Raw genomic sequence first — 121896 nt, 5'->3', positions numbered from 1 at the left:
CACCCGCCTGTACCCAGTCATCACAGTCCTGACTCACACCCGTAGTGCCTCTCCTTTCCCACTGCCTTCTCCCTATGGTCAGTACTTCATTACCTTCCAATATGTAAAGTTAATTGCCCGCTAAACTCAGCTTCTCAGGCCTTATCTTTGCTGCCCCAGTCCATGCACCTCTCCCAGCCTCCTCTGCCCAAGGACCATCCTGCTCATGTCACTTCCATACCCAAAGACCTGTGGTGACTCACTGCCTGCAGGCTTGGGCACAAACTCCTTTGCCTGCCATTTAAGGTACTTAAAAGTAGGGTTCCAAACCTTCTACTCTGTGCTCATTTCTTACCCCCTCCCCTTAATGTCCCTGAGGTTTCAACCCAGCCATCTGTCTTTTAATGGGCCCAGTGTGTTTTTACACATTTTACATTTTGAAGTGCCTCTGTTCACGGTCCCTAGAGTTTCCTGGCTTATTCCCCCATAGCCATGTAACTTCTCTGGCCTTTTCACCACAGCCACTGCCCATGGCCCCGGCCATTGTGTCGCTTACATTTCTTCTAGTGACCTTCTTCTTCTTCCCCTCATCCTTACTGGAGCGGGAACCTCCGACGCAAAGCTGGATAAAATTAAGTATCAAGCAGACATGAGTGGGATCCCTGCTCTGTTGCTTACTGACCTCAAGCAAGTTACTTAAACTGTTTCTTCTACAGTATAAGAAGTAGTAACACCTTATATGGTCCTTAAAGAATTAACAGAGAAAAATTAATAAAGTCCTTAGGATAATGTCATTATTCATATTACCATCTCATAACCACTGATGCTGAACTGGTCCCCTTGGCTCCTTCCCACCAGCTACAAGGACTCGGGAGACATCTCATCCCTCCTCCATCAAGCTCTGGGAACCTGAGTGGGGTGGAGTGGAGGCCTGGCCCTCAGGTACTCAGGGAGCTATACTGCATGTCTAGGGTGAGGGGAGAGCTGCTGCCTCTGCTCTCTTTGTTCAAACTCGTGGCTCAGCAGAAGACGTGGGCGTCCCCAGGGGGAGACACTGACAGCTTCAGTTCTCACACGGGCTTTGCAGGTGACATTTGGGAGGGTGGAGGCCTGCCAGGGGAGGTGCAGGCCGTCCCCATCATGCCCCAGCTGATGGGCCTCTCTGGTGGATGTGGGCCCCACCTTAAACCAGCCCAGGACAAAGCTCTGTATAGCTCTAGGTGCTAAATGTAGCCTCCAGCTTACTCTGCAGAATAAGGTCATGTAAGGAGATGAGGTCTAGAGTCTATGGACCTGGTTCCATTGTGTCATTAAGTCACTAAATTACTTCTAGTATTTCCTTGCTCCTCTCCAGGGTTGTCTGCTCATCTACAAAGCGACAAGTTGGACCCAGCGATCTCTAAGGGCCTGTGGCTCCTTGTTACGGACTACAACCAAGATTGAGTCAGTTCTGAAGCCTCTGTAGAGGTAGGTTTAGGTTCTTTGCTCCTCTGGGCCTAAATTTTGTCTCTAACAGTTTCCATCTACATCTATCCCTTCTGCAGGGCTTTTGAGAACAGAGTCAAAATGAGCAAATGTAGTAGAAAAGTTCTTTATTGAAAAGGGAAGGGTGGCTCTTTTGCTGGGGCCTCCTGGGCCCAGGGTGCTGCCTGCTCAGCTCTTAACAATGGCATCTGAAGGCAAGAGTCTGTCCAAACCTTACCTTTAATAACCTTAAAAGGGAAGTGCCGTGATGTAGTGGTAAATCACAGAATCGATTCTGAAAAATGGCACTTCCAGGCCTTTGCCTTTAAGAACTTCTTAAAGGCAAAGTGGACAAGTGCAGCAGGTAAGAGCCAGCACGTTTTGGGAAAAGTCTCAAAGAAGCGTCTCCAGTGTTTTTACCTTTAAGGATGTCTTAAAGATGAGGCGTGTTCGCGCAGAGAACTGTAAAGAGGTCTACCAAGCACCTTTCCAGTTCTCACTTTCAGGGTCTCTTTACAGGAGAGGTGGTCAAGCGCGACTTAATAAAAGTCAAAGTAGCTCACGGAACTATATCCCCTCCTGCCCGCCAGAAGCCGCCTTGCCCGCCGACCGCAGCGCGCCCGCCCGCAGGTCTGCGTCCTCGCCTTCTAGGCGCTCTTGGGCGGGGAGGTAGCCAGGGCACGCGTGGTGGCAGGGCTGGGGGCGACGCCCACCAGGGGCTGGGGGCAGGGGGCCCGCCCCCCGCGGCCACACCCGCGCGCCCTCAGACTTTTTGGTTTACTAGACGGTCTTCACAAAGGAAGCCGGACGGGGGCGGGGCGGGGTGAAGGGGTGAGCTGAGGGCGCGGTGACCATGGCGACCGCGGTGGCCATGACGACCGCGGCTCAGAGCACGGAGAGGTCGTGACACGACCTGGAGCGCTGCTTGAAGAACTTGGCGTTGCGCGGCACCAGGTTGGCAAGGAAGCGCTTGGCCTTCTTGGTGAGGCTCTCGCGGCGCGCGGGCGGCGCGGGGCCGTCGGGGCTGCCCCACTCGGGCCGCGGGCCCCCGGCACGGCTCCGGCCCCGCCGCAGCCGGATCTGGCGCACCGCGCCCTCGAAGAGCTCCCGCGTGTTGTGGTGCAGCGCCGCCGACGTCTCGATGTGCTTGCAGCTCAGTGTCCCTGCCAGGTGGCGGCCCTCTGCAGGAAGGGACAGGTTGAGGAGCCCGCGGGCTACACTGGGCCCGGGGTGGGGCCAGGCAAGGGTGGGCCTGGGGAGATGCCCGCTGTGCAGTACAAAGGGGTCCTGGCAGGTGAATCTCTTGCAACTGAGAACAGGCAGGGATCAGGTGGAGGGTCTTGGTGGTGCCGAGGGAAGGAGATAAAGGGGCCTTGGCGAAGAGGTGAGGAGTGAAGAGAAGGGGTTCTCCGGCGCTAGACATGGGTATTGGGAGTCTGCCCTTAGCCTGTCCTGGAAGGGTAGAAGGGCCTTGTGGAAAAGAGGTCACTTGGAATCTCCCCTGAGATTGCAAGTGTTAATTAGGTCCAGGATACTCACCCTCCAGTGAGACCTCCCTCGAGCGGGCTAGGTCACTCTTGTTTCCAACAAGGATGACAGGGAGGTCGTGGTGGGGCCTCTCAGCCCGGAGCCGAAGTAGGGTCTCTGGAACTTTGGAGAAGCTTCGTCGGTCGGTGACTGAGAAGACGATGAGAAAGGCATCCCCGGTCTGAAGGCAGTGGTCCCGCAGCCAGCCTCCTGCGTCTCCCTGCATGTGGGCAGAGAGTGGTGGGATGTCAGGGCTGGAGGCATGGGAGAACCTGTTCCCCACCTACATCTCAAGGATGAGGAATCTGGATGTGAGGGAGAAGCCACCTCCTTAGGACAGCAGAACTAGTTAATGGCATGATCTCCATCCCTAGAGTGTGTTTTGGAGGAGAAAGTAGTTTGTAATGTGAGCCCCGCATGGGAGAATTGGGGAGATAGGGTCCTAGGCTAGGGTAGCCCATCCTACTTTCATATGCTTAAACTCTTAACTTAAAAATGAATGCTCTTCAGCTGTATGTAATCTGGCCTCTCATTTCTATGTGGTAACCATTTTTGTCCAAACATTCATAAATCCTCACTTATTTCCCTTCCCTGATATTCCAGAGCCCTGAGCTCTTGTCCTGTCAGGTAAGACTCTTCCAGGCTGAAACACGTATGGATGGGGTCAATTTCAGGGTGTGTAGCCTGGCTTGCAGCTTCAGGGTTTGTCAAATTCAGATCCTAACTTTCCTCAGGGTCAGAAGATCCTGGAAAGACAGCGGCTCTCAGTGCCATGGTATGCACAATTGATGTGGGCCTTTGCTCTCTGGATGACACATATGAAAGGTCATATGTCCAGTACATATTAAAACCAGGGCCTACAGAGCCACCCGCCTTCAGCCAGACTTTGCCCCTCCCCAGCTCTCCTAGGTTTCATTGCCTGCTTACAGCCCTGTCTTAGTTCTTACCTGTTCCCAGATGTCATAAACAATTAGAGTCACTTCCTCCTTATCCACCATGATGCGTCTTTCATAGGTATCCTCTGTTGGGAAATAAGGACAGGGAATAGAGCCCATCAGGAGGCTCCCCAACACTCATGAAACCTGGTAACCAGGGACGCCTCAGATCCCAGCACCAGGGACCCCCTCCAGGGAGGTTGCCACAGAAAGCATTGAAGTAACTTCTCTTAGGTTTTGGCCTCTGGGGGCTGCTCATGCCTCTTGCATCCCTGACTAGGGGTCCGCAGGTGCTTTTGACCCTTTCAGGGTTTCCCCTCCAAATACCTGGGTTCTCTGGCTCATGAGCACTATCTCCCTGGAGACCGCCGAAAGTGCCTGCTAGGGTGCTCTTGCCCACACCGCTCTCCCCTACCAGCATGACCTTGAAGATGCCATCTTGTTCGGTGGGGGCTGCCTCCCCCGAGCCCAAGGAGTCAGAGGAGCCAGAGGATGAGGCTTGAGGTGGCCAGTCAAGTTCATCTATAGCTTGGGCACGCCGCAGCTGGTGCTTGTAGGGAACAGGCATACTGCCTCTTCGTCTGGGTGCCCCTGGGGCCGGTGGTGGCCCACCCCGGTCCAACCCTGCCAACAGCTTCTCTGGCTTCTTCAGCAGTGTGGCATCTGTTTCTGAGGTGGGGGGTAGGCAAAGAGAAAGAAGCTATGAGTGAAGGTATGCCTGGCCATCTGCAGAGGGCTCAATCCTGGCTGCTCTGGCTTCAGAGGCCCAGCTGATGACCATGCCCCAGAAGGAGCTGAGAATCTTTGGTCTGACTTCTTACACTGAATTCCCTCAGAAGCCTGAACTGGTGGGGCTCTGAGGAGCTGAGCTGAAGGCTTAGCCAGTGTGGTTCCAGCCACAACCTGTTTAAAACATGCCCCATGCAGGGGAGGCACCTGTGCGCAGGCTCGCACACCCACTCACTCTTCACACTGACACACAGGCACACCCCCAGACTAGGCCTCTGGCCCTGAGGGCTGCCCCTGTTTCCACCAAGAGGCCCTGCCTTCCACTGCTTCTGCACTGGTTGTCCCCACACTGGGGAGGGGCACAGGGGATGAGAAGCTGAAGCTGCTGCCCAGGTTCTGGGGGGTGGGTACTGGTAGAGTCAAAAACTTTGTGGGGAGCCTATGCCCAGGGAAGGGCCTTTGCTCATTACGATGTGTGCATTGGGTCCCCCTCCACGGTGTGTGAGAATTGCCGCCTCTTCGCTTCTTCAAATGGCCCTCTAAGTGAGCACTCCTGGTGCATGGCTGTGTGTGAGAACCCTTCTGCATCTCTGACCTTCCCGTGAGTTCCAGAGAATCTTGTGTTCATGGTGAGGTAGAGGGAGGGAGGGAGAGAGCGAGAGAGCGGGAGCATGAGCAAGAGGGAGAGTGACAATGCATGGGTCAGGGTAACTGGAGGAAGAACGACAGACACAACAAAGGGGGATGGAGAGAGGCTGGAAATAGCCCAGGATCAATACTTGGCTGGCAGCCAGGGCCTCCTCGAGCCAGTGAAACCCTTACAACAGGTCCCCAGGGTAGCCCCCAGCCTGTGATCCCCAGGCTTGTGGGCTGCCCCTTTCCTTTCCCCCATCCCTCCTGCCCATCCCAGCCTCATGGGAATGAGGCTGACCTAGGGGCTAAGCACCAGTTTCCCCAGCGAAGCCCCGGAGTGATGGGGGGTGGGGGTGTTTAGGCAGCACTCCGCAGCCCCCAGCCCAGCCCAGCCTCAGTCCTGGTGTGAGCGGGAGGCTTCTCCACTTCCCTAGTTGCTGTTTGGGTTCAAGCTCCGTCGGCCGCCAGTTCTGACCTCCCCACCAGAGCTTCAGCTCCCACCCCCCGTGGTTTCTGCTGGAAACCTGCCCAGCTCAGCCCTCACCTGGTATGGGCGTCCCGGGGGGGGAGGCCTGGTGGCTGCCGGAGGGGCAGAGTGCTGTGGTTTCTGTGTCTGTGTCCATGTCCGTGTCGAGGTCCGTGTGCATCCGTGTGCGTGTGCAGCCCAGCCGCTTGCAGTCCCCGCTCCCTCACTCAGCAGCACTGTCAGCTTTTCCCTTAAATACCACCCCCATTCCCCCCCCCCCAACACCTGGGGAAGTTGTCCCGCCCCCTGATGAGGTCACACATGCTAATGAGCAGTGATGTCAGCGGGATTCCCTCCTTTCTGCCCCCCCCCCCCTTCCTTTGTGTGGCTTCCCTCTGGGAGCACACACACTGCGGAGTCTGGCTAAGACCTGAACAGACTGGAGTCAGAGGAGCAAAAGAGACAGGCGTTCAGAGGAGTGGGCTGAGGGGTCAGTGGGTAAGGGAGTGGAGGATGGCCAGAGGCAAGGACCCAGGGACTGGGAGTCCAGGAACCAGGACTGTGCGTCATTTGTGTACTCTCAGTCTCCCAGCCCAGCGTCCAGCTCAGAGTGGCTGCTCAGTGGCTAAATGGAGGGCCTGGAGGCAGAAACCAAAAGACACCGGTCACCCTGGCACCAAGCTTCCCCATCACCCTCTCCTTTCCCATACCACCCCTTCTGGGTTAAGACACACCAGAGTAGCCACTTCCCAGCTGGGCCCCTAGGCAGATGGGGGCTCTAAGGAAGGGGAGATGGCTGCCTTGTTTGGGCAGCTTCATTCTGTCACTACGTTTAGGTGGATGCGAACCATGTGGGCTCCCCTTCTCTCCCTCCCTGCCAGGCCCACCAACCTGGTGTTAGTACACAGGTTGAGCTTAGCCCTCTAGAAGTTCCCAGTCCCAAGTGCCAGCCCCCTCTCCACACTCTCCAGGGCACCACCAGGCCTCCTGGGCTACACGATGATGTCTGTGTCTTTGTGGGAAGCCAGCATGGCACCTCTCCTTTACTGCTCCTTTTCTGCCAGCTTCCTTTTCCCTGTCTGAGTGCCAGATCCTTTTTCGTGTGGAAAGCCCTTTCCCTTCAGATCAGCTCTTATCTTTCTTCCCGACGCTGCAAGCACCCAAACATACCTTCTGATTTTCTGGCTCCTCCTCACCCCATGTTTGCCAGGTGCTGTATGAAGCAGCTTCCTGCATTATCTCCTGTCATTCTCATGACCTGAAGGCTTAGAGTGGTAGGGGGGTAGCCTGTCCCCAAATCAATCATCAGCTGGAAAATGGGGACACCAGGATTCCCACCCTGGTTCTTCCAACGCCAAAGACTGTTTTTCATCTGACTTGCTGCCTTCTTTGTCTTAAATATTCCAACTGTCTTCTATTATTTGGAACAGTCTGTATTGTAATCTTCAGGGGACTCCTCCAACGGAAGAGACAAATAGTAATCATGGACTAATGTGCAGTAACACTTCACTGACCGGAGATGAACTACAGGGCAACGTTTGGGGTCTAGGGGGAGCAGAAGGGACCCCTGAGCAACTACAGTACTTACATACTTTACTCATTGGATAGACTCTCCAGGCTTCAATCACAGCTTCCCTTGTCCTTATTTACAATTTCAGTATGTGTCTATGTGTTCCTATACTCATTACAGGAAATTACAGAACATTAGAGTAGCAAGTGACCCCTGATCACCCAGTAGCAAGGGCAACAACACCACAAAACACTATAAAGGTGTCATAAGCATTTAAAAAGTCATCTAAGAGCATTTTGGCAAAAAGGCGAACAGCTTCCCTGACACTGTTAAGCTTCTGAAAACATTGTTATAGAGAAGCCATTGGTTTCTATGAATGATCCTCAGCCATCTGGAAAAATTTGTGTTCTATTGCAGATGTGCTGAAGACTGTTTAGAATGATTTCCTTCCAAAATGAGTTTTAAAAGTTTTATATTGTAAAGGGGTGAGCTTCATATATCTGGAAAACCCACTTAGGTGGTTGGATTAATTCCTATGATACCATGTAAGAGTGAGACGGGGGCTGCAGACCCCAGGAAGGATTATTGACCATGACCATTGACTGTGCTTTGGGTCACAGGAGCCAGCTGGGTTTCACCTTGAACCACTATCTCTCTTACCCCACTAGTAAGAAGTGGAGGAGGGAATAACCTGAGAAATGTTGGCTCTCCTCCACGGGAGAGTCTGTGGAATAGTGGGGCAAGGGTGAAATTTGGAACTGAACCAATCCAGGTTTAAATCTGCCTCTGTGTAGAGACTGGGCTAGTCTCCTAATTCCTCTGAAACTGCTTCCAAACCTGTGAATTGGGATTATGATGCCCATGGCACAGCCTTGTTTTGAGGGCTCACTACACATGAAAAAGGATCTGGCACTCAGCAGGTTGCCCAACTATCTGGTGCTCCCACAACCTCAGGCAGTGTGGCTAGGGGTCCCTCTCCCCTCCCAGCAGGGCCTGGAGCTTGGTTCAGTCCCAGATTCTTAAGGACTCAATGCTGGTATGTGCTGTTATCTCAGATTCCCAGCCTGATCTCCATCTCATGCTGAGACACCTCCCTCCTCTGCACTGAGAGCCTTGACAGGAGTCCCATGCCCCAATACTGGGCACTTTGGATAGTGTTGTCTCTGTCCTGATAGGATGTGACGTGGCTTTGTTTCTTTTTCCATAGGGCTTGGTGCAAATAAACTTGGGTGACTGCTCCCCAGTTCCCCACCCTCTCCTGGGTGGGACCTTCTGAGTTTCCCATGTTGCCTGTACAAGGCTAAGTCCCCTCTTCCCACCAACCTGGGGCTTCTCTGTGGCTGACAAAAGTAGCATTACCCTTTCCACCTTCTAGAGCATACACCCAGCACCTAGAGAAACTTCTTTCAGGCTCAGGACACACAGCCCTTCCCAGTGAACTCTACCCTCAGGTCTTCCCTCTGGCTTCCTGAAGCATTCCACTCTGAGGAGCATTCTTTTAACATGTCTTTGTCCACAAATTACAAATAACACCAGGAGGTCAAAGATCTGGAGCAGGACAAGCGATGAGGCTGTCAGCTGAAGGAGAGGAGCAAGGGAGAGGGTGCAGACCAGGAGATGGGGAGGTGTGGAAGGAAAATCAGCATTCCCTGCTTCCCTGGGCCTTTCACTAGGGGAACCCAGGGACTGTTAGCACTAGGGAAGGAAGACACAAAGGGAGAAGGGTATGCAAGGATGGGGATCTCTGAAGTCCCTTCCCCAATCTCTGGAGAGGGTCTGGAGTCAAAGGAATCTGGGTCTTTCCCAAGATCCCTCAATCCAGGACTATACCATATTCACTCTCTGCCACTTCCCTAGGCTCTTGCTCACTGAAAAGAGGAAACATGCGGTTGGTGCTGGGTGTGCGGATGTGGGCTCAGACACAGACAGGCTGTAATTAACAGGGCCCTTCCGCCAGAGGCTGGGGCTAGACCAGGCCGGCCAGGAAGGGTGAGGGCGAGCCTGAGGAGAGTCTGCTTCTGTTCGGGAATGCCACAGCTCCATGCCACCCCCATAGACACTTTCTGTATCCCTTGTCCCAGTTTTCATTTCAAACTCTGGGACGGCTTCTGTCACCTCACTTACCAGAGGCTGGGCTCCAACATTTCTCCAGGTTATTCCCTCCTCCATCACCCACTCTAGCTCTTCAGCTCTGGCCACTGCTTACACTCCTGCCTCTTTTCTTAGGAGGTCTGGGGTCCAGCCTGCAGCCCTAGCCCTCACATCTGCTTAGTTTTCTTATCCTGTGGATTCTCACTGTTCCTAGAATCCACAACTCTATTCCACCTATGGACCACATTCTTCAGAGTCTAGTTTGGGCCCTCTTCTAGGCAGACCTTTTTGGATTTGGTCAAAGTGATGCCAGCATCTTCACACCCCAGACGTTTATGATTTTTTTCTCACAACTTATTTTTGCCTGCTTTGAGGCATCCTGGCCAAGAGTTCCCCTATCTTGCACAGGACAGACTGTAACTGCTTGGTGGGGGTGGAGGGTAGAGGCCAGGAGTTAAGGCTCCTGCGTTCCCCTAGGGACATTCTGCTTCTATGATCTGTGCTCTGGGAGTACTCCATGAATGGGAACATTCCCGCTACAGCGCCCAGCTGGCTCACTAGACTTCTGGCCTGGTGGTGAGTAAAGAGGCTTGGTGCTGACCCCTGGTGTCAGTCACCGTAGGGCTGAGCCCCAGGTAATAGGTGGAGGTGGTGGAGAGGGTCAGTCCTTAGGGTTCCTAGAGTGGTGTAAAAACCAAGGGTATGTGGTTAGAAGAAGTAGGAAGAGGGCAGCGTTCCGAGGGCAGAGCAGAGACCTTCACAGGGAGGGGCAAGGCGAGGGGAGCGTAAGCTGAGATGGGTAGAGACAGGGCTCAGGTTATAGCTCATTTACAAAAATCTTAAATTTCTGGTTCTTTTATTTTCAACCTTGACTTGCTGGGCAATGACCTAGCTATGGGACAAAAGCAGTTTTTGTGCTCTTTTTATGAGCCAGGCCCTGCAGGAAGGATCACAGTCGGCAAAACCTCAGGCCCTGCCCAAATCCTTCCCTTGGGTGCTGGAGATCTCCAGCCAATTGACATTCTGGTGCTGAAAGGCCACTTTGGGGTAGGGGTTTGGTAAGGATGGAGTGTCCGGGCCTGTGACCCTTTAAGAAATTTACTTTTTAAAAACAGCCACCTGAGTGGTGGTGTGGGAAGACAGTGGTGGTAGAGAAACGGTGGTCTCTGGGCATGTGCGGAGGGAGCTCTGTGTGAGCCCTCTCCCTTCCTGAGGGATACCTAATTTTACAGCAGCTACACAGGGTCACAGGAGGCCTGCCAAGTCCCCTCAGACAGAGGGTCAGGGAGGGAAGTAGCGAAAGGGAAGCTGAGTTGCCCTCTAAAGGGTTGTCACTGCGACCAAAGCCCCCAAGGGAGCTAGGTCACCTCAGGCAAGCAGTGGCTCATCCTCTGCTTCGACTACCCAGACCCCTGGCTCAGCCAGTGGCACCAGAAGCACATCGTCCTCATCCTCTGGGGACAGGACTGTTGTGTGGGGTTCAGGTGGGGTCCGGGTTGGTCCTGGGGGCCGAAGGCTGGGCAGAAGGCGGCCTCGCAGGGCCTGCACCACTCCAGACAGCAGTGATGACTCTGGGGACATGGAGGGCGGTGGCCCTGGGGCCTCAGAGATGGTAGGGAGGGCTGGAGATGTGCTGGTAGATGGGAGGGGAGCCTTGACGGGCAGTGGGGGTGCCTGTTCCCCATCCTGCCCACCTTCCGCCCCGCCCTCATGGGCCGGACCTGCGTTGCCATCTAGGGACTCAAGGGGAGCAGCAGAGGGTGTGACCTGGGATCTGGTCTCTGGGTTCCGGGCTGGGGGGTTGGTTCGAGGAAGCAGGCCCCAGCGGCGTAGACGGCGCACCAGGCGGCGCATAGAGCGGCCCCTCTGGCGGCGGCGGGCACCTGAGGCACCCCCTGGAGTCATATCCTGGCGCAAGATCTGTAGCAGAGAACGCAGGTTGCCCAGCACTGAGTTCTGCAAGGAGAGGAGGCAGACATCAGAGTCAGGGAGGTGGGGAGGGCCAGGAGCCTCAAAGAAGAATGGTACAGGCGCAGGGCCACGGAGGCTGGGAAGCAGGAAGTACTGGGCTGGGAGGTCACTTACATCATTAGGGTTCTCCGTAGGGAAGTCCTCTACTGGTGGGATGGCACCCTGGGCAATGAGCTGCCCATAGGAGGGTGGGGCCTGCTGCTGTACAATCTCAGCCTCCATCCGGGACAGGGGCGCGAAGATGCTGGAAGGAATGAGGGCAGCTCAGTCACAGGTGGTGCTGGACAGAGCAGCCTGTCCTAGCCTGGACACGTCTTTTCCCTCCACACCCAGGCCAAGACCACTGAGCTATGTATGCCCTGGCTTTCCCAAGAGCCATGCGAGGTTCCCCTCCTTCTTGGAGACTGCCTTCAGGATCTAGACCTGTCCTTTCCTCAGAGGAGCACCCCCATCCCCAAGCTGGACAACTCCAGGAGCCAACCCAGAAGCAGGTCACCAGAGCCTGTCCCCAGTGTGGGCACCCTCAGGGTCTTCCTCTCAGCCCCCCGCCCCTGCAGCTGGCTGCACCCTCACTGACCTGTACTCCTGGGTGCGAATGGCATAGAGCTTGCAGGTGCAGCCCAGGGCAATGACCAGTAGCAAGCCACACACCAGGCTGCCAATGACCGCAGCTGTAATGACCTTGCGGGGCAGGGCATAGGAACAGTCCCACTCATCGCTGCCGTCGGCACAGTCTGGCTGCCCGTCGCACACCCATGTCTCATACACGCACTTCTCGTCCCGGCAGCGGAAGTTGCCAGGCTGGCAGTGCCGGCAGCGTCTCTCGTCTGCTCCATCAGCACAGAAAGTCTGGTAGTTGCAGCGGTCAGCGGGCAGGTAGCAGGCTGTGGTGCTGGTTGTGCCAGCAGGCCCACAGGGGAAGTGTCCAGGTGGGCAGCCGGGGCAGTTTTCCTCATCCGTGCCGTCAGCACAGTCCCATGAGCCATCGCAGCGCTGGGCCTCACTGTAGCAGCGCTCACCGAGGCCCTCACTAGCCCCCAGGCCAGTGCCTAAGCCGCAGGGCCGATCCCAAGGCAAGCAGTAGCCTCGCACATGGTAGGTGGCGTTGAAGCCCCGACCATGGCTCCAAGCAACTGTGTGGTAGGCCACGATGGCCTGGCCAGACAGCGTCTCCACGGTGACAGACTTGCCATTGCTGAAGTGGGTGAGGCTGCGCAGTAGCCGAGGGGTCTTGGGAGGCCCAGGGCCATCATACACATGTACTGCATCTCCATAGCCCAGGTCCAGGGCTGTGAAGCGCACTGCCAGGCGCCGGCCATCATGGGGGTCCAACAGCCAGAGGCAGGACTGGGGGTGGGAGCCTGAGGCCAGGTGTGAGTATCCAGGGGAAGAGAAGACCCCGTAAAAGTCTTCCAAGGTATGATTGCAGGGTGGGGTGGGGACAGGGGCTGGGGTCAGGTCAGGGAAAGGGTCTGAGCTGCAACCTGCCTCATCAGAGCCATCGCCACAGGCATCGATCCTGTCGCAGCGCTGGGCCAAGGGCACACAGCGGTGGTTCAGGCACTGGAACTCCTCCTCCAGGCACATCAGCCAATCTGCAGAGACATCATGGAGAAGACACCATGAAGCACCAGAGTTGGTAGGATCCTCCCCTCCTCCCTGGGGCTTCTATTATCTGTTCTTCTAGTCCCATGGACAGCGTACAGCATACCTTGGCTGTAGGAGAGCAGGAAGCCCTGGCCCACGGGTGCTCTGGCCCCAGCATAGCTGTAGGTGATGGTGACATTGCCCCCAGGCAGCTGCAGAGGGCTGGCTGGTGCCTCACACAGGGAGATCTGTGGCTGGAGAGGGGAGCGCAGGATTAAGCGCTCTGAGCCACAGGCCAGGCGCAGTTTTTGGAACCTAGATGGGTGGAAGAAGGCAGGATGTGAGATATTCGTGACCACCATTGGTTTCTTCCTCTCCCAGTGCCGTCAGGCCCCTTGTACCCCAAGAAGCACAAACCCCTGCTCATCCATAATCCAAACAGCCAAATGAACTCAGCCAAATTCCTTTGTAGTCAATGGCAATAGTCCTAACAGAGGCCCGTGGCAGCACGGCATTCTGATCCCTCAGGCTCTCCCCAGACTGCCCTCTCCCTTCACCTACTCCTTTCAGGATAAATTCATGGAGAGTGAACTCTGTGAAGCAAGTAGCCAGGTACTTAACATGGGTCCCAATCTTATGGCTCAAGGTCAGAGGAGACTGAGGAGAGACCTGTACCGTTTAAAACATCTCGGGAGGCTGAGGTAGGTTCTAAGCTAATTAGGAATAGCTTTTGAAGCCCAGGCAAGGATGTGCAATGGACTGAAGGACTCCTCAGGGCAGCCATATTGGAGCCCAAGGACTGTTTCTAGAGTGACTGCTGTCCTTCAGAGATGACTAGAATCCAAGCTAGATGTCTGCCCCAGCTCACCTCCAATTTACTGTGGCCCACAATAAGCCAGGTTTTTAGGGAAGACTAGGCCAAATCAAATCCTACTCTTTCCCCTGTTGACAGGAATGGAAATTCCATGAAGAAGTGATTCCTGAAGGCTTTCCCATGGTGGAGGGGGTTAGGGGAGGGAGGGTAATAGGGTCTTGTCCCGTTTCTCACCTGACTGTCACAGTCTGCTCCTTGCTGCCCAGGATGAGCCACGTGCAGTTGGCAGGTGAGCTGCGGCTGTCCCGCAGGGGCCTCTGTAAGGTACCCTGCACTTCCAAGAGCACTGCCGGGGGGTCCTCACAGGCTGGAGAGTGAGGAAGGTAGGGACACTGGTTGAGAGCCCATTACTGTCACAGCCCCTGCCCCCAGGCTTGAGGCTTCTAAGGGTCTGAGCTCTTCAAGAAGGAGCAGAGAAACTGCCCTTCTCCAACCACACATACACACACTTTAAAATCAGTCTTCAGCTGGCCCCCTTCCTTCCCACACTCATTATAGCTTCACCTTAAGTATCAACACCAGAAACAATCTGAGGTTGGCTTTGTGCCAGCCGCTGGACCAGGAGGAGCAGGAAATACTGTCTCTACTATCAGGGAGACTACATTGCAGCTAGGGAGACCAAGCATGGATATTTGGAAAAACAAAATAGTACCTAACTACCAGGTGAGAGCTCACACTGGATGTTTCCCCGTTTGTAAAATAAGGGTGGATGATCTCCACTCTAAAACCACCGTAGGTGCCAGAGGAATTTAGGGAAGAGAGAATCCTTCTCAAGGGTCTTCTCTCACTACCAAACCCTTGGGGCCCCAGGGGCATCCTTTACGCACCAGGATTTGGGAAAATGATCCGGTCTGGATAGGCCACAGCGCCTCCTAGAGGAAGAGCATGAAAGGACAGGAGAGTTAATCGCCCTTAGTTTTCTTCACCTGAGTAACTCAAGGAGGAAAGGAGCCATCTGGGATTTCCGGGTAGTTTATGGGAAAGGGGCAGTGGAGCAGGGAAGGATGCGGTGTGTGACCTCGAAGGAAGCCACAGCAGCACGGCCGATGGGGTAGGCACGCCGATCTAGGGAAGCCTGAAGGAGGATGAGGGCTGAGGGGAGTGGCTCGAAGCTTCCCGGAGGTTGGGGAGGGAGCTTCGGATGCGGCGGCAGGCGCTGGGGGGCACCGCCAGGCAGGGAAGGTGGGGGACGGCAAAAGAGAGCGCCCGGACTCTGACAGCCCCAGGGGCGGGGTGTCGGGTTAGTAGTCTTGTTTCGGTTTCTCACCTAGGAGGAGGAGGAGGAGGAGAGTGGTGGGCAGCATCCTGAGTCGTCCGGGGGTGCAGGAAGAGTCCCGGAGCTTCAGTCGTCTATCCAGTGGGAAGGCGGCGCCACTCCGAGCGTCCAGGCTCCCCACTGCCGCTTCCCCGAGGGGGCTGCATGGCCCGGGCTCCCCCACGGGTGCTCTGGATGCCAGGGCTGGGGGCGGGGAGGCGGCGGCCGTCCGGGAGCAGGGGCGGTGCCTCTCGCCAACTTCGGAGTTGTTTTCCCCCCCGCCGCCGCCGCCGCCGCGCTCTCTGCCGCGCTCTCTGCCGCGCTCTATCCCGAGGCCGGCTTCGAAGCCCCGGGAATCGGTTCGAGGCCCGGCGCTGGAGCGCGCCCTCGCCCAGAGCCCGTCCGCAGGCCGCGAGAGCCCCTGTCCAGGCCCGGCCGCCACCTGCCGGGGCTTGAAGCCACTTCCTCTTCGAGCCAAACTTTGCCGACGGTCAGCCCCCAGGGCCGGCCCGGGCGCGGCTCAACTTCTCCTGCGCGTCCAGCCGGCGGAACGCGGCGGGGGAGCGGGGGAGGGGGATAAGAGGCTCGGCCCAGCTCCCCGGCCCTCGCCCGGGCGGTACCCCGGCCAGCCCAGGGGTTGGAAGAGCCGGGCGGAGGGAGAGGGCGGGTGACGAGCCTGGCCCCACCCCTGCCAATCAGCGCTCTCGCCCCGCCCACTCTCTCTCCTTAACCCCTTTCCGGCCCTGCCGGGACCCGTCAGACCCGCCCTCGGCTAGGCTGTCCGCCTCCACTTTGAACTCGGCTTTGTTCGGTCTCTTCCGTGACACGTTTGTTAACAGGACTCGTTGGCCAGAGGACAACTGCTTTTTCCGTAACTGTCTTGTCTTTCCTTTGGACCCTTAAACTCTCAGTACTTTTCTTGTCCCAGTGTCTGAGATCAGGCAGCACTTTTTGTCGTGAGCCTCTATTATAGCAATTACCACACGGTGTTATAACTATTTGTTTACTCCTCTTTCCCGCCCCCGCCCCGCCCCTTCTCTAGAAACTGAAACTTCCTGTAGGTTGGGGCCTAGAATGTTTACCTTTGCACCCACGGGGTTTCTCTCCTAAGACACAGTAAGAACCCAATATATGGTAAATAAACGAATAAATGTGCCTTCGCCACTTGCTGGCTCTGTGACCTTGAGAAAATCACTTAACCTCTCTGCTTCTCATTTGTGAAGCCGAGTTAATAGTGCAACTCCCTTTTAAGGTTGTCATGAACATTTAGGGCGTTAATGCACGATGAGCATCTAGGAAGTGCTCTGTAGTTCAGAACAATTATGATTAGTCACAGAAGATATTTCTTATTTATGTGGGCTGTTATTCCTGTGGCAATATTAATAAACAACAACAATAGCAAATAATTTTTGAGCTTTTTTCACACTTCAGGCACAGATCTAAGCACTTTTCATGTATTTGCTCTTTTAATCCTCACAATCTTGGGAAGTAGAAACTATGATTACTCCCATTTTACAGATAAGGAAACTCAAGCACAGGTTAAGTATTTTGCCCGAGATCACGGATCTAGTAAATGATGAAACAAGGCCTTGAGCCTAGGCAATTTGGCTCTGGAGAGAGTGTACATTTGGATCCTTACTACTCTCTGCTCTCTACAAATGGTACAAAACAGTTTTCTGTCCATGACATTTGTTGTTGGCATCAGTTTTGATATTTTCAAAACTGGAACCACAGCAGGGTTGGCCATAAAAAGGCCCTTCTTCCACTTGGACCTTGGTCCCTTGGTCTCTCTGCTGTGCCCTCTGCTGTACTCCCTCTGTGTGCAGCCTTTGGGATTAATGAGGAGTGAAATAGAAGCCTGAGTGTGAAAAAAGGATGTTGAGCAAAGGTAAGGAAGGCAAAGAGGTCGGAAAAATTAAAAATATTTAAGTTCTAAAAGTGATCTTGGAGGTTTTAGTTAATTGCTGGCTTTGTTTTCTATGCTTGGCAGATGCCTTGAACTTCAAGGAGCATACTGCCTACTTGGAAAGAGAGGTCAGATATACAAATGAAAGAATCCAGACAGCCATGGGGAGTATCCATGTATATGTACACACACACACACACACACACACACACACACACACACACTGGAGTATTACTTGGCAATCAAAAAGAATGAAATCTTGCCATTTACAACTACGCGGATGGAATTAGAGGGTATTATGCTAAGTGAAATTAGAGAAAGACAAATATCATATGACTTCACTCATATGAGCACTTTAAGATACAAAACAGATGAATATAAGGGAAAGGAAGCAAAAATAATATAAAAACAGGGAGGGAGGCAAAACATAAGAGACTCTTAAATGTGGAGAACAAAAAGAGGGTTACTGGATTGGTAAGGGGCATTAGGGAATCTACTCCTGAAATCATTATTGCACTACATGCTAACTTGGATGTAAATTAAAAAAAAAATTAAAAAATGAGTTTATACTCCAATTAGTCCAGTGAATTTAAGTGTCCAGGTCCATATAAGTCACATCCTAGGGGCACCTGGGTGGCTCAGTCAGTTGAGCATCTGACTTTGGCTCAGGTCATGATCTCGTGGTTCATGAGCTCGAGCCTCGCATTGGGCTCTGTGCTGACAGCTCGGAGCCTGGAGCCTGCTTCCAATTCTGTCTCCCTCTCTCTCTCTATGCCCCTTCCCTGCTCATGCTCTGTCTCTCTCTCTCTCTCAAAAATAAATAAACATTAAAAAAATTTTATTTAAATCACATCCTAGAGCATTAAGTACATTTAGGAATGGGCCTATGATGTTCTTGGAAATCTTTGAGGAATTATGAAAGGTAGTGGAAGTAGTGCGGAACAGGCAGATGTTTGGTTTTCAAAATGGTAATATCCAACTTTTATAGAGTACTCACCTCTAGGAGGCACTGCTCTAAGCATTTCACATGTATTATCTCATTTAATCCTCACCACACCTCTAGGAAGTAGGTGTTATTTTTGTCCTCCTTTTATAATTGAGGAAACTGGGTCATAGGTAGGTTAGATAACTTGCTCAAGATGAAACTGCTAGCACATGCAGGAGCCAAATTGCTATGGTATGAATGTTTGTGTCCCCTGTCCCCTAAATTCATATGTTGATTTCATAACCCCCAAAGATGATAATATTAAAAGGTGGGACTTTGGGCGATGTTAAGCCCATGAGATGGCGCCCTCAATGGCACTAGTGCCTTATAAAAGAGGCTCCAGAGAGATCCCTCCCTGTCTACTATGAGAGGACACAGTAAGAAAATGTGGTGGTGAACAAAAAAGAGGGCCCTCACCAGAAGGTGAGCATGCTGGTACCTTGATCTTGGGCTTCTCAACTGCTAGAACTATGAGCAGTAAATCTGCCCAATTGATGGTATTTTCTTGTAGCAGATGGGCTAAGACAGTTGATACCAGAAGTTGGGGTGCTGCTAAAACAAATACCTAAAAATGTAGAAGTGGCTTTAGAACTGGGGCAGAGGCCGAGATGCATGCTAGAAAAAGCAACATTGTTGCGAATGGACTGTTAAGATGGTTCTTGGGAAGGCTCAGCAGGAGAGAGCTGTATAGATCTCAATCTCTTTAGATTACCTAAGTGGTAAGGAACAGAATGTGGATAGAAATATGGAGGGTAAAAGTCACCCTGACTAGGTCCCAGACAGAGATGAGGGACATGTTAATTGGAAACTGGAGGAAAAAAGAGATCCTTGATATAAAGTGACAAAGAGCTTGGCTGAATTGTGTTTGTATCCTAGTGGTTGGTGGAAAGTAAAACTTGAGAGTGATATTTGGGGCTCAAATTGGATATTTGGGGCTCAAATGTGGGGCTCAGGCTCACAGCCCCAAGATCAAGAGTCGCATGCTCTGCGGATTGAGCCAGCCAGGTGACCCAGCTGGCTGAAGAAATTTCTATGCAAAGTGTTGAGGAAGCAGCCTGGTTTCCCTTGAATACTTATAGTAAAATGCAATCAGAGAGAAATTATTTAAAGGTGGAATTGGTTTGTTTTGTTTTGTTTTTAATTTTAAACATTTATTTATTTTTGAGAGACAGAGAGACACAAAGCATGAGTGGGGGAGGGGCAGAGAGAGAGGGAGACAGACTCTGAAGCAGGCTCCAGGCTCTGAACTGTCAGCACAGAGCCTGATGCTGGGCTCAAACCCACGAATTGTGAGATCATGACCTAAGCTGAAGTCGGACACTTAATCAGCTGAGCCACCCAGGCACCCCTAAAGGTGGTATTGTTAATCAAAAAGGATGCAGAACCAAAAATTTGGAAAATTCTTATCACGATCTAATATTCTATATATCTTACTCATTTATCATGTTTATTGCCTGTTCCTCCCACAAGAATGTAAGTGCCATGGGCAGGGATCTATTTGTCTCCTGGTGTATCCCTAGTGCCAAAAATAATATCTGGCACAAAGTAGGTATTCAATAAATGTTTACTGAATGAATAAATCAATGATTGCCAGTCATAGGCATCACATAGTTGATGTCTTTTAATTCGCTCAACTACCCTTACAGTTTTTAGCCCCATTTTGCCTTATTTTTATTATTTTTATTTTTTAGCCACATTAAAAAAATTTTTAATGTTTTTATTTATTTTTGAGAGAGAGAGAGAGGGAGTGTGCACAAACAGAGTGGGGGCAGAGAGAGGGAAGCACCGAATCAGAAGCAGGGTCCAGGCTATGAGCTGTCAGCACACAGCTTGATGCGGGGCTCGAACCCTTGAACTGCGAGATTATGACCTGAACCGAAGTTGGCTTTTAACCCACTGAGCCACCCAGGTGCCCCATTTTTAGCCCCATTTTAAAGATGAGGAAATTGAAGCTCAAGAACATTACATAACTTGGGGCCACCCAACTAGTAAGTTGTGAAGACTGGATTCAAACTTGGATTGTGTAACTCCAGAGCCCTTGTTACTGCCTCTCTATGTGCTGGAAGCTGTTTTAAAAGACTAATACAATGGGGGTGGCTGGCTGGCTCAGTAGGTGGAGGACGCAGCTCTTGACCTCCAGGTTGTGAGTTCAAGCCCCACGTTGAGTGTAGACATTACCTTAAAATAAAATCTTAAAAAAAAAAAAATTGATATAATGAATCAATCTATAGGAGGGTGTTAGGAATGATGAGGAATCTTTAAGCCATGTCATATGATAAGCTGTTTAAGAAACTAGAAAGGCTTTTTGCCTAAAGAAAAGCTTAACTTGAGTGAGGGTTTGAATATATGAGAACTAGATCCAAATATGTGAAGAGCTATAGCATGGAACAAGAATTTGTTTGTTCTGAACAGTCGGAAGGGCAGAGGCAGGAATTAACAGAGCAAATAAAGTCAGTCTATTCCCTGCGTTTGAGGTACAGAAGCTGATGGTACAGGTAGGGTTGGTGCTGAGGGACAGATGTCCTGGGACTTCAGGGTTCCTTGGCAATGCTGTGACTCATGAATTTCAGGATGGCATAACTTCCCAGAAAACGAGGCCAAAGAAGCTTCTGGAAACAAATTATGTTCGATGCTAACATGAAGCCAAGACAGTGAAAACACAGAAAAGGCCTGGGCTGTGAAGAAAGAGGTCAGGAGGGCCCTTTAAGGACAAGTTTCAGCACTCAGTTTAGCAGCACATATGCTACAACTGGAACCATACAGAGAATATTACATGGCTCCTGTGTAAAGGTGACACACAGATTCATGCAGCATTCTGTATTTTTATTGTACACATAAAACTAATAGAACAATGTATGTTCATTAAACTTCAATTTTTTTTGATGCTCATTTTGTTTTTTAAAGTTCTTATTTTGAGAGTAAGAGAGAGAGTGTGAGCAAGCAGGGGAGGGGCAGAGAGAGGGAGAGAGAGAATCCAAAGCAGGCTCTGCACTGTCCACACAGGGCTCAAATTCATGAACTGAACCATGAGATCATGACCTGAGCCGAAGTCACATGCTTAACCGACTAAGCTACCCAGGCGCCCCTAAACTTCAATTTTTTTTTTCTTTTAAAGGAGAAGTTGCACTAAATGCCTGGGTTGGGCCACCTTCCCAGTGGGGTTAAAAAGAAATGACAGGTGAGGCGCCTGACTGGCTCAGTCAGAAGAACATGCCACTCTTGATCTTGGAGGTCATGAGATCGAACCCCATGTTGGGTAGAGATTACTTAAATGAATCATAAAAAAAAACTTTAAAAAGGGGCGCCTAGGTGGCTCAGTCGGTTAAGCGTCCAACTCTCTATTTAGGCTCAGGTCATGATCTCAAGGTTCATGAGTTTGAGCCCCAAGTCCACACTGACACTTCAGAGCCTGCTTGGGATTTGGGATTCTCTCTCTGCCCCTCCCCCATGCTCACTCTCTCAAAATAAATATATAAACTTTAAAAAAAAAACTAAAAAAAAAAAATGACTGGTGAAGGAATGCAGACAGCTGTTGAAAAACCTTGGCTTGACAGAAAAGGGGGATATGAAGGAAATCATTTAAGACTGCAGCAGTATCCAGGAGAGAGCTTTTCAAGATGTGGAAACTTCTGTGTCTGAAGGGAGTGGGGATTAAAGATCCTGCCATATGGTTATAGGAGCAAGTTTCCTTGTGCTTTGGAAAGAATGAGATGCTAGTTTGGAGACACATCTCAGAGGTTTGAGAGGAACCTCAATCATGTCCATTTTGGGGATGTCTGGTATATTACAAAATTAAATACTAAGATAAATGGTTTAAAAAAAAAGATAGATGGTTTTAGGAGTACCTGGGTAGCTCAGTCGGTTGAGCATCTGACTTCAGCTCAGATCATAATCTCGCGGGTGAATTTGAGCCCCACATCAGGCTCACTGCTGTCAACCTGTCAGCACAGAGCCTGCTTTGGATCCCCTGTCCCCCTCTCTCTGCCTCTCCCTCACTTGCACTCTCTTAAAAATAAATGTTAAAAAAAGACAGATGGTTTTGAAAATACTTAGTATATTTTATTTATTTATTAAGATTTTATTTTTTAAGTAATCTCTACACCCAACATGGGGCTTGAACTTACAACCCTCAGATCAAGAGTCCAGTCTCTAGTGACTGAGCTAGGCAGCTGCCCCAATATTTAATGTATTTTAAATATTTCTATTTAACTTTTTTTTTTTTTTTTTTTTTTTAGTTTATTTACTTTGAGAGAGAGTAAGAGACACAAAGCACAAACTGGGCACAGAGAGAGGAAAAGAGAGAGAATCCCAAGCAGGCCCAGTACTGCCAGCATGGAGCCTACCTGAGTCACATCAGACGCCTAACCGACTGAGCCACCCAGGTGCCCCAACAAATGAAAACTCTTAGCACAAACAAAGCAATAATACAGTGATAGTCACCAAATGCCTACAGGCATTCATATATTTATATTTTATTTTATTTAAGGCATTAAAAAATGTTATTTGGTTATTTAGAAAGAGAGAAAGCAAGAATCCCAAGCAGGCTCTGCTCTGTCAGCACAGAGCCCATCTGGGGGGGCAGGGGTGGGGGAGGCATCTCACCAACCCTGGGATCATGACCTCAGCAGAAATCAAGAGTCAGAAGCTTAACCCACTGAACCACCCACGTGTCCCCAAGTCATATTTTTTACGTTCAAAATTGAAGAGCCTTATAAATGTGAGACTGGGATTAAAGGCTCCTCCTGACCTTGGGATGAGATTAGGAGGATGGGTGCAGGTTAGAGGCACCCCAAGAGGCGTGTGGGCATGATTACCAAAGGGCCCAGAGAAGTGACACAGAAATGCCCACTCTTGGATAAAGGAGTCACGGAGGCCGGCTTGCCTTGGCCCAAAGGAGTTGGGTCAAAGCATTCTGAGGTCTCAGCCTGGGAGACAGGCATCGGTGTTTGAGGCATCCACGGAGGGCAGTGTGCCAACTCGGAGAAACTCCTAGAGGGCACCGAAGTGCCCCCTTACTTCCTCCTGCACCCTTTTCACTCCACTCCCTCTTCCTTCCCGGAGTTATTCGAGGGCTGCCCAGCCCCCCCCTCCCCACCCCCCCACAGGGACAGCTGAGGGAAACTCTGACTTCTTCCTCTCTGCAGCTGCAAGACTAAGGCCTGTCATCCTGTTGCACCCATAGTCCCACCCCTTTAAGTACAGGTGGCCTGGGTGGAAACATGGAAAGTGTAAAGGGGGAAGGAACGGGCTGGCAGTATCCTTGGTCCTTGTCGGGGGTGTGGGGCTGGGGGATGGTAGCTAGGCCCCCCGCGTGTCTCAGGCGTGGTTTGCAGTGCCAACACCCAGCACAAGGGGGCGCTATCGCCCCACAAACCCTACCTGGCAGGTCTCTGCAGTGGAGGGGGTGTGGCCAACCGGAGAATGGGATGGGTGTTTTTCTGGGCCCCTTGTCCAGCTTTCCTCCACTCAGAATTTATAAGCAGTTTTGTGCAGGCAAGTAGTAGTGGGCTCTGGAGCACAGGCCGGTAGAGACTTTGGGGCACAATTGGCATGGAGCTTAGAGAGCGGTAGGGAAGAGAGACTTTGTGTGGACCCTTCAGGTCAGGGTCCCGATGCAGGCTGGACTGAGGATACAGTCCCAGGAATTGGTATTTCCAGGGGCTCCTGGTGGCTCAGTCGGAAAAGCATGCAACTCTGGATCTTAGGGTCTTGAATTCAAGCCTCATGTTGGGTGTAGGGATTACTTAAGTAAATAAAATTAAAAGAAAAAAAAAAAAGAATCGTATTTCCAGAAGAGCTGGGTTAACCCAGCCCAATACTGATCACCCCCAGATTGAAGTCAGGCTGTGAGGGACTCATGAGGAAGCCGTAGAGACAAAGTAATTGTTTTGGAGTTATGAATCCATTACCTTGATGTATTTTTCTTTCTTTTTTTTTTTTTTTTTAACTTTCCAAAGAATGAGGAGAAATATATGGTAAAGTTCATAAAATGTAGTAAACTTAAACCTACAAAACAAACAAACAAACCAACAAACAAACCTACAGCTCAATGACTTTGTAAGTTGTGTAACATAATACTTGTATAGATGTGTCTAGAGTGCTTACAGATTCACAGCTAGAGCCATTTACTTGTGTATAGGCACAACTTTCGTTGGCAATTTAAGCCAACAAACTTTTATTAGGGGGTCCTGGGTGCCTAGCACCCTTCTACTCCTTTGTAAGGAAGTGAGGACCAAACATGTTTGCCAGGTGGCTGTGATGGGGTCGGTATTATTATGAATCATAGTCATTCCCTGACTGAACTATCCCATCAGTGTCTTGGAGGGCGACGGCAGGCTGTGTGATCTACTTGGAGTGGCCATATTTTTGGAATCCAAAGTGGGATGAACTGTCTGCCATGTCTGAATATACTAACTCACAGAACTTCGGGAAGATATTATTGGATCCAGGATATACGGTCAGGGCGGCCACGCTCCTAGCACAGAGCCAGACACTGAGTGGCCAAGGAGAGCATTTTTGGGAATTGGTTTTGCTCTCTGGCCTGGTGCTACATGTCTCTGGAAGCTGAGCAAAGGGTGACGTCTTTGACCACAGGCTGGATCAAAATGAGCTGGAGCTTGTCGCGTGTGTGTGAATCCGCTAGGCCTTTGGAGGCATCAGTCTTTTCCCCTCCTTTGTGGTCATCCTGGCCTTGCCCCACCCAGAGCCTATCCTGCCCTAAATCGGGGAAGTGGCCCTATCGGGAAGTGAAGTGTGTGAGCAGGATGTGACCCAATGGTGAGGCAGCTCCCAGACCTGGTCTGGTCCCTGAGTCAATGAGCTACTTCAGGCACTCAAAGGAAGTCCTTCCGCCAATTCACTGCAGTGTAGACACCTCTTCTGTACCCTCTACTGCCCCTCCCCATCCAGGTGTGGGTCTTTGGGGGGCAGGAAGCTGGCCTCCTCCTCCTCTAAGCCACAAAAGGCACATTGGAGAAATAAGGCACTCTGGGGGAAGGGGGGAGCTGCTTCGGCATAGAGGCAGTGAAGTTGCTCCCTTGGGATGTGGTGACAGCTCTACCCTCAGGTGCCCGATCCTGCTGTAGAGCCCCTGGGTCCACAACTGGTGAGGGACAGAGGAGGACAGAGGGGGCTGGGTCTGGCTGGGGAAGGCTGGCCTGGAAGGCACTCAGCCTTCGGCCGTGGGCCAGGGTGGAAAGTATGTGTGTGAGCTCATTTGGAAGGTGGCTTCTGGCCAGTCAGGCCTGCCTCCTTTCCAGGCCCCCATTGCCCAGCCCCCTTGAAGGCTGCCTCTGGGTCTCTCCGGTCTCCCAAAACTGTCTGAAGGAGTGAAGCAGAAACCCCCAGTTTAGGTGTACAGGAATTGGTCTCCTAAAGGAGGTGAATTCAGATTTGGGGGGTGGGTAAGAAAGGGGTACAGGGACTGCAGGACGATGGAGCAGCCTTGACTGGGGTTTCCCTGGGGACTCGGGGAATGGGAACTGTCCTCCCGGAGCCCTTGCCACGGCCGCTCACCACCACCATCCCTCCCCTAGCTGCTGCCATGCATCCCGCTCAGTCCCTCTGGCTTCTGAGTCCTTCCTGCTTCTTCCTTCCTTCCCTCAGAGTACCTGTTCCTGTCCCCCAAGAGGGAGGTGGTTACAGGCAAAGTGGATTCCTGAGGAAGAGCCCTATTCCCCATGCCAATGCTGCCATCCAGAAGAATAGGCACGCACACACATGCTGTCAGATCTCCAGAACGCACACTACCACACAGACACCCAGCCACATGGGGTCCACCCTGGAAGGGACACCCAGAGAATGGTCAGGATCTACCTGTACAGACAAAAAAAAAAAAAAAAGAATCAGAAAGACTTGGGTTTTAACTTTGGAGTAATGAGCTGTGATCTTGAGGAAGTCTTCTCCGGGCCTCAGTTTCCAAACCTATAAAATGGGGGCAACATTAGTGCCTGTGTCATTGGGTGTTACGAGGACCTCAGCAATATTGGTGTTTTACCACCTCCCTTTAGCTGGAAAGGGAAGTAGGAGTCCAGAGGGGAAAGAGGACGGGGAAGTCTGTCAGAAGGGGGAGAAGGGGCCCCAGGGGAGGGACAGTGAAGGTCCAGCAGAGCTGACCCAGGGTTGTGTGGGGGCATCACTCTGCTCAGTCCTCTCTCCCCTAGAAGGCCCAGCTCCTCTTCGGTCTTCCCCTTCTCATGTCAGTGACCCAGCGCCTGGCTGGCAGCCTTGGAGGTGTGGGCCCAGCTGGTGGTGGGGAGCCCTGGAGAAGGGAGTCTGTGGCTCCCCCCTCAAACGTGTGGGGTGCAGTGGTGGGCAGAGCGCTGTCTCTCCTCAGCGCTTGCCCCCGGTCCAGTCTCCTCTGAGGCCGCTTCCCTGGGTTCTGCCCAAACCTCCTCACAGATTCCCCTTGGCTCTCGCCTGGCTGCTCTAGCTCACATGTGCTGCTTTCGAATAAAGGAACTTGGAACCTTAGAAACTGGGTCAGGCCCAACGGACAAAGCGGGGTAGGGCCAGTGAAAGCAGTGTTGTCAGGTCTCTCAGGAGCCACAGGGCCCTCTGCTCTCCCTTCACCCTGCCTGACCCTGTGTGATCAGCAAGGCCCCTCCCGGGGTCTCTGGGTGGCCTCATGGGCTGGATCCCTCAGGCCCGGGGCACGTCAGAAGCACGGGACCTTGCCGGCCTCCACCCCACAATTCTCTCTGCTTATGAAGCCTCTTCCACCTCTTCCCCCTTTGTCTCTGGTCCTCTGTTCCCATCTCTCCCCCTTGGCTTCAGAGAGCATCTTGTGATTCCAGAATCAGGGCCAAACAATTTCCTCGTGATGGGGAAACCGCACTCCAGCCGTGGCAGCCCTAGGCTCCCCCTCCTCTTCCCTCTGGCAGTCCCCCCTCCCCAGGCTCCTCTACTGGCTCCAGCTGTGTTTTGCAGAACTCCCACTGGATAACATCTGTAATTGCCTCCAGATGCGGGCCACAAAAACACAAAGGGGCCATGAGCTCATCTTTGAGCTCCTTGCGACATGCACAGGCCCCCCACCCCCCAGAGAACCCCTGACTTTCTCGTGCCAGCTTCTCAGGGTCCCCATCCCCTCCTGTGAGGGTGGCAGGGTGGTGGTGTCCAAATCTGCTGAGACACACAGGCCGTGCCAAACAGCTGTTGGCAGGAGAGGTGTAGGAGGCCAGTCATAGGGTCAGGGTTCCTGGCTGGCAGAGAGGTGGGGTACCCCTTCTGCCAAAGCAATCACACCAACCAGCCCTGAAGAGCAGCTGGATGGAACCGCTGGTCTAGGTGGGGCCAGTGCTCTTGGAGGAAGGCTGTGGAGGGGGCCTGGGCTGGAGCCCGGGGAGGGCCGGGCTAAGGCAGGAAGGGAAGGGGAGGAAGAAAGAGGGCTGCTCCCCTTCAGCTGAGCTGACTCAGCAACTGAGCTATTCCTCCCTCCAGGCTGGTTTCGGAGGAAGGGAAGGGTGGGTGGACAGCCTGGGAACCCAGTCTGGGGCAGCAGTTTCGAAGAAACAAAGCCTTGTTATTCTTCCCTTCCAACCTGACCATCCTGCCTCTCCTGGGCAAGTGGGGTGAAACTCCTGTTTTGCCAGAGATAGGCTGCTCCTAGTAGGCCATGGGTTGCCTCTCTGTTCCTTCTGCTCCTGAGGCAGAGCCCCAGGCCTAGAAGAGGCTTAGATGCTGAGGGCTGGGGTAAAGGGCCGAGTGTCAAGGATCCTGGGAGTCCCCAGCAGCAAAAAGACAGGTCTGGGGAAATGGAGGGTCTGCGGCCGGATCACGTGACAGGGTAATGCAATTTAGGAAGATTTTCCGAGTGGCCTCAACTTGACCACTTCCTCTTGCCCTTTGCAGCTCTGGGCCTCTAAAGTAACCTCTTGGCTAGGTTGGGAGAGAGCAGCTGGGCTCTGTGGACCACTTCTCTGCCCCGGTGGAGTATGTCCTACTTCCCAGCTACAGCCCTGAGTCCATGTTGTCCACCAAGAATAAACATAGTCCTTTATGAAAAATATTAAAACCCCACATCACAGAAAACACCGGTTACGAGTGCCTTTTCCATTCATTTCTCTTTCTGAGAGAATGCAGCCACACAAAGAATGTGAAACACCATTTATTCTTTGTGGAAAGGTTGAACAAGGTCAAAAATGTCCTTAGAGGGCACTGACCCAGCCCCGCCCTGCAGGTTCCTGGGGTCGGATGCCTCTGCCCCCCCACCCCCACCCTTCCCATGCCCCTTGTTAACAAAAAGGAACGATTTGAAGGGAATTCATATATAATAATTATAATAAAAATATACATTAAACAAAACAAAAAACCCAAACAAGACAAATTTAGCCGAACTGCCAGCACCGTTCATCCCACGCTCCCCCCACCCCCCATAACCTCCCACCCCTGACGTCCCTCTCCTCTCACTGCCCCCACAGGGTCTCACTCTCCCAAGTCCCCGGTACCATGACCACCTGTGGTGGCCAAAGGAGACTTCAAATGGGTGGACTGGGTGGGGGAGAGGAGGCAGGACACCGGCAGGATGGGCTGAGGGGCAGGGGCATCAGGAAGTGAGGGGCTAACCTGACTGAGACTCACCCAGGCACCTGCCGTCTCACTGAGGCCAGCTGAGGCTGCTGGCTGAGCGTTGCCAGCCCCTGGTCAGTCACCTCCCTAACTAGGTGGCCGCCCTCATTAAGGTCCCAAGTCGCCAGTCCCTGGATATGTGTTGTCTCTGCTGCTTTCTCTGGGCTCCCCACCCTTCCCATACGTGTACTCTGGTTGGAGGAAGGGCACCAAAGTGGAGGAGGTGTGTGAGTAGATGTGCCTCTCTCAGCCTCTTCCTGAGAGCTCCAATAAAACATGCCCTTCCCTGGGTACCACAGTCCACCTTGCCGTGTCCCTGCTGGCCTGGCCTGCCCGGCCCCTGGCCATCCACTCCCACTGCACCTCCCTGTTAGCCTTTTGGTCCTGTCTTGTCCCCTCTGACTGCTCTGTTCCTTGGTCCCTACCCCAGCTGCCTGCATTTGAGCAAGATTCTTTCTCTGTGGCCTTCAGGTTGACCCCCAGGGCTCCAGACAGTCTCTGTCCTTGGCCCCACACCACCCCGGTAGCTGCACCCCCTGGTCTCAGCTCCTCTAACCTTGACATCCCTGGCTGAAGCTAACATTTGTGGAGGTAGGGCCGTCAAGGGTTTCTACAGCCCCTTAATGGCTCAGGCTCCTTCTGGGGAAGTTCTTGGGGCCAGGCGCAGCAGAGGCAGATCTTTGCAGAGAGGACTGACTCTGAGCTTTCCTCCCAAGGTCTTAGGGTAGCTGTGCAGCCCCCACCCACTCCTACTCTCTCAGGGTCTCCCCCCACAGCAAAATTATATTCCTTTTAGCCAGAAAGAGTGGTAGGAAGCTGCCAACGGGGTGCGCCTGGGGGCTCGTGGGGCTGGAATGCCCAGAGCCTGATGAGGTCAGAGTTCAGAGGTTGAAGGTACATCAGGGGATGGAAAAGGAGCAGATGACCCCATTTGACCTTTGCCAGCGAGGTCCGAGGGTTCTGCCTTCAAGTGCAGAGCCAAGACATTCAGATGGGGCTGGACACACACCAAGCAACAGAGGCCCCCCGGGGGGGGGGGGCAGGGGCTGGAAGGGGCGGCCCCTGATCAGCCCCCAGGGGACCCATCTAGGGAAGAAGCAATGCCAGGGTTGAGGTTGAGAGAGGCAGCCGTGGGACAGAAAAGAAGGGAAGTGGGGGGCAGGGTAGGGAGGGGGCTCGGGACAGGTGGGAGCAGCCCACCCACCACCACCTGCTGCCACTGGCCTTCAGGGGCAAAGTCCTCGTGGTAGGAGTGGGCGGGCGGCAGTGGGGGTCAGACCTTGTCCAGCAAGGAACGCTGGCAATAGAGCAGTCGTTTAGGGGTCCCATGGCGTCTGAAGAAGAAGACGGCGAGGCCCACGGCCAGCACCAGGAGCAGCAGCAGCACAGGCAGCACCACGGCGGCCGCGCTCACTGCCCCGCCACCCTCTTCGTCCACCTCGATGATGATCACCTCTGTCTCCTCCTCAGTTCCCTCATCTGGCCGGCCCCCCGATGAGGGGCAGCCCATCCAGTCCCGCAGGGCTGACTTGGGGTAGCCTGGCTCTACCTTCAGCTTCTGGTTGTTGAATTTCCAGTATTTGTTCCCCTTGTAGAAGTAAGTGAAGACTGCAGGGGTCAGCAAGAAGGTGGCAAGGAGAACAAGGGATGGGGGCAGCATCCAGAAGACCCACAGAGAGAAGAACAGAAGGAAAATCTGTGAGTGGAGTGACCCGGTTGAGCTAATCCCCAACCCTTTCCGAACATCGGGTTCCTCAGCTGTAAAAGGGGGTAATTCTAGTGGCAGGCTGGCAGCATGGTGGTGATTAGGTATCCGATGTGCACAAAGCACTTTGCTCAGAGCCTGGCACACAGCAAGGGTTCTGCTGTTCTCATCATCACTGCTTTCTACGTGATACTGTCCATCTTTCCTCCTGTTCTTCCTTAACCCCCTGTCCTCATACCCCCCCCCCCACAGAGACCCTCCCCCGCTTGCCGCTCACCTTCATCGCTGCCCATGAATGACCCTCTGGGAGACTCAGGGATTCCTTCCCAGACCTTGATGTTTTTGGGGTACTCGCTGTCCACTGCCCTGAGCTCTTCGTTGAAACGGTAGTACCTGGAGGAGAGGAGAGGAGGGGAAGCGGTTGGGCTCTGGGCATGTCCTTGGAGGGTAGCAGGGCCCAGGACTGAATTCACCAGCGAGCAAAGGGTGGCTAAGGACAGGGTGCAGGACAGGGGTTTTGAGTAATGAGGGCCTGTGGCTGAAAGTGGCGGAAGGTGGGGGTGGATGGGAGGTCCCAGGCTGCAAGGAGCCACCAGTAGCCTTTAATGATAGTGCCTGGCAGCTGGGGTGGAGGCACGGCGCTGGGGGCAGGAGGCGCCAAATGACCAGGTCTGAAATGGTGACCCGGTCACTTCCCACTCACTCAGCACCTAATGGAGGCTGTCTGTTGCTAGGCAATAGCAGAGGCTCAGCCAGCAACTTCTCCAGGGAAACATCCCAGGGGTAAAGTGGGTCCTCCTGTAGGACTGAGAGAATCTGGTGGTGGTATCTGAGGAGAGAGGCCTCGGGTCAAGAGGATGGGGTCTCACTTGTTTCCCCGGAAGAAGTAGGTCTTTCCATTGGGCATCCAGAAGAGAGCAGCATCAATTTTGTCAGTAGGCAGTCCTCGGCCCAGCTCCTTGATGTGCTTGGGGTAGCCAGGTTCCAGGGAAGCTTCGTCAAACACCCAGTGCTTGTCTCCTGGGGAGGAGAGAGAAGGGCACGATCAGGGTTCCACTTGGGCTCCTGCGGCTCTGGAGAAGTCGAGTGGAATCCACTCTTTCAGGGAGACTCTCCCCACACCCAGAGCACTAAGGTAGAATGCCTGGTTACCTTTGAAGAAGACAAACTTGCCATCCTTCCTCTCGTAGGCAGTGTTAATGGATGCGGGCAGGCCCCGCCAGAACTGGCCAATGGGCATGGGGTATCCATCCATCACCTGGTTATTCCTCACCCTCCAGAACCAGCGCTCCTGGAAGGCATCAAGGTGGGGACAGGGCGTTATGTCTTGTAGCTAGTCCTCTGGCTCAGTCCCCAAAGCTTCCCACTGCCTCAGCTCTAGTTCTTAGTCTTCCTGCTGCTGTTTCCACCCAGCCTGCTGGGCATAGAGCCCCCTTGCCTCCCAAACCAGCCCACTTCTTCCTCTCACCTTGAAGACAAACATCTCCCCTCGGAGCACGGCCACGGTGTCAAAGTTCCCGTCACAGATGTTGGGCCCATAGGTGGGGTTTTTGGGCTTGTCAGGGACAGAGGGCCTGGAGGTAGTCCTGGGTTGAGGGGGCATCTTGGTGGGAAACCCTGACTCACTTCCTGGTGTAGAGAACATGAAAGGCACTTTAGACTTTGTGACAGGGGAGAGGAAAGAACAGATATATGGGCAGACGATACCCTTGCAAAGATGTGGGTGGACCTTTAGAGGAGGCTGAAGCAATCAGCTGGGGCAGGACAGAAAAGGTGGGATCAAAAGTGAGACAGGAATAAAATATATAGAAGAAATAGGGGTGCCTGGGTGGCTCAGTCGGTTAAGCAGCTGACTTCGCTCAGGTCATGATCTCGTGGTTTGTGAGTTCGAGCCCCGTGTCGGGCTTTGTGCTGACAGCTTGGAGCCTGGAGCCTGCTTCAGATTCTGTGTCTCCCTCTCTCTCTGTCCCTCCCCCGCTCACGCTCTGTCTCTCTTTCTCAAAACTAAATAGACACTGAAAACAATTTAAAAAATATATAGAAAAAATAACGTAAAAACAAGTGGGAGTGTAGGGTGGGTGGAGGCAGGGCCTGGCGGGGACGGGAGGAGACTGTAGGACATGGGAAGGAGAAAGGGTGCACGGGCCAGAGAGACCAGGAGGGAGAAGGAGCACATGTAGGCATACATTACTCACCATACAGTTGCTGGATGCCTCGGCGGTCGTCATCGGGCAGCACGAAGTTCTCTGTGTCCATCCACTGGTAAAAGGGTGCCATGATGGCCGAGGGATCGTTGGAATGTTCCAGGCCCAGGGCGTGGCCCAGTTCGTGCACAGCCACCAGAAAGATGTCATTCCCTGAACGGATGGGGATGATTATGAGGGCAGCCTGGGCCCCTTCCCTCAGACTCTCTGCTTTCCCACCAGAGGCTTCATTTTCATACCCGAGGCTGGGCCTGTTATGTTTCCCACCCAAAAAGCCACCAAGCCAGTCAGCGATCTGTTCTGGTTGGAGGTGAGAGAGTGCTCTGGGGCCAGATACCAGTACCAGGAAGATGTGTATTAAGGGGAGCTGAGGTCCTATCTGGGCCCCAGTTTCTCCCAGGAGTTGGAGGTGCCATTTGCCTAGAAAAGTGGGAAGTCTTTGACTGGGAAGTCAATGATTGGGTGAGAGAAGGGACCAGATGTAAATAGCTCAAAATAAGATCCCTGCTTTCACTGGAAGTCAGACTAGGAGATGTTTGTAGCCCAGAGACTGTGGGGTTTGAGGTTTTGGGAGGAGGCGGGAGACCCCCCATGAAAACGATCACTGACTCTCCCCAGAATAAATGAGTCCCAGGGCTACCTCGCTCACCATTCAGATCCTCATTCCTGACAGTCCAGGGCTCGGCAGAGTCAAAGTGGGTGTCCCCTCCAATGTTGGGGCCTGGGAAATAGGCATGTGCCAGGAAGCCACCCTCGCCATCGAAAGGTGTGCTGTCACCATGGAAGCCCTCAGCGAAGAAGATCATGATGTCGGCCTGCTTCTCATGGCCCTCTCGGATATAGGCATAGGGTACCTCTCGAAAACGAAGTGGTGTGGCACTCTCCCACACGCGGAATGCCTTGCGAATGGCCTCGAATGTGGCATGCTCTCCCACCTTGGGGGTGTAATTCTGGATGCTGAGGTCCAGCCGCACGGGGAGAGGATGGGAGTGTGTTAGGATAACAACGGATAAAATTCTCCCTCCTTGCACTTTCCCAGGTTTGCGTGAACCGCCCAGCCACCTCTGCTGACCTGGCTCTTCCTGCTGCCTCACGATGCCTCAGCCCCAAGAACTGAGGGCTCAAGGGACCCATAGGCTTTGGTTTTCTGGCCCTGGGATGTACCCCCCGCCCCCCAGGCTGCACCTTTCTCCAGGATTAAAGCCCCTTTCCTCCCCACTCCCGAGGATGCTTCACGGGAACAGAGGTGAGTAGGACAGGAGTCCTCAGTCTGTAAGTACAGTTGACAGGAAGGGCAACCCTGATGGGAGAAAGGCAACTTGCCTGTTGGACTCACCAAAAAGTGATCTCATTATGCTGCCATTTGAGGCCCTGGATGGCATAGCGTTTCCTTCGAACATTGGCCTTGATCTCAGCTCCAAACTTATCGGGGACACCACAGCGGGGGCGCCTCATGGCCCTGGGGTGTGAGATTGCAGTCAGGATAGTGTATGAAAGAGAAAGGTCTTCAGAGTGGGGGAGTGCCTGGCCTCAGGGTCAGTGTGGGAAAGGGCCAAGGTTATGAGGTCAGGGTGGATAAGAGAGAGTCTAAAAAAAAAAAAAAAAAAGTGGGAGTGTAGGGTGGGCGGAGGCAGGGTCAGGTGGGGATGTGGGGGGAGACTGTAGGGCATGGGGGAGGAGAAGGGATGCACGGGCCAGAGACCAGGGGAGAGAAGGAGCACATGTAGGCATACGTAACTCAGAGTCAGCGTGCGGGGTTGAGGTAGGGGGCAGGAGTCAGGTAGCAACTTCTCTGTGCTCTGTGGGTGCTGGGCAGAATTCCTGCCGGGGCCTAGCACTTACTTCATGGTGTCTGCATCAGCCTTGCCCGTCACTCGCAGACCGTAGAACCTCTGCATGGCAGCGATAGCAGCTGAGAGGGACTGGGGTGAGCGCTGTGTGTGCGTTCGCAGATCCCCTGGGGGCAGGTAGCCATACTGCTGCAGCCAGGCCTGTAGGGAAAGAAACGTGGCTTAGAGCATCCCCACTTGGCCCAAGGGGAGACTCTACCCCCTCACGGTGTCTGGCATGCACCCTTGGCTTAGGAGGAAAGGGCAACGAGCTCCCAGCCTGGCTCTGGCAGTGGGGCTGGAGGAATTCCCAGGCTGGACCTGAACTCTGGCCCAGGCCCCAGTAGGACTTGCCTTCTTGGGGCTGTGGGCTCAAACAGGGTGCGGAGCCACAGCTCTGGACTTTGGCTGTGAACTCTCTTGAGAATGGGAACCCAGATGGCTCGTCTTCTCAGAGCTGAGATTCCTCCAGCACTTTCCTCCTCCGTGTCAGTGTTCTTGTAAATATAGCATGTCCTACCTGAGAATGGGTTGTGCCCTGATGGGTGGAGGTGGGGAGGCTGAGGGGGGGCTCTATTTTGGTCCTGGCATGAGACCCTCTTGGGACAGGGATGCCATGCTTCCAGGACCCTCACAGCTGAGATCTTTTTGGAAAGGTGAGCAGAAAAGGAGCTAGGGCTGAGGCTGGCTGCTGAGAGGGGGAAGCCGGGACGTTTGGAGGTGTCGGGGGTGTGATCCAGCCACTGAGCCAGGATCCTGCCACTGTTCCCATCCGAGCATCTGACCTAGGGCATGGGACCTAAAGGCCCTTATTTAAGGTTCTCAGTACGGGCAGTGGGAGATGGGGGAGGTGGTAGAGACTCGGTGACTGTATTTTACTTAAGGTATGTTGTGAATTGTTCATAATATAAAAGCTGGCATGCTGCCTTAAAATAAAGTTAGGTTTTTGATGTTTGACTGAAAGGTATGCAAACTACAAAGCCCTGCTGATGGGGGGAAAAAAAGTCAGCCTTTATTGTAAGAACAATGGAGTATTTTCCTAAAGCCTGAAAAGTAAAATGAGCCAAGGTGTATATGGAATATGAAAATGCTGGGATTCTCTAGGGGAGATACTACTCTGGTCCCTGTTCCAGCTTTGCCTTCTTAAGGAGTCCAGAGGGGGCCTGCACGTTGCCTGGGATGGAATCTGGGAGTGCAGAGGGGTGGAGGCTGCTGTTGGGCACCACATCCCTTATCCCAGGTTGTCAGGATGGATCTTCATGTGGCCCTTCACCTCTGGGCCCAGCCCGGGAAGTGGAGCAGTGCTCCTGCATTGGGGCTGGGGGTGATTCAGGAGCAGCTGACTGGAGACATGTGCCCGCAGGGGCAAGAATTGCAACAGGGTTCTGGGAAGTGATCCCCCAAGGCTGATGGGAGTTAGGGCCCAAGATGTAAACAACCCAGCCTTTCCCCAGCCAACAGGCCTGGCCTGAATAACCTTAGCACCACCCGGCTCTGAGAGCCCCTCCTCAGGGGTAGAGGAGGGAGCAAAGTTTAACCTCTGCTCTACCACAGGGGAGCAGAGCAGGGTGCTCCAGAACCCGGCTACTCTCCCCACAAGCTGTAGGCTTGCTTGCCCTGACCTGCACTGGCTGATGCCACAGCTAGTGCCCGTGGGAGGTTGCAATGGCCTGTGCCCAAGTATGCAGGAAACTCCCTTTGCCCTTGGCCTTACCTGTAGGGTACACACACCCCAGGCTTATGACCCCGGGTGGGGGAGCCACTACTTCAGCTTTGGAGAAGCATGGGAGTGGCCTACTCCTGGAGCTGGCAGTCAGGAGGACTGAAGTCAGGCCCCCTCAACCCTCAGGGAGCAAAGCTGAGGGGAATTCTGCTAGGGCAGAATGACAGAATATAGGGTGGCAGAGAGGTGGAGAGAATCCACATCTAGGAGCGGTGGGATCAATCCCTCTCCCCCGTGAGTCTTTCAAGAAAGTAGGCAGGTCTAAATATTCACACCCACAAAGTCCCCCCGGCCCCCCCACCATGCGCAAGAGAGAAAAATGGAGACTTAGGCAAGAAAGGGACTTCCCTGGAGTCAAAGAGAGCCACAAAGCCTGGAAAGGAAGTGCTCCCATCCCTCTCCTCCCAGGCCTAGGCTCTGAGCAAAGCAAGAACCACAGAGAAGACTAGGAGGTGAGGTTGGAACCACAGAAGAGAGGACTCTTGTGTCTGCGGCTGGGTGGGGGAAGGGCCAAGTGCCAGACAGGCCACGAGGAGGAGAGGGCTGTCCCGGAGCTGGTGCAGGACTCTGGAGGCCTGGTGGGAGGGACCCGGCTGGCTGAGGCCTGGCCACCCGAGCTCGCCCTCTAGATTGGCCTGGAGAGGGAGCAACAATGTTAGGTCAAAAAACTCAGTTGGCTGGCTTTGTCTTGAAAACTGAGTGGTCTGAGTATTCCCCTAGGGGAAAACTCAACAGAACCCCTCCCACCTCTGGCCTAGGAGTCCTGCAGAAGGTGGGTAGGTGGGTGGGTGGATGAGGGGAACTCTGGCTTTCCAGCAGGCCCTGGATCAGAGCCTCTGGGCCTGTTCCTCCCTCCGTGGCCCAGAAGCAAACGGTGGTTCTGGCACTGGGACTGCCCATGACCCACTTAAAACAGAGCCAGGGCTGCCGCCCCTCCCCTAGGGGGGCCTAGTGGGGCAGGGGAGGGAAGGCAGGGCAGGCAAAGTTGGCAGGGGACAGCCCCTAGATGTCCAGACTCCTTTTGTTAGGGGCTCTCCTTGCAGACCTCGGATGAAGACTCCAGGCCTGGAGAGAGGATGCCTCCTCCAGCAGGACCGTGTCAAGCTGGGCCCCACAGCAGATTCGCACTCTCCTTGGCCACCCCCTCCCCAGGGCCACGCTTTTCTTTTTAGCCTCGGATCCCTTCGGGACAGAGAGAGTGTGTTCTTTCTGGAGATGTTTCCTCCAGGGGTGGGTCCAGGGCCAGGACCAGGAGGGAGGAAGCCAAGTCCAGATCCCCTCCCCCTTCTGGGGCCCTTCCCGGCCCCTCCCGACCGCACCCAGGCCCTGCCGGGCTGAGTGGGTTGGGATGGCCCAAAATAAGAAGCTGATCAAATTCGTCTCCCACCTTCACCCCAAAATAAGAGAGAGAGAGAGAGAAAGAAAGAGGAAAAACCTCCCCAGACAACTCCCACGCGGCTTCCTCCCGGGCCGGTGGGCCAGCGTCTGGGAAAGATGTGGGGGGGGGGGGGTCGCCGGAGGCGGTGGAGACCCTGCGGGGTGCCCTGGGCCTGGCCCTCTCAACCTACTCCCGGGTGCGTAGCCCTCAGTCTCCCTGCAATTAACACAGAAAAGCAATTAACAAAAGCAACAAAAAGAGCCTAAAGGCGTCGCTGGAGGCGGGTGGTGTGAGTGGGGGTAGAGGCAGGAGGCGGCTGCTCGGCCGGCCGAGCCCCTGGCTCACAAGGAGAGCTTTGTGTGTACGGAAACGCGGCCAGGGCGCCAGCTCCGCGACCCTCGACGCCAGGGCTCCGGGCCGGGGACACAGAGGGGTCCGCTCGGGAAGGCGGGGTGGGTCGGGGGCCGGGGCCGCCAGGCCGTCCAGCCCCGACCCCACCTGGCGGCGCCTGCATCCACGGAGGGCCGGGACCGCCCGGGAGGCGCTCAGCGTGGGGGGCCCGGAGCCGCGGCGCCGTCCACCCGAGCCTCCCTGGCAGCCCCAGCGCCGGCGGGCGCGGGCGGGAGAGCGCTGGAGGGTTGGAAAGTTGAAGAAACAACGATCTCGCGCACATGACAAGGAACCAGGGCAGCGCTGGGTCTGAGCCGAGTTCAAGTATTTACCAGGCTCCCTCCTGGTTCCGGAGCTGAACTCACAGCCCGGCAGAACCGGGAGGGTTGGGGTGGGCCCCGCTGTAAAGCTCTTCCCAGGAAAGGACTGGGGAAGAAAGTTGGCGGCGGGTCGGGGGTTGGTTGGGGGGAAGCAGAAGTTGGATCGACTTGGAAGTTTGGAGATGAGCAGGGAAAGGAAGGGAGGGGGTTCCTGCGGGCCGGAGGGCCAGAGACCTCCGGCGCCCTGCTCTCCAAGCGGGGGAGACCTGGGAGACCCCCGGCTCGCCTCCCCGGCGGGCGCGACTCCCGGCAGGACTGGAGGAGCTCACTTACTTCGGGGCTGAAGCTGCTTTGGGCCGAGCTGAGGGAGGCGAGCGCGGTGGTGAGCGTGAGCAGGGGGAGTAGCAGACCGCCGGCGGGCCGTGGGGCAGGAGACATGGTCCGCGACTGTCCCGGCCGCCAGCCGTGCGGGCTCCGCGGTGGGGCCCAAGCCCTGGGGTCGTGCCGCCACTCCCTTGGGGCGCCTTTGTCTTCGGTGGGCGCTGAGTTTGGATTCCTAGACCGTTGTCCGCTTGGAGATGAGGGGATTGCTCTTGAAAGCGCCTGTTTGCTCGTCCCCTCTTTTCTGTTTTTTGATCTTTCTTCTGCTTAGTCTGCGAACTGGATCCGCGAGCCCTCTCTCACTCTCTCCTCTGGTCCCTCCCTTCTCCCACAGCCTCTCCGCCCCCGCCCCAATGCCCTCCTTTCCCGGTGCGGACGTGGTTGTTTCAGCCTGAATCCAATTACAGCCAAGAGCCGGGTAAAAAAAAAAAAAAAAAAAAAAACCCTAAGTTGCCTTTCTGTGGTGGAGGCTGCCATCTGCAGGGGTTGAGGCCACAGCTAAGGACGGGGGTCGGGGGGGGGGGGGGACCCAGCGGACGGGATGTGGGAGACTTTCTCCCCCTAAGCATATTTTGGGTGGCTTGAGTCCTCTGGTATTCAGCATTTGTCTCACCTCAGAGTGGGAAGTACTGGGAAGCCCAGTGGTTGGCACAAACGAGTTCAGAGTCTAGGATGACGGTGGTGAAGGTCTTCCATGTCCAGGACACCTGGGTTGGGTGTTTGTCCGCTGAGACCTGTGGCTCAACCAAATTGAAACTTTTGCCCCTGGATCTTGACAACCACCTCCATCCCTCTCCTGCTGCAAACATGCAACAGTAATATAATCCACCCACCCACCAACAAATTGCACAACCACATTGGGTCTGGGGGTTCTTATGGAAAGACAAATGCACTCCCTTAATCATCATCATTTGCAATCTGGCTGCTCCCTAAATTAGAGCAGGCTGGGGAGGAAAGAGGTACAAGGCCATGGAATGTGGGGAAAGGCAAATCAAATTTAGGGAAACTGTTAGACCAGAGAGATTGGGAATTAGGACTTTGGGGGTTTAGCTCCCCCTCTACACTGGAAAAAGGCAGTTCCCTGAAGACTAAAGTCTTCAGGGACTGACTAAACTGATAACAAAATGTGGAGGGATGCAGGAGAAGGGAAGGGCACGCTGAAGTGGATAGTGGGGGAGAGAGACAGATAAGAGGTTGAGTTAGATCTGGAAAAGCAGCACAACAGAAGCAGGAAAAGTGTGGGAGACAGAAAACTCGACCATCAGCGAAATCTAAGATCCCAGAATTGCATTGGTCAGCGAGAGAGGAAGGAGGTTGTGGGGGGAAGAAGGGAGGGAAAGAAAGCAAGGAATAAAGGAGGCTGGACAGAAATTAGGTCAGGTAGGAAGCTCCAGAAATTCTAGAGATCCAGGAACTATTACAAGTTTGTGGCAGGATAACGGAAGAAAAGCCCAGTGCTCTGTATTGTAACTGGAGCAAAGGTCCTTTTCCCCCAGAATCTGTGATTAAATGAAAGCTTTCCCTGGGTCCCGGACAGCTAACAGGTTTGTGGGAGATATATGATGGGTATTAGATACTTATGCCATGGTGACTGTTTGGGGGCTGAGCACCTACCTCCAGGGCTCCCCTACACAAAGTGCGGTTGGGAGGTACAGGCCTCTCTCTAACCAACCTCTGGAATTTTGCCAGAACCAAAGAAACCTCAGAATCCAACTCTTTAGCAGAACATGCGACACCCAAGTCTGGTTCTTCCCATGTCAGTGTTCCCGGTGGGGGTATCCTCTTGGGCCATGTATCTGAAGCTTAGGAAAACTGACACCAGTTGCTTGCCAAGAAATGGACCTCAGCCGGAAAGCCTTTTTTATCAAAACATTTATTAAATGAGTAACTGCACACAGCCTGAGCTGTGTATGGGCTGTTAAAGGCTTGAGTGCCTAGCTAACACCAGGAAAACTGCTGCCCCTTTTTCGTAGCAGTTCGCAGAGCAGCTACTGTTCATAGTTGGGCCAGTCCTATGGCTCGTGAAGGAGGGAAGCATCCCAGAGCGAGGTTCCACTGAACTGGAACGGAGCCAGTGATGAGGGCACTAAGCCAACTCTTCCAGGCAGTGATCTTACAGGCTGTTCTTTCTGGTGTCCAAGCTCTTGTGCCGGGAAGACAGATGGGAAACGTGAAGGCTCTCTTCTGACCAGGATGAAGCATATAGGTGATAGAGAAGAAAGCCAGAGAGAGGCTGGGAAAGGGAGGCAGGTATTGCTTTTTATTGACTTGGTAGTGGGTTCTGCAGTAGAGCCCCTTTGGGTTTAAGAGCGTTTTTCTGTTTCCCTTCTTCTTCCTGCAACTTCTGCTGCCTGAGCTGCCATGCCTGTAAGCCAGCATCCATTTCCTGTGACAGCAGTACAACTCGTCTCTGAAACAGACAGGAAAACAGGGTGGATAACATCTGGGGCTTGGGCTCTGCACATATATCCTTTCACTCACAGATCAAAGGCAAAAGTTTCAGCTGGAAAATGACACTGTTGAGTGGGGAGGGGGACCAGGTCCTGGGTTGGGAAGTAGGAGGAAGGAGAATGTGTAGCAGAATGTCTACCACTGGTTCCCACCCTCGGAGTGCTCACTCCATTCCCCCCTCCTCAAAGCACTGTAAAAACCTTGAGCTGTTAAAACCTCGGTATAGGGGGTACGAGTTAGCTTATGTGTCAGTACAGCTCAAGACAAATTAAAATGTAAAGTTTTTTCCCTCCAAGTACACACAGGTTGCCCTGGCTTGGGCTCTAGCCACTCACTGCAAACTTCTCCCTTTGGGCTTTTCTTCGAAGCTGGCCTTTCATTGGAGGCGCAGGGCGGCCATCTGCAGAAAAAAAGACAAGTATTAGAGATGGCTGACAGCACCTTGTGAAGGCACTGTGACAGGGACAAGGGAAGAACCAGTCTCTAGTTCCTTTCTTCCACTTTCACACCTGTGATGGCTTAGTTCTCCAAAACCCATCCCTCAGTGTCAACGGTAAGATATGCCAAGAATAAGCTCTGAGGCACACTCCTACTCGATTTCACTTACCCCTCATTGTCCTGGAATTCAAGGTCCTTTGAAGTGCTGAATCTCATTTTAGCTTTAGAAACCCCCCACTCAAATAATCTGATCACCGTTCCACTCTCCATGAATCTTTGCTGAATCCCATCTCACTCCATAATGAAATACCTTCTTTTCCTTTCCTTTTAGCCCAGTTCTCATCCTTAGGCCCCCCCCCCCCTCCCAGCCCTATCTGTCCCAGAAATCATTCTCTAACCTTTTCAACTCTGTCAAATCTCTTTATGAAAGAAGTGCATATTGGTTATTTATTATTCATCTATTTGCCTTGGGACATTTATTGTACTATTGCTTTTTTTGTTTGTTTGTTGTTGTTGTGTTTTGTTTTGGCCTTATGTGGCACTTCAGATCCTCTTGGAAAGGGGTAGAGCACTGAACTATTATTAATTTTTAAAGATGTCATGCTGTTTTCCCAGCCAGACTTTCATGGATTGCATTCCTAGATTTCACTGTAGTGCAGGGTAGGCACACAACCACATAATCAAAATTCTATAACTATCTGCTGACTTGGTGAAAAGATGCAATATCTGACCTGAAGTAGTTAATAATGGAGCTGAAGAAAAAGGACACTTACTTTCTACAGAGTAAGAAGCAAACAGTGAAAAGTCTGCCCAAAAGTTTTGTGGAAACTGAGAGATACAATTAAGTAACATGTCCAAGACTACAAGTTAGCAAGTAAAGAAACCTGAATTAAGACTCAATTCCAGAGTCTTTCCAATATTCCATACTACTTCTGGGAGGTGCTAGGCTTCCTACAGTAAATAACGAACAGAAAAACCTTCACCATCCTCTTCAGGATCACACTTCTATAGAATCCAATAGGGTATTAGTATTCAGGTCTCTGTGCTGTTGAACGGTGCCTGGCTCCCGCTCAGTTCTAGTCCTAGCTTTGCTATTACCTAGCTGTTTGATCACGGGAACTCTGAGGCCTCAGTTTTCCCACCTGTAACTGGAGTCCCATATAGGGAATGGGGAATGGCTTCAACTTTTCTAACATCCCTCCCTTCTAGGTCTAATATCTATTTTTTCCTTCTTCCTTTCCTTTTCCTTCCTTCCTTCCTTTTTTTTCAAGGGAAGAAATTTTTCTGAAGGGAGCCCGCCATCCTCAGTCCTCACCCTTCTACCCCTCTCTTCTGAGATGTTCATTTAGGCAGCCTTTCAAAGAGTTCTCCCTGCATCTGGTACCAAATTCTCAACAATGTACTCACCAGGTAGAATGGTGGGTCTTTCTACCTTTTTAAAAATCGTCGCCCCTGAGAAACGTAAAGATCTTGTCACTCCCTCCCCCGGGGCGCCCCAAGTTAGAATTATCTTCTCACCCCACAAGATCCTGTCTAGCTGCACTTTCTATAGGCATAATTTAAAATACAAAGTAACCAGGCTGCTTCTCCCCAACTCCAAATATAAAGTTCAATACTATGTTCACTCACACACATCCCCACCTTAACCCCCTTCTCCCTCCCACCCTCAGTCCAGGGACGTTCCATCTCGGCGAAACTCTCTTAGGGACAGTTAACTGTCAGATCAGCGCTCACCCGCGTAAGACCAGTCTGGGAGCTCCGTAAGGGGCCCGTAGCCAGAGGGGTTAGCAGCCAGGCCCTGCCTGGGTGGAGAAAAACATTCCGGTGAGGATTCAGCCCACCTTCTGGCACCCCAGGACCCCCTTAAACCAGTAACTCACTGGAGTCGCCACTGACTGCCCGCCCGAGCCGCCACGCTACTGTGCAGCTTCCGGACACCTGCTGGGAAAACAGGGCAGAGTTGGGAGAGAGGCCGTGCACTCAACTCAGGGGTCCTAGCCCTGCCCCCGCGGGCCCCTGAGCCCACCAACTCCACACCCACTTACTTAAAAACAGGGTACCTAAAGCAGCCATGCTGAAGTCGCGGAGCCGGAAGTGGGCGTGGCCCCGGTGTCACGCGCTACGCCGCATGGGAAGTCGGAAGCCGCCATCTTGAATCTGGTTCTCAATCACGGGCCCCGCCATCTTGGGCCATTGTACGGAAGAGAGGGACAAAACTGCGGCCCTAGTATTTAGGCGACAGTAGTTGGTCTGCGTATGAATCGTCAGTACTGGTTACATGCTCAGTGGAAGTCGTGTCCTAGACCGAATCGTTCTGAGCTGCTCCAGCGATCTCTGCGCAGCGGTGTCTAGTCCTTTGAAATTTATGCCATTATCTTAGAGGAGTTCCCTTATTCTGTCTTCTGCATCACTGTAACATGTTTTTCCTCAGCCTAGGTGTCAAATCTAGAATGAATCGGAAAATTTGGGTCTCCGTCCTTATTTATTCAACACAATTGAAGAGCTTATGTGGCAAGCATTGTACTAAGTGCTGGGGATTCTGCAAAACAGACGTCATCACTATTCTGATAGCGTCCCCAGTCTAGCGAGAGAAGACAATGATGATCACCCACATTACTGTAACAGTACCGTTGAGATTCTAGCAGGTGCACAGGGATGCAAGAGCACCTGGTTCTGGGGATCCCAAACAGATCAGGTTCTGGCCACTTGCCACTGACAAAAACCCAAAGGCAGACAGACAGTGGTGAAACCAGAAAGGGATTTAGTTCAGTGAGACCAACACCAGGAAGACAGAGGTCAAGTGTCTGAGAGCGCTGAAAATACTTCCAGGTTTATACAAGGAAAATGAGGGGCAAAGGTGGGCGAGTACCTGCAGGGGGGCAGTGAAGGTCAAATCTATCAGTGTTTTGCTTAGAGTCAATCATGGGTGGTGTTTTGTGTCTCGGGACAGTGCTTATTGCTTGGGTTGTTTCATTCTCCTCAGAGGTTGCTATGCCCTCAGGGTCTTCCACCTGAGCCAAGAGACTGGCTGGAAAGAACCCAACCAAAGGGGCGCCTGGGTGGCTCAGTCGGTTAAGCATCCGACTTCAGTTTAGGTCATGATCTCCCAGCTCGTGGATTTGAGGTCTACATTGGGCTCTGTGCTGACAGCTCAGAGCGTGGAGCCTGCTTTGAATTCTGTGTTTCCTTCTCTGCTCCTTTCCTGCTCCTGCTCTGTCTCTCTCCCTCTCAAAAACGAATAAACATTAAACAATTAAAAAAAAAAAAAGTTTGAGGTCAAAATGGAGGCAGCAGAAGTCAGAAGTCCTCCAAGATGAGTGTTGGCAAGTACCCATTTGTAGCTATAATGGGAAGTTGATCTGGAGAAAGCTGAAGGCTTTCTTGGGGAATAGGTCTTGGAGCTAAGATCTGATTTCAGTTTTACAAGGGCTACCACCACATATTGTCTAATATAATCCTTGCAGCAACAAGGCAGGTACAGAAGTACCCCCTTAACCATGGTTTCACTTTCTGCAGTTTCAGTTATCCACATTCAGTTGCCCTATAGAAGCAGATACTCCTGACAAATTGTGAGGTCAATAGTAGCCTAACGCTAAGTTACAGTGCCCATATTTCACCTCACTTTATCTTATCACCTACAAAAGAAAGATGAATATGGTACAATAAGACATTTTGAGAGAGATCACATTCACATAACTTTTATTACAATATATTGTTATGATTTTTATTGTTATTAATCTCTTACTGTGCCTGATTTTAAATTAAACTTTATCATACGTATGTCTATATGGGAAAAAAAAACCCATAATATATACAGGGTTTGGTACTACCATGGTTATAAGTATCCACTGGGGTTCTTGGAACGTATCCCCTGTGGATCAGGTGGGACTACTGTATTGGTACATAGAAAACACAGATCTGTGGCTCCTTCCCTCTTTTGAATAATTTATTTGTCTTGGGGAATTCATTTATCTTAATTTTTTCATAAAAAGCTTAGGGGCACCTGGGTGGTTCAGTTAGTTGAGCGTGTGACTCTTGGTTTTGGCTCAGGTCATGATCTCATGGTTCCTGAGTATGAGCCCTGAGTTGGACTCCATGCTGATGATGTAGAGCCTGCTTGGGATTCCCTCTCTCCCTCCCCCTCCCCCCTCCCAAAATTAAATAACCTTAAAAAAAAACCAACTTAAGTGTCCAACTTGACTCAAGTCATGATCTCATGGTTCATGAGTTCGAGCCCCACGTCGGCTCTGGGCTGACAGCTCAGAGCCTGGAGCCTGCTTTGGATTCTGTGTCTCCCTCTCTCTCTCTCTGCCCCTCCCCTGATCTTGCTCTGTCTCTCTCCCTCTCTCTGTCTCTCTCTCAAAAATAAATAAACATTAAAAAAATTAAAAAAAAAAAACCCTTAATATATCACATCTTAAAACACTGAAGTAAGTACAGATGCTTTATAAATGGTGAAGCTCCTACAAAAGTGCCCATTACCGTGTGCTAGGCTAGACACTTAATGCGTGCTGACTGGGGGAAACTGAGGGAGTGGTGCAATGGCCTATCTGGAAGTTTATCATTTCCTTCTGCAAGACTGGGAAGTTTTTCCACAGGAGGTGGCTCTGAGCTGTGCTTTGAAAGAGGGGAAGGGTGGATCCTGGTTTAAGAAGTAAAAGCAGCTGTTTCAATAACAATAAGAGTGGTATAGCTAGGGCTGAACCAAAAAAAGGATGGGAACAAAAGAACCTTGACTATAAGCCAACAAATGGATCCCAAAATACTAGGCAAGGGCAATAAGACAGTAAGGAACTATTACCATCTTGCATTCATACACTTCATTTTCACCTATCAAAACACTTGTATATAAGTGATTTCACATGATTTTCATAATACATCTGTAAAGTAGATAAGACAGTCCAGGAAGCAATCGTACAGATTGCTTGTAGTTTTCAGAGATCAGGAAACGGAATCAAAACGTGGCTGTGGATTTATAGTTTGACAGTTGCAATAGTGACTGAATGCCACTTTCCCAAGCCTGGCTCCGTATACCTTTGGCTGTTTCTGAGATAGACAGCTGAGGTAGACAGCACTGGAATCCCATTACATAGTTCCCAGTTGGCAAATCAAATAGTAGAAGCCAGGGGCTGGAAAAACAACCTTCGTGTCAACAGTCAAGATTGACAGGAAAGATGACAAGCTGGCTACCACCATCACTATACAAAATAGTTGAACCAGCAATATTCCTCTCTTTCAGTAGCTCACACACTTGGGGGACACCATCGGTTTGCAAAATTATTATTATTATTATTATTATTATTTTAAAGATTTTATTTATTTATTTACAAATGTTTATTTATTTTTGAGAAAGAGGTAGAACACGTATTGAGTGGGGCGTGGGCAGAGAAAACAGGGGAACAGAGGATCCAAAGCAGGCTCTGCACTGACCTCAGTGAGCAGCTGATTGCAGGGCTTAAAGTCAAGAACCTAGAAATAAAACAAAAACAAAGAAACCCCCAACACAACAACAACAACCCCCCCCTCCAGAAAAAAAACCCTCGAGATCACCTGAGGGTTGATCACCTGAGCTGAAGTCAGATGCTTAGCTGACTGAGCCACCCAGACGCCCTTAGAGATTTTTTTTTTAAGTAATCTCTACCCCAACGTGGGGCTCAAATTCACAACCCTGACATTAAGAGTCACACACTCTACTGACTGAGCCAGCCAGGTGCTCTGAATTTGCAAGATTATAAAAAAGGGCACACACATGAGGGTGAACAAATAAGGTGAACAATATAAATTCTGTGTGCAGAAATGAACACGTGCAATACTTGAATATCTATGGGAGTCGAGGAGCCAGAGCTGGAGAACTTTGGGGGACAGGATGGGAAGTTTAATTGGGAAAACTGAGAAAGGTGGGAGGGGAAATGTCTTTGGAAGGAAGACGAGTTCAGCTTTTGACGTGGTTAGTATGCTGTGGACAATCCGTGGGTTGTAAATAGCAGGAAATATGGTTTAGGATTTTGAGAGAGAGAGAGAGAAAGAACACTAGTGCTGACAGCTAACATCAGCAGCCTTCTCAGGGACCTCATAGAACACTGTGGCAGGGGAAGGGGTCTGGCAATTGGACAGCTCTCCTTAATGACTTCATTAGACTCATGAACCACAGGAAAGTGGCTTTGTCATTCCAAACTAGATGTTCTTCAACCTCTGGACTTCATCTGGCAAAGGCTGGAATTAAGAGCAATGGGAAGCATCAGGAATCTGAGCTTCATGTCTTTCCTCTCTTAAACTCCTTGCTTCTCAAGGGATACAGCCTGTATTTTGGTTTTAATATTTTGCCACCCACTCATGTTTTTGTCCAGTATGTTTATTCAAATATCCTTCTGTGTGTTCCGTACACAGTAGCTTTTTTTTTTATTTTTTATTTATTTTTTAATTTTTTTTTCAACGTTTTTTATTTATTTTTGGGACAGAGAGAGACAGAGCATGAACGGGGGAGGGGCAGAGAGAGAGGGAGACACAGAATCGGAAACAGGCTCCAAGCTCCGACCCATCAGCCCAGAGCCCGACGCGGGGCTCGAACTCACGGACCGCGAGATCGTGACCTGGCTGAAGTCGGACGCTTAACCGACTGCGCCACCCAGGCGCCCCAGTAGCTTTTGTACAAATGCACTATTCTAAGAAATTAGGTGCTTTTAATTTTATTTATTAAAACAATTTTTTTAATGTTTATTTACTTTTGAGAGAGAGAGACGCACACACAGTGCAAGTGGGGGAGGGACAGAGAGAGAAGGAGACGCAGAATCCGAAGCAGGCTCTAGGCTCTGAGCTGTCAGCACAGAGCCCGATGTGAGGCTAGAACCCAGGAACTGCAAGATCATGACCTGACAAAGTCGGATGCTTAACCAACTGAGCCACCCAGGTGCCCCACATGCTTTTTATTTTTTATTTTTATTAAAATTTTTTTTAGATTATTTATTTTGAGAGAGTTTGTGAGCTTGAGCAAGGGAAGGGTAGAGAGAGAAGGAGAGAAAGAATCCCAAGCAGGCTCTGAGTTGTCAGCACGGAGTCCTATGTGGGGCTCTAACCCATGAACCCCACGAGATTATGACCTGAGCCAAAGCCGGACATTTAACTGACTGAGACACCCAGGCACCCCCAATTTTTTTTTGAATTAAGTAATCTCTATGCCCAACATGGGACTCAAACTCAGGACCCCGAGATCAAGAGTCACTGACTAAGCCAGCCAGGTGCCCCTGGGAAGCTAGGTGCTTTTTAAATCATCGAGATGAATAGTGATGATGTTGGAGAAAATATCAGTGAAACTGACTCAGGGTGACCAATTCCATTTCATTTAGTAACTCGTTCTCCTTTTTACACGCTTATGACCAAACTGAACTTTGAAGAGCAAACTATTTGGGAAGTATCTTATTTTACCTTCCTTCATTATCTTCCTCTTTAGGACCACTCAACAACGATCACTGTCAACCCATGCAAGAAATGTGGCAACTAAAGGCCACCCCTACACAATACGTTGCTTTGCATATTATTTCCTTAACACACAATTTATTGTAACACATTCCTTTTCTTTCCCCATGGCTGCTAAATCAATTCGGGCTAAATTTTGTGTTAAATCATCCAGCTTCAAGATGGGTAAATTATGACCTTGGGCTACTCTTTTTTTCTTGCAGCTGGGAAATCTCTCAGCTGTGTGTCATTTCACCAGAGTGGTCTTTTAAAAAGAAGTCACAGAGCCTGATGCAGGGCTCGAAATCACAAACTGTGAGGCCATGACCGGAGCCAAAGTCTGACGCTTAACTGATTGAACCACCCAGGCGCCCCACACCAGACTGGTCTTGAAGGTGGGTAGCTCTTGGTGAATTTCTGCAGAGTGGCAATGCTGGCTTTAAAAATGCCACAGTAGGGGCGCCTGGGTGGCGCAGTCGGTTAAGCGTCCGACTTCAGCCAGGTCACGATCTCGCGGTCCGGGAGTTCGAGCCCCGCGTCAGGCTCTGGGCTGATGGCTCAGAGCCTGGAGCCTGTTTCCGATTCTGTGTCTCCCTCTCTCTCTGCCCCTCCCCCATTCATGCTCTGTCTCTCTCTGTCCGAAAAATAAATAAACGTTGAAAAAAAAATTAAAAAAAAAATGCCACAGTTGGACTGTCCAAAAGGTGTACAAACAATCGTATTATTTACAAGTCATCTTTTAGCCTTAACACATGGTGAAGCGTTTCCAGATCCCTTTCCTTGAATCAGCTCAGCAACACCCTTTGTTGTTGGGTCCACACTGCCACTAAGACTTCAGATGAAAGATGCTTTGGGCACTCCAGCCTCTCCGACACCCGAGAACGGGATATTTTTGGTTAAGTGCTGCCTCCTGGCGGCAGCTCTACTGCCCGACACCTTCCCCTCCTGGTGGAGACCACTTCCTTTAACTGGGGATCTCGAAGCTGATGCAACAGCTTCTCCGAGGGGGCGGGGAGTTGAGACGCCCATCCGAGAGACCCCTCCCCTGGCTCCCGGCGGGCGCCGCTCCCTTCCTCCTCCCCCACGGGACTTTGCAGTCCAGAGTCCCTCCGGAGTTTCAGCTTTGCATCTCGGGGCCGGAGGCGGGGTTGCCAGGGTTTGGGGCTCTGGCCCGACCCCCGTCGGGCAGCCAGCGCGAGCAGGATTGGGAGGGTGGGAAGAGGAAGCTGAGCGTCCCTGGGGCGGAGGACGCGCCCAAGGGTATCCGCAGACACTTCCCTGTCCCAGGGGTAGCGCAGCTGTGCCTGAGCGAAGAGAGGGCAGGGGAGCGGGTTGCAGGCCACCTCGGCTCTCGGACCCTGGCGCCCTTCCCTTCACCCACCACGCTCCCCTCCTCCAGCGCTTCCTGAAGCCCGGGGAGGGGCGGGGGCTGCTTGGCCAGGGGGAAGGAAGGGAAGGGGACGCCGGGTGGGGTGGGTTGCTGGTCCCTCAAGGCAGACCCCGGTTTGGCCTCCGTATCCAGACCTGGACGTCGGGGGCGACCAAGCTTTTAAGAGGAGCATTGAGGGTGGTCGGCGGCTGGGTCGGGGTTTGGGAAGGCGAGGTCTCGGGTCTGCGGATACGGAACACCCAGGGGCCAAGGGAAAGAGGGTACTAAAGGGAGCCGGCAGTGGAAGGCGAGGCGGGGCTGGGGAGTGTGGGAGAAAGGGGCAAAGGTGAGGTCGGCCTGCTGGCTGGACGGGGGCGGAGGGGTGTGGGGCCAGGGTCATGGGGGAGGGGAGAACTGAGGGAGGGCGTCCCCTACGGGGTTTGCGGTTCCACTCTTGAACTCGCCTGCGTTCTCCTGAACCTGAGCCTCGCCTCCCTCTGCCTAGTCGTCGCTGAGCGGCCGTCGCATCTTGCTCTCGCAGCGCGCAGACCGGTCACCTGAGCCTGGACGTGGGACCAAGCGGCCGAGAGCTTTTCGGATCCGGGAAAGCGCGTTAGATGCGGGGCCTTTTGTTTTCCCATTAATGAAACAAGTTCAATCCGAACCATTCTAGGCCTCCCAGTAAAACAAAATGATACCCTCCCACTCCTTCAACCCATTACTGTCAAAAGGAATAAATACTTCCAGATACGACTTGCTTGGTTTAGGAGCCAGAGCAACAGACGCATATAAGTGGGTCAGAAGGGCAAGTTCAAGGACGTTCCCAGAGCCCAGGCTGCTGGGAAATCAGTCTAGGAGGAACAGCATTGTTTATTCATTCCTGTATTCTTCCAGCAATTATTCTCGACATGTGCTCTGCCCTGGGGAAACAGGGTGAAGAACGCCCCGGTGGTGCTTTCTTCTAGTGAGGGAGGCGCCCACAAACAGACGAACTCTGGGGGTGGTCGTGCCCTTGAAGAAAGTCCAGCATGGTGAAGGGGTGAAGACCGACAGAGGGAGGAAGTTGCTCCATCACAGACTCCTCAGGGAAGGCCTCTGGTAGTATGGTGTCTAAGCATAGACCTGAATGGAGTGAGCGAAGGGATGACCGATATCACGGGGTGGGGGGGAGGGCTGAATGTTGCAGGCAGAGGGAACAGCAATTGCGAAAGCTCCGAGAGGGGAGCATGTCTGTTGTGTGGCAACAGCAAGGAGGCCGCTGTGGCTTGAGTGGAGTGACAGTGCACGGGCCAGTGCCATCAGGGGCAGCGCTAGGGCTGTCTTCCTAGGACTTCCCTCATTTGCAACTTGGGCCTGACCCCAGACTGGAATTAAGGGGCAGGCCAGCTGGGCAGCGGCCTGGGTAGAAAAGGGCACTAAATTATCCTTGGGGTAATTCCGACATTTGGTGCCAATGAACTCTGATTTCTGTCTGGGTCTCTTGGTGAACCGTAAATTGGCTCCCATACACTGACAGAATCCTTGACGACTGCTTACCTGGACTGTTTGTCTCCAGAATAATTTTGCAACGTGCAGGTACAGGCAGAAGTTGCAGGGTGTGCCCCCCCCCCCCCCAGACCGGCCAGCCAGCGTTGTCTAAAGGCAGCAGTCACAGCTGGAATTCTGCAAATGCGCCCTCCAGTGTGAAGTGCCCTTCCCTGAGAGAGCATTATGCTATTGTCTACAGTTTAAATGGTTTAATATGCCCACCGAGAAACTGCTTCAGAGAGTTGCATGTGATGAATTCATATAATAAGCTCTAATTCTGAATGGAAAGAATGAGGCTTACCGTTTTTATCCCAACAAAATTGGTATTCCTCCACCCCTGCTAAGTAAAACATTCAACACATATTTAAATGAGCCGGGTCTGAAGGGGTGCCAACTCACTGGCTTGCTCAGGGTGCCAGGGCTGGCTCTTACCCGGCAACACGTGCACCCCTTGAACCAACTGGGGACCTGAACTGTGAGTGGGTGCGTTTGCAGTCGGGCATTTGGCTGTACCCCCACAAGTAGTCTTGCTTGGCGTGTCTTGCCTTACATGGGGGCTGAGTTCTGGTGCCCTAATGATGGATCCTATGCCCTCTGCAGGACCAAGGATAGATCATATATGAGCGGGAGATGACTAGGACATGGAATCAGGAACAGGGGAATGGTTAAGGGCACCAGGAGGGGACTGCCAGTCACTGGGAGAACTTAAGTGCTCAGTAAACATAGGGCTACGAGGAAGTTCAGGGGCTGAGGTGGGGAAGAGGAGGAGCTGAGATTGAGTAGAGAAGGTGCCTAGAGGCCAGCAGGCGTCGAAGCCCTCTGGGTCTGACCGGGCAGTCCCAGCTCCAGCCCGTCCCCTGGCCCCTCCCCGCTGCCGGCCAGAGTCACACATGTGTTTTCCTGTTTTCCATTTCGGTCCCCGTCACCCTCTGCCTTTTCAGCTCCTCGGAGTCAGCAGCTGCTGCAGCTCCAGCCTTAGCTGGCTTCCCTTCCTAGCACCTTCCCCTCCCCCGCCCCCACCCCCTGCTTGCGGGTAGCCCCTCCTCCTCGCACCTGCCCAAAGGTCACGGGACAGGTAAGAGGTGGGAGAGGAGGGACTGGGCCAGAGGGGAAGTGCCGGAGGAGGATGGAGTGAGCGTCCTGCAAATTGGCCGACCGGAGACCCAAGAGCCCGTTGTCTCCCGGCCCTGGCCCTGGCCCTGGCCCCGGCCCTCTCTAGGCAGAGCCCTCTTTCTGCCCAGAGACTTCAGCCTTACGCTAATGGGAGCTCTGGCCGCAGGAGTAAACAATTTCTTTCTTGTTTCACTTTTTTTTTTTTTTTTAAAGGGACTATCGTAGCCTCACTGGAATATAGAAAAACAAATGGAGCACTGGGGAGGGAGGAGCTGAGCTTCCAGCTTGGGGTGATGGGGGAATCTGGCTGCACCACAGTGTATGTGTTTTCTCTTTCTGTTGTTAGAGGGGGAAGCACAGACCAGTTGGAGCTAGGAAGGCAGGACATGGGGTCTCTAGGGGAGAAAGTGTCTTCTTCATTTAGCTCTTGAGCTTGACAGAGCAGCCAAGACCCTGAACTGTGTTCTCGTTCCTGGAAGAAGTATGCTTTGGCTTTGTCATTCACAGGTAGGGTTTGGGTCCAGGACTCCACTGGCTGCTGTGCTAGGCGTGGCATGCTGTGGGCCCTGTGCCCACTTTCCCTGAAACCCTGAATCTGAATTTTCACCCATAGGCTATGAGTGTTGTCCTGTAACCTCCACTGGGTACTCAGGGATGAATGCACCTCAGGCAGAAAGAAGACAGGGTGCTGTGTATCAGGAAGGCCGGTATCTCCTGGGGTGCCAGACTCTACAAGTTTCTCCTGTAAAGCCTGGCGTGGGACAGCCCTTTGCAAGAGGTCCTGCTGGTCCCAGGCTGCCTGAACGGTGGAAGCATTACCCGAGAGCCAGGCTCTCAGGGAGGAATGTGAGCTGCCAAAGACGGTGCCTTCCTGCCCACGGCTGCGATGCTAAGCAGTGGTTAAGAGGGGCATCTTTTCTCTGAAGGGCATTCTCCCCTGTCCAGTTTGCACAGACTAAGGAGTAAGATAGGGAAGATTGCACTGGCGGCACTTCCTAGTGAGACCGCTAGGGTGTGCTGTCCTGCTGGAGTGTGGGTTTCACCCCCCTCCTCTGGGTATCTGTCTCAAGATTCCAAGATAAAGGACTTCGCTTTTCACATACCCCCAGCCCCGGACTAAACCCTGCACACTGCTTCGCTACTTTCCGCCACAGTTTCCCCTTCCTTTGTCCCACCTTCCTCATCTCTCCTTCATCCCTTTCCTTTATGTTCCATTAGGACATATGCCCACCCCTTGGTGCCAGGAAATTTGGTCTTAAAAGGGCAGGCGGCATGACGTGTTTTTATTTGCCAGGCAGTGGCCATCCTAGCAATAGCATCGCTGCCAAGAAGACTTGTAGTCGCCCCTCATCCCTGCAAAGGGATGAGAAAGGGGAGGAGCAGGCTGGGAAGGAGGTAGCCTAGGCATCAGGCTGAAGGATGGCAGAGGCTTTCCATTTAATCTAATCACACCCTCCCCCAGGTAATTCATTAGGGAGCCATCGGAAGGCTTTTCCTGTCTGAGGGAAAGGCCGGTTGGAACTGGTGGGAGGTAGGGGAGATAGCACAGAGCTTGGGCTCTGCTGGCGAACCCACCTGCCTCCTTCACTGGTTTGGCACCCCGACATGTGACTTAGTGCCTCTTGGCGCTGCAGGCAAGCTTGGATGAGATCAAGCATTGGAGTGCTTAGCGGTATGTCTGGCACCTGATAAGTGTTCCATAGATGACAGCTATCATTAACATGAGTGTTGAGGGGGCTGCTGGAGGAAAAGGACTCTCTCCTCTGGAGGGATTTTAGGTATTTGTGAGGATGGCTTAGGAGAAGCTTGATCTCTGGGAAGGGCGAGCTCACCAGAATGTAAAGATGTAGGGTAGAGATAAGCCACCCTCCCCCACACCCTGGGGACTTTTAGATCTTCCTTCTTAGGTTAACCAAAGAGGGTTAGAAAGGGTGTGGGAAGGGACCGGCAGATTTCAGGATGGATAGGATGTATTTCTGTTGGTAAAAGAGAACCAGAATACCAGACCGAAGTAGATGGACTATGAAGCTAGAATATGTGATTTCCCAAAACAATGCTCAACTTTGCTCTTGGCCTGTCTATGCAAGATAGCTCAATGAAATCTCAGTTCCCCATATTTTTAGGAAATTGGACTAAACTTGTATGTGGGGAAGGTGTTTATAGCAATTATTATTATTTTTTTAAGGATGAGAGGGCACATGAATGGGGAGGGGATGCAGCCAGAGGTTTGAGTCTCATTTTCTTTTAAATTTTTTTAAAGTTTACTTATTTGCAGAGAGAGAGAGAGAGAGAGAGAGAGAGAGAGAGAGAATGAGCAAGCAGGGGAGCAGCAGAGAGAATCCAAAGCAGGCTCTGCACTGCTGTCAGCATAGAGCCAGATGCAGGGCTCGAACCCATGAACATTAGATCATGACCTGAGCTGAAATCAAGAGTCAGACGCTTAACCGAATGCACCCCAGAGCCTCATTTCTTGACCTTGTTGCCTTGGAAGTAGATTGAGGCTCAGCTTTGAGGTCGTGGCTCAAATTTGGGGGCAGCCATCCTTTGCTCTGAGGGGAAGTGTGCAGAGTTCTTCTCTTACGAGGCCCGTCACGAGGCATGGGGACTGCACTTACACTTCCTCTAATGTCAGCACGGGCAACAAGCCTTTGTGGCACCCTGTGCAATCTCCCCGCCTTGCCTTTCTTGTTTGGGGCGAGGGGGGAGTGGGGCTAGGGTGGGGCCTGGAGGACAGAGGCTTGTGCATTCCTTCTCAGGCCACCGCCCCGTGCCCCGTCCTCAGCTAATTTCCTCAGGGCCAACTTCCCTGGGGCTAAAGAAACTGCACCCAGTGGACTGTCATTTCTTCTGGGCCCTCAGTCCTGGAGCAGCGCTGACAAAGGAGATTCCTGAGAGAGCGCCTTCTTATCATAGAAAGTGCTGAGCCAAGAGCTCCAGGCTGCCCCTTTTGCAGATGTGAAAGGCCAGTGAACCTTAGACCCAGACAGTTGCTTAACACTCCTCTCCCCCTCCCTCACTCCCTCCTCCCGTCTTGACCTCTCCATTTGATTTAAATCCATAAGCATTTGCCTGGCCTTTCCTCTGACTGCCGGCTGAAAAGGAGGAGTGGTCAGGCCATAGTGCCTGGAGGCTGTGGCTCCCCAGGACTGCCACAGCGGGAATCTGCTGGAACCCAGGTTCAGGGAGTGAGTGTGCTTCCCGCCCTCCCCTCAGCAACCCCCTCCCCTCGCCCACCCCTTGTGCTGCTTTGCGCTGTCCAATCACTTCCTCTCCCCAGTGCCCCAGGCCCTAGCACCTCTCCACTTGGTCCGCCAGCCTCTCCTCTCTTCCTCTCCGCTGTCTCCCACTCTGCAGTGCTCTCGGGCACCTGCTGCCGCTTTAGCTACTTGCCTCAGCTTTGGGTCTTTGGGTCTCAGCTCTCCAGCTGCAATTCCTGGGCGGGGGAGCGATCATCAGCTGCCTCCCATCATCCCTAGGTTGGATCACCCTTTTCCCATTCATACCTTTTTGGGTGATGCACCTATGCTGACGTGGGGGATTGGACAGCAGGAGGCTGGAACACTAGGGGCTGCGAGAGAGAGATGTGCGGGAAGGAAAAGAGGACAATAACCTGTCTTCTTTCAGAGAGGAGTGGGGCTGCTTGGGCTCTGCTAGGACTGCAGACTTCACCTCAGGGTGGTTAAGAGATGCTCCGTGAGCAAGGGGATGGTTGTAGGTTTCCGGCAAGAGGTCCATGAAGCCTTTAGGTTTGCCAGAGTCAGCGTCCTTGGGGAGGAGAGAAGTTTGTGAGGGGAACCCACAGAGAGGCTGCTTGCAAGGTTGGTTCCTAATGTTGCAGCTCAGCACAGGTAACAGGTGAGACTGGAATTGGAAGGGAGACAGGCTTTTTTGGGGCAAGGCTGAAAAAAACACAGGCTCAAATCAGGAAGGTTATACCTGGGGACTGCCAAATTGCCTTGTATCCCAGCAGAGTCTGATAGAACCAGGATTTAATTTTCTATTTTGGAAATCTGGGGGGCAGCACCCTCCTAATGAGGAGAAATGCTGCTTTCTCTCTAGAGAATGAGTGCCTTCTCTTAAAAATTCCACTTGGGGTTGTTTCAAGGAGCCAGCTGGAGAAGAAGAGGTTAATGGGAGATGGGAAGCCAGAGTGAGCTCTCTGAGATGGTGGGCTGGATGTTGTCCCTGTTGACCACCATAGGCAAGAGTTTTAGGTAATTGCCAGCCACCTGAGTTATATCTTCATCTTTCTTCCTTAGAGGGCGATGCCAAGAAGCTGGTGACGGCTTTCTTCTCCTTCCACCATGGCTGACAGCATTAAATATGAAGTGGCCTCCCAGCAAGAGGGGGATGCCTCCCCTTTGGGCGATGAAGCCAGCTCAGGGTCTGAGCAGGTAAAGCTGAAGAAGGAGATCTCGCTGCTTAATGGCGTGTGCCTGATTGTGGGGAACATGATCGGCTCGGGCATCTTTGTCTCCCCCAAGGGTGTGCTCATGTACAGTGCCTCTTTTGGCCTCTCCCTGGTCATCTGGGCTGTTGGGGGCCTCTTCTCCGTCTTTGGGGCCCTTTGTTATGCGGAATTGGGCACCACCATTAAGAAATCTGGAGCCAGCTATGCCTACATCCTCGAGGCCTTCGGGGGATTCCTTGCCTTCATCCGACTGTGGACCTCGCTCCTCATCATCGAGCCCACCAGCCAGGCCATTATTGCCATCACCTTTGCCAACTACATGGTGCAGCCCATCTTCCCGAGCTGCTTTGCCCCCTATGCGGCTGGGCGCCTGCTGGCTGCTGCCTGTATCTGTAAGTGGGGCCAGGGCAGGAGGTGTGGGCTGGAGCGCCAGGGCAGAGGCTGGGATGTGAGTCCAGTAAGCCAGTGAGAAAGGAGCTGGAAGCGAATGCCTCCACAAACACTCTTGTTTTTATTTTATTATTAAAAAAAAAAAGATTCTATTTTTAAGTAATCTCTACACCCAACGTGGGGCTTGAATTTACAACTCCTAGATCAAGAGTTGTATGCTCTGGGGCAAGTGGGTGGCTCAGTCGGTTAAGTGCTTGGGCTCAGGTCATGATCTCGGGGCCTGTGGGTTCGAGCCCCACATCGGGCCCTGTGCTGACAGCTTGGAGGCTGGAGCCTGCTTCGGATTCTGTGTCTCCCTCTCTCTCTGCCCCTCCCCCACTCATGCTCTGTCTCTCTCCATCTCTCAAAAATGAGTAAACGTTAGAAAAAAAAAAGAGTTGTATGCTCTGCCGACTGAGCCAGCCAGGCGCCCCCTCTTGTTGTCTTTAAATTAGTGTGGGCTTCTTGTGAAAATTCAAATGGTAGCAACGTGTAAAAACAAGCAACAATAAAGAGAACACTTCACCTCTTTCCCACTTTCCCAGGGTAGCCCCACTAGCAGTTCGTATGCCCTTCCTGACTTTTTCTTGTTACTTTAAGAAGTGTAGTTTAAAAAAATGTAGTTTTCTTCTGTTTTTATTTTTTGTAAAGTTTATTTATTTTGGGAGAGGTAGTTGTTTTGTTTTTAAAATATGGGATCATGGTACACATATAATTCCAGTTTGTGCTTTATTCCCAGAATTTACCAGTGACATTTTCTACTAAGAGATCTATTTAAAAAAAAAATTATTTATGTTATTCCATGTTAATGTGAAGGATGTATTGTTTATTTAACAAATCAGTCCTCTTAGTGGCCATTTAAGCGGGTTCTAATTTGTTAGTCACACAGGTAATGCGCCAATGAATATCTTATTGTTTATACGAGCTTTTCTGTGGGCCAGATTCTTAAAACCGTCATTTCAATCTACCCTGACTTTTGCTCTGTCTCATAAGTAATGTATTTAAACCTATACATTCAGCAAAGCCACTTTGGAGGTCCCGAGAAGCTGATCGTCTATAGCCCCATCCCCCAGGGGCCTCTGTTCTGGAAAAATGGCCTCCTCGCCTGAAACCTTGGAGACCCTTCCCACACCCCAAATGTGGAGAAGCTTGGAAATTCTGTCATTTTAAGGGGCATCTCCCCCAGCAGCGGTGGCTGCGGAGTGTGGGCATTTTGTACCAGGTGTAGTTGCTCCCTGGATCAATCCTCTCCAGTCGGCTTTGTGTCCTCTTTTCTCGAGGTTTCTCCACTGCCCCATCTTATTCCTCAGCTTCCTCTCCATCCTGCCCCCTTTGACTGTTGTGCGGGGTCCTGGGTGTCTCCATGGGGTCCCCTTGTGCTTTGTGCGTCCGTGCTTGTGGCTTGGACTCCTCTTCGTGTATGGGGATGTTTGTCAGGCATGGCAACAATCAGGGAGGGGAGGAGGGCACTGTCTCTTGTTACAAGAAGGAGGCTTTCCCTTGAGGTCTCAGATGTGATCTATAATGTCTCTTGCGTCATTTACAGTTGACTTACTGGGGAAACTAATTTTAGGATCTGTCAGTCTTGAGGCGCTCTCCAGTGTGGGCATACTGTTATGTATCTTGTGTGGTGTAGGGATTATTCCAAGCAAAATTTCCAAGATGGCTGCATCCCTTGAAGTACTAGAATCCAATAATTTTAACCATCTCTGTTGAAATCTCTTTAAAACCAATGATATGTCTGCCTGCCTTCATAACTTGACATTTCTTTTGGTGACTCAGAGTCACCATTACACATCTCAATTCTTATATGACTATGAGGCCTCAGGCCGCTGGGGCGGGGACGAGTGTTGACTTCTTCAGGAGCTTCCAGGGTGCTGGCCTGACTTTAGTTCTGCAGTTTCATTCTTTATGAGTTCCATCTGTGTCATGTCTGACAGCTGTTGTTCCTTGACTCTGGCATTGTGCCTACCTCCATCAGCCACCCCTTTTTAAAAAATGTTTATTTATTTTTGAGACAGAGACAGAGCGTGAGTGAGGGAAGGGCAGAGAGAGAGCGAGACACAGATTCTGAAACAGGCTGCAGGCTCTGAGCTGTCAGCACAGAACCTGATGTGGGGCCCGAACCCATGAACCTTGAGATCGTGACCCGAGCTGAAGTCGGACGCTCAACTGACTGAGCCGCCCAGGCGTCAGTCACCCCTTTTTAATTTGCTGTGTCTAACTGGGGACAGAGATGTCCTCAGACCCTACAGTTGGGTGCACATACACATGCAGGTACACCCTTGTAAGGATATGGGCAGAGTAGCCACAGTTATGGTTTGTCCGCAGAGCTCCCCAGTTAATCAAAAGATACAGTTTTGTGCATGGATTTATGGCATATATATAACATAATTCTGATGGAGTGACAGATAAACCAGATCTGTGTTTGAGCCTGCGTGACCCTAGGCAGGGTGCAGTAACTGTTTTACTTCTGGGCTACTGTGTGGATGAAGTGAGATTTGGTGGAAACCATAAATCATGACTCAGGTGTAATGTATTGGTGATTATTATGTTTGAAATTATTCTCTTTTGGCTGCTTCCAGGACTTTGTTCTGTCTTTAATTACTTCAGAGGGACCTAGAGATCTGGAAGAAGGTTCAAAAGGGCAACCAAGATTGTAATTAAGAATTTAGGGACATATGATTCATGAGTTTCTTCCTTCAACCATTGTCTAACGAGCACCCAATACATGAACATTCTGTCCATACACTACCTATGCAGTAATATCTTGTTTATCTTAATATCTTGTTTATCTAGCCATAGCCATTCAGGAGAAAGGTAGAGCAAAAGGCCTAGAAGCAGCCAAGAAAGAAATTTTAAACACAATAATCATTAATATGTTACACTTGAGTCATGATTTATGGTTTTCACAGCCTCACTTCATCTGCAGAGTGGCCTGGAAGTAAACCATCCCTGCACTTGCCCAATGTCCCGCCACTATTGAGCCCTCCCTCAGGCACAGGTCTGGTGCCCTTGTCACTCCACCAAAGTTGTCAAATATATGACAACAATGTATGCGCAAAGTGAGGACTGAGGCTGAATCTTTGAACTTAGCGAGAATAGGGATTTAATACAGAACTTTCATTCATTCACAGAACATTTAGAGCATTCTCTGCGCTAGATATTCCAATGAATGCTGGGAAGCAAAGAAGAATAAAGTCTGGACTTTGCCATCCAAGAACTCCTAGTCAAGGAGAGAGACAGATAGGTTAACCAGTAATTGTCATGCAATGTAGGAAATGTGGTGATAGAGACACTGTAGGAGAAAGCAGGACAATTTTCTTCATTTGGGGAAGAGGGCTTATAGGAGGATGTCACAGAGACCATGATGTCTGAACTGAATTTTGGAAAGATCCGGAGCTGTCTCCTAGGACACTTCTCACTGAAGGAACTGCTGTGTGACAAGATGTGGAGGTGCAGACAGGCATGGAATGTTCAGAGAATTTCAGGTGGTTGGTATGGCTGGAATGCAGGGTGGGAGAGGGTGAGAAGGCAGAGACTGGAAACGTAGCCCAAGGCCAGCTCCAAGACTGGTTTATACATTGCCTACACAGGTTAGACTTTATCTGGAAAGTGGGAAGTTGTTGATTGTAAGTGGGGAAGTGAAATTAGATTTGCTTGGAAGAAGAACACTGGTGGCCAGGTGGAGTGTTTTTGGCAAGTGTGAGAATCAGAAGGTAGGCACAGCGGTTTAGGGAGTGGACACCTGAGTCCACTTGAAGGCTGGTGAGCAAGGCCTTTGGACCAGAGATGAGGGGGTGGATAGAAAAGTAGTAATAAGGCAGGGTTTCTAGGACTTCTAGATGGGTGTGTGTGGTGGTGGGGGGCAGTTCTCAGAGGTGATGCTAAGAATTCAAGCTTGGACAGGGGGGCAGTGATGGGGTTTCCATCTGAAATAGGGAAGGTGAGCTGAGGGATGAGTAGAGGGGCATCTGGAGCTTCTGCTAGGCTGCTTATGTGGCCTTTCCATGAGCAGTGCCCTCCTTGGGTCATCATGACCTAGAGTCGGTCACTGTCCCATCAACTGAGTCATACTTAAAACAGAGACTGATGTGTAAATGATGATGGCAGCCTAGGAATGTACAATGATGAGCATACATCGTTAGCATAATTTCTAATGACCAGAAGGTGTGTGTTCACTGTCAAGGCTTCTTAATGCCATAGTCCCTAGGAAACCTATCAGGGAATCAGGGATTGCTCTCAGGGCATGGAATCAGAGCCAAGGGAGAAAGTTTTGACTACTGGAGACAAATTTACTGAACGTGATGGGTTTTATAAAATACGGAGCTGAAAGGTAGAGCAGGAAACTCACGGTGTGGTGGAGGAGACAGGAAGTAGTCAATTACACACTTCATATGGGTAAGTGCTGGGAGCGGGTGGGGTGGGCCCTACTCAGGAGATGTCTGTACTCAACGCTGAAGGATGAAATGGCGTCAAGGGGTGGCTGAAGCGCCCACTGGCCGTGGCCTACAAGGCGTGCTCCGTCTGACTTCTCTCAGACCTCTCTCCCCCTCACTCTCTCTGTGGAGCTACACCGGCTTTCTTGCTTTTCTTCCAGTTTGCCTGGCCTGTTCCTGCTTTGGGAGTTTTGTACTTTATCATTCCTTCTGCTGAGAAGGCTCTTTCCTCAGATGTCCTCAGAGCTCATCCCCTCAGTCCACTCGGGTCTTTGTACAGACGTTACTTCGCCACAGACTTCTCCTGTCTCTCATGGTCACTCTCAGTTTCCCATCCTGTTTTGTTTTTCTTGATAGCACCTGTCACCACCTGACATTAATTGTTTACTTGTCTGTTGTCTATCTTTCCCTCTAGAGTGTAAACACCATGAAAGTAAGCACTTTGTTTTGCTCATGGCTGAATATCCAGCATCTAGAACAGTGCCTGGCATCTGCTAGGTACTCAATAAATATGTTGAATGAAGAAGGGGCAAGGACGTTCTAGGCACAGGGAAAGGCAATGTAAAGCACAAAGGTGAGAAAAAGAATGGAGTGTGGGGTGCGCGGGGGCGATTGTGGGATGTGAGGGGACAAAAGGAGGAAAGCGGCTAGAACACGACGCTCATGTTCTAGGGAGTTAAGATTTTATTCCACAAGTTAGGAAGCTCTTGTGGCAATCCAGGCAGGAAATGACAAAAGCCCAAATGAGGGCAGTGGCAGCGGGCCTGTGGCTTACTTAGGAGATGACGTCTCCAGGAAAGGATAGATAGGAGAGCAATTTAGAAGGTATAATCAGTATAACCAGTAATACTTATTGGGATGTCTGGTGTAAGAGAGAGAGGTAGGTGATGAGGAAAACACCCACCAGCTTGTAAATGTTGTATCCCAGGGGCTAAGCCTGTCTTAGGATCCACTGTATCCCCAGCAAAGAAACCAAGAGAGGAGCTTGATAACTATTCCTTGGATGAAAAGCTGAGGTTTCTGTTTTGGGCAGTTGGTAGGTGGTGGCATCGTTTACAGGGATGGGGAGGATGGAATCATGTTGAATTTGAAATTTGTAGGATAGGAGGTGGATGTGCCCATTTGGAGCTCAGTAAAGAGATGGGGCTGGAGATAGGCAAGTGCTTCGTAAATACTTGTTGAATGTTTATTTTCCCAGCACTGATCATTGTCTTCCTGGAGCTCTCAGTGTGTGGGTGAGCAAATGCGTGTGCATGAGCATGCTGGGGGCTGGCAGGGTGGGCAACCCAATGCAAGGTTACAATGGATTATAATGAGTGTTGTGATTTCTTAGGCACAGGGAGCCATGGGAGCAGACCTAGGCTAGCCTAGGAGTGTAGAAACTCTGTAAGGAAGTTTAAGTTGACACCTGAATGAGGAATTAACCAAAAGAGGGCGGAGTTGCATCTCAGGCAGCAAGAACAAGAGGTATGAAAACTCTGAAGACAAGAAAGAAGGACGTTTTTGAGACTCCTTTCAGTAAAGGAGCTCAGGGTGGGCTGCAATACTGAGGTTAAGGTAGGAAATGTTGACAGCTGGCCTGCAGAGGTGGGTGGAAATGGTAGGATAGTTTGTTCAGGGCTTTATTAGTTGTAGTTATTATTGTTCTATAATAAATCATCTAGTGACATAGAATAATAGTCATTTTATTTATTTATGTTTATTTATTTATGTTTGTTTATTTATTTAGGTTTATTTATTTATTTTGAGAGAGAGGGAAACAGCTGGGGAAGGTCAGAGAGAGAGGGAGAGAGAATCCCAAGCAGGCTCTGTGCTGTCAGCATGGAGCCCGATGCAGGGCTCAAACCTACAAACTGTGAGATCATGACCTGAGCTGAAACCAAGAGTCAGACGCTTAACAGACTGAACCACCCAGGCTCCCCTATTTATTTATTTTAAAGTAATCTCTACACCCAATGTGGGGCTTGAACTCATGACCCCGAGATTAAGAGTTGCATGTTCTGACTGAGCCAGCCAGGTGCCCCACAGCTGTTTTCTTTTATGGTTTCTGTAGCTCAGGAATTTTGGAAGGGGTAACTGGGGCAGTGCTGGCTCAGGGTCACGTGTGGTGGTAGTCAGATGGTGGCAGGAGCTAGAACGAGGGGATGCTGAATAAGATGGGGGCTAGCTGGGCATCTTTTTCTCTTCATGTTGTGTTAGATGTGTCTTTCCAAGTGGTCCCTCCATATGGACTATGTTGAGTCTCCTCACATAATGGCGGCCCCAGAGCAATCAAACTGTTTACTTGGCAGCTGAAGGCTTCCAGAATGGAGTATGTCAGCAACCAGAGTGGAAGCTGTGCCTTTTATGACCTAGCCTCTGAGGTCACAGAGTGTCTTTCCTGCTGAACTCTGTAGGTAGAAACATTCACAGAAGAATATCTCTTCTTAAAAGAAGGGGCACAGACCCTATCTCTTGATGGGCAGAGTGTTACAGTCACATTGTATGAAAAGCATGTGGGTTGGGAAATGTTGTTGAGACATCTTTGGAAAATACAATCTGTTGTACAAACCATATTAAGGAGTTTGGTGGGCTTTCTCCTATGGTAATAAAAAAAACCTCTGAGAGTAAAGCAGAGAGTGACTTGTGTTGTTTGTGATTAAATTGTAGAATTTGTGATTTTTAGAAAGATTACTCTAGGGGCGCCTGGGTGGCGCAGTCGGTTAAGCGTCCGACTTCAGCCAGGTCACGATCTCGCGGTCCGTGAGTTCGAGCCCCGCGTCAGGCTCTGGGCTGATGGCTCAGAGCCTGGAGCCTGCTTCCGATTCTGTGTCTCCCTCTCTCTCTGCCCCTCGCCCGTTCATGCTCTGTCTCTCTCTGTCCCAAAAATAAATAAACGTTGAAAAAAAAAAATTTAAAAAAAAAAAAAAAAAAAAAAAAGATTACTCTGACTTCAGTTTGCAGAACTAAAAGCAGGGAGACCGCTTAGGAAGCTGTTGCCATGATCCCAGTGAGGGAGGATAGTGGCTTGGATTAGACTCATGGGATGAGAGATGAGGAGACTGGTTAAGACTTAGACACTGATTAGATGGATATGGGTGGAGGTTGAGGATGATAAGATGACCACGTTTCTGTCTCGGGCAACTGGGTGGATGGTGATGCCAGTTACTTACAGGGAGTCAGACTGAAGGAGCAGTAGGTTAAGAGAAATTGATCAGTTTTGGATAGGTTGAATTTGTGTCTGCTGACGTCCAGTAGGTGGTTATATATTCATATGCATATGAAATTACGGTGGTTGGGCTGGTGATATACTTTCGTGAATCCTCGGTGTAGAGGTGGTCATTGAAATCACAGTAGCAGATGAGATGATCTTGACCGGATGTAGCAAGAGAGGAGGAAAGGGGCGAGGTTAGCATCTCAGGAATGCCAACACTGAAGGATAAATACTCCACAACAAGGAGAAGAAGCGTCCAGAGAGATAAGAGGGAAATGGGAGTTGGTGAGTAAAAGAGAGCAATTTGAGAAGGAGTTGGTGGCCAACGGTGTCCAATCTGCTAAGAGGCCAAGCTAGATAAGGAGGGCGTTGCTTGGATATATCAACAGGAAGTCACCGTGACTCTGGAGAGGGAAATTTCAGGGCAGTGAGGGTAGAGTCAGATTTCAGAGAGATTGTTTATTCATCCAGTGAAACCTGAGTATCTACTATATGCCTACTTCTGGGTGAGGCCTAGGGATCCAGAAGTGACTGTTACTCAGTCTGTCCTCATTTGGCTCCGACTTGATGATAGAGACACATCAATAAACTATTCTATTGCAGTGTGGTTACTGTGGGGAAAAGCAGAGGCAGCACACCCAAGGGGGATGGGTTTACACTCAAAAGTAGCCTTTGTTGAGGAACTGTTAAGTAAGATAAGGAATGGAATGCCATTTGGAATTGACAAATAACAGGTCAGGAAAACTGTCCCTCTTCAGTGGAGTGGTAGAGTGGATATTAGTCAAGGGAAAGGAAGGGAATGTAGATACACTTTCCAGAAGACTGATTCTGTAGACAAGAAGTGTGGTTCTTAGAGGGAGGGACCGAGGTTGAGGGAGGGGTTTATGGGGAAGACTTCAGTCCTCCTTAGGCTGGTTTGGGGGTATATTTCTGGAAAAGTTGGATGAAGAATCCATACCCGACAGTCACGTCTTCTCCATGGTTGGGTAGAGTGCTTGGGTCAGCATCTGTCTCCCTTGAACTCATCCCTTTGGGAGGCAGGAATGTGTGGTGGTTAAGAGCATGGAATCAGGTCAAATTATTAGTCTCAGGTTCCTCATCTGTATAATGGAGTCTCTATCTCCTAGAGGCTTGATCTATATTTTTACCATACTTTAATCCTGTTCTGTTCGAACAGTGACCATTTCAGGAGAGCAAATAATTTCTGCTCCCGTCATGGTGGCTTACTGTCCCTCTATAGATATAGTTTTCCTTTAGAACTGCTGATGAACTACAATGCTAGATAGGCTACTATTGCGAATAGACCTTGAAATCATTTACTGATTATTGCTTAAGTAAGTTTTTTCTATGCGTGGGTGACTTCACTCATTGCTGATTTCATTGCCTGGGTAATCACGTGCTTTCCTCTCTGCCAGGAGTTTGTCCTCCCATCCCCCAACCCCAGCATGAGCCTCCCTGTGCTCAGTCCAGGTAACGGTGGTCCTGGTGCCCACCTGCACCCCCTTCGCTGCCCTAGACTGGATGGGTTGCCTCACAGTGACTTTCACAGCACCCAGTTTTTATTCTTTTTTAAACTGTCTTTTCTTTAAAAAAAAGTTTTTTTAAAATGTTCATTCAGTTTTGAGAGACAGAGAGCGAGCAGGGGAGGAGCAGAGAGAGAAGGAGACACAGAATCCAAAGCAGGCTCCAGGCTGTGAGCTGTCAGCACAGAGCCCGACGCGGGGCTTGAACTCACAGACCGTGAGATCATGACCTGAGCTGAAGTCAGTCGTTTAACCAACTGAGCCACCCAGGCTCAGGGTTTTTCTGTTTTTTAAGTTTATTTACTTTTAGGGAGAGAGAACTCACACAAAAGTGTGTGAGCAAGGGGTGGGGCAGAGAAGAGAGAGGGAGAGAGAGATTCCCAAGCTGGCTCCATGCTCAGTGTGGAGCCCGATGAGGGGCTCAATCCCATGAACTGTGAGATCATGACCTGAGCCGAAATCGAGTCTGACACTTAACCTACTGAGTCACCCAGGCGCCCCATCATCCAGTTCTTATAATTGTCCATGTTCACTTTTCTGTAAAGGCTGAGGACTGGGTCTGTACAAGGCCTGGAGCACAGTCAGTGCTCAGTACATACTTGTTCTCTGGCTGGCTGAATGAATGAATGAATGAATAAAGGAATAAATGAATTAGGAGTTCTGAAAACACCTTGCTGTCCCGCCAGGGTACTATAAATGGTTACTTTTCCTAACCAGAGAAGTGTGCAGATGTCCCCTCCTAGAGCTGATTATTCTGGCTTCTCAGAGTTCTTAGAGGACTGCCCCAGTTTTCTGCAGCCAGAAGCCCCGTCACCCCAGGGGGAGATCATCCTGCTCACAGTCCCACATCCTTGCATACAATAGGGACAGCATGGCGTGCTGCGGTGTATACAAGTTTTAGAGCTGGACACTGCCTGAGTGGCCTCAGTTTTCTCAATTATGAGATAAAGACTGGGGTGCCTGGCTGGTTCAGTCAGAAGAGCATGTGACTCTTGATCTTGGGGTCGTGGATTCGACTCCCATCTGCGGTGTAGAGATTCCTTAAATAAATAAAACTTAAAAAAAGATAAAGATAATACACCTACTCTGTCACATTAAGTTAGATGATATCTATGAGAATGCAAGGGACCTAACACTTAACGGTTAGTCACAAATGGTGTGTCCTACTGCAAATTCTATTCAGTCATATGCATCTTATTAATTTCTAAAAACTTTACTTTCCATTCCACCTTTGGATGACTTAAAAGTGGTTTTAGTGTTCCAGGGATCAGAAAGGAGAGCTGAGGGGCGCCTGGGTGGCTCAGTCGGTTGAGTGTCTGACTTTGGCTCAGGTCATGATCTCGCGATTCGTGAGTTTGAGCCCTGCATCAGGCTCTGTGCTGACAGCTCGGAGCCTGGAGCCTGCTTCTGATTCTGTGTCTCCCTCACTCTCTGACCCTCCCCCCGCTCACGCTGTGTGTGTGTGTCTCTCTCTCTCAAAAATAAAATAAACATTGAAAAAGTTTATTTTTAAAGAAAGGAGAGCTGAGACCCTTCTTCCTCTTTGCCAGACAGGGGAACTTTTCCCTTGGCAGAGTCAGAGCGAGGTGTCCCCAAGTGCAGCCCCACCTGACCGTTTTTTCTTGAAAGCCAGCCTGCTTCGGCCACTGTTAGCCGTGTTGGACGCTTCTGCTCCTGCCTTGTCCTGTCTGTGCTTGCCTGCCCTGTGATCTATGATCTTTGGTCTAGTTTTTTTTTGTTTTTGTTTTTGCCTTTCATGAACAGGAGCTCTTACTTCCTGTGTCTTCACAGGAGGTCTGCCCACACTGTGCCAGTCAGCCAGCAGCACATACTCAGGCCCCTCTGGGAACAGACCGCTGGTCTTCGGGGATCAGGTGTGTCCCCGATGCTTGGCCCTAGTGACTTGCACGTAGTAGGTGCTTCAATAAATGGCAGCTGGATGCACGAACAGGAGATGTGGCTCTAGATTTGGCTTGGCGGAGAAGGGCATTGTGTGCCTTTGGCTCTCAGAGTTGGGTGAGGGCTGGGCCCACTGTGGGCTAGGCACGAGGGAGGGCAGAGAGCTCACCCCGGGTCTCCTGGAGCCGCTTGTGGGCTGTAGAGGACTTTGGATCTCTGCGTGTTTGTCTGAGAGCTTGGGCCATGTGTCCTTGTGCAGCTTCTTCCGATACCTGACCACTGACTTCACGTACTTGTGGCTAATGAAGCGGAATAGGCAGATGCTGGGCCCGCAACTGATTTCTGCCCTTCACACTTTCTACTTGGCAGCTAGGTACTTTCTCAGAGGAGTTTTCTCAAGAGCCACTTTAGGTTGGAGGTGAGGAAGCTTCCACTTCACGTCCCACATTCACACACTGCATAGGCTGGAGTCAGAGCCTTGGGTTCTTTCTGGGGTGGGGCCGACATGAACTTCGGCACAAACCTTCCTCTGCAGGCAGAGGGTAGAACTCTGTATTGGTTGGATCCTCAAGGCTCTTCAGGGGTTCACCCTTGGTCTTCTCTTTCTTCTGTTCTTTCTCTCTGACTCAGGAGAGGCTGAGGGGACAGGCTAAAGTAGGCTTGGGAAGGAGCTGGGGAGAGTGGGCCCCCACCCTGGCTGTACATTGGAATCACCTTGGGCTTTAGAAAAATGCTAATGGCCCCTTCCTCTCCCACTTTGTTTCCCCAACCAAATAAATCTGAGCCACTGGTTAGAAGAATGGGAATTGGCTTGGAGAACAAGAACTGGGGAAGTAGAAAAGTTGTTGCTGAGGAGAACTGATGGAGGCCTTGGGCGGAAAGGTTCTCAGTTGTCACTGTCCCTTAGAATTGCCTGGGAAGCCTCAAAAACACGCTGGTGCCTGGGCTCCACCCCAGCGTTTCTGACTTGATTGGCCTAGGTGGGGCCCAAGCGCTGACTTTGTTAAAGCTTGTAAAGCGATGCCAGTGTGCAGCCAGGATAAAGGAGCACCGAGTTAAGGGAAGGGTTTGGGCTTGTTCTGATCAAGGCTGTTCTGTAGGTGATTATTTCGTCTAGTGATTACATAAGGCAGCACACCCAGAGCAGGCAGATCATGACTCCTCTGGGAAACCCCGTCTTAGACTTCCTGCATCCAGAACTTCTGGGTTGGAGCCCTGAAACCCTAGGTAACATGCCTCACGTGATTCTGATGCTCGCTCAAGCTTGGGGTCCCGTTTCTGAGGGGCCCAAACTGTACCTAGCTGAACAAACCAGTAAGGATTGGACCGATAAGGACTAGCTGGCTTTGAGAAGAGAGCAGATAGTGTGGTTTAATATGAGGGCCTCCTGGTACAGACCTCCTGCTTGCTTCCTCAGAGTGGTGCAGAGCCGCGGTGACCAAAACGCTGCCTGGGTTCCAGGGGGCATAGTAGGAAGACTCTGATCCAGTGATCCATAGGGTTTATGCTCCGTGTGTTGTCTTGCCTGCTGTTCTTACCCATGATGTCTGAGTAATCAAAATGGTCCTGTAGCCTGAAAGGTAAAAGAACCTGAGGACCATCTGCTGTCTGAGACCTATTACAGCACCTAGGAAGGGTGGAAGAAACAATACGTCAAGGAAGCCAGGAAGAAAATTTATTTATTTATCTTTAAGCTTATTTGTTTGGACAGAGAAAGAGAGTGTGCATATTGAGAGACAGAGAGAGAGGTGGGGAGGGAGAATCCCAAGCAGACTCGGGGCTTGATCTCACGAACCGTGAGATCATGACTTGAGCCAAAATCAAGAGTTGGACGCTTAACACACTGAGCCACCCAGGTGCCCTGAAAACATGATATTTAAGGTATAGAGAGTATCCCTGACAACACACAGAAATACAGCAGGTAAAAAGAGGAGAGACTTGAACTTTCTGGGTTTAGGTAACACAACTAGGTTTTTTCAGAAACCTTACATCTGGTCCTTGTGAGGAAAGGGCAGTGGTAGAGTATTCTGGAAACATCTGGGTATTAGCAGGCCTGAGCAAACCAGTGAAGAGTCTCGGCTGCTCCCCCAGGGGGTGTGACTCTGGCTGCAGGTAGACCAGCCTAATGCAGAGACATGCGGTTTTTCTGGAGCAACCTACCACAAAGAGCTTGCTTGAATCACTTGAACCCACAGATGGCTATCCTTTTGCCATCCCATGGGTTGAATGATGTTACCAGTCAGAGGATACCTGAGGTGTGTCACTGGTGACTCTGAACGTCAAGATAGTGAACTGAGTGGCAGGTGGCATTTTCATCTCTGTTAATTGAAGGCTGTGCATGTGCAAGAGGAAAGAGAACCTAGAGCAGAGTACCTGACTGTAAATGCTAAGATGCCAGGAGGATAAACTCTGGTAAGGGATAGAGCAGATTTCATAGAGATTGGGAGAGATGTGTTCAGTGTGGCTTTAACCTGAAATTGTAAAGGAAAGGAGAAAAATGCACAGATGAAGGTACAAATCTGGGTATTTAAAAAAATGTTTCTTTATTTTGAGAGCGAGAGTGCATGTGTGCAAGTTGGTGGGGGCGGGGCAGAGAGAGAGAGGAAGAGAGAATCCCAAGTAGGCTCCACGCTCAGTGTGGAGCCCAACTCGGGGTTCAATCTCATGAACCATGAGGTCATGACCTGAGCCAAAATCAAGAGTCGGACACTTAACCTACTGAGCCGCCCAGGTACCCCTAAATCTGGGTATTTTAGAGGCTGTGAGGAATCATGTAGAAGGATAAAAGTGGAAAGCTGCTGAGTAGTGCATCTGGAGAAATAGGATAGAAGGTTGGGAATGATGCTTTTGGACTCATAAATGTTAAATAAGGCTAATAAACATTTGCTTTTCGCTAAAATCCGTTTTATTCCATTAGAAGCCGTACCTCTATAAATTTTTTTTTTTTTAAAAAGGTTTATTATAAAACACGTCAAACATCCAAAACTAGAGCAAATAATATGATGAACTCCCAGGGTTCAAGCAGCAGCATGAATGATTAATCACCATTGTTTTATCTATACTCCAACCACCCTCTTCACCCCACTAGATTATTTCAAGCCAATCGAAGACATCATACCATTTAACTTGTAAAGGTGTCATTGTGAATCTCCATAAGGATGTTGTTGTTCTTGTTTTATCATTATTATTAATTTAACATAATCAGGGCAAATGTGGAGTCCTAGTGTGAAAGTGACTATACCTACTCAGAGTTTGTACCTCTCAGAAAAAGAAATGGTGCATTTCCTCAGAAATACACTCTAAAGTTTGGCAAAGAGATGATGGAAAAGTTCAGGGAAAAGAATTTATACTCTAATAGATAGGGATTGAAAAAAAAAAAAAAGACCAGAAACTTCTCCAAAATGAAATTTTCACCTATTTTATCAGAATTATCTTATTTAGGGCACGCCTGGGTGGTTCAGTCAGTTGAGTATCCAACTCTTTATTTTTTTTTTTTATTTTTTTTTTTATATATATGAAATTTATTGACAAATTGGTTTCCATACAACTCCCAGTGCTCATCCCAAAAGGTGCCCTCCTCAATACCCATCACCCACCCTCCCCTCCCTCCCACCCCCCATCAACCCTCAGTTTGTTCTCAGTTTTCAACAGTCTCTTATGCTTTGGCTCTCTCCCACTCTAACCTCTTTTTTTTTTTTTTTTTCCTTCCCCTCCCCCATGGGTTCCTGCTAAGTTTCTCAGGATCCACATAAGAGTGAAACCATACGGTATCTGTCTTTCTCTGTATGGCTTATTTCACTTAGCATTACACTCTCCAGTTCCATCCACGTTGCTACAAAAGGCCATATTTCATTTTTTCTCATTGCCACGTAGTATTCCATTGTGTATATATACCACAATTTCTTTATCCATTCATCAGTTGATGGACATTTAGGCTCTTTCCATAATTTGGCTATTGTTGAGAGTGCTGCTATGAACATTGGGGTACAAGTGCCCCTATGCATCAGTACTCCTGTATCCCTTGAGTATCCAACTCTTGATTTCAGCTCAGGTCATGATCCCAGCATGGTGGGATCGAGCCCTGCATTAGGCTCCATGCTGAGTTTGGAGCCTGCTTCAGATTCTCCCTCTCCCTCTCTCTCTGCCTCTCTTCCCTGCTTGAGCTCTCTCTCTTTCTAAAATAAAATTAAAAAAATTCTCTTATTTAGGAAGAGGAGAATCATGTGAACAAACCAATGTGATTAAACATACTGCTTTTTGATAAGCTGAGATTTTTAGAAACAAGATACATAAGAGATGGGGAGAGGTGGCATAACAAAGATTAAATGCAGGAGTGGCCCAGAGCTGTAAGAAAAGCATCCGAAGGTTGGTGCCCAGCATCAACTAAGATCTGAAGAAGACACTGCGGATGATAAAAAGCTCTAGAAGCAACATATAGAGTGAAAACAGCAAGGGCAGTTAGTTCTGCAATAACAGATGGTAGAGAGAAAGGAGAAGGCCCAGTCCTGTTTTCCTTCTAACTGTATGTAGCAGAACGATTGCTAACCTAGAAAAGGTTCAGTAAAAAACAGATCTAGGCTAACAAAAAAGCAAGACCAAGAGAATTGAGGAGATAATAATAAAGCATACTGTTGCTTTAATTTTATTTTTATGTTTTTAAAGTTCATTTATTTTTGATGGGGTGGGGGAGAAGGGCAGAGAGAGAGAGAGGGAGAGAGAGAATCCCAAGCAGGCTCCACGCTGTCAGCACACGGCTCGATGCAGGGCTTGAACTCATGAATTGTGAGATCATGACCTGAGCCAAAACCAAGAGTCGGCTGCTAACTGATTGAGCCCCCCAGGTGCCCCAGTTCAACTTTAATTTTTTAATTTTTTTTAACGTTTTATTTATTTTTGAGACAGGGAGAGACAGAGCATGAACGGGGGAGGGTCAGAGAGAGGGAGACACAGAATCTGAAACAGGCTCCAGGCTCTGAGCTGTCAGCACAGAGCCCGACGCAGGGCTCGAACTCACGGACCGCGAGATCATGACCTGAGCCGAAGTCGGCCGCCCAACCGACTGAGCCACCCAGGTGCCCCTCAACTTTAATTTTTTTATTCAAGTGTAATATAAAAGGAACGGTGCACATGTCGTAAGTGTACAGCTTGATGACTTTTCACACATTTTCACATATGTAACCACCATCCACATCAAAAAACCAGCCCTCTGAACTCCTCTTGTGTTCTTCTCAGTCACTCCCCTTGTCCCCCATGCACACATGAAGGGAAATTACTATTATTCTTAGTAGCATAGATTCATTTTGGCCATTTAATATAAGTGGATATAAAGGATATGCACTCTTTTTTTTTTTTTTAGTGTTTATTTTTGAAAGAGAGGGGTGGGGAGGTGGAGAAGCAGAGAGAGAGTGATACAGAGAATCTGAAGCAGGATCCATGCCGTCAGCACAGAGCCTGTTGAGGGGGCTCAAACTCACAAACTGTGAGATCACGACCAGAGCCAAAGTCAAGTTGGATGGACGCTTAACCAACTGAGCCACCCAGGCACCCCAGGATATGTATTCTTTTTGTGTCTTTGTTCACTTAATATGTTTGTGAAGTTTATATTTTTATAGTTGTAGATGGATCATATTATTGTTTAATATTCTACGTATTCTAAGTATTTACTTAGTCACTCTACTGTTGATTGGCATTTGGATTGTTTATAATTATTATTTTTTACAATTATTATTATTATTGTTTTTAAGTAAACCTTATGCCCAACATGGGGCTTGAACTCACAACCTTGAGATCAAGAGTCACATGCTCAGGGGCACCTGGCTGGCTAAGCTGGTAGGGCATGAGACTGTCTCCTTTATTTTTTTTAATGCTTGTTTATGTTGAGACAGGGAGAGAGAGCGAGAGCGAGAGCGAGAGAGAGAGAGAGAGAGAAACAGCGTGAGCAAGGGAGGGGCAGAGAGAGAGAGAGAGAGATTGAGAATCCCAAGCAGGCTGCATAATCCATGGAGAGCCCCATTTGGGGGTTGATTCCATGACCGTGAGATCATGACTTGAACTGAAATCAAGAGTTGGATGCTTAACTGACTGAGCCACCTAGGCACCCCTGAGCATGTGAGTCTTGATCTTGGGGTTGTGAGTTGGAGCCCCACATTGGGTGTAGAAATTATATTAAAAAAAAAAAAAAGGCAAAGAGGACCTGGGTGGCTCAGTGGGTTAAGCATCCAACTCTTGATTTTGGCTCAGGTCATGATCTCACAGTTTGTGAGATTGAGCCCCACATCAGGCTCTGGGCTGACAGCATGGATCCTGCTTGGGATTCTCTCTCTCCCTCTCTCTGCCCCTCCCTCACTTGCTTGAATGCACATGTGTGCTCTCTCTCAAAATAAATAAAAAACATTAAAAACAATCTTACCAAAAAAAAAAAAAAAAAAAAAAAAAAAAAAAAAAAAAAGAAAGAAAAAAAAGAGTTGCATACTCTACTGACTGAGCCAGCCAGGAGCCCCAGGTTATTTCTAATTTTTGACTATTACGTGGTATAGCTATGAAAATTCTATAAATGCGTGCTAATTTCATTGAATTATTTGATTGTGTCATTAGATTGCAAGGGCAGAGACACGTTTATACAGATTTCAGAGAAGTTCTTGGCAAATTCTCACAATATTCTTGTTGACAAGGTAGAAAAAGGTGGACTAGATAAAAGAATACTTTGGTGGATTCTTGGTTGATGTAGAATAATGACAGCATACAGGAAGGTCTCTAATGATAGACTACAGGGCTCTGCCTGTCTAGTCAACATTTTCATCAAGACTTCAGGGAGGACCCAGAAGGTATGCTAATCAAATTTGCAGATTTCACAAATTGAAGGCATTTGAACTACTTAAAAAAATTAGGAGGGAAAATCCATTTATTTCTAGTAGATGGGAATGATACCTAAAAATTTACAGAGGAAAGTTCCTGGGAATAATTGTTAAGGTCTCCTATTTAGGATTAAAAAAAAAAAAAAATCCCTTTTTTAGGCCCAGAAAGGGGGATAGGGAAAAGCTCATTAGTTTGAGGTGGAGTTGTAGTTGACAGTGAATTCAAACTGAAACCCCATAGTCTGCAAAATTGTCTGGAGTGTTCTGTGTGGTCTCATGTTTCCAGGGACATACTGACAAAGTGAAGTAAATGGAGAGGAGGGAACTCGATGGTGAGTGAGTGATCTGGAAGTGACATTTGTCACACAAGAGGTTGAAGAAACTGGGTTTTTAGCTTCAATGGGGGGAAGTATCAAAAGGGACAGGGTGTTAATGTTTGATAAGAAGGGCCATTATGTAAATGAGGCCATTTATCTGGATTCTGTGTAGTTCCAGAGGAGAGGTCTAGGACTACTGGGTAGAAGTTATGAGGAAGAAGTTTTTGGCTTAGTGGAGGGAAGAGCTATTGATCTCTTTAAAAATGGAATGAGTTGTCTAATAAATAAAGTATTGAGGTTTTATAGTCTCTGGGAATTTGAAGCAGAAAATACACTGAATAGTGGCCAGTTTCATGTGTTACATTCTATGTGTTTAAAACTAACGGTGCTGGGAGAATTGTGGGTTTAATGTTCTTTTTTCAGGGACTGTTTAGTGTGGGCATCTAAAGTAAATCTGGGCATCTGATCTGAGTTGGGCCTACAAGCTTTGTTGTTCTGTATCAATCTATGTGGGTGCTTTCCTGGCTTTTAGTTCTACAGCTGACGCTGGGCCTTAGTGCTAGAACTAGACTTCTGCTCCAGGAGAGTCCATGCAGTTGGGTTTGATGACCGACCGACCGTTCAGGGGCATCTCTTTAGATGATAGGAGTGGCTTCTCCTTCCTCCAGAGCAGGTCAAAGCAGAAAAGGAGCTGCACCTGAGTCACGGGTCCAAGGTGATTTCCAGCCATCTTCTTGTGGACTTGGCCCAGTGTTGGGTGGAGATGGAATTACACCTAGAGGTAGGAGGGTAGGGCATTTCTGTCCTTGAGGTTGGCTTGCAGTCGCCTCCATATTACTATAAGCCTGTGGTCCCCTCCTTTTCCTGCCTCTGAAGCAGGAGGTTGGGCTCCACTTTAAGAACAGTGCACTAGGCTGGGCTTTGGGGTCTCCGGTCAGCTGTATCCGCTGTGGGCGAGGACAAACAGCCCAGTCAGCAGTGCTGCCTGCCATACCCATTTCCTGCTCCCATGGCCAAGAGGCCCTGGAGGAAGCTGGGCTCTGGGGAAGGTGAGGGCCAGCTCTCCTCAGGCAGTTCCCTGCTCCGTTTCCTTCCATAGGATTCCCTTCTTCATTCAAACCGCGTCCCGGTGCTCAGGACGCAGTAGATCAGGGCAAGATGGTGGGTCGGTGGCTGGGAAAGAAGGCTCAGGTGTGGGGGGAGGGAGAAAAACTGGTGGGTAAAAGGAGGGATGCAAATGGATGGATATGGAATTCAAGTAGAGAAGCAGTAGGGATTAAAATGCAAACAATCCATGTATTTTCATTTCAGAATTTGTTGTGGTAAAGGATGATGAGTTGTCTTTTCCCTGCCCACATGCCTGGACAGAGCTGAGAACAGACGCTGTGGCACAAGGCTGCAGACAGACTCTGAACCTGAATTAATCCCTGAAGCTAGGCCGGGTTGGTGGTGTGACTGTGGTTACCCTGAGGGCTAACTATCAGTTTCTGTGATCCCATTCCCTTGTGAATATTGTAGCATCTGTTGTCCCTGGCCTTTCTTTTTATATTTTATTTTATTTAATTTTTACTTTTTTTTTAATTAAAACAATTTTTTTAATGTTTATTTATTTTTGAGACAGACAGAGACAGAGTGTGAGTGGGGGAGGGTCAGAGAGAGAGGGAGTCACAGAATCTGAAACAGGCTCCAGGCTCAGAGCTGTCAGGCTCTGAGCCCCGACGTGGGGCTCGAACTCACGGACCGTGAGATCATGACCTGAGCCGAAGTCGGACACTTAACCGACTGAGCCACCCAGGCGCCCCTTATTTTTACTTTTTTAAGTAAACTCTGCACCCACCTTGGGACTCGAACTCATGACCCCAAGATCTAGAGTCATATGCTCTACCAACTGGTAGCCGGCCAGGTGCTTCCCTTCCCCCACTTCTGCCCTTTTTTGGTCTCTGGCTGCTGTGTTATTTGTGAAGCAGCAGCAGAGCCTGAGGGTAAGGTGTAGGGGTCACAGGGTGAACAGAAGGGGCGTGAGGGCTGTTGAATGGCTGGAAACTGAAGCCCAGTGGGGAGTGAAGGATGGGTAATTGACTGGGGAGGATCAACAGAGCTGAGAGATTTGTGGAGGGTGAGATAAAGGCACTTTGGTCATTTTGTAGGGTGCTTGGGAGCCAGTATGCATGTCTTTAATTATTAACCGAGCACTGAGGAGTTACCGGTGTATTTTTGCCCAGCCCTATGATAAGCTTTGGTTGTTTATTGTCTTGTTTATTAGGCAGAAAGGCAAGTGTTTGTATAGGACTAGAATGCCCCTTCTACTGAAGAGCAGAAAAGAACTTGGGCAGGGAAAATAGGGGTATAAAGGAGGGGGGATGGGGGAGAGAGAGACAGAAGATGAGCTGTTCTTTGAGGTTGGTCTTTCCTGCTTCTCAGGATGAAGATGCTTCTGGGGCAGTGTGGTGAGGCCAGGACACAAGAAAACAGGGGGATTAGGGACATTGAGGGACATGCCACCACCAGAGCGGAGACAGGGAGTATTTCTTCTGTGTCGGTAGCCTGAAGCAGGCAAGCCCAGCACTGGACCTCACTTTCTGCAGTTTAAGGCAGGCTGATTCTGATCTTACCCTGGGATCTCTTGGAAGGAACTGTTAAGCCCCTCCTGGTGCTCCAGTTGCTGAGCTGGGAAGGCAGAAGCAGCAAGGTGATTCTCTGCCAGGGTGGGGAAGGCGTGCTGCAAGTGCCTGCCTGCCTGCTTAAGAGGCTGGTGGGGGATTGAGAACATTCAGCTGAGTTTCAGAATCATTTCTTTTGACTTTCTTCCCTGTCACATCCTGGGGCTATCGGTCAACTTCACAGCATGTGTGGGCTTCCCTTCTTGAATGTCATCTTCTGAAGTAGTAAACTGAAACTTTTTTGGGGGTAACAGATTTCTCTGAAATTCTGACATAAAGCTAAGGACGCTTTTCTTAGAAAAATGCATATATTTTTGGAGTACATACATAACCATTTACAAGGAATTTCAAGCATTGTGGAAGCTGTAGGTTAAGAACTCTCTAGGGGTGATCCATGGACTTTTCCAAAGCTCATCCAGGTAAAGGGATTGCCTCTACCCCCGAGGTAGAAGGACTTGAGGAATGTTTGTGGGGTTTTTTTTTTTTTTTTTTTTATGTTTATTTACATTTTGAGAGTGCAAGTGAGGGAGAGGGGCAGAGGGAGAAAGAGACAGGGAATCTTAAGTAGCAGGCTCCACGCACAGTAGAGTCTGAAATGGGGCTTGATCCCATGACCTTGGGATCAGATAACCTAAGCTGAAATGAAGAGTCAGATGCTCACCCAACAGATCCACCCAGGTGCCCCTGTTTATTTTTGAGAGAGAGAGAGAGAGAGAGAATCCCAAGCAGGTTTCTGTGCTGTCAGAGTAGAGTAGAACCCGATGTGGGGTTTGATATCATGAACTGTGAGATCATGACCTGTGTGGCTCACTCTTTTGCAATGTCCAGTCAGGAAAAATGTTGTCCCCACTCTATAGGAACCTCAGCTCCAAGAATCTTTCCAAGTACAAAAACAAGTGGCTGAGCTGGCAGGCAGCAGCAGGAAGTCTGGCCCCCATTCTAATCCCTGGCCACATGTTCTGACCTGCTGGGCCAGGCATTGGATAAGTCACAACAGGATCTACCAAGGTTAACAATACCAGAGCGCTGAGTCCTGGAGCCCGTATCAGGAGGTAAAGGGGTGGAAAGCTGGGACAGACCATGACTTTTCGGAGCCAGTAGCGGAAAAACATCACTAATCCTGTACAGCTACCAGTTGCCTCCCACTGCTGTGAGCACTTTTGTATGTAAGCAAATCCAGTTACTTTGTTTTTCCTCTCTTAGTGTAAGTGCTAAGGGTGTGTGTGGTGCTGCCTACACAGATGCTCAGCAGGTGCCTTTGAATGCTAATGGTGAGGACATTCTGGGCAGAGGTGTCGAATACACAGCAGGTCAGAACCCAAACACTTCTTTGGCCAAAGGCTCTGTTTTGATGACTGCTACTGGAAATATTGCTTGAAAGTCTAAGGCTCTCTGGGTGGTAGGGACAGTCCCCAATCAATATTGTTATTATTTTTTCAGGTCTCTTAACCTTCATTAACTGTGCCTATGTCAAGTGGGGAACACTGGTACAAGATATCTTCACCTATGCTAAAGTCTTGGCATTGATCGCCGTCATCATTGCAGGCATTGTTAGACTCGGCCAGGGTAAGACATAATAGTGACTAAGTTTTGTGCAGTTCCTTGAGCCACACTTCTTTAAGTGCCTTTTGTGCATTCTCATTTGCTAGGTACTACTAGTTCCATTTTATTTATTTACTTTTTATTTATTTTATTTTTAATGGTTTTTATTTATTTTTGAGACAGAGAGAGACAGAGCATGAGCAGAGGCAGAGAAAGAGAGGGAGACACAGAATCTGAAGCAGGCTCCAGGCTCCAAGCTGTCAGCACAGAGCCTGACGCGGGGCTCGAACTCATGGAGTGTGAGATCATGACCTGAGCTGAAGTCGGACGCTCAACCGACTGAGCCACCCAGGCGCCCCTACTAGTTCCATTTTATAGATGGGGGAAACTGAGGCTGCAGAATTAAGTATCTTTCCCGAGTCCCTAGCTAGTAAGTTAGTGGAGATTTGTACTGAGATGACCCCAAAGCTGGTCTTGCCAGCTGTTGCAGACTGTTAAGTCCAATGCTGTGGCTGTGATTGTTCTGCCCGTGGAAGTGGGTAAGGGCAGAAATGAAACCCTTGTACCCACTCCTCTCCAGTTTCCAGGTAGGAACACATAGTCTATTACTCTATTGACCTGGGCCTTCTAAGCCCTATCCTTCCTCCATTCTGTACCAGCTGTCTGTGGGGTTAGAAAAGGGGTGGGATCGGGTAGCTTACAGGATAGGACAGAACCACATTACTTATGTTCTATAGCCCTTCAGTTCTGTCATGGTTTCTTACCCTAGAAAACCACCATGGTCCTTCCTGTCAAGATTCCCATGCTGTTTGTTCCCTGCATTCCAGCCCATCATTGTAGAGGTCTCTCTTCTGTCCCTGTTCTTTTACCACTGCCCTTGCTGCCAACCGTGTTCTAAGCCACTCACTAGCTATTACTGTCCTATTCTTTTATTCCTTTATTGGATCACCTTAAAGTTGAGGGCGAACCACTAATCCTTTTGTCTTGCCATGTTCTCTGGATTCCAGGAGCCTCCACTCACTTTGAGAATTCTTTTGAGGGTTCATCATTTGCAGTGGGGGACATTGCCCTGGCATTGTATTCGGCTCTGTTCTCCTACTCAGGCTGGGACACCCTCAACTATGTTACTGAAGAGATCAAGAATCCCGAGAGGTAGGTATCTCACCATCAATTTTCCACAGCAGTAAGGATATGCTATCATTTATTGAGTTGTGCCCGACAGCATACCACAACCACTGAGACTGATTTTATTGGTTCCACTTTAATAGATGGGAGGTCTAAAGCCCAAATACCTAGTCCGTAACAGCAGGCCTTTTCATGTCTGCTCATTCATTCCTACATTAATTAAAGCAGGTTCTACCGTGTGTTCATCCATGCTTTCATATGGCTTTTCCTTAATACTCCTCCACCTTTATCCTCACATAGATAACTTTAGGTCCCAAATGCCCCCAAATGGTCCTATTTCTTTTTTGATCCTTTGCTTTCTCAAATTTATACTGACATAGTGGTATCATGTCAGCATTGAATGCTATTGCTTCATCATTTTTATTCTAAAGTAGTCTGTAGTCATGCAGTGACAAGAGCACTGGACAGGGAGTCAAAGAGCCTGGAGCCTGTCTTTCCACTGATTTGTTGATGACCTTGAGGGAGTCCCCTGCCAACTCTGCCTGCTTCCTTATGTATAAATCGAGGGGGTTGAATTATATGATCTCCAGAGCCCTTCCTGGATCAAAAATTCAATTATTCTTGGAACTAAGAGTATGAGGGAATGGAGTTTCTGTAAATTTTTAAATCAAAATAATAAACTTTTCTTGGCACACATCCAGTGTTGCAATTCCGGGAGCAGATAACAGAAGCAGGACTGAGCCTGGGTGGTGCTTCCACCTACTGGACAGAAGCTGAATGACTTGAGAATATCCCCCCTCCCCCTCACTGTGAAGAATGCTTATAAAGGTCATTGCTTTATTGGTCCAGAGGACCTTGTCCTTGTGTCTTTCTCTTGGCCACTGGTTAGGATGGCACAGAAGCTTCTCAAGTTGAGTAAGGGCATGGACATAGTTCCCAGCTTGCTTATGTAGATACATAGTGTTCTTCCCAACAAGAGTCTTATTCTCTGGAGATGTTAGATTTCACAATTTGCCTCCATAATTTCCTCTTAGATTTCTCCACTTTAATACAAATTTCCCAACGTTGACAATCTTGAGAGGGAATCCTGACGTCAAGAGGCTTTGGATGTGAAAACCAAAAAGCCCCTGTTTCCTGTGCTATTATTCTGTGACATAGTTCTGTTAATCCTTTTTCTGCTCAGCCTTTTCTCTAAATGTGATATTCTTTTCCCTTGATGCCCTTTAAGCTCTGAACTCTGAAGAATGAAGTCATGATTGTAGGTAACTTCAAAGGCAAAAGCAGTGGGGCAATGCACAGGAGGCACCACCCCTGGATTGGTGTGGGAGTGTAAGGAATAAAGGAGATGGGGATGTGACCGTGGGACTAATGCATATTCTATTTGCTCATAGGAACCTACCTCTCTCCATTGGCATTTCCATGCCCATTGTCACCATCATCTACATCTTGACCAATGTGGCTTATTACACTGTGCTAGACATGAGGGACATCCTGGCCAGTGATGCTGTTGCTGTGGTAAAGGATTTTCACTAGCAGAAGGCTGAGGGTGTACTTGTGGGAAAGTGGGTGGTCCTTGAAAGGAATATGCTTAGGGGCGCCTGGCTCAGTTGACGGAGTGTGTGACTCATGATCTCAGGGTTATGGGTTATGAGCCCCATAGGAGGTATAGGGATTACTTAAAATTAAATCTTAAATTTTTTTTTTTTTTTTTTGAGATAGAGTACGAGTGGAGGAGGGCCAGAGAGAGGGAGACACAGAATCTGAAGCAGGCTCCAGGCTCCGAGCTGTCAGCAAAGGGCCCAATGCAGGGCTCAAACTCACAAACCGTGAGATCATGACATGTGCTGAAGTCGGATGTTTAACAGACTGAGCCACCCAGGCGCCCCTACCTACTTAAAATTAAATCTTAAAAAAAAAAAAAAAAAAGTATGCTTACCATACTGGGCTTACAAAGTCCTGTCACCCTGGTTGTGAATGAAGAGTTAAACAAGGTAGGGGCTATCTGGGGCACGCTTGTCCATGCCTTTCATCCTGTTTAGGTCCTGCTAATGACACTTTTCTGTTCCTTTCCCTTAGACTTTTGCAGACCAAATTTTTGGAATTTTCAATTGGACAATTCCATTGGCGGTTGCATTATCCTGCTTTGGTGGCCTCAATGCCTCCATTGTGGCTGCTTCTAGGTAAGAGTGGTGTCTTTTACAGGGTGTGTGTGTGTGTGGGGGGGTATCGTGAAGAGCTATGGCAGGGAAGAGTAGGACTTATAGGACCCGGAGTGTAGTCACTGCTCCCCAAGTGATAATGATATTAACCCCTTTATTCTTGTTTCCATCAGCAGCCTCCAGTTCTCACTAATCTCTATAACTGAACTCTATTCCATATTATTCAAACTCTTTTGAAGGAGGGGATGGCAGAAGAAGGGCTATGTGGTATGCGAACCAGCCATACCCAGTGTCCCACAAGTTTCTCAGCCTCTTTCATCTTACCCCAAATAGGCTTTTCTTTGTGGGCTCAAGAGAAGGCCATCTCCCGGATGCCATCTGCATGATTCATGTTGAGCGGTTCACACCGGTACCTGCTCTGCTCTTCAATGTAAGTGACCTCAAATGGGGCTGAAAGCCAGACTATGGGGGAAATGTTAACAGTACACACAACTGTTCTGGCTTCCTCAAAGCTCTAGAGTCTAACAGAAAAACTGCCTTCCATAAAAAATGGTAACCTCCTCTGGTCTAGGATAAGGCATAAAGCATGCTGAATATATTGAGATGAAATGACTGCCAAGATTAGTAAGTGCTGTAGTGTTTAAAGGAAGAAATGATCTTCCACGGGGGCAGAAGGTGCATGAGGAAAGACTTCTTGGACAAAGTGCATCTGAAGTGGATTTTTATGTTAGGTAGCAAAAGGTGGAGATGGGCTTTAGGTTAAGAGAAACTGTATAGGCGGGGGGGGGGGGGGATGTGGCTGGCACAGGTAGTGAAGCATGCAACTCTTGATCTCGGGGTTGTGAGTTCAAGTCCCACACTGGGCGTAGGGATTAAAAAAAAGGGCATTAAAAAAACCCCTTGAGTGACAAATGCTGTGAGGAGGAGCTGACTTCTGCTTGTGCCTGCAGGGTATCATGGCACTGATCTACTTGTGTGTGGAGGACATCTTTCAGCTCATTAACTACTACAGCTTCAGCTACTGGTTCTTCGTGGGGCTCTCTATCGTCGGTCAGCTTTATCTGCGCTGGAAGGAGCCTAATCGGCCTCGTCCCCTCAAGGTAATTCACCTCCCTCTTACCTTTGCTCCAGGGGATTCTTTCAAGACAGAACCCTCTGCCTAGGATTTGGTGGTGGTAGTGGGTGGAGATGAAGGGGATGGAAGGGCTCAGTGCTGTAATCTTCACAGGAGAAACTGCTACTGTAGCTGTCTAACGTCCATTGTTTTGTCTTGTGCCCTTCAGCTCAGTCTTTTCTTTCCCATTGTCTTCTGCCTCTGCACCATCTTCCTGGTGGCCGTACCGCTTTACAGTGATACCATCAACTCCCTCATCGGCATTGGCATTGCTCTCTCGGGCTTGCCCTTTTACTTCCTCATCATCAGAGTGCCAGAACACAAGCGACCTCACTGCCTCCGAAGGATTGTGGGTAAGCCTTTGGGTCTTTTTTTTAAAGTAGGCTCCACACCCAGTGTGGAGTCCAACGTGGGGGCTTGAACTCCCAACTCTGAAATCAAGACCGGAGCCTAAATCATGAAATTGGATGCTTAACCAACTGGGCCATCCAGCCACCCCTCCCCACCGCCCCAAGCCTCTGGATCTTCGAGTTGGCTTAGCTATTGTGTACGGCCTTTCCACAAATCTCGTCCCCCTAAGTCACCTTTGCCGTTGGCTCTTCCTGTTAACACTAAGGCTTAAATTAATTGTCCTCCAGGCCAGCCCTGTTCAGTGCCACTTGAATTGAGCTCAGTTGACCTCTTCTCACTTTTGACTCGCACTTCTCTTTGTAGCATCCACTACATGGTACCTCCAGGTCCTATGTATGTCAGTTGCTGCAGAGATGGATTTGGATGATGGAAGAGAGATACCCAAGCAACGAGATCCCAAGTCTAACTAAACACCATCTAGAATTCTAAGATGCGGAAAGCGGGGGCCTCTTGTCTCTTGCTGGCTGGAGCCAAGGAAGAGAAAAGGAAAGTACACTTCTTTGTTGAAGCTGCTCAGACCAGGCTTCTGGACAGGTGCCTCCAATTTTTGAACTTGCTTTTTGAGAGATGAAAAGTAATTTATTTGTTTTGCTACACACTGTTCCAGATTTTTTTTAAAAAAGAGACAATATAGCAGACTGTGGTGGGGAGCATGTCAGGTGTGGGCTTGGTTGTACTAGTAGCATATCCCTGTGTGTCAAGATGTTCACTCACTTCTGGGTGTGCCTACCCACTCCTTTCCTTTAAAAGGGCCAATAATGCTCCAAACTTCCTGTCTCCTTTAGAGAGAGAGACATGAAACTGTCACAGGTGCTAGACAATAAACGTTATGTTCTAAACTTTGAGTGGCTTCATTTTAGATAGGTGTCTGCTTTTAGTGTTCCTCCTAGGCTAATGAAAACTGTCCCAGTCTTCTGCTTGTCTCTCAAGTCAGCTGTTGGAGGCTGATGAAACCAGTCTCCATGCGAGAGAGCACACCTAAGTTGCTCTAGCAAAATTTTAGGTTGTTAGATATCAACTCCTGTCCTTCGTACTGATCACTAAGAAATTGAGCACATCTAACTTGAATATTTTATAGGATCCAAGATAAATAAATGGATGGAAAAATCCATGTGTGAGGTAGGAGTTTAAGATCATAATGCCAGTTGACAACACTGAGGCACTTCCTAAGAGCATGGGCAGGAGCAATTACCAATCAATCTATCCTTCAGTTCATTTCCCTGTTTAATAAGTGTCAGAAAGCAGCATGGAGTACAGAGGTTTACTAATTCTGTGGACGGCAAGATCACTCGGCTCTTTTACACTTAGGGGTAAGAGTCTGTAGTGGAATCCACTTTTACAATGAAGATCTGTACAACACCTCAGAGTTTCTAAGGCCTGGGGCAATGACTCAGCGTCAAATCTTGTTCTGAGGCTGAGCCTTTGAAGAGAGAGTTCCTACCAGTGTGAGCAGAGATGGAATTCAGCTGAGTGTGTCACGCCAGGGCTGCTTTGACTTTGGGTTGGCACTGCTGCTACTCGGGGTGCTGGGAGGCTGATTCTTTCCAGGCTGTAGCAGAGGGTTGTGGGTGAAGGTCTGTCGTAAGGGACCTAGGGCAAAAGAAAACAAATCTCAATGAACAAAGGAAAGGAAGAAACAAATCACAGAATTTAGCCTGAAAGGGCTATTTACCCCTGGCTGCTAGCTCTAAGTGATTCTGCATGCGTCGTTCGCGCTCTTGTAGCTGATGAGCCAGTTCAGCGTTCTTCCACCCTGTGTAAAGAGGAAGGCAGTTGGGCCTCTACCCATTTTTTGACTACTTTCCCCCAATCCTGTTATACTGAGGGCACACCCTTACCTTTTTTGAAGCTTTTTAAGAAGCCTTCCTGTGGAAGTAATTTGTCAGAGTCATGCACCACACGCTGGGGGATTTTAAGTATAGTCCGTACGGCTGGAATCCGGAGGCAAGACACCTGGCCCAGGGAAAACACATTGGAGGAGAGCCAATACATGAACACAGCCTGGATGAAAAGAAAGAGACAATACTCAGAAACTGTCATCTGTTACTAGCTCGATGGGAGATGGCAAGGCTAGGTGGAAGGGCTTGGAGCCAGTTCCTAAGCCATTACCTACCGTGGGGAAATGGATAGTTATGGGCAAGACTGCTAGGGGCATCACTCTGATTATATTTCTCATCCACTGAAGATCAGAACTTTGTACACCAGTCTCAGCGCCTAACTGCCAAAAAAATAAAAAAGGAGCAAATGCACATCAATTTTAAAGAATCTGGCACAGATTTCAACCCATTAATTCTACTTCTCCAAGGGGCAAAGAATGACCATTCTGCATAACTACTTTATCCCTACTCCCCACTTTGCAGACCTGGCACTTGGCCAGCCTGGGCTTACCTCAAGGACACCCCACATTGTAGCAGTTACTACCAGTGGTAATATGTAGGTGGGGTCGGACAGTGTGAGATCCTGGAACCATAGGAGGCCACCTGTCTGCAGGCTGGGCACAGGAAGGTTGGCCATTTCTCTCAAGGCAATGAAGAAGGAGATGAAGATTGGGGCCTAGTACAAAGGATAAACAGTGTCAGGACCCTTTAGCAAAGGAGACATTCTCATTACTCCATTACTGAAAACTGTATCACCACCACTGCTTTTTCGGGGTCTAAGGCATGGGAAACACAGAGGAGGCTATCTGACTGGTATGGGATAAAATCAGAAGGAAAATGTTTTTGCTTACCTGAGTCAGAGGTAGAATAAGAGGTCTAAAGAGTTTAATATCATGCTTTTTCTGGTAAAATGTCATTTCCGAGGAGGCCTTGTAAACTGTGAACAAGGGGAAATTAATGGTTGGGCTAACAGTTACATCAGTGGAGGTCACTATCCTTACTATCTGGCCCATGAAATTTCTACCTGACCCTTGCTAGTCACTGCAAACATTAGGCCCAAGGAGCAGGTACATCTTTACAACTTGCCCACCTCTAGTAACTCCCGATTTTGGTCATTCCCTTCCCTCAGCAGAATGTCAGCAAAGTGCAAATGTGTTCCGCTCCTACATGCATTCTGCAGTTGACTCACACTCAGCATGGTCTCCTGCCAACTTGGCCTCTCTGATTCGAGTGGAAAACTTCTGGATCTCTGGCAAGTGGTTGTGGATCTTGGCTGCTTCTCGTTGGCCCTTCACGATGAGAGGAAACACCAGGCATCGGGCAAGGACTGTACCTGGAAAACATACACTAGGACTGAAGTGAAATTAAAGCAGTTCTGCAGCTAGAAGGCTGAAGGTCTTTAGGTCCTCACTGAAAGACTCTTTCTTATTCCAGTCTTTTCAACACTGCGACTCTTGCTGGAGGAGCCCAAAACAAAGGGCAGGGGTGACTTAGTTCCTTCAAGGCTTAGTCTTCTGCTTTGATATCACAATGTCTAGCATTAACTTCTGTAAGCAAATGGCCAGGAATCCTGTTTATTTCCTTGAACAAAAGGAAGGTGACAGAAGATACTTCTCTAGATCAGTGGTTTCCAAACTCTTCTATTATCAATGGAACCCCCCACCCCCAACTCTTAGGTGTAGCCCCAATACACGTAACAGATAAAATTGAGCTGCTCTGGATGAGGGGGTAGTCTGGCTACAGAACTGTTCAAGCTCTGGCTTTTTCTTTCCTCAGAGGCACCATTATAGAACTCTGGGGCTCCCAGGAATAAAGTTTGAAAACCACTATCTTAGAAATCCCTAAGGTAGGAAGTAATTTGGTGGCCTACTGCTTTAGCTCCTATTTCTTTTCTTATATTTCCTATTTCTTGATAATTCCAACAAATACTTTATCTGTAGACAAGCAAGAGGGTCTGGGCTGAAAAAAGAGGGTGGTGGTAGTGGTAGTTGGGGGCGGGATATGGGCTTAGGCTTTATCAACATTATGATGGCTGATGTGGAGTGGAAAGAGAAGGGAAGCTAAGGGTGAAACCGAGAACACTAGCCCTGAAGGGGGAGACCGAGAACTGGGCAAGGGCAATGGAAATGGAAAAATGTGGTCAGAAAGACTGGAAGAAAATCAGGAAAGATGATCACAAAAGCCATGGGATAGATTTCAAGGTCTAAAGTGTCTAATACAGGACCTTGGTCCCAAGAGGTCAAAATGGAGGAGGAGGAAAGATCGTGAGCTTACATTCTCTCAAGGATATACCAAAATCTGTAACTACATATATAACTGTCTCTGAGAAAGAACTTCAGAGTAGCAGAAGAGATCTTATACAACTAAGGATATAAAGAAAAAGCCATTCTGAGCTGGATAGGAGGCAGAGACATGGTCTAGTCCGGAACCACGAGTGGGAGGGACTTCATAACCATAAAGGCTCTCCCTGTGAAATGAGGGGTCCAAGCCCCATATTAGGTTCCCAGGACTGGGGGACCTGCACTGGGAAGACAAGCCCCGTACAACATCTGGTTTTGATAACCAGCAAGGCTTATGTCTGGGAGAGCTGGAGTGCAATAGGAAACAGACTCTGCTTTTATTTTTTATTTAACAAAAATTTTTTTCCTTAATGTTTATTTATTTTTGAGACAGAGACGAGCGTGAGCAGGGGAGGGGCAGAGAGAGAGGGAGACACAGAATCCGAAGCAGGCTCCAGGCTCTGAGCTGTCAGCACAGAGCCTGACGCAGGGCTCGAACCCACGGACTGTGAGATCATGACCTGAGCTGAAGTCGGTCGCTTAACTGACTCAGCCACCCAGGCGCCCCCAGACTCTGCTTTAAAAGGGTACAGCACAATCTCACTTGCTGAAGGTTCAGTGCAGAGGCAGCAGTTAGAAAAATGGGCTACACATGGAAGAGATCCACAGACTAATTTTAGGGCATGTGCTGGCAGGGCAGGGATCTGTTGGAACATTCTCTGGGGATGGAAGAACTGGTGGGCACCATTTCTGACATTCTCCATCTACTGTGCTAGCACCAGCTTGCTCAGCCCAACTCATGCACTGGCCAGGAGCCCCTCTTAAGTGGCTCCCTGCCTTCCCCCTCCCACCCAGCAGGTGGCCTCAGTCTGCACCAGAGCCACCCCCACCAAGAGGTCCCTGCCCTGCCTGCTAGAGCACCTGCAACAGCTGGGCTTGGTAGCCAGCTATGCTGGGGCCAAACCCTCACACCAGCCCACCCAACAGTAGTAGTTAGTAGCTGGGCCTCTCAGACAGGATGGGGGGCAGCTCTACTTACCAGCACACCTGAAGAAGCTGTGGCTGAGCCTTGTAGACAGCTGTGTCAGGGGACAGCTCTGCAAACCATTGAGTCTGCACCAAAAGAGACCCAGCCACAGGAGAAGGGTACACGCCACTCACACAAGGAACCTCTAGGGCACCTGGCTCAGGTGACCGGGGAGTTTGCACTACTGGACCTCACAGGACACCTTCTGCAAAAACTCATTCCTTCACAACCAGGAGACAGAAGTGATCTAACTAATATAAACACAGAGAGTTTAGGCAAAACGAAGAGCCAGAAAAGTATGTTCTAAACAAAAGAACAAGACAAAACCTCAGAAAAAGAACTAAACAAAGAAGAGATAAGCAATCTACCAGATACAAGGGTCTAAGTCATAAACATACTCACTGAACTCCAAAGAAGAATGGATGAACAGAATTTCAACAGAAACTATAAAATAGGGGCCAATGAGAGCTGAATACAATAACTAAAATAAAAAGTACATTAGAGGGAATCAATAGCAGATTAGGTGATGCAGAAGAATGAATCAGATATCTAGAAGATAGTGGAAATCACCCAATGGGAACAGCAAAAAGAAAAAAGAAAAATACTGAGGATGATTTAAGGAACCTCAGGGATATCAACTGTACTAACATTGGCATCATAGGGATCTCAGAAGAAAGAGAGAAAGGGACAGAAAACCTATTTGAAAAGATAATGGGTGAAAACTTCCCTAACCTGTTAAAGGAAACAGACATCCAACTCCAGAAAGCAGAGACAATCCCAAAAAAAGATGAACCCAAAAAGATGCACACTAAGACTAATTAATAAAAATTCCAACAGTTAAAGAATCTTACAAGCAGCAAGAGGAAAACAACTATATACAAAAGAGCCCCCATAAGACTATTAGTTGATTTTTCAGCAAAAACTTTACAAGCCAGAAGGAGCACAATATATTCAAAGTGCCAAAAGGAAAAACTTACAACTGAGAATAGCCTACCCAGCAAAATTATCATTCAGATTGAGGGAGAGATAAGGAGTTTCCCAGAGAAGCAAAAGCTAAAGAATTCATCAACACCAACTAGCCTTATAAGAAATATTAAACAGAATTCTCAAAACAGAAAAGGCTATAATTAGAAATAAGAAAATTATGAAAAAAAATCTCACTGGCAAAGGTAAACATATAATAAAGGGAGCAGATAACTGACTACAGACTTTAGTATGAAGGTTAAAAGACAAAAGTAATAAAATCACCTAGACCTACAATAATTAGTCAAGAGATACACAAAATATTAAATTCTAAGATATGTCAAAAACAATGTAGGAATTTTCAAGTCATTTTTTGTACCACCTACCCATTCAAAGTATCATATAATTATTTCATAGGCTTTCTGAATAAAAGCTTTTAAAGCTTCAAAACAAAACAAAACAAAACAAAACAGACATCAAAATAAACTCCAAAAAACCCAAACACAAAAACTAAAACCTACAAAATGTGAGAAGGGGGACTAAAAATGTAGTGCTTTTAGAATGCACTTGAACTTAAAGCAACCATCAACTTAAAATAGACTGTTATATACATACAATGTTACATATGAACCTCATGGTAACCACACAGCAAATACCTATAATATACACACAAAAATAAAGAGAAAGGTATACAAACATGACACTAAGGAAAGTCACCAAATTACAAGGGAAGAGAAAGATAGGAACAGAGAAGAACTACAAAAAGAAGCAGAAATCAAAAAAATGGTAAGAAGTAAGGGCACCTGGCGGGCTCAGTTGGTAGAGCACGTGACTCCTGATTTTTAGGGGGCTGTGAATTTGAGCCCCACATTGGGTGTAGAGATTACTTTTTTTATTTTTAAAAAAAAAATTTTTTTTTTCAACGTTTATTTATTTTTGGGACAGAGAGAGACAGAGCATGAACAGGGGAGGGGCAGAGAGAGAGGGAGACACAGAATCGGAAACAGGCTCCAGGCTCTGAGCCATCAGCCCAGAGCCCGACGCGGGGCTCGAACTCACGGACCGCGAGATCGTGACCTGGCTGAAGTCGGACGCTTAACCGACTGCGCCACCCAGGCGCCCCAGAGATTACTTAAAAAAATGATAAAAAGTATATCTTTCAGTAATTATCTTGAGGGTAAATGAACTACATGTTCCAATCAAGACACAGGTGGCTGAATGGATTAAAAAAACAAGACTCGTCTATATGCTGCCTGGAAGAGACTCACATGTGATTCCTAAGAAGACAGATTGAAAGTGATGGAAAAAGATATTCCATGGAAATGAAAAGAAAATTGGGGTAGCAATACTTGTATCAGACAAAACCGAGTGACAAAAAAGGGCATTACATAATGATAAAAGGATCAATCCAAAGAGAATATAACACTTGGAAATATTTATGCACCCAACACAGGGGCAGCTAAATATGTAACGGAAATGTTAACAGACAAAAAGGAAGAAATTGACACTTATACAATAAAGGTAGGGGACTTTAACATCCCTTTTACATCAATGGATAGACTGTCCAGACAGAAAATCCATAAGGAAACAGTTGCTTTAAACAACACATAAGACTAGAGACTTAATAGATATATACAAAGCATTCCATTCCGAAACAGCAGAATACAGGGGTACCTGGCTGGCTCAGTCAGAAAAGCATGTGACTCCTTGGGAATGCAAGCTGGTGCAGCCACTCTGGAAAACAGTATGGAGATTCCACAAAAAATTAAAAATAGAACTACCCTATGACCCAGCAATTGCACTACTAGGTATTTATCCAAGGGATACAGGTGTGTTGTTTCGAAGGGGCACATGCATCCCAATGTTTATAGCAGCACTATCAACAATAGCCAAGGTATGGAAAGGGCGCAAATGTCCATTGATGGAGGAATGGATAAAGAAGATGTGGTTGTGTGTGTGTGTGCATGCATGCGCGCACACACACACACACACACACATATACACACACAATGGAGTATTACTTGGCAATCAAAAAGAATCAAATCTTGCCATTTGTAACTACGTGGATGGAACGAGAGGGTATTATGCTAAGCGAAATTAGAGAAAGACAAATATATGACTTCATTCATGAGGACTTTAAGATACAAAACAGATGAACATAAGGGAAAGGAAGCAAAAATAATATAAAAATGGGGGGGGGGACAAAAACATGAGACTCTTAAACATGGAGAACAGACAGGGTTACTGGAGGGGTTATGGGAGGATGGATGGGCTAAATGGGTAAGGGGCATTATGGAATCTACTCCTGAAATCACTGTTGCACTATATGCTAACTAACTTGGGTGTAAATTAAAAAAATAAATAAAAATTAAGAAAAAAAAAAAAAGAAAGAATGGCAAAAAAAAAAAAAAGAGCATTAACTCTTGATCTTGAGTTTGAACCTCATGTTGGGTGTAGAGATTACTAAAAATAAATAACAAACCTTAAAAAAATATTAAAACAACAACACAACAGTCCCCAGACAGCAGAACACACATTCTTTTCAACTGCACATGGGACATCCTCCAGGATATATGTTAAGCCACAAACCAAGTCTTAATGAACTGAAAACTAAAATCATATCAAGCATCTTTTCTAACAACAATTGTATGACACTAAAAATCAATTACAAGAGGAAAAATGGAAAAGCCAAACATGTGGAGGCTAAACTACATGTTACTAAACAACCAGTGGGTCAAGGAGGACCTTGAGATAAATGAAGATGGAAACACAATAGTCCAAAATCTATAAGATGCAGCAAAAGCAGTTGAAAAAGGGAAGCTTAGATAGTAAAGACTTACCTTAGGAAACAAGAAAAATCTAAAACAATCTAACCTTACAGCTAAATGAACTAGAAAAAGAACAAAGCCCATGGGCACCTGCATAGTTCAATTGGTTAAGTGTCTGACTTCAGCTCAGGTCATGGTCTTGCGGTTTGTGAGTTCAAGCCCCGTGTCGGGCTCTGTGTTGACAGCTCAGAGCCTGGAGCCTGTTTTGGACTCTGTGTTTCCCATCTCTCTCTGTCCCTCTCCTGCTCATGCTCTGTGTCTTTATCTCTCAAAAATAAATAAACATTAAAAAAAAAAAAAAAAAAGAACAAAGCCCAGAATTAGTAGAGGGAAGGAAATAATAGATTACAGCAGAAACAAATGAAATAGATTAAAAAAGCAATACAGAAGATCAACAAATCTAAGGGATGGTCTTTTTTTTTTTAAATATTTTATTTTTATTTTTGAGAGACAAAGCATGAGCGGGGGAGGGCAGAGAGAGAGGGGGACACAGGATCCAAAGCAGGCTCCAGGCTCTGAGCTGTCAGCACAGAGCCCGATGCAGGGCTAGAACTCACAAACCGCGCATCATGACCTGAGCTGACATCAGATGCTCAACCGATTGAGCCACCCAGGTGCCCCAAGAGGTGGTCTTTTAAAAAGAGAAACAAAATTGGGGCGCCTGGGTGGCTCAGTTGGTTAAACGCCCAACTTTGGCTCAGGTCATGATCTCGTGATTTATGAGTTCGAGCCCCACTCCAGTCTCTGTGCTGACAGCTGAGCCTGGAGCCTGATTCAGATTCTGTGTCTCCCCCTCTGCCCCTCCCTCGCTTGCACTTACTCTCTCTCTTAAAAATAAATACACATTAAAAAAAGAAAAAAAAGATAAAACAAAATTGATAAACTTTAGCCAGACTCATCAAGGAAAAAAAAAGAGAGGGCCCAAATAAAATCAGAAATGAAACAGAACAACCCATACCACAGAAACACAAAGGATTATAAGACGCTATTATAAAAAATATATGCCAACAAATGGGACAACCCAGAAGAAACATACAATCTTCTGAGACTAAATCAAGAAGAAATAGAAACTCTGGACAGACTGATTACTAGTAATGAAATTGAATTGTGAATCAAATTACCAACAAACAAAAGTCCCCAGATCAGACAGCTTCACAGGTGAATTCTACCAAACATTAAAGAAGAGTTTATACCGATCTTTCTCAAACTATTCCAAAAAACTGAAGAGGAAGAAAAAAGCTTTCAAACTCATTCTATAAGGCCAGTATTACCCTGATACCAAAGACATCACACAAAAAAAGAAAACTGCAGGTCAATATCCTCGATGAACATATATGTAAAAATCCTCAACAAAATATTAGCAAACCAAATGCAACAATACATTAAAAGGATCACACACTATGATCAAGTGAGATTTATTCCAGGAATGCAAGGATGGTTAAATATATGCAAACCCATCGATGTTGACACACATTAACAAAAAGAATAAAAATCATCTCAAAAGATACAGAATAGGCATTTGATGATAATTTCAAAATCCATTTATGATTAAAAACTCTTGGGGCACCTGGTTTGCTCAGTTGGTTAAGCATCCGACTTTGTTTGGCTCAGGTCATGATCTCATGGCTCATGAGTTTGAGCCTTATGTCAGGCTCTGTGCTAACAGCTCAAAGCCTGGAGCCTGCTTCAGATTCTGTCTCCCTCTCTCTCTCTCTACTCCTCTTTCACTCATGCTGTCTCAAAAACAAATAAACATTAAAAAAAAATTTTTTTTAATGTTTTAAAAAAGTCTCAAAAAAGTAGGTATAGAGGGAATATACCTCAACATGATAAAGGTCATCTATGACAAATCCTCAGCTAACATACTGAATAGTGAAAAGCTGAAAGCTTTTCCTCTAAGATCAGGAACAAGACAAGGATGCCCATTCTCATTGCTTTTAACAATATGAGGTGCACCTTGGAGATGTTGCAGTTTTGGTTCTAGACTACCAGTAAAGTGGTTATCACAATAAAGAGAGTCAAATGCATTTACTCGTTTCTCAGTGCATATAAAAGTTATATTTATACTATGCTGTAGTTTATTAAGTGCAATAGTATTATGTCTAAAAAAATAATATACATACCTTAAAAGTACTTTATTGGGGCACCTGAGTGGCTTAGTTGGTTAAGCATCCAACTTCAGTTCAGGTCATGAGCTCATGGTTTGTGAGTTTGAGCCCCATGTCGGGCTCACTGCTGTCAGTGCAGAGCCCACTTTGGATCCTCTTTCCCCCACTTCTCTCTGCCCCTCTCCCACTTGCACTCTCTTGCTCTTAAAAATACATAAACATTAAAAAAAAAAGGTACTTTATTGCTAAAAAATGCTATCATCTGAGCTTTCAGCAAGTTATCTTTTGGCTCCTGGAGGGTCTTGCCTTGATACTGATGGATGGCTGCTGACCAGGTGGTTGCTGAAAGCTGGAGGTGGCCGTGGCAATTTCTTAAAAAAGACGGCAGTGAGGTCTGCTGCACCAATTGACTCTTTCTTTTATGAATTTCTCTGTAGAATGCAATGCTGTTTGATAGCATTTTATCCACATTAGAACTTTCAAAATTGGAGTCAACCCCTGCTACTGCTTTATCACTTAAGTCTGTGTAATATTCCAAATCCTTTATCATTTAACAGTCTTCATAGTATCTGCACCAGGAATAAATCCATCTCAAGAAACCACTTTCTTTGCTCTTCATAAGAAGCAACTCCTTATCTATTCAAGTTTTATCATGCGACTGCAGCAATTCAGTCATTTCTTGAGGCTCCCTTTTAGTTTTCTTGCTATTTCTATCTTATCTGCAGTTACTTCCTCCATTGAAGTCTTGACCCCCTCAAAGTCATCCATGAGGACTGGAACTGGAACTTATATCATACTCTTATTAACGTTGGTATTTTGACCTTTTCTCATGAATCGTGAATGTTTTTTATGGCATCTAGGATGGTGAATCCTTTCCAAAAGGTTATCAATTTACTTTGCCCAGATCTATCAGAGGAACCACAATCTATGGCAGCTCTAGCTTTACAAAATGTATTTCTTAAAAATTAGGACTTAAAATTACTCCTTAATCCATGGGCTGCAGAATGGACGTTGCATTAGCAGGTATGATAACATCAGTCTTGTATACCTCCATCAGAGCACTTAGGTGACCAAGTCCATTGTCAATGAGCAATATTTTGAAACGAATCTTTTTTTCCTAAGGACTAGGTCTCAATGGTAGGCTTAAAATATTCAGTCCATGTTGTAAACTGATGTGCTGTCACCCAGGCTTTGTTGTTCTATTTATAGAGCACCGGCAGGGTAGATTTAGCATAATTCTTCAGGGCCTTGCAATTTTCAAAATGGGAAATGAGCACTGGCTTCAACTTAAAAGGATTAAAACAATTTTTTAAATGTTTATTTTTGAAAAAGAGAGAGGGGCGCCTGGGTGGCTCAGTTGGTTTAGCATCCGACTTGGGCTCAGGTCATGATCTCATGGTCTGTGAGTTCCAGCCATGCATCAGGCTCTGTGCCGACAGCTCAGAGCTTGGAGCCTGCTTCGGATTCTGTGTCTCTCTCTCTGCTCCTCCCCAGCTTGGACTCCCTCTCTCTCAAAAATAAATAAAAGATTTAAAAATATACATAATGAAAAAAAAAAAGAGAAAAGAGTGTGAGTGGGGGAGGGGCAGAGAGAGAGGGAGGACACAGAATCTGAAGCAGGCTCCAGCCTCCAAGCTGTCAGCACAGAGCTGACACAGGGCTCAAACCATGAGATCATCACCTGAGCCCAAGTCGGAAGCCTAACTGACTGAGCCACCCAGCCACCAAAGGGTGTCTTGCTTCCCGGTTGGGAAATCGAACCAGGTCTCCTACATGACAGGTGGGGATACTCACCACTATACTAACAAGGACAGCTCAACTTAAAGCCATCAGTTGTATTAGTTCCTAACAAGAGTCTGCCTGTCCTTTGAAGATAGACATTGACTTCCCTCTAGCTGTGAAAGTCCTAGATGACATCTTCTTCCAATATAAGGCTTCTCATCCATGTTGAGAATCTGTTGGTTAGTGTGATGACTTTTGCCTTCCTCGCTAAATTTAATCATTTCTAGCTTTTATGGTGAGACATGTGACTATTCCTTTCACTTGAACAATGAGAGGTCACGGTAGGGTTATTAACCCTAATTTCAGGCCTAATTTCAATATTGTTGTGCCCTGGGAAGGCCTGAAGAAAGGGAGAGAGATGGGGGAATGGCTGGTTGGTAGAATAGTCAGAACACACACATTTATTGATTACATTCTCTGTCATATATGGGTACAGTTTGTGACACTCCAAAACAATTACAATGGTGGGGCGCCTGCATGGCTCAGTCGGTTAGGCGTCCGACTTCAGCTCAGGTCACGATCTCGCGGTCCGTGAGTTTGAGCCCTGCGTCGGGCTCTGGGCTGATGGCTCAGAGCCTGGAGCCTGCTTCCGATTCTGTGTCTCCCTCTCTCTCTGCCCCTCCCCCATTCATGCTCTGTCTCTGTCTGTCTCAAAAATAAATAAACGTTAAAAAAAAAAATAAAAAGGGGCGCCTGGGTGGCGCAGTCGGTTGAGCGTCCGACTTCGGCCAGGTCACGATCTCGCGGTCCGGGAGTTCGAGCCCCGCGTCGGGCTCTGGGCTGACGGCTCAGAGCCTGGAGCCTGTTTCCGATTCTGTGTCTCCCTCTCTCTGCCCCTCCCCCCGTTCATGCTCTGTCTCTCTCTGTCTCAAAAATAAATAAACGCTGAAAAAAAAATTAAAAAAAAAAAAATAATAAATAAAAAAAAACCAACAAAAAAAACCAATTACAATGGTAGCATCACAAAACACTGTAACAAATATAATAAAAAAGTTTTAAGTATTGTGAGAATTACCAAAATGTGACACAGAGACAGGAAATGAGCAAATGCTGTTGTAAAAATGGCACTGATAAGACTTGCAAGATGCAGGGTTGCCACAAACCTTCAATATGTAAAAAATGCATTATCCACAAAGTGCAATAAAGTAAGTTATACCTGTACTGGAAGTCCTACCACAGCAATAGATGAGAAAAAGAAATAAAAGCCATCCAAACTGGAAAAGAAGCAAAACCATTAGTATTTGCAGATGACACATTACTATATACAGAAAACCCTAAAGACTTTATCCAAAAATGATCAGAATAAATGAATTCAGTAAATCTGAAGGATACAAAATTAATACTGAGGAACAAATTTAACCAAGGAGGTGAAACACTTGTACTCTGAAAACTATAAGACACTGATTATAGAAACTGAAGGCAATACAAATAATGGAAAGATATACTGTGTTTATGGACTGAATTAATACTATTAAAATGTCCATACTACTGGGCTTCCTGTCTAAGGTGGCAATGTAGGAAGACACTGAACTCACTTCCTACATGGACACACCAAATCTACACCTATTTACAAAGCAATTCCTCCTGAAGAACTGAGGGCTGACTGAACAGCTTCTGCACAATGGAAGATAGATCACATAGAGAAAGGCAAGAGAGATGGACACACACTAATGAAGGGAACCTCCACGCTCCAGCACTGTGAACCGCAGTGGGGAGGGACTGCATTGAGGGATCACAAGCAGTTTCTTCTACCCTGGGCACACAAAAAAAGCAGCAGTATGAAAGAGCAACTGGCTGGCTCAGTCAGTAGAGCATGAGACTCTTGATCTCAGGGTGGTGAGTTTGAGCCCTACACTGGGGGTAAATTACAATCGATTAATCAATCAGCAACTAAATTACAAAGCAACTGGTTTTAGAACCCTGCCAAACAGTGGAGAGCTGCTGGAACTCTCTCTAGCACTGGGGCTGGAGAATGTCAGAGTTTACATTGTCCTTCCACCTTGATAGCACTGATGGGAGGCAGGGTCTAGGTGCCTAGCTGGCCTGCTGCCGCACGAGCCCCAGGACACTAACCCATACCAACCCTGGATAAACTAGGTTACAGAAAAAATAAAAGCTGTGGTTTAAAAAGGTTCCAGTTGTAGAACTCCGCCAAATGACAGGGCAGCTGCTGGAACTCTCTTCAGGTCAGTGGGGCTTGCGAGTGCCACAATCTATGTTCCCCTTCCACCTTGATTGCATGGACAGGAGCCAGGTCTGAGTACCCTAGCCAGCCTACCTCTTCAGTGAGCCCCAGGATCTTAGCCCATAACAGTCCAAGCCATCCCACCAAAGCAGCCCTTGTGTGGCACATGCTAGTTAGTGCTTACTATACTTCCAGTTGTCTGGCCAAGGTGCCATAGGCACAAAGTAGCCTGAAACATCCCAGACCTGCAACACTTCAGCTTCAGAGGACTTCCTAGGGCATCCCTGGTGCAGAGTGCTCTGGGACCTCCCAGCACATGCTTGCTTTGCCTCCACCCATCCTGCCAGGGTGCTCCCTGTGTGGAACTCCCCAAGACACCTTCCCTCCCCCAGCCTAAATCCACTTTAGCTTCAGCTGTCCTGCTGGGACACCCTCTGTGTGAAGAACTTTAAGAAGACTGAGATCATCTTTTCTGACCACAAGAGTATGAAACCAAACCCCAAAACCCCCCACAAACACGTGGGGGCTAAAACATGCTACTGAACAACCAATGAAATCAAAGAGGATATGAAAAATACCTTGAGATTAGTGAAAATGAAAACATAATGGTTCAAAATCTTTGGAACAAATATCTTTAGAAGCAAAAGTAGTTCTAAGAGGGAAAATTACAGCGATACAAGAAAAAAGAAAAATTTCATATGATCTAACCTTACACCTAAGTGAACCAGAAAAAAAGAGACCAGAATTAGTAGAAGGAAGGAAATAATAAAGATCAGAGCAGAAATAAATGAAATGGAGACTGAATAAAAATGATAGAAAAGATCAGTGAGGGGCACCTGGGTGGCTCAGTCGGTTAAGCGTCTTGACTTTGGCTCAGGTCATGATCTCGTGGTTCATGAGTTCAAGCCCCACACTGGGCTCTGTGCTGACAGCTCAGAGCCTGAAGCCTGCTTCAGATTCTGTCTCCGTCTCTCTCTGCCCCTTCCCCACTCATGCTCTGTTTCTTTCTCAAATATAAATAAAACATTAAAAAAAAAAATTAAAAAAAAAAAGATCAGTGAAATCAAGAATTGGTTCCTTGAAAAGATAAACCAAATTAATAAACCTTTAGCCGGACTCATCACAAAGAGGATCTAAATAAGTAAAATCAGAAATGAAAGAGAATAATACTACACACACACACACACACACACACACACACACACACACACACACACTGGAGTATTACTTGGCAATGAAAAAGAATGAAATCTTGCCATTTGCAACTACGTGGATGGAACTAGAGGGTATCATGCTGAGTGAAATTAGAGAAAGACAAATATATGACTCCATTCATATGAGGACTTTAAGAGACAAAACAGATGAACATAAGGGAAGGGAAGCAAAAATAATATATAGAAACAGGGAGGGGGACAAAACATAAGAGACTCTTTAATATGAAGAACAAACAGGGGGCTACTGAAGGGGTTGAGGGAGGGGAATGGGCTAAATGGGTAAGGGGCATTAAGGAATCTACTCCTGAAATCATTGTTGCACTATATACTAACTTGGATGTAAATTAAAAAAATTAAAAAAAAAAAAAGAAAGAGAATAATACCACAGAAACACAAAGGATTGTAAGACATTACTATAAATAATTACATGCCAACATTATATGGGACAACCTGGAAGAAATAAATTCCTAGAAACATACAATCTTCCAATACTGAATCAGGAAGAAATAGAAAATCTGAACAGACTGATTACTAGTAATGAAATTGGCAATCAAGCTCCCAAAAAACAAAAGTCCAAGACCAGAGAACTTCATAGGTGAATTTTACCAAACATTTAAAGAAGAGCTAATCTTATCCTTCTTAACCTATCCTTCTTAAACTATTCAAAAAACTGAAGACGAAGGGAAGCGTTCCAAACTCATTCTATAAGGCCAGTATTACCCTGATACCAAAAACAAAGACACTACAAAAAAAAAAAAAAAAACCTACCTGGCCGATATGTGTGATGAACACAGATGCAAAAAAACCTCAACAAAATATTACTGAATTGCATTCAAGAATACATTAAAAAAAAAAAAAGTTTATTTACTCATTTATGAAAGACAGCCAGTGAGTAGGGGAGGGGCAGGAGAGGGAGACAGAGCATCCCAAGCAGGCTCTGTGCTGTCAACGCAGGGCTCAAACTCACAAAATGTGAGATTATGACCTGAGCCGAAATCAAGAGTCAGATATTTCCCCAACTGAGCCACCCAGGCACCCCAAGAACTTTTGCTTTAAGATCAGGAACATGCCAAGTATGTCCCCTCTTGCCACTTGTATTCAACACAGCACTGGACATTCTAGCCACAGCAATCAGATAAAAAAAAGAAATAAAAGGCATCTAAATCAGTAAGGAAGAAGTAAAACTGTCACTATTTTCAAATGACACACATAGAAAAACCTTAGAACTCCACTAAAAAAAATGATTGCAAGTAATATATGAAAATTAATAAATGAAAATAAAGCTGCAAGATACAAAATTAACATACAAAAATGTCTTGCATTTCTACAGACTAATTATGAAGTAGCAGAAAGAGAAATTAAGAAACAACTCCATTTACAACTGCACCAAAAAGAATAAAATATCTAGGGATAAATTTAACTAAGCAAGTGAAAGACCTGTCTGAAAACTGTAGAAGACTGATGAAAGAAACTGAAGACAACACAAATAACTGAAAAGATACACCATGCTCATGGATTGGAAGAAAACTGCTAAAATGTCCATACACCCAAAGCAATCTACAGATTCAATGCAATCCCTATCAAATAAAATACCAATTACATTTTTCACACAACTAGAAGAATTCTAAAATTTGTATGGAACCACATAAGACCTTAAATAGCCAAAACAATCATAAGAACAAAAATGAAAGTATCACAATCCCAGATTTCAAGATCTATTACAAAGTTATAAAACAGTAGGTACTGGCACAAAAACAGACACATAAACTAACGCGAACACAATAGAATCCAGAAATAAACCTACATTTACATGGTCAATTAATCTTTGACAAAGGTGGCAAAAATATACAATGGAGAAGAGACAGCCTCTTTAATAAACGGTGTTGTTAAAATTGGACAGCCACATGCAAAAGAATGAAACTGGAATCACTTTCCGACACCATATACAAAAATAAACAAAACTAGATTAAAGACTTCAATGTGAGACCAGAAGCCATAAAATTCCTAGAAGAAAATATAGGCAGTAAATTTTTGGACATCAGCTTTAGCAATATTTTTCTGGGTATGTCTTCCCAGGCAAGAGAAATAAAAGCAAAATAAACTATTGAAACTACACCAAAACAAAAAGTTTTTGCACAGTGAATGAAACCATCAACAAACCAAAAAGGTAAACTACTGAATGGGAGAAAATATTCGCAAATGATATAATCAATAAGGGGTTAATATCCAAAATAAAGAACTTCTACAACTCAATATCCAAAAAACAGTACAATTAAAAAATGGGTAGAGGCCCTGAATAGGCATTTCTACAAACACATGCAGATGGCCAACAGACAAATGAAAACGTGCTAGGGGTGTCTGAGTGGCTCAGTGGGTTAGGCATCTGACTCTTGACTTCGGCTCAGGTCATGAAATCAAGATTCGTGAGTTTGAGCCCCTTCTCGGGCTCTACCCTGATAGCGCAGAGCCCGCTTGGGATTCTGTCTCCCTCTCTCTCTCTCTCTCTGCCCTTCCCCTGCTTGCTCTTTTTCTCTCTCCCTCTCAAAAATAAATAAGTATTAAAAAAACAACAACAGGGGCGCCTGGGTGGCTCAGTCGGTTAAGCGTCCGACTTCAGCTCAGGTCATGATCTCGCGGTCCGCGAGTTCGAGCCCCGCGTCGGGCTCTGGGCTGATGGCTCAGAGCCTGGAGCCTGCTTCCGATTCTGTGTCTCCCTCTCTCTCTGCCCCTCCCCCGTTCATGCTGTGTCTCTCTCTGTCTCAAAAATAAATAAACATTAAAAAAAAAACAACAACAACAACAACAAAAAAGAGACAGAGGGGTGCCTAGGTGGCTCAGTTGATTAAGTGGCTGACTTGGTTTCAGCTCAGGTCATGATCTCATGGGTTTATAAGTTTGAGCCCTGTATTGGGCTCTATGCTGATAGTGCAGAGCCTGCTTGGGAGTCTCTCTCTGCCCCTCCCCCCTCTCAAAAATAAAATATACAAACATAAAAAAAAAAAAAAGAAAACATGCTAAACATCACTAATCATCAGGGAAATGCAAATCAGAGCCAAAATGAGTTATCACCTCAACATGTCAGAATGGCTAGAATAAAAAAGAAGTAAGTGTTGATAAGGATGTGGAGAAAAGAAACTCATCGTGCACTGCTAGTGAGAATGTAAAATAGTACAGCCACTGTGGAAAACAGCATGGCAGTTCCTTAAAAAACTAATAATAGAAATACCATATGACCTAATCATCCACTGCTGGGGATTTACCCAAAGAAAATGAAAACAGTACTTCAAAAATATATATACATACACCCCTAAGTTCATTGCAGCATTATTTACAACAGCTAAGATATGGAAGCAACTGTCCATTCATAGGTGAATGGCTAAAAAAGGTGTAGTGTATACAGACACAGCAGAATATTATGCAGCCATAAAAAAGAATGAGATCTTGCCATTTGTGACATTGATGGACCTACAGGGTATTATGCTATGTATAGTCAGAAGGAGAAAGACAAATACAGTATAATTTCACTTATATGTGGAATCTAGAAAACCAAACAGACCCGTAGATATAGAGAACAATCTGGATGTCAAAAGGGAGGGGGTTGGCAGAGATGGGTAGAATAGGAGATGAAAAGGCACAAACTTGGGGCACCTGGGTGGCTCAGTCGGTTAAGTGTCCAACTCTTTTTTTTTTTTTTTTTAAAGTTTATTTATTTTGAGAGAGACAGAGCACAAGTTGGGGACAAGCAAAAGAGAGGGGGACAGAGGATCCAAAGCGGGCTCCTCACTGATAGCAGAAAGCCTGACGCAGGGTTCAAACCCATGAACCAGCAGATCATGACCTGAACCGAAGTCAGATACTTAACCGACTGAGACACCCAGGTGCCCCTAAGCATCTTGCGTTTGCCTCAGGTCATGATCTCATGGCTTCTGAGTTTGAGCCCCACAATAGGCTCTGTGCTGACAGCGAGGAGCTTGCTTGTGTTCCCCCCCTCCCGCCCCCCACTTGCTCTCAAAATAAGTAAATTAATTAATTAAATGGTACAAACTTCCAGGGGTGCTAGGTTGGCTCAGCTGGTAGAGCATGCGACTCTTGATCTCAGGGTTGTTGAGTTTGAGCCCTGAGATCAAGAGCTGCATGCTATACCGGCTGAGCCAGGTATTGCTTAAATAAATAAAAAACAAAGGTACAAACTTCCAGTTATAAATAAAGAAGACATAGGTATGCAATGTACAGCACAGGGAATATAGTTAATAACACTGTTAACAACTTTATATGGTGACATCGTGGTCACTTCATAAGGTATAAATGTTGAATCACTATGTTGTACACCTGAAACTAACATAATATTGTGTACCAACTACACTCCAATAGAATAAACTGGGGGAGAAAGTCTAACACAGAAAGGCTGCATATGAAAAGAAAATATGGGCTTAGCTGATGTCACAGACAGTTAAAATGAGGTGTTATTAATAAGTCAGATTGTTGAGTGTCAAAGAGTGGAAAGAAGTCCACTGCATGCAGGATAGTCTTTTAAAATAACAGCTATGAAAGGAGAAAGAACAAAGGATGAAGGGACTTTTTCCTCAAGAAATACATGGTATGTTTGAACATGTTTATATTTTCAGAATAGGGCAGTAAAAAGACACAAGAGACAGGATGATCTCTGGCGCATGGTGTAGGAAGAAACAGAATTTATAGTCTTCGCCTACAGGAGGAACAATGTGGGCATCTTCCACTTTGGGGGGTTTTAAGTGCCTGGCCTGACCTTCTATTCACCTAAACCAGGGCAGCTTCATCACTGTTAACAAGGTCTCCTTAATCTAACCCCATGCTCACATTCAAATATCTACATTTCTTGAATCTCAGATGATCTAGTGATTTGATAATACCTGTTAGGGAAAGATAAGTAGAGTGTATCCAAGTATCAAGAATCTCTCTCACCTGAATCATCTCCTTTTCTGACCCCTAAACTTCTGCAACTACAGTTGACCTTTGAACAACAGGGGTTTGAACCGCATGGGCCCCCTCATACAGGGATTTTTTTTTTTTTATAGCACTGTAAATGTATTTTCTCTACCTTACTTTATTGTAAGAATATAATATAGAATACATATAACACACAAAATATGTATTAGTTGTTTATGTTATCAGTAAGGCTTCTAACAGTTGGCTTTTAGCAGTTAAGTTTTGAGAAGTGAAAAGTTATACATGGATTTTCAACTGTTGAGTGGGGCTGGCACCCCTAACCCCCAGGTTATTCAAGGGTCAGCTGTAATCCCTCCCATCCACGTATAGAACTGCTATCTTTAAAGTTCTACTTCTAAGTTCCCATTTCCTCTACCCTTGACCAGGATGTATTCCCCTTACATGCAGCAATGGCCCCCCACCAAGGTAGGCCCAGGTTAACATGCATAAATTCCAGTAAGTTCTGAATTAGTCCCACTGGGGTGTATGACCCCAGCCCCAGTTCAGCGAAGCTCTGTTCTGCAGCAGTTTGGATTACATCTGCAGTCTCTCCAGAAGCCACCTCCGTTATGGCTGTGGGTGGGGGAGTTGCAGGAATGACAGGAGGGGCCTGAACCTGTGCAAAAGGAAGCCATGTGTAATACTCAGTAGGGGGGACATAAGAAATCACAGGTCCCCTAAAATAATAACTAATATCAAATCAGGTTGTTCTATTGACTTTCTATTTCTCATTCTCCCAGGTTAGTCTACAGTGTACATGGAATTCAAAGCTTAAAAAGGACATTTTACTTTCTCCTCTAGGCAGGAAGATAAGTTACTTAGAGTAAGATTTCATGACTTCTCTTCCTATTAGGAAGTTATTTCTTCTATCAGTGTTTTCCAAACTTCAGTCATTTGAGCATCACTGGCATGATTTTGCAGATACTGAAACTATCAAAATTTTTACTTAAAACAATTTAGTTTTTAAGACCAAAATATTTACTTGGTCTCACCATCAGAAATATTAATAGCCATGAAGTCCTTGATTTGCAAGTTATAACTTTTCTAATACACACGCACACCTGGAATCACATCTAAACCATCAGTGGCTTGCCACCATTATGGCAAACAATGCCTTGTATAGCACTTAAATCTCTCCTGCTGTACTGTCAGTCATTTCCCCACTGACTTGAAAATCTATCCCAGGCAGAGATACCACCATTTTGGGGAGCTGTGTGGAGTGTGGCCAAGAACTCTTTGCCACATTCCCTCTCCATGTAGTTAAAACAAAATAGAAACAAATCAACCAACAAACCCCACTCTTAACGTCGCAGGGACTAATCGCCTCTTACCTGGGCTTCTGAGAACAGGATCACAGAGGTACTGAGGCCCCGTGGGCCAGGGGCCGCGAGGAGGACATAGTGCGGGCGCTCGCAGCACCGGCCGGCTGGGAAGAGGTGCCCCGCGGTCAGCGGTTTCTGGGGCCAATGTGAGGGCCCTGCGACGCTGTGGAACTGAGAGGGTAAAAGGAGGATGGGGCCCTCTTATCGGAGCAGATGTCGTTCATCATGCTTATTTGCCACGAAGCAGGCTGCCCGCCACCACAGGTGAGGGCACTGCTACTCTCCGCGCGCAGATGGCTGGCCCGAAGGCATGCAACTTGTTGAGTCCTGGCTCTCAGTTACCACAGACCCACCCGGGAGCACAGAGGTCGAGGCTAAGGTTTCCGTGGCAGGGGTGACAACGGGACCCGTGAATAGTTAACTATACGCGGCCGCTGAGGCCGCACGGCCGGGGCCGTAACCCTCCCGCGTCCTCAGGCGAGCCGAGGTCAAGAGAGACAGGTCCTGGTGGGCAGGTCATGCTGTCCCTGGCACAAGCTGTCTCGGGCTCGGGCCACAGGGACAGGGTAGCATTCGGGCGCTAAGCCCTGGGGCATCCTTACCTGACGCTGTGGCCGTAACAGGCGAAGAAGCTCCCGGCGTCCGCACATCAATCCCATCGCCATTTTGCCGGGAAGAAGCCTTGCGCTCGCGCCTGCGCACTCAGAACTTTAGCCTCGCGGGAAGAGGCCCTTTTGGAAATGGGCTTGAAGCCAGAGCTATTGCCACGATCAGGTGGTAAACGGGACTGAAACCTGGCGGCCATATTTGAAGTGGGTACGAAGACGCTGAGGGTCCTTTTAACAAGATCGTGCAGTGTTTTCAGGACTTTGAAAGATTTAAATTAAGAGCCCCGGGAGAGGCGGTCTGGTAGTGACTGCAAACTTTGGGACTTGGGCTCTTTTTCTCCGTCTCGTAAATCCGCGATTCACTTCTGATTTGTAGAGTTAAAAAATAGCTTCGAGACAGTCTTGGCTGTGCTTGGCGTAGATTTTTCCTGCCCAGTGATGTTCGACTTTTATTGCTAGATAATATTGTAATTGCAGATTAAGTGAAATGTGAGGATAGTCTGGCGTCTGACAAAAATGGAGGGAAGGCAACTTATAGGAAGGAAATATTTTCCTCCCAGATAAAAAGACAAAGCTTCAAGAGGGGACTCTACCTTTCACCTTTCCCTTCCTTAAGTGGGGTTGCGTGTGGATCATCTGATGACCATGAGGGGACAAATCTAAAGATGAGAAACTAACGTGTTGAAGATGATGGTATGGAAAGAGAGAAAAACCCTGAATACTTGGTGATGTCATTCAGGTACCAAGCTTGGTACCACCTGTATCTAGACTGCTGTATAAGATAATTAAAGGTCTTTATTGTCCAGACTCTAAATCTCTGTTGCTTGGGTGTTTGCTTCTTAAAGCTGAAAGCATTCCTAAAGTTATATGAGGTGAAATTCTCTCCCTAAGGAAAAAAAGTTCTGCTCAGAAAGGTGGAAGTTGGTTACAGTTGAACGCTTACAACTTCTTTCAAATTACAGAGTGCTTTTTGAATAACATAGTTTGGAAAGATACAGTAGCCAGATATTATTTCAGTCACTATTATTTGGGGATGATTATGAATGCACCATACAGAAATGGTAAAAATAGGCAAAAAGAAAAAAATACAATCCAGATTTAGTAATAGGTAGGGGTTATGCCCTATCAATCACATATGTTGGGTACTATTGTAAATAAGATTTTAAAGGTTACTTTAAAAAATACAGTTAGAGGTGATGACAAATATACAACTACAGGACACTTGTGGAAATAAAAACCCAAACTGATACTTTGGTGGCCCCAAATGAACCATCTGTCACAGTATTTGCATCCTTGTATAGTCTTGTACAACCACTATGGAAAATAGTATGGAAGTTCCTCAAAAAATTAAGAACTACCATAGAATCCAGCATTTCCATGTTTGGGAATATATCTGAAGGAAACAGAAACACTACATCAAAGACATATCTGCACCTTCGTGTTCATAGTAGCATTAGGTATAATAGCCAAGATACGGAAACAACCCAGATATCTGTGGAAGGATACATGGATAAAGAAATAGTGGTATAGGGGCACCTGGGTGGCTCAGTCGGTTGAGCGTCCAACTTTGGCTCAGGTCATGATCTTGGGGTCCGTGGGTTTGGTCCCCATGTCAGGCTCTGTGTGGACAGCTGGAAGCCTGGAGCCTGTTTCAAATTCTGTGTCTCCCTCTCTTTCTCTGCTCCTCCCTGCTCATGCTCTGTCTCTCTCTTAATAATAAATAAACATTAAAAAATTAAAAAAAATTATGGTATAAATATACAATGGAAACTTATTCACCACAAAAAAGAAGGAAATCCTGCCATGTGTGACAACATGGGTGGATCTTGAGGGCATTATGCTAAGTGAAATAAGTCAGACAGAGAAAGACAAATACTGTATGATCTCATTTTTATGTGGAATTAAAAAAACACATCAAAACCCCCAAAAAACAAACTTATAGAAAAAGAGATCAGATTTGTGGTCACCAGAGGCAGGGGTGGGGAGGTAGGGGAATTGGATGAAGATGGTCAAAAGGTACAACTTCCAGTTGTACAAGATAAATAAGTACTGGGGTTGTAATATACAACATGATGACTATAGTTAACACTGATGTATGGTGTATTTGGAAGTTGTTAAAAGAGTAGATCTTAGGAGTTCTCACAAGATAAAAACCATTTTCTTTCTTTTTTTTTTTTTGTATGAGATGATGGATGTTAACTAAACTTATTGTGGTAATTGTTTTGCAATGTAAACGTATATTAAATTATGACATTGTAAACTTACACAATATTATATGTCAATTATATGTCAATAAAGCTGGGAAAAAAGAAGGTTCTAAGGAATATATAAAAAAATTTTACTGGAACTGATAGGTGAATTAGGCAAGGTTGCTGCAAACAAGGTCAATGTACAAAAATCAATTGTATTTTTATACATTAATAATGAACAACTAGAAATAAAAAATACCATTTATAAGACCATAAAAACCAAGAAACATTTATGAGTACATTTAACAAAATATGTGTGTGACTTATATAGTGACAGCTACAGAACATTACTGAGAGAAAATTTAAAGGGCCTAATCAAATGGAGAGATATACCATGTTGATGGATTGTAAGACTCAATATTGTTTAGAAGTTGATTCTTCTTAAAGTGATTTACAGCAATCTCAGTCAAAATCCTAGAATTTTGTAGAAATTGACAAATAATACATTTATACGAAAAATGTAAAAGACCTGGAATAGACAAAATACTTTTTGAAAAAGAAGAACAAAGTTGGAGGACTTACAGTACAAGATTTCGAGCCTTACTATAAAGCAACAGTAATCAAGACAGTGTGGTACTGGCATAAAAATAGACCTTTTGATTAAAAGAACAGAATAATTTCCAGAAATAAGTTCACACATACATGATCAATTTATTTCAATAAAACTTCCAAGGGAATTCAAAAGGAAAAGGAAATTCTTTTCAACAAATGGAATAGCTGGGTATTCCTATAGAAAAAATTTGATCCTCTACTCTTAGCTTCTACTGTATATAAAAATTAAAATGGGTCAGAGTCCTAGGCTTCAAAGCTAAAACTATAATTTTTCTAGAAGAAAGCACAAAAGAAAACCTTGGAGTAGCCAGAGATTTCCTAGACAGGACAAAAAAACACTAGTCATAAAAGAAAAATTTGATAAATAGGACTTCATCAAAGTTTAAAATGCTTGCCCTTTGGAAGGCACTATTAGAAAAATTAAAAGGCAAACATAGACTTGAAAAATAATCACGATATATATCTGACAAAAGATTTGTATCTAGGATATGTAAACGACTCTTTTTATGACTTAATTAAAATCAAAACAACCCAATGAAAACAGGCAAATGTTTTGAACAGACATTTCACAAAAGAAGATACCAGAAAGAATAGCCAAAAATCACACAAAGAGACACTCAAAATCATTAGTCATCAAGAAAATGCAAAATAAAACCACAATGACATACCACTACATACCTACTAGAATCGCTGAAATTAATTGATGGACAATACCAGGTGTTGATTGGATATATGAACCAAGTAAAACTTCCATAAATTGCTGGTAGGAATGCAGAATAGTACAATCACTTGGCAGACTCCTATAAAATTAAATGTACATTTACTATATGACCAAGCAATTCCACTCCTAGTTATTTTTTCAAGAGAAATAAGAATATATGTTCACAAAAAAGACTTGTACGTGAGTATTCACAGCAGTTTTATTCACAATAACACCAAACTGGAAGCAAGTCAAATATTCATCAGTGTGTGAATAGATAAATTCCATTATATTCATACAATGGAATGCTACTCAACAATAAAAAGGAATGGACTACTGATACACGCAACAACATGGGTGAATTTCAAAGACACCATGCTAACTGAAAGAAGCCAGACACAAAAGAATACATAATTCAGTTTCATTATCTGAAGTTCCAGAACTGTAAAATGAATCTAATGTGACAGAGAGCAGATCAGTGTTTGCCTGGAACTCTGGGTGGGTGAGGGTGGAATTGACTGCAGAGAGGCAAGAGGGAAAATTTTGTGATGATAGAAATACTGCACATCTTGATTATGTTGGTGGTTATATAGGTGAATAACATTTATTAAAAACTCAACAAATGGGGCGCCTGGATGGCTCAGTTGGTTAGGTGTCAGACTCTTGATTTCGGCTAACGTCATGGTCTCATATCATGGGTTTGAGCCCCACAATGAGGTCTGTGCTAGCAATGTGGAACTTGCTTGGGATTCTCTCTCTCCCTCTCTCTCTGCCCCTCCCTGCTTGCTCTCGTGCTCTCTCTCTCTCAAAAAATAAATAACTACAACAACAACAACAACAACAACAACCCTCAACAAATGATTCACTTAGGGGGCATGTGGCTGGCTCAGACGGTAGAGTGTGTACTGTTGAAATCGAGGTTGTAAGTGTGAGCCACACATTGGGTGTAGAGATCTTTAAAAATAAAAATCTTGGGGCACCTGGGTGCCTCAGTCGTTAAGCATCTGACTTCAGCTCTGGTCATGATCTCGCGGTTCACGAGTTTGAGCCCTGCATTGGGCTCGGTGCTGACAGCTCAGATCCTGGAGCCTGCTTTGGATTCTGTATCTTCCTCTCTCTCTCTGCCCCTCCCCTGCTCATGCTGTGTGTGTGTCTCTCTCTCTCAAAAATAAATAAACATTAAATTTTTTTTTTAAATCTTAAAAAAACAAACAATTCACTTAAATGGGCACATTTTACATGTTATACATCAATACATTTGATTAATAAGTGAAAAAAATTATAGAAAAAGTCATTGCTCTGTCAAAATAATTTATTTGCCTCAGTTATCCATAAATTTCAAGTAAAAATATAAAAAAATTAATTCCCTGGATAATTATTTTACTTTTTCACCCAGCATGGATGCTCATTCTTTGGTGTCTTTGAGATATTTGGTGCTTTTGAGAGATTCGCAAGTTGCTTTGGCAGTTCTGAGGAAACAGAGATTCTTTCTTTCTTTTATTTTTAAAAATTTTTTTTAATGTTGATTTAATTTTGAGAGACAGAGAGAAACAATGCATGAGGAAGGGAGGGGCAGAGAGAGAGGGAGACACAGGATCTGAAGCAGGCTCCAGGCTCTGAGCTGTCAGCACAGAGCCCAATGCGGGCTTGAACCCACAAACCATGAGATCATGACCCGGGCCGAAGTCAGACACTTAACTGACTGAGCCACCCAGGCGCCCCGAGAGAGATTATTTCTAACTAAGAGGGCACCAGGAATGGCTTCATGGAGGAAACCATTTTTAATCTTGGCTTTAGTTAATAGAAACAGAGAAAGAGAAATGAAGAAAATGATATGACATTCCAGGCAGAATGGACCATAACGCCAAGACATCTTGTCTTTTGCAAAAATACACTGTTTGGAGAGACTTCAAGTCTGCATTTCACTGTTTGCTATATCAGGGCTTTATATCAAACACACCTGTATGTAAATTTTCTGTCACCTTTAATTATGCATGGATGATTTCTCCCTATGAAGAATGCTGCTATGCTTAATCACAAAATCTTTTAAAAGAGAAATCTCTAGGAATTCATTAACTTAAAAATTGGCACTAGTGGGGTGCCTGGGTGACTCAGTCAGTTAAGCATCTGACTTTGGCTCGGGTCACGATCCCACTGCTTGTGAGTTCGAGCCCTGGAGCCCACATTAGGCTCTCTGCTGTCAGCACAGAGCCTGCTTTAGATCTTCTGTCCCCCTCTCTCTCTTCCTCTCCCTCACTGGTTCTTTCTCTCAAAGTAAATAAATAAACTTAAAAAACAACAGCCCATAATTCTTATAAGGACACTGGTCATATGAAATTAGGGCCCACCTTAAATACCTTATTTTAATTTCTTTTTAATAAATTTCTTTTTTTTTTCCTTGTAGAGAAAAAGCACGAGTGGGATAGAGAAGCAGAGAGAGAGAGAGAGAGAGAGAGAGAGAGAGAGAGAGAGGGAATCTTAAGCAGGCTGCATGCTTAGTGCAGAGCTTGACACGGGCTCCATCCCATGACCTTGGGATCACGACCTGAGCCAAAATCAAGAGTCAGTTGCTCAACTAACTGAGCAACTCAGGCACCCCCTAAATACCTTATTTTAACTTAATCACCTCTTTAAAGACCTTATCTTCAAATATAGTTACAGTCTGAGGCACTGGGGGGTTAGAATTTCACCATACAAATTTTTTTTTGGGGGGGGGGACACAATTCAGCTTCTAGTATTATTTAAAAAATAGTTATTATATTATTGGTGGGATCAGAAACAAAAAATGGGGCAAGTATGAGTAGAAAGATATATGGTAGATAACTGTGGAAGAGTAGGTTAAGTAAAACAATGACAGCCAGATAATTGTTATGTACTAGGCATAGTGCTACATTATATTCCCTATCTCACCAAGTCATTGATTTAAACGGCACCAGTTTAATACGGTACCAGTTTTGGGAGAATGTTGAATCACGACAAGCTGTGGGCTTTGGGTTTTATTGTGTAGACATGAAAAATAATTTGAAGGTGGGAAAATGACACAGAGAAGAGCAGTTTAGGAAGATTAGTAACAGAATGGAGCAGACTCTATTCCATTCCAAGGGTCAACAAACAATCTATAAAAGGCTGGAGAGTAAATATTTTAGTGTTTGTGGGCCATATGGTCTCTGTCACAAGTACTGAAGTCTGTCCTTGTTGTGTGAAAGCAGTAAACAAATGAGATTTATTCCAATAAAACTATGTACAAAAATAGACACAGCCCGGGGCTCCTGGGTGGCTCCCTTGGTTAAGTGTCTGACTCTAGATTTTGTCCAGGTCATGATCTCACCGTTTTCAAGTTCGAGCCCTGCCTCAGGCTCCATGCTGCCAGTTTGGAGCCTGCTTGGGATTCTCTCCCTCTCCCTCTCTCTCTGCCCCTCCCCAACTCACACTGTCTCTCTCTCTTTCTCAAAAATAAATAAACTTAAAAAAAAAGAACAACAACAACAACAAAATATGGCCCATTGACCAATGTTTGTTGACCCCTGGAATAGACGTAGACAATACTGGAAAGAAACAGGAGGTTCAAGACCGCTTAGAAGAAGATTATTGCAATAATCCATATCTGCGGTGAGGAAGGCTTGAATTAAATTAGGCCAATGTGATGGAAAGGGATAGATATTGGAGACATTTCAAGGGAAAAACACTGTGTATCAGGTTGGGTCAAACACCAACTGGATGTGGGACTTAAATGCTGGGAATTCTGAGAAGAAAAGTCAGGAAAACGGTGGTGCCACTGACATAATTGGATAAATTAGAGTGCTGGTCATTTGCCTGGTTGCTTTCAGATCCTTCTCTGTTCTTTCTTTTTTTTTTTTAATGTTTATTTATTTTTGAGAGAGAGAGAGACAGAGACACAGAGAGCAAGCAGAGGAGGGCAGAGAGCACAGGAAACACAGAATCTGAAGCTGGCTTCGAGCTGTCAGCACAGAGCCTGACGCAGGGCTCCAACTCATGGAACCGTGAGATTATGACCTGAAGTCGAATGCTTAATCGACTGAGCCACCCAGGCGCCCCTGATCCTTCTCTGTTCTTAACCTCTTTGTCTTGTACACAGAACTGCATGTCTTTGCCCTCTGGCTTCTGGATAGGCCTGCAATGGAAGTCATGGCTGAAAAGAGTGTAGAAAGAAAGGAGAGAGAATGTAGGGTATTTCCCCATCCTTTCTCTGCTTCCTGCATTATTTCTCAAAGCTGCATCTCCTTCTTGGCCAGACAGCCTTTCTCTCCATAATCCTGGCTCCCTCCATGAAGACCTTGCCATGATTCTAGTGCCCTCTGGATGCCCTTAGATTCTGGGCTGCAGCAACACTATCAACTCTCATTGTCCCTCCAGCCTAGGGCAGGATAGCAGCTGCCTGCTGTTGTCAATTTCTGGATTGCTTTGCTGTTGTTCCCTGTTTGATTTCATAGCCCTTCTATTACCCATGTACCAATCAATTCCTTGCGGTAAAATTCCTCTGACACACTTCCAGTGGTTTCTGTTTCCCGGCTGGACCCTAACTAATAGAGCTCAGAAGCTGTGTCACTTATTAAGTAATTGTCTCTTAGCTCCAAACCTGGCTGCTTTGCGATTCTGGGACAGGCAATCTACAAACTGCATTTCTGCTTCACCAGCTGGCTCCCTGTTCAATGCTGCCAATAAAGGGCACCAGGGGGAGACTGGAAGGCTGGAAGAGGGAAAAATGACTTGCTCCTTCTAGTTTGTTCCATGTGGGCTTCCTCTCTAATTGCATTTCCTGTGATCAGGGTCCCAGTAGTGCTTCTTCGGCTCAGAAATTCTGGCAGAAGCAGAATCCAGCTTTCAATTTTTCCCAACACTTGCAGAACCAATCTTATCTGCCCCCCCTCTCCCTCCATCCTGCTCCCCTGACCCACCTTCCCCCACCAGTACCAGTTGTCTGATGCTCCCTCCTCAGACATCTACATTTCAGTTCTGAGGGGGCCTTCTCCACCCTTCCAAGTTCTTGTTCCCTTTGTTCCCTCAGTGTGGAGCAGCATCTGCTTCTGCAGTTGCTACTTCTGTGATTCTTTAGCGTTCTCTTTTTACCCTTTGGGTTACATAGTTAACAACTTTATTATTTTTTTTTAAAAATATTTATTTTTGAGAGACAGACAGGGCAGACAGGGACAGAGCAAGCGTGAGTTGGGGAGGAACAGAGGTGGGGGGGGAGCGCATAGAATCCGAAGCAGGCTGCAGGCTCTGAGCTGTCAGCACAGAACCCAACATGGGGCTCGAACCCATGAACTACGAGATCATGCTCTGATGCGAAATCGGCTGCTTAATCGACTGAGCCACCCACGCGCCCCGAGGTGTCAGGTTTGGTTTGGGATATACTGAATTTGCAGGGACAGCGGGCTGCCAAGTTGAGGTAATGGAAATATGGCACTGGAGCTCCTAGGAGAGATGGGAGCTGAAAATATGTTATCATCGTCAGCACTGATGTGATAATGGAAACTGTAAGACCTCTTGAATTCTCTGGTTGAGTGGTGTGGGGAGCCAAGAGTAGATGGTGGATAGTATATACTCACGCACAAAGAAAAAGCAACACAATTAAAAAAAAAATCACAGCTTGAAGATCTAATGATGATTTCATGCTAAAGCATGAAATAAATAAATGAAGCCATACCAAGATATTTTTGGGGGGAAGAGTACTGTTTACTTCTTACCCAGCCTGTGTTTCCAAGTCTATCCCAATACTGGGGCTATACTTATAAATACAGGCCTTGGTACCCTGGAGCTCTTACTTTTCCTCTAGGACCTTTGGGGAAAGCCCCCAGGTCACACTAAAGGCAGTGACTTATCCTGCCCTCTCTCTTTTGGTTCTGTAGAAGGTTACAAAAATTATGAGAAATGTTTATTATCTAATGAACTGTGGCGCTTCCTGTGATTTGACAGTTACTTTTTTTCATGTCTTACCAATCTGTTAAAACATCCAATGAGTGCCTACTTCGTGTCAGATGTCTGTTCTGTGTTAGTTTAGGGTCCACGGTTATTCCAAGCCTTTTTTCTCCTCTGGCTCATCTGGGTGTCCCTCAGCACCTGTGCCTTCTTCTCCTTTGAAAGGGGCTCTTACCTCCTACTTTCCTGACAAAATAAAGACCATGTGAGATCAGCCTTTTAATCCATTCCCATAGAACTCCGTGTCTGTTTCTTTCTTTTACCTGTCTCAAATGAACTAAACTTCCTTTTTTCAAGTTAAAATTATTCTTGTGCTCTCAATTCTCTGTTTCCCCTCGTTCTCCCTTGTGGGTGCTAGAACATCTAGACTCAAAGATTCTCTTCCTTAATTATCTCCATTTTATCTAGCTTAACACCTTTAATTTCTTTTTCTCTCCTCCACCTGTAGACATAATCTTTCTTCCCTATGCTGAGAAAACAAAAACAAAAAATAACACCCAAACCCTAAAAACCTTCACTTGACCTTGATGCACCTCTTAGCCCATTTTTCTCATCCGTCTATTGTCTCATGTTCAAGGGTGGAACTCCAATTTCCCAATGCTCAGTCACTCCCAGTTCTGCTCTCTTGACTCTGCTGTTCCCGTGGCCCCTGTCCCTGTCATTCTAACTGTTCGCTGAAAGGCAATCCTGTCTTCCTAATCACCAGGCACTGTGGATTCTTCTCAGCCCACATTCTCTTAGACTTCTATATGGTGTTTGACACTGTTGATTACCCTTCTTTCTAAAACTCTCCTCTTCTGACTTTCATGGTACAACATATGATTTTCTTCTCATCTTTTTGCTCTAACCTTTTCAAAAACAGTTGGGATGACTAAACACACTGAGTTTAATTTCCAACATGTCTATTACAGTTTGAAGAGGGCACGAAGAAACAGTGGGAGTCGCCAAAAGCTGATTGCCGCTCAGACAGGCTCTGTAGAATATTGTCCAATGATGTTAAAAGCTTGCTTAGCTTGGAAGTCTAGCTGTTTGATTGTGTCCGAGGCTATTTAAAGAAAGCAATCTTATAAGAGACTAATGCTTTCTATGTAATCTCTTCCCTGCACAGTGTTAGCTAGCTAGCTAAACTCTGGCTGATCCCGCCTTTACAATTTTCTTTATTTCCCTAAGTTTCAACCTTTCAGTTTCTAATCCCTCAGATATAGGAATTGCATTGTTTAGGCTGTGGTCAAGCTCTCAATTCTGACTTTTACTTCTTCTTTCCTAATGGTATGTGTTGATTTTATTTGTCAAATTTTTAGAGTTCTGCAGGTGTTTACTGTCAACCCTAACTGTAACTCACAGTGCTTTAAAGAAGAAAAACCCCACTTTGTTTCATAGGCTTTTCTTTCTTGTTAAAGGTGGGAGTTATTTAACATGATCTAGATTTTGAAAAGTAAAATGCTTCTTTTACGTTTGTTATTCAAGACGCAGAAAATAGTGTTCATTGTTGTGTGAGAAGAATTGTCTCTTCAGGGGCACCTGGGTGGCTCAGTGGGTTAAGCATCTGACTCTTGATTTCAACTCAGATCACGATCTCACAGTTCGTGAGGTCATGTCCCATGTTGGGCTCTACGCTGACAGAGCAGAGCTGGCTTGGGATTCTCTCTCTGCCCCGCTCCAGCTCACATTCTCTCTCTCTCTTTCTGACTCTAAATAAATAAATAAATAAATGAATAAATAAAAACTTGTCTCTCTATAAATAAGAAACGTGTAGTTGAAAACCATCATCCTAATGAGACTGGATAAGAATAACAAAAAATAACTTGGTCTTATAAACAATTTCTTTTCGTATTGTGCTAAGTTATAAAGTGAACTTCTACTTGCTATTGCTGTTAGTTGATATTTATCACAGAGCCTTAGGCCAAATGGAAAGAAAGCTGAGCTTTATGAGTTGATGGAAAAAGAAGCCTCCACAGCAAAGAAAAAAGAAGCCTGAAGTTATTTCTCTGTGAATTTTAACTCTTTTGTATTCCTGATTTCAAATATGGCAGATTTTAGTAGAGTCTTAAAACTCATTCCTGTTGTTGTCATTTACTTTGAGTTAACCATTTATAGACGAAACTTAAAGATACAAACTAGGGGAATTGCTTTACTTATGTTCATTGACTTTCTGTATTTCCCTCTTTCTCTTCTTATGTTGTACTGCCTCACCCCTATACATTTGTTGTACCTCGGTACCTTGTGCAGTTCAAGTGCACAGTCTATTTTTACTTCAGTATAAGGGAATTTCGGGGTATGATATCACTTGTCTAGTAATAAGTAAGTCAGGACAAGATTTCATCTTGGATCTCCTGCTAGCCAAATCGGGGACATTTGGAGCCTCCAAATTAATGGTGATAGTAACGTAATAATCCACTAGCTGAAATAAGAATCCATGAATCAATACTGATGTACACAAATGAATGAATAAATATGTAAAATGTAGAGAAGGGAAAATCTTCCAGCAGAATGCCAACTAATAAATATGACAAATGAGAAAGGACCGATATAGAATTAGAAAATCACCATTTGGCAGCTACCACATTAATAATTGCTTCCAGCAAGAATCATCTATGGAGGCTAAAATTAGTGGGGGAAATTTGCTGAGGAACGTGATACTCACATAATATCAAATTATCTCCCCTAAGTTTAGCTAGTGACTGCAAAGGGAAAAATAGTAACTTTACAATGGTACAATGTGATAGTCACTGACTTAATCAAATAATCAAAGTTAATATTACCAATAATGGCACCAAGTAGACACCTCTGATATGATGCATTGACAAAGGCATAAAATTTTTGCAGCGTTTCTGCCGAAAATGTGTAAGCTCAACCTAATCACAGGGACACATCAGACAAATCCAAACTGAAGGATTGTTTAAATAACTAGCCTGTAGCCTTCAAAAAAGTCAAGGTCATGAAAAATGGAAGAACTGCTCTAGATTAAAGGAGACTAAAAATGCATGACAACTAAATGTAACATGTAATTTTAGAATTGGAGACTATACTTAAAAAATATTGATGAAATTGTACTATGGACTGTAGAGGAGACAATGGTAGTTTGATGTTAAATTTCCTGATTTGGATAACTTTACTGTGATTATGTAAGAGAATGTCCTTGTTCGTAGGAAATACACATGGAAGTATTTAGGGGAAATGGGTTTGATATTTGCAACTTAATTTCAAACAGTCCAGAAAAAAAATGTGCACACATATACATACAGAATGATAGAGCAAGTGAGATAAATGTCAGTGCCTGGTGAATCTGGGGAAAGAGTATACAGGAGTGCTTTGTATGATTCCTTCAACTTTTCTATAAATTTGAAATTTGAGACAATAAAAAGTTGCCAAATAAAGCCAATTCTGAATTTTCTGGGGTGAATTTTAAGTAAAATCTTTTATTGAAGTATAGTATGCATATAGAAGAGTGCACACACCAAAGATGTAAAGCTTGGTATATTTTTATGAGATGAACCCTTCATGTGATTGGATATAGGTCAGGATCCAAAACATTACCAATATTCTGGAAGCGACATTCCCAGTCATCACTCCATCCTTTCCTCATAAACATAACCTTTATCTGACTTCTATTATCACTTTTAGTTTTGCCTGTTTTTGAATGCTACATAAATAGGATCATACCATACGCTTCTTTTCCTGTGTGCGTATTTTGATTTTCAACACTGTTTGTGAGAGTCATTTCTCGTTGATCCGAATAGCTGTAGTTAATTTACTTTCTTGTTCTTCAGGGGGCCTGGGTGGCTCAGTTAGTTGAGCGTCTGACTTTGGCTCAGGTCATGATCTCACAGCTCTGTGAGTTAGAGCCCCACATCGGGCTCTGTACTGACAGCTCAGAGACTGGAGCCTGCTTCGGATTCTGTGTCTCCCTCTCTCTCTGCCCCTAACCCACTTGCATTCTGTCTCTGTCTCTCTCAAAAATCAATAAACATTAAAAACGTTTTTAAAATTTATTTTCTTGTTCTTTAATATTGCCGTGTATTTAAGAGTTTGTTTGTTTGTTTGTTTATTTATTTATTCATTTAGGGAAGAAGCAGAGGAGGGGCAGAGAGAGGGAGAGAGAGCAAATCCTAAAAAGGCTCTGAAACATGAGCGCAGAGCCCAGCTTGGGGCTCAAACTCACAAATTGTGAAATCATGGCTTGAGCCGAAATCAAGAGTCGGATTGAGCTACCTAGGCACCCCAGTATTGCTGTGTGTACTTAAATAGACCATAATTTATTTGCCTATTCTACCATTGTGGGACGTTTAGGTTGTGAGGTAGGCAGTCTTTAAGATGGTCCCCAATGATCCTTGCTCTTTGTTATCCATGACATGGTGTCATCCTCTCTACTTGAGTGTTAGCTGGACCTAGTGAGTAACTTCTAATGGATAGAATTCGACAAAAGTGACGGAATTTCACTTCTGAGATTGGGTTACAAA

General features: G+C 47.4%; 6 protein-coding genes, 1 long non-coding RNA gene and 1 other non-coding gene across 22 annotated transcripts; 3 read left to right on the top strand and 5 right to left on the bottom strand.

Annotated features, from left to right (window-relative positions):
* Positions 1-1556: 1556 nt before the first annotated feature.
* On the bottom strand, positions 1557-10068 carry REM2 (RRAD and GEM like GTPase 2). Its single transcript, XM_030318679.1, has 5 exons — positions 5812-10068; positions 4233-4574; positions 3918-3991; positions 2983-3190; positions 1557-2624 (listed from the first exon to the last, which is right to left on the bottom strand). The coding sequence occupies exons 1-5, from the start codon at positions 5912-5914 to the stop codon at positions 2329-2331; spliced, it is 1023 nt and encodes a 340-aa protein (XP_030174539.1). The 5' UTR covers positions 5915-10068; the 3' UTR covers positions 1557-2328.
* Positions 10069-10173: 105 nt separating this feature from the next.
* Positions 10174-15668, bottom strand: LRP10 (LDL receptor related protein 10). Of its 2 annotated transcripts, none has more exons than XM_030318669.1 (7): positions 15034-15668; positions 14594-14638; positions 13941-14073; positions 13017-13207; positions 11883-12900; positions 11420-11549; positions 10174-11290 (listed from the first exon to the last, which is right to left on the bottom strand). In XM_030318669.1, the coding sequence occupies exons 1-7, from the start codon at positions 15068-15070 to the stop codon at positions 10703-10705; spliced, it is 2142 nt and encodes a 713-aa protein (XP_030174529.1). In that variant the 5' UTR covers positions 15071-15668; the 3' UTR covers positions 10174-10702. The 2 variants fall into 2 exon arrangements, with proteins under 2 accessions (XP_030174529.1, XP_030174530.1); XM_030318670.1 differs by having other exon boundaries at positions 14594-14642; positions 15041-15668.
* On the top strand, positions 14707-49091 carry LOC115516235. The gene is made up of 3 exons (XR_003969502.1): positions 14707-14817; positions 33430-33636; positions 48977-49091. It is a non-coding gene; the product is annotated as an uncharacterized LOC115516235 (long non-coding RNA).
* LOC115517362 lies at positions 20632-20737 on the top strand. Its single transcript, XR_003969823.1, has one exon. It is a non-coding gene; the product is annotated as a U6 spliceosomal RNA (small nuclear RNA).
* On the bottom strand, positions 28005-38746 carry MMP14 (matrix metallopeptidase 14). The gene is made up of 10 exons (XM_030318671.1): positions 38364-38746; positions 34233-34381; positions 33727-33849; positions 33040-33347; positions 32382-32543; positions 31655-31815; positions 31339-31477; positions 31056-31206; positions 30464-30579; positions 28005-30089 (listed from the first exon to the last, which is right to left on the bottom strand). Exons 1-10 carry the CDS (start codon positions 38466-38468, stop codon positions 29755-29757), a joined length of 1749 nt encoding a protein of 582 aa, XP_030174531.1. The 5' UTR covers positions 38469-38746; the 3' UTR covers positions 28005-29754.
* Positions 40266-43399, bottom strand: MRPL52 (mitochondrial ribosomal protein L52). Of its 8 annotated transcripts, none has more exons than XM_030318680.1 (5): positions 43346-43399; positions 43181-43241; positions 43035-43102; positions 41198-41262; positions 40266-40821 (listed from the first exon to the last, which is right to left on the bottom strand). In XM_030318680.1, exons 1-5 carry the CDS (start codon positions 43371-43373, stop codon positions 40672-40674), a joined length of 372 nt encoding a protein of 123 aa, XP_030174540.1. In that variant the 5' UTR covers positions 43374-43399; the 3' UTR covers positions 40266-40671. The 8 variants fall into 8 exon arrangements, with proteins under 8 accessions (XP_030174540.1, XP_030174541.1, XP_030174542.1 ...); XM_030318681.1 differs by having other exon boundaries at positions 43181-43238; positions 43346-43395; XM_030318682.1 differs by having other exon boundaries at positions 43181-43238; positions 43361-43388.
* Positions 49092-51771: 2680 nt separating the features above from the next.
* SLC7A7 (solute carrier family 7 member 7) lies at positions 51772-88104 on the top strand. 6 transcript variants are annotated; one of them, XR_003969499.2, is made up of 11 exons: positions 51772-52723; positions 57021-57564; positions 79927-80052; positions 81036-81180; positions 82545-82668; positions 83230-83333; positions 83646-83742; positions 84263-84412; positions 84596-84779; positions 85141-85371; positions 87847-88104. XR_003969499.2 is itself a non-coding variant. In XM_030318672.2 (10 exons), exons 2-10 carry the CDS (start codon positions 57066-57068, stop codon positions 85245-85247), a joined length of 1536 nt encoding a protein of 511 aa, XP_030174532.1. In that variant the 5' UTR covers positions 51772-52723; positions 57021-57065; the 3' UTR covers positions 85248-85676. The 6 variants fall into 6 exon arrangements, 4 of the variants coding, with proteins under 4 accessions (XP_030174532.1, XP_030174536.1, XP_030174533.1 ...); XR_003969498.2 differs by having other exon boundaries at positions 87844-88104; XM_030318672.2 differs by lacking the exon at positions 87847-88104 and having other exon boundaries at positions 85141-85676.
* Positions 86043-108084, bottom strand: OXA1L (OXA1L mitochondrial inner membrane protein). Of its 2 annotated transcripts, XM_030318677.1 has the most exons (10): positions 107990-108083; positions 107397-107558; positions 106468-106681; positions 87904-88047; positions 87566-87651; positions 87226-87390; positions 86951-87055; positions 86676-86838; positions 86510-86590; positions 86043-86427 (listed from the first exon to the last, which is right to left on the bottom strand). In XM_030318677.1, exons 1-10 carry the CDS (start codon positions 108050-108052, stop codon positions 86300-86302), a joined length of 1311 nt encoding a protein of 436 aa, XP_030174537.1. In that variant the 5' UTR covers positions 108053-108083; the 3' UTR covers positions 86043-86299. The 2 variants fall into 2 exon arrangements, with proteins under 2 accessions (XP_030174537.1, XP_030174538.1); XM_030318678.1 differs by lacking the exon at positions 86510-86590 and having other exon boundaries at positions 107990-108084.
* Between the last annotated feature and the right edge of the window lie 13812 nt (positions 108085-121896).

Source organism: Lynx canadensis, chromosome B3, assembly GCF_007474595.2.
Source record: "Lynx canadensis isolate LIC74 chromosome B3, mLynCan4.pri.v2, whole genome shotgun sequence".
NCBI lineage: Eukaryota > Metazoa > Chordata > Mammalia > Carnivora > Felidae > Lynx > Lynx canadensis.
The sequence above is the reverse complement of the archived record's forward strand: the minus strand, read 5'-3'. Positions and strand labels throughout refer to the sequence as shown.

Excerpts from the sequence above, each read along its gene's own strand:
- REM2 (XM_030318679.1), bottom strand. The coding sequence starts at position 5,914 with ATGCACACGGACCTCGACACGGACATGGACACAGACACAGAAACCACA. Across the intron at positions 3,992-4,232 it reads TCATGAGCCAGAGAACCCAG|AGGATACCTATGAAAGACGC; the intron begins GTATTTGGAGGG and ends ATTTCCCAACAG. Across the intron at positions 3,191-3,917 it reads TTTATGACATCTGGGAACAG|GGAGACGCAGGAGGCTGGCT; the intron begins GTAAGAACTAAG and ends GCCCACATGCAG.
- LRP10 (XM_030318669.1), bottom strand. The coding sequence starts at position 15,070 with ATGCTGCCCACCACTCTCCTCCTCCTCCTCCTCCTAG. Across the intron at positions 14,639-15,033 it reads CCTCCTCCTCCTCCTCCTAG|GAGGCGCTGTGGCCTATCCA; the intron begins GTGAGAAACCGA and ends CTCTTCCTCTAG. Across the intron at positions 12,901-13,016 it reads CCTGCTCTCCTACAGCCAAG|ATTGGCTGATGTGCCTGGAG; the intron begins GTATGCTGTACG and ends ATGTCTCTGCAG.
- MMP14 (XM_030318671.1), bottom strand. The coding sequence starts at position 38,468 with ATGTCTCCTGCCCCACGGCCCGCCGGCGGTCTGCTACTCCCCCTGCTC. Across the intron at positions 34,382-38,363 it reads AAAGCAGCTTCAGCCCCGAA|GCCTGGCTGCAGCAGTATGG; the intron begins GTAAGTGAGCTC and ends CTTTCCCTACAG. Across the intron at positions 32,544-33,039 it reads CAGGAATGAGGATCTGAATG|GGAATGACATCTTTCTGGTG; the intron begins GTGAGCGAGGTA and ends CCATCCGTTCAG.
- MRPL52 (XM_030318680.1), bottom strand. The coding sequence starts at position 43,373 with ATGGCTGCTTTAGGTACCCTGTTTTTAA. Across the intron at positions 43,242-43,345 it reads TTTAGGTACCCTGTTTTTAA|CAGGTGTCCGGAAGCTGCAC; the intron begins GTAAGTGGGTGT and ends CTGTTTTCCCAG. Across the intron at positions 40,822-41,197 it reads CCCAAAGGGAGAAGTTTGCA|AGACGAGTTGTACTGCTGTC; the intron begins GTGAGTGGCTAG and ends TGTCTGTTTCAG.
- SLC7A7 (XM_030318672.2), top strand. The coding sequence starts at position 57,066 with ATGGCTGACAGCATTAAATATGAAGTGGCCTCCCAGCAAGAGGGGGAT. Across the intron at positions 81,181-82,544 it reads GAGATCAAGAATCCCGAGAG|GAACCTACCTCTCTCCATTG; the intron begins GTAGGTATCTCA and ends ATTTGCTCATAG. Across the intron at positions 83,334-83,645 it reads TCCATTGTGGCTGCTTCTAG|GCTTTTCTTTGTGGGCTCAA; the intron begins GTAAGAGTGGTG and ends TACCCCAAATAG.
- OXA1L (XM_030318677.1), bottom strand. The coding sequence starts at position 108,052 with ATGGCGATGGGATTGATGTGCGGACGCCGGGAGCTTCTTCGCCTGTTA. Across the intron at positions 106,682-107,396 it reads TCCTGTTCTCAGAAGCCCAG|GTTCAGGCCCCTCCTGTCAT; the intron begins GTAAGAGGCGAT and ends CCTTTTGCACAG. Across the intron at positions 87,056-87,225 it reads CAATGTGGGGTGTCCTTGAG|TTAGGCGCTGAGACTGGTGT; the intron begins GTAAGCCCAGGC and ends TTTTTTTGGCAG.